This window comes from Bubalus kerabau, chromosome X (genome assembly GCF_029407905.1).
Source record: "Bubalus kerabau isolate K-KA32 ecotype Philippines breed swamp buffalo chromosome X, PCC_UOA_SB_1v2, whole genome shotgun sequence".
In the NCBI taxonomy this organism is placed as follows: domain Eukaryota; kingdom Metazoa; phylum Chordata; class Mammalia; order Artiodactyla; family Bovidae; genus Bubalus; species Bubalus kerabau.
The window spans coordinates 59,902,192-60,046,370 of record NC_073647.1 but is presented as its reverse complement, the minus strand read 5'-3'; the positions used below and the strand labels follow the sequence as shown (position 1 = coordinate 60,046,370).

General features: G+C 37.0%; 1 long non-coding RNA gene across 1 annotated transcript; it reads right to left on the bottom strand.

The window, feature by feature from the left end:
- Positions 1–25,438: 25,438 nt before the first annotated feature.
- Positions 25,439–135,023, bottom strand: LOC129638677 (uncharacterized). Its single transcript, XR_008707965.1, has 2 exons — positions 134,853–135,023; positions 25,439–25,713 (listed from the first exon to the last, which is right to left on the bottom strand). It is a non-coding gene; the product is annotated as an uncharacterized LOC129638677 (long non-coding RNA).
- Between the last annotated feature and the right edge of the window lie 9,156 nt (positions 135,024–144,179).

Sequence of the window (144,179 nt, the reverse complement as noted above, 5' to 3'; positions counted from 1 at the left end):
GCAGTGTATTGATTGATATAATGGGTGTATAGAAATGTAAAATGCAGCTTTGTCCAATGCTTTTTGGAAGGCTGGTGCCTGACTTTGGAATAATCACCTTTAGAGAAAGATAAGTTTCTTAAAATGTTAACAGGCCTCCGGGCCAGAAGATGATGTCAATCACCTGAACTTTTGCATATGATAAGTTTGAAAGCCTGGCTTAGATTAGAACCAGGAACTGCTGTCCTTGCATGACTCCACCCCTTCCCCCATTATCCTCTATGCATACCTTAAGGTATAAAAACTACTTTGGAAAATAAAGTGCGGGCCTTGTTCACTGAAACTTGGTCTCCCCATGTCACTCTCTCTCCCAAATTCCAGCCGAGTGTCCATCTGGAGCGCGGATGTCCTCTGCGACCATTTATTTGCCTGGGCTTCTAAGACCCACTCGAGAAGGTGTCTAAGGTGGGGCACCTTCCGCTATTCGAGAGGGCGCCTGCGGCCTCCGTGGTCAGAGCTAACCTGGTGTCACGGGTTATATTGATTTTCCGCATAAACCAAGCCACTCAGCTTCTTTTCTCCACTGAATTTTCCTACTGAGCTATCCTTATTTCAGCCGCTTTTCTCCACTGAATTTCTTCACTGAGCTATCCTTATTCTATTACTCTTTGTATCCTTAATTAAAGTGTAATTAAGCAGTTATTCCCTGACCCTCGCCTAGCCGTCTCTCCTTCGAATACCCTGGATCAGCCGGGGCTGGTCCCCGGCAATAATGAATGACAAATCCCACTTTATCATATCATTAGGTGCAGAAAAAGAATTTGGTCACATACAACAAATTTTCTTTATTAAGAAATATTAAAAAAAAACTAGGAATAAAAGGCCACTTCCAAAATTTGATGGAAAATATGTACAAAAAACCCACAGCTAACATCACAGTTAATGATGAAATACAATGCTTTCTTCATTAGTTCAAGAAAAAGAAGTGAAGTGAAGTCGCTCAGTCGTGTCTGACTCTTTGCAACCCTGTGGACTTTAGCCCACCAGGCTCCTCCGTCCATGGGATTCTCCAGGCAAGAATACTGGAGTGCGTTGCCATTTCCTTCTCCACCAAGAAAAAGAAATGGATATTCATTTTTTCCACTTTTTTTCCCAGCATTGTATACTCCTCCTTGAGTAGCCACAAGGTATTGTTTCCAGCATCCCTTGTGAATACCAAAATCCTTGGTTAGTTAAGTCTTTTATATTCAGCCGTCCATATCCGTGGATGTGAAACCCACAAATATGGATAGTCAACTGTACTAGCTGCTGCTGCTGCTGCTGCTAAGTCACTTCAGTCGTGTCCAACTCTTAGCGACCCCATGGACTGCAGCCTACCAGGCTCCTCCGTCCATGGGATTTTCTAGGCAAAAGTACTGGAGTGGGGTGCCATTGCCTTCTCCGAACTGTACTAGCAGATCTATCCAAATAATTAGGAAAGTAAAAAAAGAATTCAAGTTTATCTCTTTCTCTCTCCCTCTCACTCCCTTCCTTCTGTGTGTGTATTTGGATGTATATAGATATATAGATATAAGTACAGATGGGTAGAGATATTACACTTATTATAACATAACATATAAAATATAGAATATTTACAGATTAATATATAAAATTAATTATTATTTACACTAGCAATGAACAATGAAGATGAAATTATGATAATCTAAATTAACAACATAAAGTTAAGAATACATTTAATAAAAGAAATACAAGAGCATCTTTGAAAAAAGTTTTTAGGATATAACTAAATCTAAGAATAAGCCATGTTCATGCACAGAAACAAAAATTGTTAGAATGGCAATACTCCCAATTAATGTACTGATTTAACATAGTCATGATCAAAATCCCAGCTGCCTTTTATGCAGATATTGATTAGCTAATTCTGAAATTCATACGGAAATTCAGTGGACCTGGAATAGCCAAAATAATCATGTAAAGGAAAAAACTTGGTGAAATCACAGTCTGATTTCACATCCCACAACATAGTTATAGAAACCCAGACTGTATAGTACTCAGTTTGAAAAGGTATATAGATCAATGTAAAGTTCATAAATAAACCCTCATATTTATAATCAATTGATTTTTATAAGGATGCTGAGAAATATCAATAACCTCAGATATGCAGATGATACCACGCTTATGGCAGAAAGTGAAGAGGAACTAAGAAGCCTCTTGATGAAAGTGAAAGAGGAGAGTGAAAAGGTTGGCTTAAACTCAACATTCAGAAAACAAAGATTATGGCATCTGGTCCCATCACTTCATGGGAAATAGATGGGGAAACAGTGGAAACAGTATCAGACTTTACATTTTTGGGCTCCAAAATCACTGCAGATGGTGACTGAAGCCATGAAATTAAAAGACACTCACTCTTTGGAAGGAAAGTTATGACCAACCTAGATAGCATATTGAAAAGCAGAGACATTACTTTACCAACAAAGGTCCAACTAGTCAAGGCTATGGTTTTTCCAGTGGTTATGTATGGATGTGAGAATTGGACTGTGAAGAAAGCTGAGAGCCAAAGAATTGATGCTTTTGAACTGTGGTGTTGGAGAAGACTCTTGAGAGTCCCTTGGACTGCAAGGAGATCCAACCAGTCCATTCTGAAGGAGATCAGCCCTGGGCGTTCTTTGGAAGCAATGATGCTAAAGCTGAAACTCCAGTACTTTGGCCACCTCATGGGAAGAGTTGATTCATTGGAAAAAATCTCTGATGCTGGGAGGGATTGGGGGCAGGAGGAGCAGGGAACGACAGAGGATGAGATGGCTAGATGGCATCCCCAACTCGATGGATGTGAGTCTGAGTGAACTCCGGGAGTTGGTGATGGACAGGGAGACCTGGAGTGCTGCGATTCATGGGGTCACAAAGAGTTAGACATGACTGAGTGACTGAACTGAATGGAACTAAAGAAAATCCAATGGAGAAAGAATAGATTTTTCAGCATAAGATGGTGAACAATTCAAAAACTAAAAAATGGACTTGGATCAATTTCTCATATCATATTTAAAAAAAAGTGAACTAAGATGGGATACAAAACTAAATATAAGAACTAAAGCTAAAACTTTTAGAAGAAAACGTATAAGTAAATATTCATGATTTCAGATTAAACAATAGTTTATAAGAAAGGCTACCCACTCCATGGGGTCCCAAAGAGTCAGATACAACTGAGTGACTGTCACAAAAATCATGAATGACATGGAAAAAACATAAATTAGACTTTATTAAAATTAAATTTTTTTGTGTTTTAAAATACCTTATGAAGTGAAAAGACAACCCACAGAATGTGAGAGAACACTTGAAAATGTTGTATCTAAGGAATTTGTGTTTAGAACATATAAAGAAACTTGTTCAGTTGCTAAATCATGTCTGAATCTTTGGGACCCCGTGGACTCTAGCATTGCAGGCTCCTCTGTCCTCCACTAACTCCCAGAGTTTCCTCAATTCCATGTGCATTGAGTCTCTGATGCTATTTAACCATTTAATCCTCTGCTTCCCCCTTTTCCTTTTGCCCTCAATCTTTCCCAGCATCAGGGTCTTTTTCAATGATTCAGCTCTTAACATCAGTTGGTCAAAATATTGGATCTTCACCTTTAGCAACAGTACTTCCAGTGAATACTCAGGGTTGTTTGCCTTTAGGATTGACTGATTTGATCTCCTTGCATTTGAGACAATCTCAATATTCTTCACAGGCACTGCATTTTGAAAGTTTCAGTTTTTCAGGCATATATGACAATATATAACCTTGACACAGGAAAGACTAGATATTTTTTTTAAAGAAAATTGGAGATGTCAAGGGAACATTTATATTCCTTTCCCAATTTGGAATCAGTTTGTTGATCCATGCCCAGTTCTAACTGTTGCTCTTTGATCTGCTTACGTTTTTCTCATGAGACAGGTAAGGTGGTCTGGTATCTTCATCTCTTTAAGAAATTTCCATAGTTTGTTGTAATCCAAACAATGGCTATAGCATAGTAAATGAAGCAGAAGTAGCTATTTTTGTGGAACTCCCTTGCTTTCTCCATGATCCAGAGAATGTTGTCAATTTGATCTCTGGTACCTCTGCCTTTTCTAAACTCAGCTTGTACATCTGAAAGTTCTAAGTTCATGTACTGCTGAAGCCTAGCTTGAAGAATTTCAAGTGTAACCTTGCTAGATGTAAAATGAGCCCAGTTGTATGGTATTTTGAACAATCTTTGGCATTGCCTTTCTTTGGGATTAGAATGAAAACTGGCATTTTCCAGTCCAATGGCCACTGATGAGTTTTCCAAATTTGCTGACACATTGAGTGTGGCACTTTAACAGCACTGTCTTTTAGGATTTTAAATAGATCAGTAGGAATTCTATCACCCCCACTAGCTTTGTTTGTGGTAATCCTTCCTAAGGCCCACATGACTTCACATTCTACGATGTCCAGCTCTAGATGAGTCACCAAACCATCATGTCTATCTAAGTCATTGACTTTTTTTTTTTTTTGGTCTAGTTCTTCACTGTATTATTACCATATCTTCTAAGTATCTTCTGTCCCTACCGTTTCTGCCCTTTATCATGTCCATTCTTTCATGAAATGTTGCCTTGATATCTCCAATTTTAGTGAAAATGTATATAGCCTTCCCAGTAGTGTTGCTTTTCTCTATTTCACTGTATTGTTCATTTAAGAAGGGCTTCTTACCTCTCCTTGCTATTCTCTGAAACTCTCTATTCACGTGGGTATATTTTTTCCTATCGTCATTGCTTTTCACTTCCCTTCTTTCCTCAACTATTTGTAAAGCCTTCTCAGTCAACCACTTTGCCTTCTTCATATAATTTTCTTTGGGATAGTTGTGTTCACAGCCTCCTGTTAGTTCAGTTCAGCTCAGTTGCTCAGTTGTGTCTGATTCTTTGTGACCCCATGGACTGAAGCAAGCCAGGCCTTCCTGTCCATCACCAACTCCCAGAGTTTACTCAAACTCATGTCCATTGAGTCGGTGATGCCATAAAACCATGTCATCCTTTGTTATCCCCTTCTCCTCCCGCCTTCAATCTTTCCCAGCATCAGGGTCTTTTCAAATGAGTCAGTTCTTACCATGAGGTGGCAAAAGTATCAGAGTTTCAGGTTCAGCATCAGTCCTCCCAATAAATATTAGGACTGATTTCCTTTAGGATGGACTGGTTGGATCTTTTTGCAGTCCAAGGGACTCTCAAGAGTCTTCTCCAACACCACAGAACAAAAGCATCAATTCTTCAGTGCTTAGCTTTCTTTAGAGTCCAACTGTCACATCCATACATGACTAATGGAAAAACCATAGCTTTGAATAGATGGGCCTTTGTGGACAAAGTAATGTCTCTTCTTTTTAATATGCTGTCTTGGTAGCTGATAACTTTTCTTCCAAGGAATAAGTGTCTTTTAATTTCATGGCTGCAGTCACCATCTGCAGTGATTTTGGAGCCCAAAAAGATAAATTCTGTCACTGTTTCCACTGTTTCTCCATCTATTTGCCATGAAGTGATGGGATCAGATGTCATGACTTAGTGTTCTGAATGTTGAGTTTTAAGCTTTTTTTTTTTTTTTTTTTTCACTCTCCTCTTTCACTTTCATCAAGTTTGTTTCATCTTTAGTTTTTCTTCGCTTTGTGCCATAAGGGTGGTGTCATCTGCATACCTGAGGTTATTGGTATTTCTCCTGGCAATCTTGATTCCAGCTTGTGCTTCATCCAGCCCAGCATTTCTTATGATGTATTCTGCATAAAAGTTAAATAAGCAGGGTGACAGTATACAGCCTTGACATACTCCTTTTCCGATTTGGAACCAGTCTGCTGTTCCATATCCAGTTCTAACTGTTGCTTCTTGATCTGCATACATATTTCTCAAGAGGCAGGTCAAGTAGTCTTCTATTCCCATCTCTTGAAGATTTTTCCACAGTTTATTGTGATCCACACAGTCAAAGGCTTTGGCATAGTCAATAAAGCAGAAATAGATGTTTTTCTGGAACTCTCTTGCTTTTTCCATGATCCAGCGGATGTTGACAGTATGATCTCTGGTTCTTCTGACATTTGTAAATCCAACTTAAACATCTGCAAGTTCACGGTTCATGTACTGTTGAAGCGTGGCTTGGAGAATTTTGAACATTACTTTACTAACGTGTGAGATGAGTGCAATTGTACAGTAGTTTTAGCATTCTTTGGCATTGCATTTCTTTGCAATGGGAATGAAAACTGACCTTTTCCAGTCCTGTGGCCACTACCTAGTTCTCCAAATTTGCTGGCAATTCGAGTGCAGCACTTTCACATCATCTTTTAGAATTTGAAATAGCTCAACTGGAATTCCATCACCTCCACTAGCTTTGTTTGTAGTGATGCTTGTTAAGGCCCACTTGACTTCACATTCCAGAATGTCTGGCTCTACATGAGTGTTGATACCATCGTGATTATCTGTTCACGAACATCTTTTTTGTATAGTTCTTCTGTGTATTCTTGTGACCTCTTCTTAATATCTTCTGCTTCTGTTAGTTCCATAACGTTCCTGTCCTTTATTGTCCCTATTTTTCCGTGAAATGTCCCATTGATATCTGTGATTTTCTTAAAGAGTTCTCTAGTCTTTCCCATTCTACTGTTTTCCTCTGTTTCTTTGCACTGACCACTGAGGAAAGCTGTCTTATCTCTCCTTGCTACTCTTTGGAACTCTACATTCAAATTGGTATATCTTTCTTTGTCTCCTTTGCTTTTCACTTCTTTTCTTTTCCTAGCTATTTGTAAGGTCTCCTCATACAACCATTTTGCCTTTTTGCATTTATTTTTCTTGGGGATTTTCTTGATTGCTGCCTCCTGTACAATGTCACAAACCTCCGTCCATATTTCTTCAGACACTCCGTCTATCAGATCTAATCCCTTGAATTTATTTCTCACTTCTACTGTATTTGATTTAGGTCATACCTGAATGATCTAGTACTTTCCCCTACTTTCTTCAATTTAAATTTGAATTTGGGAATACATAGTTCATGATCTGAGCCACAGTCATCTCCCAGTCTTGTTTTTGCTGACTGTGTAAAACTCCATCTTTGGCTGCAAATAATATAATCAATCTGATTTCAGTATTGACTATCTGGTGATGTCCATGTGTAGAGCTGTCTCTTGTGTTGCTGGAAGATGGTGTTTGCTACAACCAGTGTGTTCTCTTGCCTAAACTGTATTAGCCTTTTCCCTGTTTCATTCTGTACTCCAAGGCCAAATTTGTCTGCTACTCCGGGTATTTCTTAACCTCCTTCTTTTTCATTCCAGTCCCCTATAATAAAAAGGACATCTTTTTGGGGTGTTAGTTCTGAAAGGTCTTGTAGGTCTTCATAGAACTGTTCAACTTCAGCTTCTTCAGCATTACTGGTTGGGGCATAGGCTTGGATCGCCGTGATATCGAATGATTTGCCTTGGAAACAAACAGAGATCATTCTACCATTTTTGAGATTGCATCCAAGTACTGCATTTCAGACTCTTTTGTTTACCATGATGGCTACTCCATTTCTTCTAAGGGATTCTTGCCTGCAATAGTAGGTAGTCATCTGAGTTAAATTTACCCATTCCAGTCCATTTTAGTTCACTGATTCCTAGAATGTCGACGTTCACTCTTGCCATCTCCTGTTTGACCACTTCCAATTTGCCTTAATTCATGGACCTAACATTCCAGGTCCCTATGCAATATTGCTCTATATATCATCAGACTTTACTTCTATCACCAATCACGTTCACAAATGGGTGTTGTTTTTGCTTTGTCTCCATCTCTTCATTCTTTCTGGAGTGATTTCTCCACTGATTTCCAGTAGCATATTGGGCACCTACTGACTTTAGGAGTTCATCTTTCAGTGTCTTATCTTTTTGCCTTTTCATACTATCCATGGGGTTCTCAAGGCAAGAATACTGAAGTGGTTTGCCATTCCCTTCTCCATTGGATTACATTTTGTCAGAATTCTTGACCATGACCAGTCCATCTTGGGTGGCCCTAAACAGAATGGTTCATAGTTTCATTGAGTTAGTCAAGGCTGTGATCCATGGGATCAGAATGGTTAGTTTTCTGTGATTGCGGTTTTCAGTCTTTGTGCCCTCTGATGGAGAAGGATAAGAGGCTTATGGAAGCTTCCTGATGGGAGACATTGACTGAGCTGGAAACTGGGTCTTGTTCTGATGGGCAGGGCCATGCTCAGTAATCTAATCAAATTTTCTGTTGATGGATGGAGCTGTGTTCCCTCCCTGTTATTTACCTGGGCTGAACCATGGTGGAGGTAATGAAGATAATGGCTACCTCCTTCAAAAGGACCCATACATGTACTGCTACACTTACTCCTCCCAACCCTGCAGCAGGCCACCACCGACCCACGTCTCAGCTGGAGACTCCTGGACATCTCCCGGGCAAGTCTGGGTCAATCTCTTGTGGGGTCACAGGTCCTTTCTTCTGGGTCCTGGTGTGCACCAGGTTCTGTTTGTGCCCTCCAAGAGTCTATTTCCCAAGTTCTGTGTAAGTTCTGGCAGCTCTATGGTGGGGTTAATGGCAAACTTCTCCAAGAGGGCTTATGCCATACCCAAGTCTGCTGCACCCAGAGCCCCTGCCCCTGTAGAGTCCACTGCTGACTTGAACCTCCACAGGTGACACTCAAACACAGTTCTGTCTCAGTCTCTGTGGGGCCTCTGGGTCCTGGTGAACACAAGGTTTGTTTGAGCCCTCTGAATGTCTCTGGTGGGTATGGGGGTTTGGTTTTAAATGCAATTTTCAGCTCTCCTACTGTCTTGCTGTGGTTTCTCTGCCCTTGGATGTGGGGTATCTCCTCATAGTCATTCCAATGCCACGCGCCACAGCTCCAGTGCCATGCAGCCACCACTCTAGCTGCTTGTAGAATGTTACAAACTTCTGTCCATAGTTCTTCAGGCACTCTGTCTACCAGATCTAATACCTTGAATCTATTCATCACATCCACTATGTAATCATAAGAGATTTGATTTACATCATATCTGAATGGCCTAGTGGTTTTCCCTATTTTCTTCAACCTAAGCCTGCATTTTGCAGTACGGAGCTGATGATCACACAGATAGCTCCAGGTCTGGTTTTGGTTGCCCGTATAGAGTTTCTCCATCTTTGGCTGCAAAGAATAAAATCAATCTGATTTTGGTATCGACTATCTGGTGTTAGTCATGCGTAGATTCATCTCTTGTGTTTTTGGAAAGAGCGTTTGCTATGACCATTGTGTTCTTTTGACAAAACTCTGTTAACCTTTGACCTGCTTCATTTTGTACTCCAATTTCAAGCTTTCCTATTATTCTGGGTAACTCTTCACTTCCTAATTTTGCATTCTAATTCTCTATGATGAAAAGGACGTTGTTTTCGGTGTTAATCCTAGAAAGTATTGTAGGTCTTCATAGAAGCACTCAGCTTTAGCTTTTGCAGCATCAGTGATTGGGGCATAGATTTAGATTACTGTGATGTTGAATAGTTAGTCTTGGAAACAAACCAAGATTATTCTGTTGTCTTTGAAATTGAACCCAAGTACTTCATTTCAGACTCTTGTTGACTACAAGGGCTACTCCATTGACTTTGAGTGTTCATCTTCCAGCATCATGGCTTTTTTTTCCTCTTCAAGGGGGTACCTGTCCATTGGGTTCTGCAGGCAAGAATATTGGGATGTGTTGCCATTTTCTTCTCCAGTAGATCACATTTTGTCAGAACTCTTCACTATGATCCATCCATCATTGGTGACCTTGAATAACATGACTCATAACCTCATCGAGTTATGCAAGCCCCTTTGCCATAATAAGGCTGTAATCCATGAAGGGAATAAAGAACATTTACAACTCAATAATAGAAACAAGGTAAGTAAATAATGGGCAGATCATCTGAGTAGACATTTCTCTAAAGAAGATATACAAGTGGCCAATCAGCAAATGAAACAATGTTCACCATCACTATTCAATGGAAAACACATATCAAAACATAATGAAATACCTCTTCACATCCACTAGGATGGCTGAAATATAAAAAACAGACAATAAAGAAGTATTGGTAAAATTGTACAGAAATTTGAATCTTCATACATTGCTAATGGGAATGCAAAATGTTGGAAAATTAGTCGAAAACAGGTTGGTGGTTGCTCAAAAAGTTTAACTGCTTAACCAATGACCAAGGATTCTGTTCCTATGTATACAAACCATTGTTGTTGTTTAGTTGCTAAGTTGTGTCCTAGGTTGTTCCTAGGCAAGAGTAATGGAGTGGGTTGCCATTTCCTTCTCCAGGGATCTTTCCAACCCAGGAATCAAACCTGCATCTCTTGCAATGGCAGATGGATTCTTTACCACTGAGCCACACTTGTACAGTGATATGTGTAGCAGCATTTTTCATAATATCCAAAAGGCAGAAACAAGCTAAATATCAATCAATTGATGAATAGGTATAGAAAATGTGGTGAATTCATACAATAGAATACTATTTAGCAATTTAAAACGAAGTTGATACATGCTGCAATATAAACAAATCTTATAAACAATATGCTTAATGAAAAGTCAGAAACAAAAAGACACACATTATTTATTATTTCACGTTTATGCGAAATGTCCAGAATAAGCCAATTCAGAGACAGAAAGCAAATTATTGGTTGTCAGGGACTGGGGTAAGGCATGACTGAGAAGTGTTTCATGTTTCCCACAGGCCAGGTTGTTCATTAATGAATGTAGCTGGGCATGCACCATCTTAACCAGCATCCCATCCCAAGAAAATTATCTGCCATGGTGTAATGAATCCAACAGACATGTCTGATCTGAATTTACTGCCAGAATCAGAAACTAAGAAGTGGAGGTTAAAAGCAGTAAACAAAGAGCCAATCACCTTTACAAATAGTAGTGTAATGGTTAACCCCACAGGCTTTCTGTAATGAAATCAAAGAGCCATAGTCCACATCTGTCCTATAGAGAGCATCAGTGCTGCATTCCAACATAATACAGGCATACCTTGAAGATATTGTAGGTCTGGTTCCAGACCACAACAATAAAGCAAGTATTGCAGTAAAGCAAGACATACAAGTGCATATAAAAGTTATATTTACACTATACTGTACACTATACTGTAATCTATTAGGTGTGCAACAGCATTATGTCTAAAAATACAATGTACATATCTTAATTTAAAATACTTTGCTAAAAATAAGCTAACCATTATTTGAGCCTTCAGTGAGATGTAAATATTTTTGCTAGTGAAGGATTTTACCCCAATGTTGGTGGCTACTAACTGATTAGGGTTGTGTTTGCTGAATGTGGGGGTGGCTGTGGCAATTTCTTAAAATAAGACAAAATGAAGTTTGCCACATTGATAGCCTCTTCCTTTCATGAAAGACTTCTCTGTAGAATGCAATGATGCTTGATAGCATTTTACTTGCAGTAGAAACTTCTTTCAGTATTGGGGTCAGTTCTCTCAAAACTTGCCACTGCTTTGCCAACTTAATTTATGCAGTATTTTAAGTCTTTTGTTATCAACTCAACAACTTTCTTTGCTCATTCATAAGTAATTCCACACCCATTCAACTTCTATCATGAGATTGCAGAAATTCAGTCCCATTTTCAGGCTTTAGTTCTGATTCCAGTTCTCTTGCTATTTTTACCACCTCAGCAATTACTTCTTCCACTGAAATTGTGAAACCCTCAAAACCATCCATGAGAGAATCAATTTCTTCCAAACTCTTGTGGATGTTAATATTTTGACTTCTCCCCATGAATCATGACTGTTCTTAATGACAACTAGAATGGTGAATCATCTTTAGAGAAGGTTTTCAACTTACTTTGACCAGATCTATCAAGGAATCACTATCCATGGCAGTGGTAGTCTTACAAAATATATTTATTAAATAATAAGACTCAAAAGTTGAAATTACCCCTTAATCCATGAGCTACAAAATGGATGTGTTAGCAGGCATGAAAGCAACATTAATCTCATTGTACATCTTCACCAGAGCTCTTAGGTGACCAGTTGGGATTGTCAATGAACAGTAATACTGAGAAAGAATTTTTCTTTTTCTGAACAGTAGGTTTCAATAGTGGTCTTAAAATAAACCATGCTGTAGATAGATGTGCTGTCACTCAGGCTTTGTCATTCCATTTATAGAGCATAGACAGAGTAGATTTGGCATAATTATTAAGGACCCTAGGATTTTCAAAATGAGCATTGTCTTCAACTTAGTCACCAGCTGCATCAGCTCCTAACATGAGAGTCAGCGTATACTTTGAAGTTTTGACTTCTCTTCCTTAGCTATTAAAGTACTAGATAGCATGTTATTCAAATAAAAGGCTGCTTAATCTTTCTTGAAAATGTGTTGTTGAGTTTAACCACCTTCATTAATCATCCTAGTTAAATCTTCTGGGTAACTTGCTGCAGTTTCTAGCAAACACTTTCTGCTTCCCCTTGTACTTTTATGTTATAGAGATGCTTCTTTCCTTCAACTTCATGAACCAACCTTTGCCAGCTTCAAACTTTTCTTCAGTTTTTTCAGTTCTCTCAACCTTTCCAGAAATGGAGAGAGTAAAGGACTTGCTCTGAATTGGGCTTTGGCTTAAGGTAATGTTTTGCTGATTTGATCTTATATCCAGACAATGAAAACGTTTTCTATAACAGCAAAAAGGCTGTTTAACTTTCTGAATATTTCTGTGTTCAGGGGTTAGCAACTTTGCTTTTCTTCAATAACTTTTCCATTGCATTCACAATGTGGCTAGCTGTTTGGCACAAGAGGTCTGGCTTTGGGCCTATCTTGGCTTTTGATCTGCCTTCCTCACTAAGTTTAATCATATCTAGCTTTTGATTTCAAGTGAGAGATGTGTTATTCTTCCATTTGCTTGAACACTTAGAGGACATTATATAGGGTTAATAAATGGCCTAATTTCAATATTGTTTTGTCTCAGGGTACAGAAAGGCTTGAGGAGAGGGAGAGATATGTGGAACAGCTGGTTGATGGAGCAGTCAGAACATACACATTTATTGGTTAAGTTAGCTGTCTTCATGATGTCCCAAAGAACTTACAATAGTAACTTCAAAGATCAATGACCACAGATCACCATAACAAATATAACAATAATGAATAATATTAGAACATTGGAAGAATCCTCAAAGTGTGAAAAATGGACACAAAGTGAGCAAATGCTGCTGTAAAAAAGTGGTGCCATAGATTTCCTCAGTGCAGGTTTGCTACAAACTTTCAATTTGTGAAAGGAAAACAGTCTAGGTGAAGCACTATAAAGTGAAGTGCAATATAAAGTGAGGTATGCCTGTAATCAAGGCTTCCCGGGTGGCACAGTTGGTAAAGAATCCACTTGCAATACAGGAGACCACTTGCTATTCAGGAGACATGGGTCAATCTCTGGGTCAGAAAGATCCCCTAGGGAAAGAAGTGGCAATCCACTCCAGTATTCTTGCCTGGGAAATCCCATGGATAGAAGAGCCTGGAAGGTTACAGTCCATGGGTTTGCAAGAGTTGGGCATGACTTAGTGACTAAACGATCACCACCATGCCTGTAATGAAAAATATCTATTACATTTAGTTAGATAATACCTTTTCAATGTTTCTACTTTCCTTTTCTCTCCACCCTGAACCTGGAGGAAATAGAAATAGCAGATCAATTTTTAGAAGAGATATAGCAGGAATATTAAACAAAGGCCAATCTCTTTAAGTTTTTGGACCTGATCCAGGGTAAGATCTCTCATTGTAGGAATACAGTTTAAATTTATTGTGAGATTTAAGCTTTTAATTCAGATGAAGCTGGATTTCTTGATATTCATGAAATTTACCAAGTAAGCTAGGAGATCATCTGAAGAAATTGTTCAAAGATAGAGGTCTTCTTGAAAGGGCCTTATTCTACTGATATGTATATTTTTTTTTAATATTTCAAAAGTGTAAAAATTGCTTTTAAGAAAACTATAATGCAACTCCATCTATTATTTGTTTCTTTTAAATATGGCGAAATTATATATATAGCAAAGCTCCTCTGTGGAAATTATAAATACTTAGAAGTAGGTTTTACTTAATAAATATGATGCCATTAAATTAAATGTATATCAACTATATTTTTGGAAAAATAATTGTCCCCTTTATTTTCTAAGAATAAATATAAAGATTATTAAAGATAAGGCTGTTTAGGAGCAAAATTAGATGTGATCCATGGAAAGCTAATTATGAGGATTTTATCTGGACTTACTCCAAAGAAAGAATCAGAATATATCTATTAATATTTTTAAACTGTCTTTTTTTTTTCAGAATTCAATCTGATAAGAAAATAACATGCCCATTGAATGATCTAGTTAATTTATTGATGAAAAAGTCAATATATTGTGAATAGCATATATCTGATCAAATATACATGCAAATATTTATGTATATAATGAGTTTTAAAAATTAATGCATTGTGCTAAGGTTGTTTTTTATGTAATCTGTCTTTTTCTAATAGACTCTGAGCACCTTTAGAACAGTGCCATACTCTTCATCCCCAGCACATTGCCTAGACCCTGGAACTTGGTGGTGCCACAGAAATGATATAGAGTGGATGAATGGATGCATAGATGACTGAAATCATTCAGTGATTAATTCTATTTGAAGATAAAAACCACAATGGGATAAATATCAGAAAAATGCCATTCTAAGAGGATCCCAAACCTTTAAGTTACTCAGAAATCAGTATTCTTGTAGGAGCAAGGATCATGTTTCAGTTATCATTGTACCTATCTCAATATCTAGCACTATTCTGTTAGCATAGAAATTCCTCCATAACAGTCTATGCATTGCATTAAATTCAATGGTGTAAATACAGTACCTGTGTGCTTTGATCCTTATGGTTCATATTACTCAAGTCGACTGCTCTATTGTACATTAACTGGAGCTTTTCCAGAGTTTCACCCAGGTATGCTCATCAGGGAGAAAGAAAAATAAATAATATAAGCCAATGTCATTGTGATCAGCAAGATTTAGGTCATGATCTTTTTCATCTCTTGTTCCTTTTCATTTCATAGCCCATGCAGAGGCTGCAAATTTCAGCAAAAATGATTTTAATGTGAATATTGTCACTAAAGTAAATCAGGTGTTTTCAGATTCCTTCATTATTCCAAAGTTACTCAGCATAGCCACAAAGGCTCAGATTGAGAAATAAATGGCATGAATTCTATCCCTGCTTTTGTCACTAAGTTATGGGGAGACAATCTTTTATTGTCTCTGTACATCCACCTTTCAGCTCACAAAGTAGAGAGACACTCCTTTCTACTCATTTTTTCATAAATATGTTAAGAGAATTAACAAATTTGGAGGCCAGATGCTAGTCACTGAAATATCTTTTCACACATCATTTTTTTAATTAGCTTGATTCTGCATTATTCTAAATGTTTCCCTAGTGGTCCAGTATGTCCCATGAGTATCCTTGAAGTACATTTTTCATCTAGCAGATTCTTGCTAAATTGTTGTGGTATATAATTGGTGAATGATTTGCATTCAGCATTAATGATTGTTGTTCTTGGACCAATACAAACTCGAGGGAAGTTTTTCTTGCATTTATGTAGCAATATATGAAATGAATGGAACCTGGTAATGAAAGAAGACCCCTGCTTAAATCTCACTAATAACAAGGCTTTTGAAAGCTATATACATTTTCTGAACCTTCTCCAGTGGCAGTATGACACTTCAAACCACTTATATGAGAAATATTCAGATTAGCACTGAAAATAAGTGTTGGTTGAATGACAATAGCTCTTTATTCCTGTTCCTGCTTTACATGTAAAGTACAAGCCTGAAGAGCTACAGTGTGATTGTAATAGTGTGAATTGTCTCTTCTCTGCTCCTTGGAATATATCATTCTATTCTGCAGAGCTAAAATAAATGAGATTAATAAAATTTTCATAATGTATCTTTTCATTGTTTAAGATGTTCACCTATGACACAAAAACTGATTAAAATAGTGCCATTTGAAAACAATGAGCCAAAATTAGTTCAATAATCACAAGTAGCATTTGGGGGAAGAATTTGGCACTATAAAGCATTCTATAATACTTTTAATTTAGTTAGGTACAATGATATACTTAGTTGTTATCTGGAAATTAAGTGTTAAATGCAAAGAAGTGCATGTCTCTCTTTGAACTTTCAGACCATTTAGTGTTGAGCTCCTGGTAATTTACAAACTGATGAAAAGGGATTATACTTTTATATTGTGATATCTCTTGAGACTCCACCTTTTAAGCTTAGCTTATCCTCCACATTTGTTGAGTTCCTTTTTGACTGAAGACTCACATTCTGGCAAATCAGGACTTAGATGCATTACTTCATTTTTGCTTCTTGGCAGAGTTATACAAATATCATAGGCCTTTCAAACTATATAGATAAGTGGTAGAAAGCAAAGATGAATATATGCAACATAACCCATTGATGCCACTGAAATATAAATGCTTCTCACAATTCTGAACAAGGGAAGTTTATATATGGGTGTTTTAGAGAATTCCATAACAACAGACTACTTACTACTTGTAACACAGCTTGCAGTAGACCTTAATGTATGGAAAAGTGTTTCCTTATTTAAAATTTTATTTTCCTGTTTTTTTGTGTGTGTGTTTTTGTGTGTGTGTGTGTGTGTGTGTCTTAAATCTTTAGTATAAAGTAACTGTTCTCTGAATCCAAGAACACAAAATATTACTAAGTGGCTAGCACTTTTTGATCTGAGATTTAATTATAAATTTATGGAATATTGCCAATAGGAGTTAAGTCATACTGAACTGACTGATACTAAAGTGTACCAGAGTCAAGTAAGTTGAATGGGTTGTTAGGGTAGTATCCATACAGATTGTTGTGATTTTTCAAGATCAGATCCCCTATAAAACAAAAGGAAAAGAAAATAATGAAAACATAAACACATAAGCATACTATACAGCCTATCCAAGCTCTTCCTTTTGATATTCATCCTTTGTGTATTAGACTTAAATAAAAACCTAGGAATAAAAAAATAAAGTATAATCTATTGGAAGTAGCAGTACATTATGCTACTTGTCTATTTGTTCACAGTGTTTCTTGAATTACTTTTCTCTACATCTTCTATCAAAACTCGAATCCAAGGCATCTGAATCTCTAGCCTGGATGACTGCAATGGACTAATATTGTTCCCCTCAATCTTTGTGCCCTCGTCAATCCATCCTGCCACTGTGGCCAGAAAAAAAAATATTTTAATGCCAAATTCCTATTAAATACCTGTTTATTGCTCCCCATTGCATCTAGGAATTCCCACTGTTTCAGGATCTGGCCACTATCTACTACTCTGATCTTATCTAAAGCTACTGTTCATCTTCATACTACTCTGATCTTATCTAAAGCTACTGTTCATTTTCATACTACTCTGATCTTATCTAAAGCTACTGTTCATCTTCATACTCTGTGCTCCAATTATATTAATAATTTTTCAATTTCTAAAATATTCCAGACATTTTTCTTCAGTTATGTACCTTAGTTATTTTGTACCTTAATTATGCCAAATGTCTAGAGCACACTTTCTCTCACTCTTTGACTGGATAAATCTTATCTATTTTTCTTAGTTTCAGTCTACATGTCACATCTTCATAAGAGACTTCACATGAGATTTCAAAAAAATCAATTTTTCACTACTACTCTTTCTCTTTACCATAATTAATCTTCAGGGATATTTTTGGAGTTTATAAAAGTTTAGAATATAACATTAATGTTGGAGAACTAGCCAAACGTCTCCTCTAAAAATTCATCCAAACTGGCCTCAAAGAATGCATTTTTCACATACCTATTTCCAGGATAGTGTACTGCAGCACACCTGTATAGGTTGTACTTTAATAATAGTACAGAACAAGTTTTGAGAATTTAAAAATCATTTAGCATAATGTACTGCTACTTCCAATAGATTATATTTTATTTTTTTAATTCCTAAGTTTTTATTTAAGTCTAATACACAAAGAATGAAGATCGAAAGGAAGAGCTTGGATAGGCTGTATAGTATGCTTACATGTTTATGTTTTTATTGTTTTCTTTTCCTTTTGTTTTATAGGGAAAACCAGCCTTGGAATGAACATATAATAAAGATAACAGAATAGAGATTATAAATAGCTCACATATATATGGCCCATTGATTTTTTTTAATATTTTATTTTTAAACTTTACATAATTGTATTAGTTTTGCCAAATATCAAAATGAATCCGCCACAGGTATACATGTGCTCCCCATCCTGAGCCCTCCTCCATCCCTCTGGGTCGTCCCAGTGCACCAGCCCCAAGCATCCAGTATCGTGCATCGAACCTGGACTGGCAACTCGTTTCATACATGATATTTTACATGTTTCAATGCCATTCTCCCAAATCTTCCCACCCTCTCCCTCTCCCACAGAGTCCATAAGACTGTTCTATACATCAGTGTCTCTTTTGCTGTCTCGTACACAGGGTTATTGTTACCATCTTTCTAAATTCAATATATATGCATTAGTATACTGTATTGGTGTTTTTCTTTCTGGCTTACTTCACTCTGTATAATAGGCTCCAGTTGCATCCACCTCATTAGAACTGATTCAAAAGTATTCTTTTTAATGGCTGAGTAATACTCCATTGTGTATATGTACCAAAGCTTTCTTATCCATTCATCTGCTGATGGACATCTAGGTTGCTTCCATGTCCTGGCTATTATAAACAGTGCTACGATGAACATTGGGGTACACGTGTCTCTTTCCCTTCTGGTTTCCTCAGTGTGTATGCCCAGCAGTGGGATTGCTGGATCATAAGGCAGGTCTATTTCCAGTTTTTTAAGGAATCTCCCACTGTTCTCCATAGTGGCTGTACTAGTTTGCATTCCCACCAACAGTGTAAGAGGGTTCCCTTTTCTCCACACCCTCTCCAGCATTTATTACTTGTAGACTTTTGGATCGCAGCCATTATGACTGGTGTGAAATGGTACCTCATAGTGGTTTTGATTTGCATTTCTCTGATAATGAGTGATGTTGAGCATCTTTTCATGTGTTTGTTAGCCATCTGGATGTCTTCTTTGGAGAAATGTCTATTTAGTTCTTTGGCCCATTTTTTGATTGGGGCATTTATTTTTCTGGAGTTGAGCTGTAGGAGTTGCTTGTATATTCTCGAGATTAATTGTTTGTCAGTTGCTTCATTTGCTATTATCTTCTCCCATTCTGAAGGCTGTCTTTTCACCTTGCTAATAGTTTCCTTTGATGTGCAGAAGTTTTTAAGGTTAATTAGGTCCCATTTGTTTATTTTTGCTTTTATTTCCAATATTCTGTGAGGTGGGTCATAGAGGATCCTGCTGTGATGTATGTCAGAGAGTGTTTTGCCTATGTTCTCCTCTAGGAGTTTTATAGTTTCTGGTCTTATGTTGAGATCTTTAATCCATTTTGAGTTTATTTTTGTGTATGGTGTTAGAAAGTGTTCTAGTTTCATGCTTTTACAAGTGGTTGACCAGATTTCCCAGCACCACTTGTTAAAGAGATTGTCTTTAATCCATTGTATATTCTTGCCTCCTTTGTCAAAGATAAGGTGTCCATATGTGCGTGGATTTATCTCTGGGCTTTCTATTTTGTTCCATTGATCTATATTTCTGTCTTTGTGCCAGTACCATACTGTCTTGATAACTGTGGCTTTGTAGTAGAGCCTGAAGTCAGGTAGGTTGATTCCTCCAGTTCCATTCTTCTTTCTCAAGATCGCTTTGGCTATTCGAGGTTTTTTGTATTTCCATACAAATTGTGAAATTATTTGTTCTAGCTCTGTGAAGAATGCTGTTGGTAGCTTGATAGGGATTGCATTGAATCTATAGATTGCTTTGGGTAGTATACTCATTTTCAATATATTAATTCTTCCAATCCATGAACATGGTATATTTCTCCATCTGTTAGTGTCCTCTTTGATTTCTTTCATCAGTGTTTTATAGTTTTCTAAATATAGGTCTTTAGTTTCTTTAGGTAGATATATTCCTAAGTATTTTATTCTTTCCGTTGCAATGGTGAATGGAATTGTTTCCTTAATTTCTCTTTCTGTTTTCTCATTATTAGTGTACAGGAATGCAAGGGATTTCTGTGTGTTGATTTTATATCCTGCAACTTTACGATAGTCATTGATTAGTTCTAGTAATTTTCTGGTGGAGTCTTTAGGGTTTTCTATGTAGAGGATCATGTCATCTGCAAACAGTGAGAGCTTTACTTCTTCTTTTCCAATTTGGATTCCTTCTATTTCTTTTTCTGTTCTGATTGCTGTGGCCAAAACTTCCAAAACTATGTTGAATAGTAATGGTGAAAGTGGGCACCCTTGTCTTGTTCCTGACTTTAGAGGAAATGCTTTCAATTTTTCACCATTTAGGATAATGTTTGCTGTGGGTTTGTCATATATAGCTTTTATTATGTTGAGGTATGTTCCTTCTATTCCTGCTTTCTGGAGAGTTTTAATCATAAATAGACGTTGAATTTTGTCAAAGGCTTTCTCTGCATCTATTGAGATAATCATATGGTTTTTATTTTTCAATTTGTTAATGTGGTGTATTACATTGATTGATTTGCGGATATTGAAGAATCCTTGCATCCCTGGGATAAAGCCCACTTGGTCATGGTGTATGTTCTTTTTAATGTGTTGTTGGATTCTGATTGCTAGAATTTTGTTCAGGATTTTTGTATCTATGTTCATCAGTGATATTGGCCTGTAGTTTTCTTTTTTTGTGGGATCTTTGTCAGGTTTTGGTATTAGGGTGATGGTGGCCTCATAGAATGAGTTTGGAAGTTTACCATCCTCTTCAATTTTCTGGAAGAGTTTGAGTAGGATAGGTGTTAGCTCTTCTCTAAATTTTTGGTAGAATTCAGCTGTGAAACCGTCTGGACCTGGGCTTTTGTTTGCTGGAAGATTTTTGATTACAGTTTCAATTTCCGTGCTTGTGATGGGTCTGTTTAGATTTTCTATTTCTTCCTGATCGAGTTTAGGAAAGTTGTACTTTTCTAAGAATTTGTCCATTTCTTCCACGTTGTCCATTTTTTTTGGCATATAATTGTTGATAGTAGTCTCTTATGATCCTTTGTATTTCTGTGTTATCTGTTGTGATCTCTCCATTTTCATTTCTAATTTTATTGATTTGATTTATCTCCCTTTGTTTCTTGATGAGTCTGGCTAATGGCTTGTCAATTTTATTTATCCTTTCAAAAAACCAGCTTTTGGTTTTGTTGATTTTTGCTATGATCTCTTTTGTTTCTTTTGCTTTTATTTCTGCTCTAAGTTTTAAGATTTCTTTCCTTCTACTAACCCTGGGGTTCTTCATTTCTTCCTTTTCTAGTTGCTTTAGGTGTAGAGTTAGGTTATTTATTTGACTTTTTTCTTGTTTCTTGAGGTGTGCCTGTATTGCTATGAACTTTCCCCTTAGGACTGCTTTTACCGTGTCCCACAGGTTTTGGGTTGTTGTGTTTTCATTTTCATTCATTTCTATGCACATTTTGATTTCTTCTGTGATGTGTTGGTTATTCAGCAGCGTGTTGTTCAGCCTCCATATGTTGGAATTTTTAATAATTTTTCTCCTGTAATTGAGATCTAATCTTCCTGCATTGTGGTCAGAAAAGATGCTTGGAATGATTTCTGTTTTTTTGCATTTACCAAGGCTAGCTTTATGGCCCAGGATGTGATCTATCCTGGAGAAGGTTCCATGTGCGCTTGAGAAAAAGGTGAAATTCATTGTTTTTGGATGAAATGTCCTATAGATATCAATTAGGTCTAACTGGTCTATTGTATCTTTTAAAGTTTGTGTTTCCTTGTTAATTTTCTGTTTAGTTGATGTATCCATAGGAGTGAGTGGGGTATTAAAGTCTCCCACTATTATTGTGTTATTGTTAATTTCTCCTTTCATACTTGTTAGCATTTGTCTTACATACTGCGGTGCTCCCGTGTTGGGTGCATATATAGTTATAATTGTTATATCTTCTTCTTGGATTGATACTTTGATCATTATGTAGTGACCATCTTTGTCTCTTTTCACAGTCTTTGTTTTAAAGTCTATTTTATCTGATATGAGTATTGCTACTCCTGCTTTCTTTTGGTCCCTATTTGCATGGAAAATCTTTTTCCAGCCCTTCACTTTCAGCCTGTATGTGTCCCCTGTTTTGAGGTGGGTCTCTTGTAGACAGCATATGTAGGGGTCTTGTTTTTGTATCCATTCAGCCAGTCTTTGTCTTTTGGTTGGGGCATTCAACCCATTTACGTTTAAGGTAATTACTGATAAGTATGACCCTGTTGCCATTTACTTTATTGTTTTGGGTTCGAATTTATACACCGTTTTTGTGTTTCCTGTCTAGAGAATATCCTTTAGTATTTGTTGGAGAGCTGGTTTGGTGGTGCAGAGTTCTCTCAGCTTTTGCTTGTCTGAAAAGCTTTTGATTTCTCCTTCATACTTGAATGAGATCCTTGCTGGGTACAATAATCTGGGCTGTAGGTTATTTTCTTTCATCATTTTAAGTATGTCTTGCCATTCCCTCCTGGCTTGAAGAGTTTCTATTGAAAGATCAGCTGTTATCCTTATGGGTATTCCCTTGTGTGTTATTTGTTGTTTTTCCCTTGCTGCTTTTAATATTTGTTCTTTGTGTTTGATCTTTGTTAATTTGATTAATATGTGTCTTGGGGTGTTTCGCCTTGGGTTTATCCTGTTTGGGACTCTCTGGGTTTCTCGGACTTGGGTGATTATTTCCTTCCCCACTTTAGGGAAGTTTTCAACCATTATCTCCTCAAGTATTTTCTCATGGTCTTTCTTTTTGTCTTCTTCTTCTGGGACCCCTATGATTCGAATGTTGTAGCGTTTAATATTGTCCTGGAGGTCTCTGAGATTGTCCTCATTTCTTTTAATTCGTTTTTCTTTTATCCTCTCTGATTCATTTATTTCTACCATTCTATCTTCTAATTCACTAATCCTATCTTCTGCCTCTGTTATTCTACTATTTGTTGCCTCCAGAGTGTTTTTAATTTCACTTGTTGCATTATTCATTATATATTGACTCTTTTTTATTTCTTCTAAGTCCTTGTTAAACCTTTCTTGCATCTTCTCAATCCTTGCCTCCAGGCTATTTATCTGTGATTCCATTTTAATTTCAAGATTTTGGATCAATGTCACTATCATTATTCGGAATTCTTTATCAGGTAGATTCCCTATCTCTTCCTCTTTGTTTGGTTTGGTGGGCATTTATCCTGTTCCTTTATCTGCTGGCTATTCCTCTGTCTCTTCATCTTGTTTAAATTGCTGAGTTTGGGGTGTCCTTTCTGTATTCTGGCAGTTTGTGGAGTTCTCTTTATTGTGACATTTCCTCACTGTGTGTGGGTTTGTACAGGTGGCTTGTCAAGGTTTCCTGTTTAGGGAAGCTTGTTCGATGTTCTGGTGGATGGAGCTGTATTTCTTCTCTCTGGAGTGTAATGAAATGTCCAGTAATGAGTTATGAGATGTCTATGGTTTTGGGGTGACTTTGGGCAGCCTGTATCTTGAAGCTCAGGGCTGTGTTCCTTTGTTGCTGGAGAATTTGCTTGGTATGTCTTGCCCTGGAACTTGTAGGCCCTTGTGTGGTGCTTGGTTTCAGTGTCAGTATGGAGGTGTTTGATGAGCTCCTGTCAATTAATGTTCCTTGGAGTCAGGAGTTCCCTGGAGTCAGGGTTTGGACTTAAGCCTCCTACTTCCATTTATCGGTCTTATTTTTACAGTAGTTTCAAAACTTCTCCTTCTATACAGCACCATTGATAAAACATCTGTGTTAAAGATGAAAAGTTTCTCTACTGTGAGGGTCACTCAGAGAGGTTCACAGTGTTACATAGAGAAGAGAAGTGGGAGGAGGGAGTTAGAGGTGACCCAAATGAGATGAGGTGGAATCAATAGTGGAGAGAGTGGGCTAGCCAGTAGTCACTTCCTTATGTGCACTCCACAACTGGACCGCTCAGAGATGTTCACAGAGTTATACAGGGAAGAGAAGAAGGAGGCAGGAGACAGAGGTGGCCAGAAGGATAAAAGGGGGAAATGAAAAGGTGGGAGACAGATCCAGCCAGTAATCAGTTCCCTAAGTGTTCTCCACCGTCTGGAACACACAGAGATTCACAGAGTTGGGTAGAGTAGAGAGGGGTTAGGGAGGAGATACAGGCGACCTGGTGGAGAAAACGGAGAGTCCAAAGGGAGAGAGAGCAGTCAAGCCAGTAATCTCGTACCCTAGTGAAAAATGGGTCCTGAAGTTTGGATTTTTAAAGGTACAAAATTGGTAACAAATACATAAAAGCAAAAATTAAAAATCTAGAGTAAAGTTTGGAATTTCAAAAATGCGATGTTAATGAAAAGAAGAAGGAAAAGAAAGAGAGAAAAAACGAACAAAGAAAAACAAACAAGGTTGCGAAAATTATAAAGAAACTACAGGTACAAAATTGATAACTAATACCAAAAAGCAAAAGTTAAAAATCTAGAGTAGAGTTTGGAATTTCAAAAATACAATGTTAAAAAAAAAAAAAAGAAGAAGAAGAAAAATAAAGAGAGAAAACAAACAAACCAACAAAAACAATGTCGCAAAAATTATAAAGAAAATACAGGTACAAAATTGATATCAAATACCAAAAAGCATAAATTAAAAATCTTGAGTAGAGTTTGGAATTGCAGATATATGATGTTATATAAAAGAAGAAGAGAAAGAAACAGAGGGTTAAAAAAAAGAAAAAAAAAGTCACAGAAATTATAAAAAAAAAAAAACTATATGTACAAAATTGATAACATATACCAAAAGGCTAAAATTAAAAATCTAGAGTAGAGTTTGGAATTTCAAAAATACGATGTCAAAGAAAAGAAGAAGGAAAAGAAAGAGAGAAAAAAACGAAGAAAGAGAAACAAACAAGGTTGCAAAATTTATAAAGAAACTACAGGTACAAAATTGATAACTAATACCAAAAAGCAAAAGTTAAAGATCTAGAGTAGAGTTTGGAATTTCAAAAATACAATGTTAAAAAAAAGAAGAAGAAAAATAAAGAGAGAAACAAACCAACAAAAACAATGTCTCAAAAATTATAAAGAAAATACAGGTACAAAATTGATATCTAATACCAAAAAGCATAAATTAAAAATCTTGAGTAGAGTTTGGAATTGCAGATATATGATGTTATACAGAAGAAGAAGAGAAAGAAACAGAGGGGAAAAAAAGTCACAGAAATTATGAAAAAAACTATAGGTACAAAATTGATAACATATACTAAAAGGCTAAAATTAAAAATCTAGAGTAGAGTTTGGAATTTCAAAAATACAATGTTAAAGAAAAGAAGAAAAAGAAAAAACAAAAAATAAAAACAAAACACGGTCAAAAAATTATAAAATATATATATGAAATTTGCTGAAGAAGAAAAAAAATAGGGTCTTATTTTTTTTTTTGCAAAGTAATAGTTATAAAAGTGAAAATTAAAGGACAATAGAGGACTTAAAATTTAAAAAAAAATAAAAAAAAGAAAGAAAGATTGATCGTAAAAATAGTAAAAATATATCTAGGTCTTTCTCTGGTTTTGTTGTGAGTATTGTGGGTTCAGTTCATTTTTGGCTAGTTCCTTGGTCTGACTTATATTTCTCAAGATCTATAGGCCCCTTCCTATGTAGTCCGTAGTAACCACAGGGTTTTAATCTATGGCCTGTAGCTTCCAAGGCGTTTCCCTCTGTTATAGCTTCTTCTGTTTGCTGGTCTCTTCAGTGTCTGGTTCCCGCCCTGACACAAAGGGGACGGTGGAGGACACTATTTTTTTTTATTTTATTTAGGCTCACTTGTTCAGCCCCGCTGTGGGGAGGGAGGGAGGGATGCTGCAAACAGATAACACTGGCGTGCGCTTGCAGTGCCTCAGCCACACTGGGTCTGCGCCCGCTCGTGGTGCGTGTAGCCTCCCTGCCCACACTGCTCGGGCTCTAGGTTGTTCCACCAGGAACAATCAGAGGCCGGCCCTGGGTTGAGCTCCCAGGTCCAAGCCGCTCAGGTTCAGGCACTCGGGTAGTCCTCAGAGGCACAGACTCAGTTGGGCCTGCGTTTTGTGCTCTTCCCAGATCCGAGCAGCTCAGGTGATGTGTTTGGTGGGCGCTAATGCTGTGACTTATCGCCTCCCCACCACTCGGTTATCTGGGTGTAAAACCGACGCACCTTCTCAGGCAGATGTTGACCGTCCAGACCCCCAAGAAGTTTTAGTTAGCAAAGAAGCCTGCTTACAGTTTTATAGATAGTGTCTCTCTGGGGCTGCGATTTCCCCCTTCCAGCTCTGGCTGCCTGTCACCGGAGGGGGAAGGTCTACAACCGGCTATCTGTTCAGTCCTTTGTTCTGTGCGTGGGCCTGGCGGTGTCTTAGGTTAGGGCTGGCTTTTCGCGTGGTAGATATCCCACAGTCTGGTTTGCTAGCCCAAATTATTTCACTCAGATAGCGCTCAGGACATTCGGGCCGATTCTTACTCTAAGGGACACAGCCCACGCCGCGCTTCCCTGCCCAGCCCCCGCTTGCTAATGCCGTGTGCAGGCGTCTGCGCTGCTTCTCCGCTGGGGGAGTTACAATAGGGCTCACAATCTGCAATTTTTAATTGTTTATTTATTTTTTTTCTCCCTTTTATGTTGCCCTCTGTGCTTCCAAAGCTCGGCACAGATTCGGCAGTGAGAAGGTTTCCTGGTGTTTGGAAACTTCTCTCTTTTTAAGACTCCCTTCCCAGGACGGAACTCTGTCCCTCCCTCTTTTGTCTCTTTTTTTGTCTTTTATATTTTTTCCTACCTCCTTTCGAAGAGTTGGGTTGCTTTTCTGGGTGCCTGATGTCTTCTGCTGGCATTCAGAAGTTGTTTTGTGGAATTTACTCAACATTTAAATGCTCTTTTGATGAATTTGTGGGGGAGAAAGTGTTCTCCCCATCCTACTCCTCCGCCATCTTGGTTCCTCTCCCATTGATGTTTGACAAAGACTTTAAGGGAAATCAATATGAAAAACAACTATAATTTCAAGAATTAATAGAAGAATTTATATGTCCATATTCAAAAATTAATTCATGTCAATGTATGGCAAAACCACTACAATATTGTAAAGTAATTAGCTTCCAATTAAAATGAATAAATTTAAAAAGAAAAGCAAAATGTAACTTAAAATGAATTATAGACATAAATGTAAAAGCTAAAACTATAAGATTTCTGGAGGGAAACATGGATAAATTCCTAAGAATCTTGAGTTAAAAAAAAGGTTTTAAATTAGACACACAATTTACAAATAATGAAACAATGTAAATTAGATTTCATCAAAATTAAAAGTCTTTACATTGCAAAAGATATTGCTAAGAAAATGCCAAGGCAAGCCACAGACTATGAAAATGATTCTGAAAAAATATATCAGATTTAAAATGTGTACTTGGAATATGGAGATAGAGAGAGATGTTTGAAACTCGGCAATAAGAAGACAAACAATCCAGTTTTAGAATAATTGGCATATATGTGAAAAGACATTTTATGAAAGATAACAGGTAGGCATGAGAAAAGAAGCTCAACATTACTGCCCATTGGCAAAGTTAAATGTAAACCATACCATGGTACAGTGCATATTCATTGGAAAGATAAAAATACTACAGTGTCAAGGATTTGGATCAACAGGAAGTCTAACACATTTTTGCAAGGAAGGCAAAACATTCAAGTTACTTTTAAAAAAAAAGTTTGGTAGTTTTTTTTTTTTTTTCCTTAAAGTTGACCATACACTTACCATATAGTATAGCAATTCTAATCCTAGGTGTTTACCCAAAAACAATGAAAATATAGCATAAAGATCTGTGTGTAAATATTCTCAACAACTTATTGGCTTTACTCATAATAGCCAAAAAATGGAAACAATAAAAATGGTTATCAACTAATGAATGGATAAATAAAATATTGTAAATGCACACAATGGAATGATATATAGCAATCAGGTGGAACAAACTATTGACTTATACAATCATGTGTGTTACACTAACTGAAGAAGCCTGGCACAAAGCACTACATACTATAGAATTTCATCTATATGCAGTTCTAGAAAAGGTAACTCAATGTTGAGTAAAAGCAGACAGTGGTTGTGAGGGGCCAAGAGGTGAATGAGAGTCAACTGAAATAAAATGAGTTCTCCATGAGATATCCACTTATAAAAATCAAGTAGTTAGCTATATTAATTCACAACTCAGAAAGGAGATTTAGGTTGGAGATATGATGTAGGAATTACCAGTGTATAAGTGCTTTTTGAAACCATAAGTGTATATAAGACTACTTTGAAGAGGAATGCAGACCCAAAAAGGTCTTAAGACAGAACCTTGAAGCACTTCAGCATTTGGAAGGTATGTGGAGTACCCATGGTGAGTTATACCATCAGTGAATGAATAAGAAACAATCTATACAGGCAAAAGTTGGGAATGTGTGCCTAACTTTGCCTTAGCTCTATGTAAAGACAGAAACAAATTAACAAATAATTAATAAAAAGACAAGAAATATTTTTTTTTAATTATCAACCAAATGTACTAGATTGGAGTATCATCATATATGTTCCATCCCCAAAATTCACGTCCTTTCCAAAATCTAAGAATATGAACTTATTTGGAAGTAGAGTAATTGCAGATGCACTTAAAGATACAGTCATACTGGAATAGGGTGGGCCTTAAATCCCATATGACTCATTTCAGTTCAATAACTCAGTAGTGTCTGACAATTTGTGACACTATGAACTGCAGCATGCCAGGCATCCCTGTCCATCACCAATTTCTGGAGTTTGCTCAAACTCATGTCCATTGAGTCAATGATGCCATCCAACCATCTCATCCTCTGTCGTCCACTTCTCCTCTTTCCCTTAATCTTTCCCAGCATCGGGGCCTTTCACGTCAGGTGGCCAAAGTATTGTAATTTCAGCTTCAGCATCAGTCCTTCCAGTGAATATTCAGGACTGACTTCCTTTAGGATGGACTGGTTGGATCTCCTTGCAGTCCAAGGGACTCTCAAGAGTCTTCTCCAACACCACAGTTCAAAAGCATCAACACTTTGGCACTAAGCTTTCTTCATGGTCCAACTCTCACATCCATACATGACTATTGGAAAAACCATAGCTTTGCCATAAAGACTTTTGTTGACAAAGTAATGTCTCTGCTTTTTAGTATGCTGTCTAGGTTGGCCATAGCCTTTCATCCAAGGAGCAAGTGTCTTTTAATTTCATGGCTGCAGTTACCATCTGCAGTGATTTTGGAGTCAAAGAAAATAAAGTCTATCACTGTTCCATTGTTTCCTCATATATTTGCCATGAAGTGATGGGAACAGATGCCATGATCATAGTTTTCTGAATGTTAAGTTTTAAGCCAACTTTTTCACTCTCCTCTTTCACTTTCCTCAAGAGATTCTTTAGTTCTTCTTCACTTTCTGCCATAAGGTTGGTGTCATCTGTATATCTGAGGTTATTGATATATCTTCTGGCAATCTTGATTCAGCTTGTTCTTCATCCGGCCTGTCATTTCACATAATGTCCTCTGCACATAATTTAAATAAACAGGGTGACAATATAGAGCCTTGACATACTCCTTTCCCGATTTTGAACAAGTCCGTTGCTCCATGTCCGGGTCTATCTGTTGTTTCTTGACCTACATACAGTTTTCTCAGGATGCAGTTGTGGTGGTCTGGTATTCCCATATTCTTGAAGAATTTTCCAAAGTTTTTTGTGATCCACATAATCAAAGGCTTTAGCATAGTCAATGAAGCAAAAGTAAATGTTTTCCTGGAATTCTCTTGCTTGTTCTATGGTCCAGTGGTTATTGGCGTTCTGATCTCTGGTTCCTCTGCCTTTTCTAAATCCAGCTTGAATATCTGGAAGTTCTTAGTTCACATACAGTTGAAGCCTAGCTTGGAGAATTTTGAGCATTACTTTGCTAGCGTGTGAGATGAGTGCAATTGTGCAGTAGTTTGAACATTCTTTGGGCATTGCCTTTCTATGGGATTGAAATGAAAACTGACCTTTTCTAGTCCTGTGACCACTGCTGAGTTTTCTAAATTTGCTGGCATATTGAGTGCAGCACTTTCACAGCATCATCTTTTAGGATTTTAAATAGCTCAGCTGGAATTCCATCATCTCCACCAGCTTTGTTTGTAGTGATGCTTCCTTAGGCCCACTTGACTTTGCATTGCAGGATATCTGGCTTTAGGTGAGTGATCACACCATTATGGTTGTCCAGGTCATTAAGAAACATTTGTATAGTTCTTCTGTATATTCTTGTCATCTCTCTCTCTCTCTCTTTTTTTTTTTTTTTTGATACCTTCTGCTTCTGTTAGTTCCATACCATTTCTGTCCTTTATCGAGCCCATCTTTGCATGAAATGTTTGCTTGCTATCTCTAATTTTCTTGAAGAGATCTCTAGTCTTTCCCATTCTGTTGTTTTCCTCTATTTCTTTGCATTGATCACTTAAGAAGGCTTTCTTATCTCTCCCTGCTATTATTTGGAACTCTACATTGAGACGGGTATATCTTTCCCTTTTGCCTTTGTCTTTTGCTTGTCTTCTTTTCTCAGCTATGTGTAAGACCTCCTCAGACAACCATTTTGCCTTTTTGCATTTCTTTTTCTTCGGGATGGTTTTGATCACTGCCTCCTGTACAATGTTAAGCACCTCTGTCCACAGTTCTTCAGGCATTCTGTCTATCAGATCTAATCCCTTGAATCTATATGTAACTCCCACCGTATAATCATAAGGGGTTTGATTTAGATAATACCTGAATGATCCAGTGGTTTTCCCTACTTTCTTCAATTTAAGTCTGAATTTTGCAATAAGGAGTTCATGATCTGAACCACAGTCAGCTCCTGGTCTTGATTTTGCTGACTCTACAGAGCTTCTCCATCTTTGACTGCAAACAATATAATCAACCTGATTTCATTATTGACCATCTGATGATATGCCTAGTGTTCTTAAAAAAGAAGACTAGAGACATAGATGGTCAGTGGTGAAGAATCTGCCTGCCAATGAAGGAGATGCAAGAGACCTGGGTTCAATACCTGGGTCAGAAAGATCCCCTGGAGAAGGGCATGGCAATACAAACTGAGGATCACCAAGGATTACTGGCAACTACAGAAATTTAAGAAGGGCCAAAGATGGCTCATCCTCTAGATAATTCAGAGGGAGTATGGCCCTGGTGATAACTTTATTTCAGACTTATAATCTCTAGAACTGCAAAACAATAAATTTCTCTACCTAGTAAGTAGAAATATATTATGGCAGCCGTAGGAAACAAATCTTATCTATGAAGGTTGATTGGGGGCTGGATTTCTCAAACCAACGTACTCTTTAGCCATAAAAATAGACATTCAGATTTTAGGTTTGAAGTTGTAACACACAGAAGCAAATGCTAACCTTCTTTGAGGAAGGTGCCTTAAATAAAGGGCTTAATTATTTATCACAAAGTTGCAAAGAACATAAACTTAACATTAAAAATCACCAAACACATGAAAATGCATTATATTGCAAATGCATGCATCAATAAGCTACTAAACTACAAAGTTAATTAGTAAGTTTTAATAAAATGGAACATGAGAAGTTCATTGATGTGGCTTCTGATTCCACATTATGATTAGCCTTCAGGAAACTTACACATGTGGAATTTTGGTCTATTTTAGAAGACTAGCAACACTCTGAAATGTCTATTATTATTCCCTTTCCCAGCTACTTATCTGTGTAAGTACATATTATTCATAGCCTTCAACTATCAGAACACAATGCAGTGGATTTAACATAGAAACAGATCTTACTGTATATCCAGCTATCTTAAGTAAGCCAGGTATTAAAGAGATTTACAAAACTGAAAAATAATGCTATGTTGTTTACTACATTTTTGTTTTGTATAATATAGTTATAAAATGTTATTTAAGTTAATATATAATTTATATATTATATTTAAATTAAAATTAATGAATATTTCAGAAACATTCTCAGGTTCAAGTTCTACTATTCTAAATATCAAAAGGTATAATAACTAAGGTAAACAGAAACTCTGTGAGGCGCTTAATGCTTTTATGTATGTAAAGGTATCTTGAAACCCTTGAGAATGCTGATTTAATTCATAGAGGGAAATATAGCTAAATGGCAAGTGCCTGAGAACATATTTTATTACTATTTCTTTTTGAACTTTATATTTGGAAATATATATTCACAGAAAGCTGCAAAGATTGTGCAAAGAGGTTTTATGTATCTCTCAAATAGTTTTCTGCAAGAGTTAAATTTTGTGAAAACACGATTTGCATATAACCACCACTGCAGTCAAGACACAGACTACTGCATCACCATAAAAACATCACTATTAGTATATCTCATTAATTAATTTCCCATTGCTGAACTTATTTTGTGGCTGCTTTATACACTATTTTGGAAAAACAGTTTTTAAAAAAATATTATAAAATTTTATCATTATGTCTTAAGAATGGAAGGAATCTCAATGATATGTAAAAAAAAAACAATGCCCTAAAGTTTAATAAAATGACTTTTTCCTTGAGATTTTGCCCTACATATAACATGGGCCAAAGTTTTGTAATGAAATGATAAACTGAGAATATTATCATATCTTGATTCTTTTTCAAATGACATGGAGTATTCAAAGTCAAACAGGATTTCACTAGAAGTTATCTGTGGTTCAGTTTAACATGTTGTGCTTTGGATTAAAAATGTATGTCTGTGTGTATGTGTGGCTGAGTCTTGTCACTGTTCACCTGAATCTATCACAACATTGTTAATTGGCTATATCCCAATACAAAATAAAACGTTTAAAATATTGTATGTCTAAAACCATATATACAATATTCAATCTCCCTTTCAAAGTAGGACATAACTGCATTTCCTCCTATCCCAAGTGTTTCCTAAAATCTTTCACAGAGGCAGACATTTTCAGTCAGTCTCCAATAAATTACTTTCAATGTCAGGAAACTCATCACTTTTTGAAAATTCCCATATTGTTTGGTACATTTTTTTTTCTTCTGATATTGATCTAAAATTTTGGTTGTCTAATGTTTTCACTCATTGGATCTACTTATCCCTTCTGGATTCAGAGTAAGCAATCTTTTTTCTTAACCTTCAAATATTTTTGTGTATCGCTAAGTTGTGTCCAACTCTTTGTGACTCCATGGATTATATAGCTTGCCATAGTCTGTCCATGGAATTCTCCAGGCAAGAATACTGGAAATGGGTTGCCATTTCCTTCTCCAGCGGACCTTCCCACCTCACGGATCAATCCCGGGTGTCTTGCATTGCAAATACTTTTAGTAAGTTTTGAAACCACTCTTTAAAACTGCTCTCTTTTAGGCTAAGAAATTCCCATATAGACCACTCTCATGTTTACTGGCTATCATACCCTTAGCTTTTCAGTTGGATTTCTTTGGAAAAGTGTCAGCTTCTTAATAAATCTAAATAAATATTGGCATACACAATAAAGCACAATATTCTAGGCTTAGCTTAATTTATGCAGAATATGTCAAATAAAGCACATAATGTGGCACCATCAAACCTTAAATTGTCTTTAAAAACATACAAATATAAAAAAAAATAAAGGTCAAATTTTTGGACTACACTGTAACAGAAAAACATGTCTCAGTAGCATGTGAATAATTATAACCAGGGATATTTCACCTAAAGAATAAAGCTGAATTCTCACAGGGCTCTCACATGCATCATTGGATTTTTTAATTGATATATAGTTAAGTATTATATCAGTTTCAGATGTAGAGCAAAATGATTTAGCACTTTTCTAGATTATATTCCATTTAAAGTTATTGAAAGATAATGTATCCTTGTTGCTTATGTATTTTGTTTACAGCAGTTTATATCTTTAATACTCAAATCCTCTTTCTCCTCCCTCACACCCCTGCTGGTAACTGCTAGTTTGTTCTCTGTATCTGTGAGTCTGATTCAGTATCATTATATTAATTTTATTTTTAGATTCAACATTTAAGTGATAATATACAACATTTGTACGTACACAGTCTAACATATTTCACTAAACATGATACTCCCTAGGTCTACCCACCATTTTGTAAAATTTAATTCTTTTTTTAAGATTCTACTGTATGTATATAGTACACTTCTTTATCCATTCATCTGTCATTGAACAGTTTTGTTGTTTGCATATTTTGGCTTTGGAGTAAGTAATGCTGCTATGAACATTGAGGTGCATCATCATGTTGAAGCAGTGTTTTGTTTTTTCTTGAATATATACCCAGGAGTGGAATTGCTGAATCTTTTAGTAGTTCTATTTTTAGTTTTCTGAAGAACTGCCATGATTTTTTTATAGTGGCTACACCAATTGACATTTCCACCAACAGTGTAAAACTAATCCCTTTACCATACATTCTAGCCAACATTTGTTATTTGTGATTGTTTTGATGATAGCCATTATGATAGATGTGAGGTGATATTCTATTGTAGTTTTAATGTGTATTACTCTGATGACTAGCCATGTTGGCATCTTTTCATGTGCTTCTTGGCCATCTGTATGCCTTCTCTGGAAAATTGTCTACTCAGGTCTTAGGCACTTTTTTAATTGGGTTGTTTGCTCTTTGACATTGAATTGTATGATTTGTTTATATAATTTGGATGTTGTCATTCAGATGCTAAGTCATGTCTGAATCTTTGCAACCCCATGGACTGCACCATGCCAGGCTTCCCTGTCCTTAATTATCTCCTGGAGTTTGCTCAAATTCATGTCCATTGAGTCGGTAATGCTACATTACTATCTTATCCTCTGCCTCCCTCTTCTTTTACCTTCAGCCTTCCCCAGAATCAGGGTCTTATCCAATGAGTCATGTCTTCATATCAGGTGGCCAAAGTATTGAAGCTTCAGCTTCAGAATCAAGCCTTCCAATGAATATTCAAGGTTGATTTCTTTTAGGATTGACTGGTTTGATCTCCTTGCTGTCCAAGGGACTCTCAAGAGTCTTCTCTGACACCACAATTCAAAAGAATCAAATCTTCAGCACTCAGCCTTCTTTATGATCCAACTCTCATATCCATACATGACTACTGGAAAAACCATAGCTTTGACTATATGGACCATTGTTAGCAAAGTGATGTCTCTGCTTTTTAATATGCTGTCTAGGTTTGTCATAGCTTTACTTTCAAGGGGTATGCATCTTTTAATATCATGGCTACAGTCACCTTCTGCAGTGATTTTGGAGCCCAAGTAAATCTGTGACTGCTTCTACTTTTTCCCCTTCTATTTTCCATGAGGTGATGGAACTGGATGCCATGATCTTAGTTTTTTGAATGTTGAGTTTTAAGTCAGCTCTTTCACTTTCCTTTTTCACCCTCATCAAGAAGCTCTTTTGCTCCTCTTTCAGTTCAGTTCAGTTCAGTTGCTCAGTCATTTCCAACTCTTTCTGACCCCATGAATTGCAGCACGCCAGACCTCCCTGTCCATCACCAACTCCTGGAGTTCACTCAAACTCACGTCCATCGAGTTGGTGATGCCATCCAGCCATCTCATCCTCTGTCGTCTCCTTCTCCTCCTGCCCCCAATTCCTCCCAGCATCAGAGTTTTTTCTAATGAGTCAACTCTTCGCATGAGGTGGCCAAAGTATTGGAGTTTCAGCTTTAGCATCATTCCTTCCAAAGAACACCCAGGACTGATCTCCTTTCTGCCATTATAGTGGTATCATCTGCATATCAGAGGTTATTGATATTTCTCCTGGAAATCTTGATTCTGTCTTGATTCATCCAGCCCAGCATTTTGCATAATGTACTCTGCAAATAATTTGAGTAAATCCCTTATCAGTCATATCTTTTGCAATTTTTTTTTCCGTTCAGTAGGTTGCCTTTGCATTTTGTTGATGAAGTTCTTTGTTATAAGTTTACTTAGGTCCCATTTGTTTATTTTTAATTTTATTTCTTTTGCCTTAAATGACCGTTTTAAAAAAATGTTTTGATTCATGTTGAAGAGTGTTATATTTATGTTCTCTTCTAAGAGCTTTTTCAGGTTTTACATTGATGTCTTTAATCCATTTTGAGTTTATTTTTGTCTATGATAAAGGAGGAAATGTTCAATCTTATTCTTTTACCTGCAGCTGTCCAGTTTTCCCAGCACCACTTTTTGAAGAGATTTTCTTTTGTCCATTGTCTATCTTTGTCTTTTTATCATATATATTGACCATAAATGTGTGGGTTTATTTGGGGCACTCTGTTCTGTTCCATTGATCTATGTTTCTGTTTTTGTGACAGTACCATGCTGGTTTCATTACAGCAGCTTCATAGTATAGCCTGAAGTCAGGGAGCATACCTCCAGCTTTGTTCTTTTTTCTTTCAAGAATGATTTGGAAATTTGGAGTCTTAGTTTTAGGATTAATGATTTTATTTCTGTGAAAAATATCCTGAATATTTTGATAGTGATTGCATAAAATCTGTCTGTCATTTTCTGTGGGTAATATGGACACTTAAACAATATTAATTCATCCAATCCAAGAATACCAGAAATCTTTACAATTTTTAATATTATTTTCCAATTTCTTTATCAGTGTTGAATAGTTTTCACAGTATAGGTGTTTCATAGTTTTCATAGTATAGGTGTTTCATCTCCTTAGTTAAGTTTATTTTTAGGCACTTTTTCCTTCTTGATACAATTTTAAATGAAATTTCTTTCCTCACAATCAGTGTATAGAAAAGCAACAGATTTCTGCATATTAATCTTATATTCTTCAACTTTACTTAATTTATTTGTTATACTAGTTTTTGGTGGAACCTTTAGAGTTTCTATGTATAGTATCATGCCATCTGCAAATTGTGATAGTTTTACTTATTCCCTTCCAATTTGGACGTATTTTATTACCTTTTCTTATCTAACTACTGTGACTAGGACATCCAATATAATGTTAAATAGAAGTGGCAAGTGTAGGCATCCTTGTCCTCTTCCTAATTTTAGAGCAAAGCTTTCAGCTTTTCATTGCTGAGTATAATGATAACTGTACATTTGTCATGAGTGGCCTTTATTATTCAATATTTTGAAAACTGTTTACACCTTCCTTTTGTTAATTGATCTGTTAATATTGAACTATACTTGCATCCCTGAAATAAATCTCATATGATCATGGTATATGATTAATTTTATATATTGTTGAATTCGATATCCTTATACCTTGTTAGAGATTTTTGCATCTATATTCAGCAGATATTCTACCCTGTAATTTTCTTCTGTTGTAGTGTTTTTGTGTGACTTTGGTATTTGGGTGATGATGGTGCAGTAAAATGAATTTGGGAGTGTTTTCTCCTCTTCAATTTTTTTGAAATAGTTTGAGAAGATTAGATATTAGCTCTTCTTATAATTTTGATAGAATTTCCCTATAAATCCATCTGATCATTTTTTTTGGTCTGCTATGATTTTTTTAATTAAAATTCAATATTGCTACTAGTAATCTGTTTAGTTAGATTGCTTATTTCTTCTGACTCAGACTTAGCAGATTGTATATTTGTAGAAATTTTCTTTTCTTCTAGGTTGTCCATTTTTTTGGTATCTCACTGTTCATAGTATTCTTTTATGATTTTTTTTTTGTATCTGTGGTATATGAGTTAGTTCTCCTCTTTAATTTATTTTATTTATTTGTATTTTCTTTCTTTTGTTCTTGATGCACCTGGCTAAAGGTTTATCAATTTTATTTATTCTTTCAAATAACTGGCTTTTGGATTCATTGATCTTTTTCTATTGATATTTTGGTCTCTAATTTATTTCCTTGTTGGTCTTTATTATTTTCTTTTTCTAGCTTACTTTGGACTTTGCTTGCTTCTCTTTTTTTTTTTTTCCCAATTCTTTCATATGGTAGTTTAGGTTGATTTTTTTTTGTTTGTTTTTTACTTGTTTTCTTCTTTAAGTAAGCCTGTATAAACTCCCCTCTTAGAATTGATTATGCTGCTTCCTATAGATTTTAGAAATTTGTGTTTCCATTTTTTTTGTCTCATACTATTTTCTGATTTTTTTTTGTTTCTTCAGTGACTCATTGGTTTTATTCTTAGCATATTGTTTAGTCTCCATATATTTGTGCTTTCTCTTTTTTCCTGTAATTCATTGCTAGTTTCATACTGCTGTGTCCAGGAAAAATGTTTGATACAATTTATTTTCTCTGAAATTTGTTGAGATTTGTTTTGTCATCTATTATGTGATCTGTCCTGAAGAACATTCCATGTGCACTTGAAAAGAATGTGTATTCTGCTGTTTTTGCATGAATTGTTCCATAGATATATAGGAAGTCCAATGACTCTATTGGCTTATTTAAGACCACTCCTTTCTCATTGAATTCACGTCTGGATGATCTGTTATTGATGGAAGTGGGGTGTTAAAGTCCCCTACTATTATTGCTTTATTGTGGATTTCTCCCTTTATATGTATTAATATGTGGCTTATATATTTAGGTGCTCTTGTGTTTAGGTACATATATTTTTATGAGTGTAATATCCTCTTCTTGTATTGATCCCTTTGTAATTATGTAATGCCCTTTTTTCTTCTGTTAAAGACTTGCTTTTAAAATCTTTTATCTGTTATAAGTGTTGCTACCCTTGCCTTCTTGTTGTTTACATTTTTTGTTCTCTCACTATCAGTCTGTGTGTCTTTAGCTCTGAAATGAGTCTCTTGTGAACACCATATAGCTGGGTATTTTTAAATCCAATATATCACACTATGTTTTGATTGAAGCATATTGTTCATTGACACTGAAGTAATCATTGATAAGTGTGTACTTACTGGCATTTTATTACTTGTTTTCTGGTTGTTTTTGTAGTTCTCTATTATTTTCTTAGTTATTTTTTCTTGTCTTTTGGTTTGATGCTTATTTTCCTTTACCTCTAGATTTTTTTGTATCCATTGTAGGTTTCTGATTTGTGGTTACCATGAGGTTCTTATAGACTTTAACTATAGCTACTTGTTTTAAGCATGTAGAGCTTTAAATTCAAACAAATTTTAAAGATTTATCTCCCTCACTGACATTTTTTTGATGCCATATTTTACACCTTCATGCTTATTCCTTTATTAACTATTGTAGTAATAGAAAATTCTACATGTTTTTTGTCTTTTTATCTTCATACTAGATTGTTTAAGTGGTTGGTCCTCAGCCTTTACTATCTGTTTGTCTTTCCTAGTGAGATCTTCCTTTTCTATAGGTTATTACTTGTCTCTATAGCCTTTTCTTTCCCACTTAGAGAAGACCATCTAACATTTCAGTTTTAGGGTATTGATGAACTCTTTGAGTATTGATGAACTCTTAGTTTTTCCTTGTCTGAGAAGTTCTTTCCTCCTCCTTCAATTCTAAATGGCAATCTTTCTCATTAGATTGCAAGTTTTCCTTTTTCAACACTTAAAATAAATCATGCCACTCTGTTCTGGCCTAGAAAGTTTCTACAGAAACAAAACAACAACAACAAAAAAAAACAGATATCCTTATGGGGATTCCCTTGTATATAGCTCTTAGTGTTTCTCGTCGTCTTAAACTTTTGTGCCTTTAATTTTTACCATTTTACTTATAGTATATCTTGGTGTGGGACTTCAAGTTCATCTTTTTTCAGGATTCTTTTCTTTTTTTCTTTATGTAGCTGGAATTTGTCTTCTTTCTCCAAGTTTGGGGAATTTTTTACCATAATTTTATCATATACATTTTCCATCCTCTTATCTTTCTGGGACCCCCTATAATTTGAATGTTGGAAGGCTTATTGTTATCCCCAAATCTCCTAAACAGTTTTTTTTTTTTAATTTTGTCTTTTCTTTTTTCTTTCATTTTTAGGTTTTTTTGTTTGTTTGTTTTATCTTGTTTTTTTATGAAAGTATGATAACACATTTACAGAAGACTTGGAAAATACAGAACAAAGTTACATATAGTTCTGATATATATTACAATTATTTTAAGTAGATAGCATTTATTTTAAAATTTTTAGTTGGAGTTTCAATATTAACCCCTCAATAATTAATAGAATGAATATTTAGAGAAGTAAGAGGATATAGTAGACCTGGAAATCAATGTGAACCAATTCAAAATAATTAAGATTTATGAAACTTGCAAACAACAGTAGGATATAAGTTCTATTCAAATTCCCAAAAGTAAACAGTAAACAAGGAGACACTGAAGCATATCCAAGGACATAAAATAAGGTTCAAAATTTCATGTTCTAAATGTATTGTAGTCATACACAGTCTGTTCTCTTATCACTGTGGAATTATGTTAGAAATCAATATCAAAACATATTTCATATTACCCACATATTTTCAAGTGCAATGTGACATTTACCAAGAGAGATCTTCAGCTTAGCCATTGAAGTCTCAATAAAGTAAAACTGAATAAAACATAGATGGTGATGGCACAGAAGAAAACATTTAAATAAGAAATTAGTATCAGAGTGAGAAATTAATATGAAAGATACTTTAAACAGAATCCCATGTATTTGGAAATTAATTTCCAATTTTATTAGATGGATGCATCTAATTAGCCATACTTTGTATAAGAGAATAAAAATAAAAAGAGTATCAGAATTTGTTTCATGCAGCTACTCAATGCAATTACATACAATGAAGGTTCTTGAATAAGGCATGACACAAATAATGGACATTAGAGTAATATTTTGTGAAATTTGAACAGAATCTATATTTAGTTAACAATACTATATCATTTTTTTTACAGCATAGCATTTGCTTATATTCTCAGAAATGGATTAGATGTTTAAAATTTCTTTAAATTTTTTAAAAAATCACTAAGATGATAAATTTTCTAGACTTTTAGCCATAATAATAGATGCTAAAATACCAAAGACTTAAGTCATATACATTAGAAATCTAACACTATATCACACTAAATCAAACAAGGGGAATCAAAATGTCATAAATTTTTTAGCTAGACAAAAATTCATAAATTTTATAATATATATTATACTTACTATATATATGTGTGTGTGGGTGTATAGAAAGCCTTTTTTTCTACGTTTGATAAAGGCTTAAGGAAGAACAAAAACCAAAAAAATAAAGATGGAGAAACTGGAAAAAATAAACTAAATGAAATAGGAGCACTGAATATGAAATAGAAAAGAGAAATAGAAACCAAATGAAATGGGAGCACTGAATATGAAAGCTAAACGACATGGGAGCATTGAATATGAAATAGAAAACTAGATAAAAGTAAAAGATTATCACATATTCCAGTTGTTTTTAAACATGGCTGCTCATTAGAAACATATCTGGAGCTTTGAAGAAGAACAGCAATACCTGGACATTTGTATTTTTCAAAAAATTCCAAGGTAATTATGTTATGAATCTGGATTTTAAAAAGTGATTACAAGTTTTTCTATTAAATGGTTGTTGTTGTTCAGAAACTCAGTCGTGTCCAGCTCTTTGCAACCCCATGGACTGCACCATGATAGACTTCCCTGTCCTTCACCATCTCCTGAAGCTTTATCAAACTCATATCCATTGAGTCAGTGATGCCATCCTTCTTGTCCTCTGTCGTCCCCTTCTCCTCTTGCCTTCAGTCTTTCCAAGCATCAGGGTCTTTTCCAATGAATTGACTCTCCATCAGGAGACCAGAGTATTGGAGCTTCAGCCTCAGCACTCAAGTCTCCCTCAACACCACAGTTCAAAAGCATCAATTATTTGGCATTCAGCTTTCTTTATAGTCCAACTCTCATATCCATACATGACTACTGAAAAAACAATAGCCTTGACAAGATGGACCTTTGTTGGCAAAGTAATGTCTCTGCTTTTTAATATGCTGTCTGGGTTGGCCATAGCTTTTCTTCCAAGGAGCAAGCATCTTTTAATTTCCTGGCTACAGTCACCATCTGCAGTGATTTTTGAGCCCAAGAAAATAAAGTCTGTCACTATTTCCATTGTTTCCCCATCTAGGAGGATGAAGTGATGGGACTGGATGTCATGATCTCTGTTTTGAATGTTGAGTTTTAAGCCAGTGTTTTTATTCTCTTCTTTCAGTTTCATCAAAAGGCTTTTCACTTCCTCTTTACTTTCTGTCATAAGGGTGGTGTCATCTGCATTTCTGAGGTTAGTGATATTTCACCTGGCAGTCTTGATTCCAGCTTGTTTTTCATCCATCCCAGCATTTCACATGATGTACTCTGCACATAAGTTAAATAAGCAGGATGACAATATACAGCCTTGTCTCACTCCTTTCCCATTTTGGAACCAGTCTGTTGTTCCATGTCCGATTCTAACTGTTGCTCCTTGACCTGCATGCAAATTTCTCAGGAGGCAGCTAAGGTGGTCTGCTATTCTCACCTCTTTAAGAATTTTTCACAGTTTACTGTCATCCACAGAGTCAAAGTCTTTAGTGTAGTCAATAAAGCAGAAGTAGATATTTTTCTGTAATTCTCTTGCTTTTTCCCTGATCCAATAAATGTTGGCAATTTGGTCTCTGGTTCCTCTGCTTTTTCTAAATCCAGCTTAAACATCTGGAATCTCTTGGTTCACATACTGTTGGAGCCTAGCTTGGATAATTTTGATCATTACTTTGCTAGGGTGTGAGATGAGTGCAATGTTGCCAGTCTTAATTGTTTTGGGTTTATTTTATGTAAATCTTTTCCTTCTCTTGTGTTTCTTGCCTAGAGAAGTTCTTTTAGTATTTATTGTAAAGTTTGTTTTATGGTGCTGAATTCTCTTATCTTTTGCTTATCTGGAAAGCTTTTTATGTCACTATCATATCTGAATGAAAGTCTTGTTGCTTAGAATGTTCCTGGTTGTAGGTTCTTCCATTTTATCACTTTAAATGTATCATGTCATTCCCTTCTGTCTTGTAGAGTTTCCATTGAGAAATCAGCTGATAGCCTGATGGGAGTATATTATTTGTATATTATTTGTCAGTTTTCATTTGTTCCTTTTAATATTTTATCTTTGTCTTTAATTTGCATCATTTTGATTACTGTGCATCTTTGTGTGTTCCTGCTTCGATTTATTCTGCCTGGGACTCTCTGGGTTTCCTGGACTTGGTTGACTGTTTCCTATCCCATGTTAGGGAGATTTTCAGCTATTATTTATTAAAATACTTTCTCAGATCTTTTCTCTTTTCTCCTTCTGAGACTCCTATAATGCAAATATTAGTGATTTAATGTTGTCCCAGAGGTCTCTTAGGCAGTCTTCATTTTTTTTTCATTCTTTTTTTCTGTATTCTGTTCTGTGTCAATGATTTCTCCTGTTCTGTTTTCCAGTTAACTTATCAATTCTTCTGCATCAATTATTCTGCTATTGATTCCTTCTAATGTATTGTTCATCTCTGTTTGTTCTTTAATTCTTGTAGGTCTTTAGTAAACATTCCTTGGCTCTTCTCAATCTTTGCCTCTATTCTTTTTTATTGCCTGGATCATCTTAACTATCATTATTCTGAATTATTTTTCTAGAAGATTGCCTATCTCCACTACATTTGATTGTTTTTCTGGGATTTTACCTAGTACCTCCATGTGGGACAAAACCCTCTGCTATTTCATCCTGGTTAACTTTCTGTGATGTAGTTTTGGGTCTAGCTGCTGTGGGATAGTGTTTCCTCTTGCTTCTTCTGTCTGTGTTATGGTGGCTGGGGCTAAGAGCCTGTATAAACTTCCAGATGAGAAAGACTGCTAATTGGAAAAACTGGGTCTTGCTCTGATAGGCAGTGTCTTGCTCAGTAAAGCTTTAATCCAATTATCTGCAGATGGATGGGGTTGTGTTGTCTCCCTATGGTTGCTTGGTCTGAGGTCATCAAGCCCTGGTGTCTGTGGACTCTTGTTGTTCAGTCACTAAGTCCTATCTGACTCTTTGCAACCCCGTGGGCTGCAGCATGCCAGCCTTCCCTATCTTTCACTATCTCTTGCAGTCTATTATAGGGTTAATGGTGAACTCCAAAATAACTTATGTCAAGGGGTCCCTTCCATGACTGTTGTTTCCAGTGCCCCCATCCCCACGGCAAGCCACTGCTCACTCACACTTCCACAGTAGACCCTCCAAAACTAACCCATAGATCTGGTTCAGTCTCCTGTGCAGTCACTGCTCCTTTCCCTTGGGTCTTGTCTTACACAAGATTTTGCTTGTGCCATTCAAGAGTGTAATTTGTTTCCCCTAGTCCTGGGGAAGTACAGTAATCAAATCCGACTGGCATTCCCTGGGGATTCCCAATCTTTTTGCTAGATCACCAGACTGGGAAACCTGACATGAGGCTCAAAACCTCCACAAAAGTGCGAGAATTTCTTTGGTATTATTGCTCTCCAGATTGTGCGTTACCCACCCAGTGGGTATGGGATTTGATTTTATCATGTTTGTGCCCTTTCTGCCATCTCCTTGTGGCTTCTTCTTTGTCTTTGGATGTGGTACCTTTTTTTTTTTTTTTTTGGTGGGTTCCGGTGTGCTCTGGTTGATGGTTGTTCAACAGCTAGTTGTGATTTTGGTGCTCTCACAAGAGTGGATAAGCATACTTTATTTTTCTCTGTTATTTTGGACCAGAAGCATTTTTTTCTTCTGTTCTGTTTGTGTGACTTCCATTACCGCATCTTCCAAATCAGCTATGCATTCTTCTTTATCACCCAATCTGCTATTCATATCTTTCAATGTGTTTTTCATTTTATTTATTGTGTTCTTCAGTTTTGAATTGCTCTTTTTTATATTTTCTAGATTCTTGTCAAAGTTCTCACTGCATTCACCTATTGTTTTCCTTAATGTGACTAGCATTCTTATTACTATTGCTTTGAACTCTTTATTTGGTAAATTATTTATTTCTCTTCTATTAGTTGTATTTTAGTGACTGTTTCTTGCTCTTTTAAGATAAATTTTCTTCTATTTTGCTTAGCTTTTTATGTCTGTATGAGATTAGCACAGGTCTTTAAGAAGTGTCATTCTGTGACAGTAGAGTGTGTTGGTAGATCTCACTTTGGTACTAGGTGGGGCTGGGGATGGAGGGGCTAGGGCAGGAGCCAGGTATGAGCCAGGGCTTACTCTCTGCTCTGTGGCTGTCATCAACCTATCAGAAGTGGAGGTGGGGCTCAAGTTGCTAGAGTAGAAACCCTGAGGTTCAGGTCTAAGCTGACTCTGTCCCTTTTAAGTGTATGCTCTCCCCTTCCAACACTAGTACCCTCACCTCAGAAGGACAAATGTTGGTGCAAGAAAGATTGGTACTAGCACTTTCTGTGTGGTAGGGTCTAGGCTGTGATAGTACAGCTGATGTCAGAGATCTGGACTGCTTCTGATGAGTACTCATGTAAGCAACAGTAACAGTTGCACACACCTGGCTCAGATGTCACTGCAACTGTGATTCTCCTTTGTGCCTCAGAGCTGGGCTCTGCCCTCAGCATGTAATGCCCTTATCCTGGTGTGGAGCTGTGCCAGAGTTCAGGTAGTGCCTATGTAGGGTTTTGCTATATGTCAACTCATAGGCTGTGGTGGTACAGCTGAAGACAAAGATGGGGTTGTCTCTCAGGTACTACCTGTGTAAGTGCTAGTATTGGTTGCCCCTGTCATGCTCAGATGACACTTTGATTATGAGCCACCTCTTTGTCTCACATCCAAGATCACAAGCAGGACTGGAGCATCTGTTTTGCTCAGGCTGGGGTGTGAATTGTGTCAGTCAAATGTAGCTTTCCAGCCACTCATGAAGTTTTCAATCTGCAACCCCTTTCTATTTCATTAGTGAGCAAGCAAGTGTGCAGGTACACCTTCTAAGTAGGGTCCAGGCTTCCCATAACCCTCTTTTTAGTTCCATTGGCCATCCAAACAGCAAAGGGTATTTGTCCTTCCCATATCAGACTTCATAGCCTGGGTGTCCAATATGTAGGCCAAACAGATCACTCCTCAGGGAGGATCTCCAACAATGAAATCTCTCTTTTGCTCCTAGTCCCCTCCTAGTGTCACACGTCCCCACCTTATTGCTTCTTTTCCCTTTAAAGGTTATTTATGAACCACAAAAGACACCGGGATTCTTGGCCTCTGGAGGAGAAGAATTCAATCCGGGGACAGAGACAAGGCTTGATCACTCAGAGCTTTTGTGCAGTAGAATTTTATTAAAGTATAAAAGGGATAGAGAGAGCTTCTGACATAGACATCAGGAAGGGGCAGAAAGAGTATCCACCTTGCTAGTGTTAGCAATGGCATTATATACTCTCCAATTAGTTATTAAAATGAATCAAAAGAATGCCCAGAGGTTGCAAAGATCTTACTAGATCCACTCCAACAATCCACATTTCAAGATAACAGGATTAGTCTGAAGGAAATCAGGAAGGAGAAACTGTCCTCAAGCAGGACACATTGTTGTTATATCAGCCTTAGTACACAGTTTAAACTGAGTTGTGTAATTGACTAAGACTTCATGCAAAGATGGGCTCGATAAAGGACAGAAATGGTATGGACCTAACAGAAGCAGAAGATATTAAGAAAAGGTGGCAAGAATATATAGAAGAACTGTACAAAAAAGATCTTCATGACCCAGATAATCACGATGGTGTGATCACTGACCTAGAGCCAGACATCCTGGAATGTGAAGTCAAGTGGGCCTTAGAAAGCATCACTACAAACAAAGCTAGTGGAGGTTATGGAATTACAGTTGAGCTATTTCAAATCCTGAAAGATGACGCTGTGAAAGTGCTGCACTCAATATGCCAGCAAATTTGGAAAACTCAGCAGTGGCCACAGGACTGGAAAAGGTCAGTTTTCATTCCAATCCTAAAGAAAGGCAATGCCAAAGAATGCTCAAACTACCACACAAATGCACTCATCTCACATGCTAGTAAAGTAATGTTCAAAATTCTCCAAGCCAGGCTTCAGCAATATGTGAACCGTGAACTTCCTGATGTTCAAGCAGGTTTTAGAAAAGGCAGAGGAACCAGAAATCAAATTGCCAACATCTGCTGGATCATGGAAAAAGCAAGAGAGTTCCAGAAAAACATCTATTTCTGCTTTACTGACTATGCCAAAGCCTTTGACTGTGTGGATCACAATAAACTGTGGGAAATTCTGAAAGAGATGAGAATATCAGACCACCTGACCTGCCTCTTGAGAAATCTGTATGCAGATCAGGAAGCAACAGTTAGAACTGGACATGGGACAACAGACTGGTTCCAAATAGGAAAAGGAGAATGCCAAGGCTGTATATTGTCACCCAACTAATTTAACTTCTATGCAGAGTATATCATGAGAAACACTGGGCTGGAAGAAGCACAAGCTGGAATCAAGATTGCCAGGAGAAATATCAATAACCTCAGATATGCAGATGACACCACCCTTATGGCAGAAAGTGAAGAGGAACTAAAAAGCCTCTTGATGAAAGTGAAAGTGGAGAGTGAAAAAGTTGGCTTAAAGCTCAACATTCAGAAAACGAAGATCATGGCATCTGGTCCCATCACTTCATGGGAAATAGATGGGGAAAGAGTGGGAACAGGGTCAGATTTTCTTTTTTGGGGCTCCAAAATCACTGCAGATGGTGACTGCAGCCTTAAAATTAAAAGATGCTTACTCCTTGGGAGAAAAATTATGACCAACCTAGATAGCATATTGAAAAGCAGAGACATTACTTTGCCAACAAAGTTCCGTCTAGTCAAGGCTATGGTTTTTCCTGTGGTCATGTATGGATGTGAGAGTTGGACTGTGTAGAAGGCTGAGCGCTGAAGAATTGATGCTTTTGAACTGTGGTGTTGGAGAAGACTCTTGAGAGTCCCTTGGACTGCAAGGAGATCCAAGCAGTCCATTCTGAAGGAGATCAGCCCTGGGATTTCTTTGGAAGGAATGATGCTAAAGCTGAAACTCCAGTACTTTGTCCACCTGATGCAAAGAATTGACTGATTTGAAAATACTCTGATGCTGGGAGGCATTCAGGGCAGGAGGAGAAGGGGACGACAGAGGATAAGATGGCTGGATGGCATCACTGACTTGATGGACGTGAGTCTGAGTGAACTTCCGGTATTGGTGATGGACAGGGAGGCCTGGCGTGCTGCAATTCATGGGGTCACAAAGAGTCGGACACGACTGAGCGACTGAACTGAACTGAACTGAAGGAATGTAGACCAAAAAAAAGTTTGTCCTTTCCTCCTCCTTGAGAATTCCAGATCCCTCTTTCATTGGGGACCCCTGGACTTCTTATCAACCTACCTAGGAATTGACTCTCACCTTCCTATCCAATTTTGTTAGGATCTTTCTTACATCTTGGTTATACAAGGAGTCTTTCTGACCAACTCTAGCTAGCTTTCATTGAAAATTGTTCCACCTAGATGTATTTTTTATGTGTTCATTGAAGGACGTGAGTTCTTCATCCTCTTTTTCTGCCATCTTGAGCTTCTCCTCATCCTTCAATTTCTATTAAGCCAGTGCTGAATTGGTTCTTGATGTAAAATGCAAAATGAAAATGTATTTTCTTTCTGAAAAATCAAATTTATTTTGGCTTTCTCAGTTCTCTGACTAAAATGCTATGTTGTAAAAACAAGACAATAGCCTTGAAACACATGCTAATCTCCATGCCATGAAACCAAGGCTTAACTCCATTACAGTTTAGATCTCCCAGAAACAGAATCTTAAAATATGAATCAGGAATCATCTGACCAGCACTAGTTAGGTAATCTTCTGAATAGACTCTGACCATTCCTGAAAGAAATGTAACTTTTCAATAACCAATCCACTTATTTATTTATTTATTTTTTACTTAGTAAAATTTCCTTTATTCTGCTTCTGCTTTTAAAAGTATTGTTTTGCAAAATCGTCAGAGTTCCTTTCAATCTTCTATATTTGAGTATGCCCAATTCAAATCAATTTTTGCTCAAATAAACTCTTACATTTTAATATGATTTAGTTGATCTTTTATTAAATAACAATATATAATTTTAGAGCACCTCAGTATATATGTTTCATTTCCACCTTCTTATAGACCACCTGGGGAGAAGGCAATGGCACCCCACTCCAGTACTGTTGCCCAGAAAATCCCATGGTTGGAGGAGCCTGGTAGGCTACAGTCCATGGGGTCGCACAGAGTCAGGCACGACTGAAGCGACTTAGTAGTAGTAGTATAGACCACCTGAATCTATGCTATGGCACAGAGAAAACATTGTTTTGGTGACTTCGTTTTAGAAGAAATAGTAGAAGACTTCACAGGATGTAAAAATCTGAAAAGATAAATTTTCAGTCCCTGGAGATCAGAGTAAAAATCCCAACTTGTGACTCTATTCTAACCAACATTCCAAACCACCTGAGAGATGTCTCAATACAAATTAGAATTATTCTTTTATGGTTAAGTTAATTCCATGTCTTGAAATTCTAGAGTTAGAATATTTGCACAGATCATCTAGTTCACTACTGTAACCCTCAAATAGATGACAAGACTAACTGTACCAAGGCAGAAGGTATTCTGTTACCGCTTCCCAGTTTTCAGAATAACCTGAAATACCTTCAGTCTTAGGACAATTTACACTCAGCCCTTTATGGAGAATATAGTGTTTGATGCTGTTAAAAAAAAGAAAAATGACAGATTCTAGAAAAATGGCAATGCTGATGTCAGCGTAGTTTTTAGGTTTTCCTGAATCCCACAGAGAAATACCCAAATTACCAACAAGGGACAACTTAGCAAATATTGTTCTCAGGAGTTCTTCCTACATGATCTATGAGAGAAAAAGTTTCAGACATACAAAATGATTGAAGAGAGAGTAACAAAAATACTGGTTATGAGACCTAAATATATATGCAAAATTAAGACCAACTAGGAGTAAGAAGAGAGCAACTGTAATACAATATGACTATATGATCTGATAATGTAGAAATAGTACAACCTTAAAAAAAAGAGATTACAGAGAGCATGTGCAAGCCTTCCCCCCCTCGCCTTATTTTTCAGTACTCATAGTGGGTAGTAGTAACAATAGTATTGTTATTCTGAGACAGTTTCATGTGTGCTGTGGGATAAACAAATGAGCAATCATGCTTTCTTTTATTTATATCATGTCTTGTGTCTCTAACAACCAGGATTCTTGATTTGGACAAGAGTCAGAGACTTTTTTATGGAAAATTAAGTGAAAAATTCTAGTCCAGAATTGAAACTTACAAAACTCAAAGTATGAATTACAAACTTGAAGAAAAAGAAAGCCTAAATTGCTATCTGAAAAATATGTAGCTAACTCATTATCTTGAGAATTAGCCAAATAAAAAAGTAACCACAAAACCAATATTATATGAGAGGAAATGCCTCTCCAGTTAATACATAAAACAAAATGATTATCACCATTTTACAATCTCAAATAAAGAAAAGAATGAAATCAGACATTATATACCTCCTAAAAAGTTTTATTTTACCACCTATAACTTTCCTGAAGGGATCAAAATTGAACCTGATGAAGCTTCACGATCTGTCAATTTGCAGAAAACATAAAGATCAGAGGAACAATTTGCACTGATCCATGAATCTAAATTCAGCCAAGTCCAAGTTAAATGACCTAGGTCTTTCAGCAGATAAATTGTAAGGGGGAAAAAAAAAAAGATGAAGGGGGAATTGAGTGGAATAACCATGAAGAAATGCAAGCTGGATATTTCTATAAAGTCAAGATAGCAGTTACTTTTGGGAGAAGGGAGGAGGCTGTGATTTAGATGGGGCATACAGAGAGGCTTCTGTGGGAACTAAAGCAAATGAATCATTATATTTCTGAACAAACTATTTTTCTTTTTTTCTCATGTTCCTATTTGTTATAACATATATTTATAAAAGCTGCTTTAACAACTATTAGTTTTTCTTGATTATATAGTTCCCAAATTCTTTCATATATGTTTTAAAATAATAACCACAACTTTATACTTTAAATTATAAGCCAGGTAAGGTGAAAATAATAGAAAAGATTCTTTATTTATTCTTTTGTATTCTTTGTAGTTTATACTTTAGAGCTATTCAAAGTATAATCCTCAGCACATGCTGATCAGCAAGTTACTATCAATCCATGAAGAGAAGAGATAAATTAGAGGTTACTATCAATCCATGAAGAGAAGAGATAAATTAGAGGTTTAGAAAAAATATTTATTAAAAGAAATTATAGCCATCTGACAGGATTGTTTAATATCTATCCAACTTAATAATAAGATAATTTAATTTGAATATTTTGCAGCATTTCATTTTATATTTCTAGGATTATGTCAAAGGATCAAGAAGTCAATATTTTTATTAATTCATTTTTAATATCTTATAAATGTACTTATGCACAAGAGATTGCAAACAAAACAAAACAAAGATGTTTCCTAATCACAGATAGTTTGAGAAGCAGTACTTCAGGCATTCTGCTTTCTTAATATTTATTTTTTGTTCCATTAGGCTTAGGAGAGCGGAAATAGTTCATTTGCCCCAGATTAGGGAAACTGTCTTTTAGTATACTCATTGTTCTGGAATGTATCCATAGCCACTATGCCAGGAAAATTGAGACATTTCTTGACAATAACTTTTAAAAAAGAACATTTTAATTTTTTTAATTTTATTTTATTTTTAAACTTTACAAAATTGTATTAGTTATGCCAAATATCAAAATGAATCTGCCACAGGTATATATGTGTTCCCCATCCTGAACCCTCCTCCCTCCTCCCTCCCCATACCATCCCTCTGGGTCGTCCCAGTGCACTAGCCCCAAGCATCCAGTATCGTGCATCGAACCTGGACTGGCAACTCGTTTCATACATGATATTTTACATGTTTCAATGCCATTCTCCCACATCTTCCCACCCTCTCCCTCTCCCACAGAGTCCATAAGACTGTTAAATTTTATTTTTTTAGTTTGGATATTTTAAGCACTGCCATGACTGAAAAGGACAAGAATGTTTAAAATAAAGGTCATGATGAAGTTCAAGAACCTTTAATTCCATGGCTCTTTAAATTGTTCTGAATATGCATTTGGGGTTATTTGCATAAAAGAAAAGGAGACCAGAAAGGCATTTTATGAAAACATTATCATAACGCCTCTGACTATTTAACGATCATTTCCATTAAGATGTTCAACAAAGCAAAAGCCATCCAGTATACAGGATTCAGCATTTTCTTAAAGACAAAGTTGAGAGTAATGTTTGTTAAACTGCAAATTCACATCACTTTTTCATTTATTACTTTAGCTTTTCTACAAATTCTTATATATTTTTATCATAGAAGTCTTAATTCCTAAATATATTCTAGCCTTAGGATTTCCACAATTAATTTAACCAAATTCTTCTGCTAAATCTTTTAAGTAATTTATAAATTGTTTTATTATGAAATATTTTGCACTGAACATACTTCAGATAAATCATTTGGAACATCTCTGATTATTCACTTAATTGAATTTCTGGGTTAAAAGATCCTTTAAGGCTTTCCTTATTCCTTTCCATAAAAATTTCTGGTAATTTTTATATTACCAATAGCTGTGTACGCAAGTAGTTACATTTCTGTAACCTGCCAACACTAGATAGAACTATTTAAAAATACTTTGCCAACTTGATATATAAAATATACCTTATTTTGTTATTTTCACTTGCATTTATATAATTGAGTGAGATTACATTTTCCATCTATTTGTTCAATAAATATTAATCAAGTGTCTTGCATAGCAGCCTTGCTTTTGTTGCTGGGGACATAGAAGTGAATGTGACAATATCCTTGTACCATACTTTATTGGCTGCTTGTATTTCTTTTTTAAAAAATGGTTTCCATTATTTGGTCTTCAGGGGCTTATTTGTATTTTTATTGTTGGTTTCTAAGAGCTCTATTTGTATTAAAGATATCAACCCATCATATGCCATAAAATCTGCAAGTATTTCCTTTACATTGTAGTTTGTTGTTTATTAAAGAAAATTTTATGTTGTTATATAATTACAGATTGCTTTAATGTCTATTTAATCAAGTTCATTGCTCTTCTTTTTATGCTTCACAAAAATATATTATATCTTCACAAGAAGATATTTATATTTTATGTTATAGCATAATTTGCCCATTTCCACTCTCCATTTTTTAACTTTATCTACTCTTGGATCCAAATTTTACATTTAAGTTTTTGTTCATCTTTAATTTTTAATATATTGATTTATAGTGTGAGTTAATTCTCAAAGTCACTTGTCAGATTTAGCAATTCTATTCCACTTATATCATCATCACCTGATTTAAATACTATTCACTCCTCTGGGTATCCCTGTGCCAGTATCCTATGGGTTAGAAGGAAAAAAAAAAAAAAAGAAATTATCTCAGAAAGAAAATCACATGAAATAGAGATGTACACTATAAGGAGAAGTTAAGTCGTTGATCAATCCAAGAGAGCCAACAGATAGTAATAAAAGAAAGAATAAAGGAATATATACTAGAGCTGAAGTGAGACCCAAATTATTGAATTAAATGAACCTGCAGCCTGTCATTCAGAATATATGAAAAAAGTCCTAAAGATGTCCTAACAAAAGTTCATAACACTGAGAATAAAAATAAGTTTCTAAAAGCTTACACAGCTTAAAATAAATAAATAAAAGCAAAACTCAAAAAATGTGAATCAGACTGGCTGCAAATTTCTCCTCAGCAGTGCTATTGATAGCTTCTACAATTCTATGGAGTAATATCTTCAAACTTCTGAGGAATAAAAGAATTTTGCAAAGGGTTAATCATACAGTCGTGTCCGACTCTTTGTGATCCTATGGACTGTAGTTTGCCAGGCTTCTCTGTTCATGGAATTCTCCAGGCAAGAATACTAGAGTGGGTTGCCATTTTCTTCTCCAGGGGATCTTCAGAACCAAGGGATTGAACCCAGGCATTCTGCATTGCAGACATATTCTTTACCTCTGAGTCACCAGGAAATCCTTTTAAAAAGAGTGGATACACACACACACACACACACACACATATATAACAGATTCACTTTGCTGTACACCCGAAGCTAGCATGGCATTGTAAATCAACTATACTCTAATAAAACTTTTAAGAAGTATATAAAGTCCATAAGCATCCAAACTCTTAGTATGAACCAAGTGTGCTAATAACATTATTTCTATCATTTTGTAAATAGTGAGTTAAAAAAAAATCAGTTTATAATTAATATAACAAGAAATGAAAAAGCATGAAATTGCTACCAGAGTCTGAAATCCAAACAACATAAAGAACAATAAAAATTATAGTGGATATTTCACTTGGAAAAGAGAAGATACAGGGAGAACATAACAATGTCTCCAAAAAGTGGAGAGATGATCATTTAATGATACATTTGTTTTTTCTATGTTCATTTATTTCTCACACTTTGTAGTTCTATTCTTATTTCTGAATTGCAGTTCTCCCTGACCTAATGTGGTTTGCTGCCAAGTGAGCTGGGTCAAAATGTTTTGATAGTATCCTCTGATTGTTTCTAATTTCCTATTGTTGCAATTTCTGTTTGAAATTTCTGGAATTTATGTTGTTTTAGCTCCTCTTCAAAATATCTTATAGAAATTTTTTCTCCACTCTGTCTATGGTGAACTCCGAGATTATAAAGCTTATAAAATTAAGAATTATTTAATGCCATAAAATCTCAGATTCTCATTGAGACTATAAATGTAACACTTTTATTCAGGTCATAGCATTCATAGTTACTCAAAAACAATTGCATTGTGGTGACTTGTTGTTTTCTGACATAATAATCCCAGTGCTAAACTCTGATTTTCAAACTGTAGTATGCATCAGACTAACCTATGTACTTTATTAAAAAGTAGAAATTCAAGTCCTATGTTTAAAGGTATTCACTGTGCATATTTGAGGTAGGCTTAGGCTTGATATCTCCAGTGGTCTTGTCCTGCAGTGGCCTTAAAGCAGGATTTCATTCCCCATCCAGAGATTGAGACTGGGCCAGTAGTGAGATAGCTGAATCCTAGCTACAAGACCAAGGACAAGACCTTGACCTTTTGATTTTGCAGAAAAGCATTCCTACAAAAATGGAAAGTAGTGAAACAAGCAAAGTTTATGAGGAGGAAAAAGAGTACATGTGGATAGACACACATATGACCTCAGAGAGAGTAGCCCCTTCATGGTAGTTTATATGATTTATATGGGTTATTTCCTCAGGGTTTTCTTTAGCCAGTCATCTTGCTTTGACTGGTTCTGAGTATCTAGTATATCTCAAGATCCTCCCATGTGTGCACATGCATCTTTTAGACAAGAAGAACTCCAGTGAAAAGCCCTATGGGTAGGTTGACATCACTTACTCTAGGGTGGAGCCCTCTCCCTTTTTGACCTTCAAGGATCTTTATAGTTGGGAAAGTCTCCGTGACTTCAAGAATTAGAAGTATTTAGTGTCTAAGGAGTAGTGGCTGCACGGGTGCAGGAGGGCCTAGAGGAGCTATCCCACATTGAAGGTCAGGAAGTGGGGAGGTGAGGAGATACCCCTCGTCCAAGGTAAGGAGCAGCAGCTGCGCTTTGCTGGAGCAGCCCTGAAGAGATACTCCATGCCCAAGAAAGGGAAACCCAAGTAAGATGGTAGGTGTTGCAAGAGGGCATCAGAGGGCAGATGCACTGAAACCATACTCACAGAAAACTAGTCAATCTAATCACACTAGAACCACAGCCTTGTCTAACTCAATGAAACTAAGCACAGACCTGTGGGGCCTCTCTAGTAGGGCGGGTCTTGGTGGAGAGATCTGACAGAATGTGGTCCACTGCAGAAGGGAATGGCAAACCACTTCAGTATTCTTGCCTTGAGAACCTCATGAACAGTATGAAAGGGCAAAATGATAGGATACTGAAAGAGGAACTCCCCAGGTCAGTAGGTGCCCAATATGCTACTGGAGATCAGTGGAGAAATAACTCCAGAAAGAATGAAGGGGTAGAGCCAAAGCAAAAAGAATACCCAGCTGTGGATGTGACTGGTGATAGAAGCAAGGTCCAATACTGTAAAGATCAATATTGCATAGGAACCTGGAATGTCAGGTCCATGCATCACGGCAAATTCAGATCAGATCACTCACTCAGTCATGTCTGACTCTTTGCGAGATGCAAATTAGAAGTGGTCAAACAAGAGATGGCAAGAGTGAACGTCCACATTCTAGGAAACAGTGAACTAAAATGGACTGGAACTGGTGAATTTAACTCAGATAACCATTATATCTACAACTGCGGGCAGAAATCCCTCAGAAGAAATGGAGTAGCCATCATGGTCAACATAAGAGTCTGAAATGCAGTACTTGGATGCAATCTCAAAAACGACAGAATGATCTGTTTGTTTCCAAGGCAAACCATTCAATATCACAGGACTCCAAGTCTATGCTTCAACCAGTAATGCTGAAGAAGCTGAAGTTGAACGGTTCTATGAAGACCTACAAGAACTTTTAGAACTAACACCCAAAAAAGATGTCCTTTTCACTATCGGGGACTGGAATGCAAAAGTAGGAAGTCAAGAAACACCTGGAGTAACAGGCAAATTTGGCCTTGGAATACGGAATGAAGCAGGGCAAAGACTAGTAGAGTTTTGCCAAGAAAATGCACTGGTCATAGAAAACACCATCTTCCAACAACACAAGAGAAGACTCTACACATGGAATCACCAAATGGTCAACACCAAAATCAGATTGATTATATTCTTTGAAGCAAAAGACGGAGTAGCTCTATACAATCAACAAAAACAAGACCAGGAGCTGACTGTGGTTCAGATCATGAAATCCTTATTAACAAATTCAGACTTAAATTGAAGAAAGTAGGGAAAACCACTAGACCATTCAGGTATGACCTAAATCAAATCCCTTATGATTATACAGTGGAAGTGAGAAATAGATTTAAGGGCCTAGATCTGATAGATAGAGTGCCTGATGAACTATAGAATGAGGTTCGTGACATTGTACAGGAGACAGGGATCAAGACCATCCCCATGGAAAAGCAATGCAAAAAAGCAAAATGGCTGTCTGGGGAGGCCTTACAAATAGCTGTGAAAAGAAGAGAAGCGAAAAGCAAAGGAGAAAAGGAAAGATATAAGCATCTGAATGCAGAGTTCCAAAGAATAGCAAGAAGAGATAAGAAAGCCTTCCTCAGCTATCAATGCAAAGAAATAGAGGAAAACAACAGAATGGGAAAGACTAGAGATCTCTTCAAAAAAATTGGAGATACCAAGGGAACATTTCATGCAAACATGGGCTCGATAAAGGACAGAAATGGTATGGACCTAACAGAAGCAGAAGATATTAAGAAGAGGTGGCAAAAATACACAGAACTGTACAAAAAAGATCTTCAAGACAGAGATAATCATGATGGTGTGATCACTGACCTAGAGCCAGACATCCTGGAATGTGAAGTCAAGTGGGCCTTAGAAAGCATCACTACCAACAAAGCTAGTGGAGGTGATGGAATTCCAGTTGAGCTATTTCACATCCTGAAAGATGATGCTGTGAAAGTGCTGCACTCAATATGCCAGCAAATTTGGAAAACTCAGCAGTGGCCACAGGACTGGAAAAGTTCAGTTTTCATTTCAATCCCAAAGAAAGGCAATGCCAAAGAATGCTCAAACTACTGCACAATTGCACTCATCTCATATGCTAGTAAAGTAATGCTCAAAATTCTCCAAGCCAGGCTTCAACAATACATGAACCATGAACTTCCAGATGTTCAAGCTGGGTTTAGAAAAGGTAGGGAAACCAGAGATCAAATTTCCAACATCTGCTGGATCATGGAAAAAGCAAGAGAGTTCCAGAAAAACATCTATCTCTGCTTTATTGACTATGCCAAAGCCTTTGACTGTGTGGATTCCAATAAACTGTGGAAAATTCTGAAAGAGATGGGAATACCAGAACACCTGATCTGCCTCTAGAGAAATCTGTATGCAGGTCAGGAAGGAACAGTTAGAACTGAACATGGAACAACAGACTGTTTCCAAATAGGAAAAGGAGTACATCAAGGCTGTATATTGTCACTCTGCTTATTTAACTTCCATGCCGAGTACATCATGAGAAACTCTGGACTGGAAGAAACACAAGCTGAAATCAAGCTTGCTGGGAGAAATATCAATAACCTTAGATATGCAGATGACACCACCTTTATGGCAGAAAGTGAAGAGGAACTAAAAAGCCTCTTGATGAAAGTGAAAGTGGAGAGTGAAAAAGTTGGCTTAAAGCTCAACATTCAGAAAACGAAGATCATGGCATCTGGTCCCATCACTTCATGGGAAATAGATGGGGAAACAGTGGAAACAGTGTCAGACTTTATTTTTCTGGGCTCCAAAATTACTTCAGATGGTGACTGCAGCCATGAAATTAAAAGACACTTACTCCTTGGAAGGAAAGTTATGGCCAACCTAGATAGCATATTACAAAGCAGAGACATTACTTTGCCAACAAATGTTCGTCTAGTCATGGCTATGGTTTTTCCTGTGGTCATGTATGGATGTGAGAGTTGGACTGTGAGGAAGTCTGAGCACCAAAGAATTGATGCTTTTGAACTGTGGTGTTGGAGAAGGCTCTTGGGTCCCTTGGACTGCAAGGAGATCCAACCAGTCCATTCTGAAGGAGATCAGCTCTGGGATTTCTTTGGAAGGAATGATGCTGAAGCTGAAACTCCAGTACTTTGGCCACCTCATGCGAAGAGTTGACTCATTGGAAAAGACTCTGATGCTGGGAGGGATTGGGGGCAGGAGGAGAAGGGAACGACAGAGGATGAAATGGCTGAATGGCATCACTGACTGGATGGATGTGAGTCTGAGTGAACTCAGGGAGTTGGTGTTGGACAGGGAGGCCTGGCCTGCTGCGATTCATGTAGTCGCAAAGAGTCGGACATGACAGAGTGACTGATCTGATCTGATCTGATATTTGTAATGTCCATTAGTAATAGTGTGACCAACAGTCTAAATTTGCCTAGAACTGAAAGGTTTCAGTAGATATAGGACTTTCAGTCATGAAACATAATATCTCAGGAAAATCAGAATAACTTGGTCACAAACTTCTAAGATTTTTCTTTGAAATGATCCAAAAAAGAAAGTAAAAAAGATAAACAGATAAAATGTGTATTAACTTCCATTTGTTTCACCTAATGTTATACATATGATATGTACCAGGCACTATTCATGTGACAGTTTTCACAATCAACAAGATAAACTCTTAATTTTCTCTCATTATGCTTCCAGTATTTTGAGATAGAAATATATAAATGGTTACTGTAATTAAGTGTTGTGAAAGTGGGAGTAGAGATTGATATAAAAGCTTATATCACGAGCACCATGTCAGGTCATGGAGGTCATTGGAATCATATGAAGGTCACTTGGTAACAAGTAGAACAAATTGCTCAACTCTGCAAGACTGTCTTGGAAGGGGCCATTTCAACTACAATGTCTAAGAACAGTTTGGGTGGGGGTGTTTCTTTTTACTTCTGCTACGTCTGTGACTTAACTAGAATTTATTCCCATGATTCTATAGGTTGACAGTTTCAGTTGTATCAAACTGAATAGGCTTATCACTGCTCCATGTTAGCTCCACTGTTTTAACACATAGAAAGGATTCCTTATATGTGATGGTTAAAAAAAAAAGTCACAGGTCAGAACAGATTCAAGGGGTAGAAAATAGAAATGTTATTTATGGAAAGAGCTAAAATATCAGCTACCTATAAAACCATTTTATGTAGGAAAGGAAAAGTAATTTATCCTTAAACTCATGTTTGCATTTGTCAAAGTTTTCCCTAAGGATATTTAACTAACTCAAAACACACATAAAAACCTCATATACTTGTAAATCTGTGACCGCAGTTTCCTAATCTATTCATTCATCTAGATGTCTATTTCACACTTTCTTCTTTCACCTCACACCTTCAAATCCCTATGCCCTGTTTTTACTCTTGGCTAATGATTGTGTTTTTTAATTCTTACACACAAACACACCCCACGTGGGTTCTACTGACGCCACCTATTCCTAACAACTATATTATGTATTTTCTGTTTTAACCACCTTTCACAATGTATGATGCGTCTCTACTCTTATCAAAAGTGAAATACTCCAATTATGAGCAAGTTTCCACCTCCTATTGACTACTCAAGGATATTGATCAAACCACAGTCCTCATCTTACTTAACCTGAAAGCAGAATTTGATATAGTTAATCCATTCTTTTCCTTGAAACATTTTTTTTTAATCCAGAACTTTTCACTCTTATGGTTTTCTTTCTACATTTGGGCCTGTCCTGCTCTGCTTCATTTACTAATTTATCATTTCCTCAATGACTTTATGTTGAAATATCTTGCCGTTAGTCTTGAACCTCTTATCTTCTTGATGCCCACATACTCCTTTGAGGATATCATTAAGTCTTAGAGATTTACTTACTATATATACTCTGACAAGCACTATATTTATACTTCTTTGTATATACATTTCTAATATCATTAAAGTGTATATCTTAGTTGAATATCTAGTAGACAACTCAAACATACATAGCATGCCTGTTCAAAGCAAACAAACATAAAAACACTCCAGCACTCCAGATTTCCCCCCAAACCAACTTTTTTCATATATTTACCTATTTCAAGAAATCCCAATTTTATTCTTTTACTTCTTTTACTTACTCAAAACCATTAAAAAATAATCCCTGACTACACCTTTTCTGTCTCATCCCTTACTGAATAAATGAGAAAATCCTATTGACTTTGCCATCTATATATATATATATATATATATATATATATATATATATATAATCTGTCCAATATTATTGCCTCTATCACAGCAATTTTTGTCCATATCAGCATAATTTCTTCTATATTTCTGCAATAAATTTCTAATGACACTCTGTACTTTGACTTTGGTGCCCTATAATGTAGTCTTAATACAGTGATCCTTTAAAAAGGATCTTTAAAAAATGGAAGTTAGGATTTCTGGTTTTGGATGATTATTGAAAGGTGGAAACAGAATTATTCCCAAGTTAATAAAAACACAAAATAAAACAGAAACCTAAAAATCATAACTTTTCTTTAATTCCTCAGAAACCTGACTTAAACCTAAGGAAAGAAAGGTATCTCCAAGGAAATACAAGCTTCACACATTTGTTTACCAGGAACAACACATGGAAGGAAGATGGGGGCAGGCTGCCATAAAAAACAGGGAAGAAAAATTAAGGTAAATTTTAAAAATTAATCACTAAAAGCTTAATTTTGGTTAATGTGACAGAATAGATACTCTGGGAGCTAGAAATACAATACAGTTTGTACTCATTTGCTTTCTCCATGGACCTTACAATGTCCTCATGAAAAACATGAAAGCCAGAGTGAGATACGAGTGAGAACTCACCTTACTGGAACAAGCCTGGGTGAAGGGATCAGTGTCAGCTACAAGAAAGGCAAGAAACTTTGACTAGATCTTATATTTATATGTTGTTATGAAATATAAACCTTAAGTCATTGAGGGGAAGGGCAGAAAAATCCCTGAGGGCACATATGAAGTTCCATTACTCAATGAAAGGGAAAAATAATCCAAAACTCCCTACCCTGCAAAAAGGTGCAAGAAATCATCTTGGACTCAGGACCATTTGGTTCAGTTCAGTTCAGTTCAGTTGCTCAGTCGTGTCCTACTCTTTCCGATCCCATGAATCGCAGCACACCAGGCCTCCGTGTCTATCACCAACTCCCAGATTTCACCCAAACTCATGTCCATCGTGTCAGTGATGCCATCCAGCCATCTCATCCTCTGTCGTCCCCTTCTCCTCCTGCCCCCAATCCCTCCCAGCATCAGGGTCTTTTCCAATGAGTCAACTCTTCGCATGAGGTGGCCAAAGTATTGCAGTTTCAGCTTCAGCATCAGTCCTTCCAATGAACAACCCAGGACTGACCTCCTTTAGGATGGACTGGCCATTAGAAATCCACATTTGCTGAGGAAGAAACCAAAAGCTATCTCCTGTATTAAAAATAAAAGATACAAAGCAGAGTTCAGCTATCACAGGTAGGAGGAGCCATTTAAAACTGATGGTAAACCAGAAGATAGAATGTCTAAAACAGCATCTTCCCAACAGGCCATCAGGCCCTGAATAATAAGAGATAACAGAGTATATCAGAGAAGAAAAAGAAATAAAAAGAACCCATATTGGAAAAGGAGAACTAAAACTCTCACTGTTTCCGGATGACATACTATACAAATAAAATCCCAGAGATACCATCAGAAAATTACGAGAGCTAATCAATGAATATAGCAAAATCACAAAATACAAAACCAATGCACATAAATCTTCTGCATTCCTATACACTAATAATGAAAAATCATAAAGAGAAATTAAGAAAGCAATGCCAATCACCACTACAAAAAAAAAGAATAAAATACTAAGGAATAAACCTATCTAATGGAGTAGAGAGTGAAGCAGGGCAAAGGCTAATAGAGTTTTGCCAAAAGAATGCACTGGTCATAGCAAACAACCTCTTCCAACAACACAAGAGGAGACTCTACATATGGACGTAACCAGATGGTCAATACTGAAATCAGACTATTTATATTTTTTGAAGCCAAAGATGGAGAAGCTCCATACAGTCAGCAAAAACAAGAGAGCTAGCTGAGAGTGACTCGGATCATGAATCCTTATGCCAAATTCAGACCTGAAGAAACTAGGAAAAACCACTATATCATTCAGGTATGACTTAAATAAAATTCCTTACTATTATACAGTGGAAGTGACAAAGAGATTCAAGGGATGAGATCTAATAGAGTGCCTGAAGAACTATGGATGGAGGTTCATGACATTGTATAGGAGGCAGTGATCAAGATCATCCCCAAGAAAAAGAAATGCAGAAAGGCAAAATGGTTCTGTAAGGAGGCCTTACAAATAGCTGCGAAAAGAAGAGAAGTGAAAAGCAAAGGAGAAAAGGAAAGATATACCCATTTGAGTGCAGAGTTCAAAAGAACAGCAAGAAGATATAAGAAATCCTTCCTCAGTGATCAGTGCAAAGAAATAGAGGAAAACAACAGAATGGGAAAGACTAGAGATCTCTTCAAGAAAATTAGAGATATCAAGGGACCATTTCATGCAAAAATGGGCACAATAGAGCACAGAGATGGTGTGGACCTAACAGAAGCAGAAGATATTAAGAAAAGGTCACAAGAATACACAGAAGAACTATACAAAAAAGATTTTCACAACCCAGATAATCATGATGGTGTGATTACTCACCTAGAGCCAGATATTCTGGATTGCAAAAGTGGGCCTTAACAAGCATCATTACAAACAAAGCTAGTGGAGGTGATGGAATTCCAGTTGAGTTATTTCAAATCCTAAAAAATGATGCTGTCAAAGTGCTGCACTCAATACACCAGCAAATTTGGAAAACTCAGTAGTGGCCACAGGACTGGAACAGGTCAGTTTTCGTTCCAAACCCAATGAAATGCAATGCCAAAAAATGTTCAAACTACAGCACAATTGCACTCATCTTATATGCTAGCAAAGTAATATTCAAAATTCTCCAAGCCACGCTTCAACAGTATGTGAACCATGAACCTCCAAATGTTCAAGCTGGTTTTAGAAAAGACAGAGGAACCAGAGATCAAATTGCTAACATCCACTGGACCATTGAAAAACCAGAGTTCCAGAAAATCATCTACTTCTGTTTTATTGACTATGTCAAAGCCTTTGACTGTGTGGATCACAACAAACTGCGGAAAATTCTGAAAGAGATGGGAATATCAGACCACCTGACCTGCCTTCTGAGAAATCTGTAGGCAGGCCAAGAAGCAACAGTTAGAACTGGACATGGAACAAAAGACTGGTTCCAAATCAGGAAAGGAGTATGTCAAGGCTGTATATTGTTACCCTGCTTATTTAACTTATACGCAGAGTACATCATGAGAAATGCTGAACTGGATGACCTGCAAGCTAGAATCAAGATTGCCTGGTGAAATATCAATAACCAAAGATATGCAGATGGCATCATCCCTATGGAAGAAAGTGAAAAAGAACTAAACAGCTTCTTGATGAAAGTGAAAGAGGAGAGTCAAAAAGTTGGTTTAAAACTCAACAATCAGGAAATTAAGATCATGGCATCTGGTCCCATAACTTCGTGGCAAAATGATGGGGAAACAATGGAAACAGTGACAGACTTTATTTTTTTAGGCTCCAAAATCACTGCAGATGATGACTGCAGCCATGAAATTAAAAGACGCTTACCTCTTGGAAGAAAAATTATGACCAACCTATACAGCATATTGAAAAGTAGAGACATACTTTGCCAACAAAGGTCCATCTAGTCAAAACTGTGTTTTTACCAATAGTCATGTATGGATGTGGGAGTTGGACTATAAAGAAAGCTGAGCACTGAAGAATTGATGCTTTTGAACTGTGGTGTTGGAGAAGACTCTTGAGCATCCCTTGGACAGCAAGGAAATCCAACCAGTCCATCCTAAAGGAAATAAGTCCTGAATATTCATTGGAAGGACTGATGCTGAAGCTGAGACTCCAATGTTTTAGCCACCTGATGCAAAGAACTGTCTCTTTGGGAAAGACCCTGATGCTGGGAAATGTTGAAGGTGAGTGGAGAAGGAGATGACAGAGGATGAGATGGTTGGATGACATTACTGACTCAATGGACATGAGTTTGTGTAAACTCTTGGAGTTGATGATGGATAAGGAGGCCTGGCATGCTGCAGTCCATGGAGTCGCAGAGTCAGACACATCTGATCTACTGAACTGACTGACTGCCTGACTGGATGGGACAAAATATCTCTATGCAAAAGCTATAAAACAGTGATGAAAGAAATCAAGGACAACACAAACAGATAGAGAAATATACCATGTTATTGAATTGGAAGAATCAATATGCAAATGACTATACTGCCCAAAGCAATTTGCAGATTTGATGCAATCCATATCAAATTACCAATAGCATTTTTAGAGATCTAGAACAAAAATTTTCATAATTTGTATGGAAACACAAAAGACCTTGAATATCCAAACAATCTTGAGAAAGAAGAATGAAGAAAGAATCAACCTCCTCATCTTCTGACTATACTACAAAGCTATAGTAATCAAGAGAGTATGGTACTGGCACAAAGCAGAAATATAGATCAACAGAACAAGACAGAAAGCCCAGAGATAAATCCATACATGTATGGGCAGCTTATCTCTGACAAAGGAAGCAGGAATATACAGTGGAGGAAAGGCATCTTCTTCAGTAAGTGATGATGTAAAATCTCAGTAGTTTCATGTAAAAGAAGGAAATTAGAACACTTACTAACACTATACACAGAGATAAACTGAATTAAAGGCTGAAAACTATAAAACTCTTAAAGGAAAACATAGGCAGAAAATTCTTCAACATAAATTGAAGCAAAATTGTCTTTGACCCACCTCCTAGAGTACTGGAAATAAAAACAAAATAAAATAATATGACCTAATTAAATTTAAAAGCTTTACACAGGAAAGGAAACTATAAACAAGATGAAAAGACAACCTCAAAATGGGAGAAATAATTACAAGTGAAGCAACTGACAAAGAATTAATCTCCAAATTATATAAGTAGCATATGCAGCTCAATATCAGAAAAGCAACCCAATCAAAAAATGGGCAGAAGACATTTCTCTAAAGGAGACATATAGATGGCCAATAAACACATGAAAAAATGCTCAACATCACTCATTATTACAGAAATGAAAATCAAAACTACAATGAAGTATCACCTCACATGGGTCAGACTAGTCATCAACAAAAAAAATTGTAGAAACAATAAATGCTGGAGGGGATGTGGAGAAAAGTGAGCCCTCTTGCAGTGCTGGTGGAAATGTAAGTTCATACAGCCTCTATGGAGAACAGTATGGAGGTTCATTAAAAATTAGGAATATTTAAGGACCCACAAATCCCATTACTGAGAATATGCCCTGAGAAAACCATGGAAGCATCCTACATGTCCATTGGCAGATGAATGTATAAAGAAGTTGTGCTATATACACATGATGGAATATTACTCAGCCGTAAAAGGATGAATTTGAGTCAGTTGTAGTGAGGTGAATAAACTTATTGAGCCTATTATACAGAGTGCAGTAAGTAAGAAAGAGAAAAACAAATATCTCATCTTAATGCATATATATGGGATTTAGAAAAATGATAATGATCAACTTATTTTCAGGGCAAAAATACCTAAATATCCTTGGCACTCTGCTTATTATTCTGTCTCTCCACTCCTCACCCCAGGCAACCACTGATATTTTTACTATCTCCATAGTTTTGGCTCTTCCAGAATGTCATACAGTTGAAATCACACAATATGTACTCTTTTAAGATTGGCTTCTTCTCTTAAACATGATGTTGTAGGTAAAAAACAAACAAAAAAAAATGTTGAGTATAGATATAGCATAAAATATTGAGGAAATTTACTCAAAGGAAGGACATGAGTTTGATCAAACTCCGGGAGACAGTGAAGGACAGGGAGGGCTGGTGTGCTGCAGCCCATGGGGTCACAAAGAGTTGGGCACTGAATGACAACAACTCAAAAGAAGAACAAAACATGTATGAGTATGATAGAACTTATTTTAGAAAAGGTAGACAGGGATGAAGAAGGGCTAGACATTGGCTCTTTATTGTCACTGAAAATAAAGTAACCCAAAGAAAATGCATCAAAATATTTAATTGCAGTAGAGGGTGTATTGAATTTCATACATTTCCTGCAGATTTCTGTTGGGCATAAATATAATCAGATGTTAAAACTATGATATAGAAAAAATTAGAATGATCAATGAAAATAATAAAGTTTATAAAGAATGCTTAAAAAAGATTGGCTTCTTACATTTAGTAATTATATTTAACATTTCTCTACATCTTTTCATGGCTTCATAGCTCTTTTCTTTATAGTGCTGAATAATATTCCATTGGTATAACTGGATATATCACATTCATTCACCTACTGAAGAGCATCTTGGTTTTTTTAAGTTTTGGCAGTTATGAATACAACTACTATAAGCATTATTAGTCAGGATTTCAGGACTTAAGTTTTCAGTTCCTTTGGGTAAGTAGCAAGGAGCATGATTGCCAGATTGTAGAGTAAAAGTGTGCTTGGTTTTGTAAGAAACCTGTCTTCTAAAATCATTTTGCATTCCCACCAGCAATTCATGAGAGATGAGAGTTTTTGTTTCTACACATCTTCAATAGCAGTTACTGTTACTATTGTTCTGGATTTTGCCATGCTAATAGGTATATTGTGGTGATTGAGTTTTTCAATAAGTATTTCTCTGATGATGTGATGCTGACCATCTTTTCATATGCTTATTTCCCACCTATCTTATTTAATTAGAGGTCTATTAAGAGTTTTGGCTCAGTTTTAAAGTAAGGTTGATTGTTTTCTTATTGTTGAATTTTAAAAGTTCTTTCCATATTTGAATAACAGTCTTTCATGGGATATGTCTTTTGGAAATAATTTCCCCTTTGGTGTGGCTTGTAGTCTCATTCTCTTGACACTGTCTTTTACAGACAGGTTTTTAATTGTAATAAAGCTCAGCTTACCAATAATCTCTTTCATGGATTCTGTCTTTGATGTTATATACAAAAAGGCATCACCACACCCAAGAACATTTAGGTTTTCTCCTGTGTTATCTTATAGGAGTTTTATAGTTTTGTGTTTTGCACTTAGGTCTGTGGTCTATTTTGAGCTCATTTTTTAAAAAATATAAATTTATTTATTTTACTGGAAGTTTAATTACTTTACAATATTGTATTGGTTTTGCCATATATCAACATGAATCCGCCACAGGTATACACGTGTTCCCCATCCTGAACCCCCCCTCCCACCTCCCTCCCAGTATCATCCCACTGGGTCATCTCAGTGCACCAGCCCCAAGCATCCAGTATAATGCATTGAATTGTGAAGGGTGTAAGGTCGGTCTAGATTCTTTTATTTATTAATTTTTTTTAATGTGCACTGATTCCAGCACCATTTGTTGAAAAGTCTATCTTTATTTCATTGTATTGCCTTCTCTTCTTTGTCAAAGATTGATTGATTATATTTATGGGGGTATGTTTTGGGTCTTTCTATTCTATTCCATTGATCTGGTTTATTATTTTGTCAATACCAAACTCTCTTGATCACTAGCTTTATAGTTAACCTTGAAGTCTGGTAGTGTCAGTCCAACTTTGTTCTTAATCTTCAATACGCTGTTGACTATTGTGGGTTTTTTATCTCTATATATAAATTTTAGTATCATTTCAGTATTCACGACTTGTTGAGATTTTTTATTGGGATTGCATTATCTATAGATTAATTTGAGAAGAACTGATATCTTGACAGTATTGAGTCTTATCTCTGAATATGCAATATTTCTCCATTTATTTAGTCATTTTCTATATCATTCATCAGAGTTGTATTGTTTTCCTCATATAGATTTTGTATATATTTTATTAGATCTATACCTAAGCATTTTATTTAGGTAAGTACTGATATAAATGGTATTGAAATTTTATTTTGAATTTTGCTTGTTCATTTCTGGTGTATAGGGAAAAAATGACTTTTGTATATTAACCTTGTATCCAGCAACCAGGCTACAATCACTCTTTGGTTTAAGGAGTTATTTGGTTTATTCTTGCTAATTTTCTACATAGATGATCATATTTTTGAACAAATACAGTTTATGTCTTCCTTGCTTATAGTGACTTTATTTATAATAGTCCAAAATTGGAAACAACTTAAATGCCACTCAGTGCGTGAATGGTCAAACAAATTGTTTCACATCCATACCATGAAATGCTACTTAGCAATAAAAAGAAATATACTATTAACAGATACAACAACTTGAAAGAATCTCCATAAAATTAGATTAAATACTCTCTAACATCTTATTTTTTACTTCAGATCAGTTTTTTTTCTGATACAAAAACTGGGGAAAGGCATTACAAAACAGAAAAACAGAGAAGAATGTATCTCATGAATACGGACTCAAAAATCTCAAAATAATATTAGCACATTAAATCCAGAAGTAAGGAATTCCCTGATGTTTCAGTGGTTAGGACTCAGTGCATTCTCTGTCAGGGCCCAGGTTCAATCCCTGGTTGGGGAACTAAGACCCCACAAGCTGCACAGCATGGCCAATAAATAAATCCAGAAATATATGTGAGAGAGTATCTCATGAACAAGGAAGGTTTATCTCTGAAATGCAATGCTTTTCAAAATTCAGTGTGATTCACCATATTATTAACAAAAGACTAAGGAAGAAAACCTATATGATAATGTCAATAGATGGAGAAGAAACTTTTACCAAATTCAATATTCATTCATTACAAAAATTCTCATTAAACAAAGAATAGAAGAAAACTTCTTTAACATGATAATGGACATCTATGTAAATCCTACATTTAACATACTTAATAGTGAAGCACCGAATTTAATGTTTCTCTGGAGCTAGGATCCCGAACAAGGCAAGGATGCCTGCTCTCATGACTTGTATTCAACACTGTAGTGGAAATCTTATTTAGCGTAATCATCAAATTAAAAGAAGTAAAAACATTCAAATTAGAAAGGAAGAAGTAAGACTGACTCTATTCTAATTAACATGATCATTTAAATACAAAATATTTAAAAGTCTATTAACAACAAAAACTAACAACTTAGTTTAGCAAAGTTATAGGATAAAAGGCCAATATTTAGAAATCAGTTGTATTTCTAAATGCTAGCAATAAAGAATTGGGAATTAAAATTTAAAATATATTGCCATTTATAATAGCACCAAAACACATGAGTTACTTTGGTGTAATTTTTTTTAATGTGGGTAATATCTGTATGTTGAATAATACAGACCAGTGAGGAGAAAAGTCAATGAAGACCTAAATATACGGAGAGATATACAGTCCTATATACCGTGCTCATGATTTGAAAAACCCAATATTTTCAAAATGCTAATTGTTCCCAAATTGGTTTGTAGATTCAGCACAATTTATAGAAATAAACATACTAGTTATAAAATTTATATGAAAAGACAAAGTATCTAAAATGTTCAAAACAATTTTGGAGAATAAAAGCAAAATTGAAAAACTTCACACTGCTCAGTACAATGTTGTATTTGTAAATTGTATTTCAACAAAGATGCAAAGAAATTTAAGTTAGGAAAACATATTATTCAACAAACTGTGATGTAAACATGGGAAATTCACCTGCAAAATATAATAACCTGAATCTATATCTTGTTTTATATAAAAATGACTTGTAGTATTAAATGTAAAATCAAAAACTGTTAACCTTCTAAAATAAAGTGTGTTAGAATGTATTTATAATCTTGTAGTTTTAAACTTAGACATAAAACAAAATGCAAAATTCCTAAAATAAAATAAAAATAAGTTGAACTTCTTTAAATTTGAAAGCTTGCTCTTCCAAAGATACTGTTAACAATCCAAATGTTTATCAAAAGATGACTAGCTAAATTACTGTATATCCATATAATAAAATAAAACTAATAAAAAAGGAATGAAATATTGATACCCAATAAAAGAGATGAAGCTCAAAATAATTATAGAGTCAATGCAGACACAAAATTTAAAAATTAAATATTGTATTATTTCACTTTTATAGCATTCAAAACACATGTATACCTGTGGCGGATTCATTTTGATATCTGGCAAAACTAATACAATTTTGTAAAGTTTAAAAATAAAATAAAATTAAAAAAAAAAGTGGATACAGAAAAAAAAAATTCACAACTAATCAAGAATGACAGAAAGTAGATTAGTGGTTGCCTGGTAATGAGAAGCAAGGAGAGATGATAGAGATGAATTACAAAGTGATATAAAGAAACTTTTGGGGTTATGGCTATACTCACCATCTCAAATGTGGTAATAGTTTTATGCATGTATGTGTGTATCACAGCTTATCAAACTGTATCTTTCAAATATGGGCATTTTATTGTTTGCAAATTATATGCCAATAAACTGCCAAATGAAATGAAAGAGTAGACTATAGAATGGGAGAAAATAAATTTAAAACTCAGACCTGGTGAAGGACTTATCCCTAGAATATACCTAGAATATACTAGATTTCTTATACTTATGTATACCTAGAATATAACTAGAAGGACTCTCAAAACTCAATATTATAAAACAGACAACCCAATAAAATAGATTGGGCTTAAGATCTGAGTAGAACCTTCACAAAAAAAAAAAAAACAAAACAAAACAAAAAAAACACACACACATATGTGGCAAATAAACATATGAAAAGGTACTAAATGTCAACATTTATTGGAGAAAAGCAAAATAAATCTACAAAGAGATGCCATTATATGCATAATAACATGGAAAAAGGAAGATAACAAATTTTGTCAAAAATAATAAGCAGCAACTCTAATACATTGCTTAAAAACTGGAAAACACTTTTCATAAGGCCCAATAATCCCACTTCTTGGTATTTATCAAAAAGAATGGAAACTTATGTTCACAGAAAGACTTTTATGTGAAAGTTCCTAGCATTATTCATTGCTCACAATAGCCAAAAAGTGGTCTTTCTAAAGATGAATTGATAAACTGGTGCATCTCTACAATGGAATTCTACTCAACAATAAGCAGAAATGTATTACTGATACACATGCAATGGCATGAATGAATCTCAAGTGCATTTGCTATATATATACATATATACACACAAAAGCCTATACATGCTATGACTCCATGTATATAACAAGTGGGAAATGCAAAGTTATAAGGTAGAAAACTGATCAGTGATTAGCAGTTACTATGCATAGGAGTAGGTGTTGACTACAAACGGGCTCCAGAGAATTTGGGGAAGTGATGAAATTCCTCCACATCTTGATTATCATGGTAGCTATATGACCATATGTATTTGTCAGATTAAGGTCTGTGCATTAAAAATGTGAATTTTAATGTATATAGATTATATCTCACGTTAAAAAAGAAAATAATAGAAAATCAAGGAATTTGCATATTTTGAAAAGCAAGTCAGACCACATCATTCTTCTGTTCAAAACATGCAGTGGTTTCCTAATACATTCAGAATAAAAGCAGAGTCTTTATAATGGTCCACAGGGCCCTAAACAAACGTTTTCTTCTCTGAATGTGTCACCTACTACTTTCTCCTTCACTCACACATCTCCATCTGCACTGGTCCCTTGTTTTTCCTTAAACACATCAAGGGAAAAAAAAAAAAAAAAAGCTCTTGCCTTAGAAAGTTTTTCCTGTGCTGGGAACATACTTTGCAAGTCTTATTCCCTTACCTCTTTAAAGTTCTTCCTAAAAAGTTATCTCTTCAGTTGTGCTTTATTTTTAATTGTAACCCATCTTCATTGATTCTTCCTATGTTTTTTCTACAGATAATTTATCACTATCTGGCAGCTGAAGTGTCTTATTTACTGGTTTTTCCCCCTTTACTTACTTGAATCTAGTGATACCAAAGATAGATAATTTTTAATGTATGTTTTTCTTTCTGTTGTATCTTCAGCACCTAGAACAGTCCTGGCACACAGTAAGTTCTCAGTGAATATCTGTTGGAAAAAAATGAATGAATGAGTGAATTACCCATAGACAATAGAAATAGGGGTAATAAGAAATGAGGAGGAAGTCAGCTTTTATGATCAGATCATAAAAAGGATTTTTTCTGTGTATGGGGGCTTTATTTGGCAAATGGTAAGGAACTTGAATATTATCCTGGGAAACATGAGAAGCCATGAGTAATTATTTTGGAAAGAGAATGACAAATTTCTAAACTTTGCATTTTAGAAAAGACAATTTGACTACCATGTGTAATGTTGATAGTAAAAATACAAAACAGAAGGAATTGAAACCATAAGGGATCTCTTTCATAGTCCATGTGAGAGACAATGGTCAACTGGACTAGGGTCCTGGTGATAGGTTTGAACAGAAGCTACTGAATTCAATTTAAGCCTTCTGTGATGGATATCCCTTCTGTTCACCAAGAACTCTATTTGCACCCATTTCCTAACACCAAATGTGAATATGTACTTATTGATTATGTAATTCTTAAATGTCTCCCTTGACACTCTCAAATCTCACCATTTGTTCTGCCAGGATAAAGACCATACCTTTTATTCTTTTGGTGCCTCTGCAAGTCACCTAGGACTGTTTATCAATGAGGTTCCCTAGTAGCTCAGACAGTCAAGCATCTGCCTTTAATGCAGCAGACCTGACTTTGATTCCTGGGTTGGGCAGATCCCCTGGAGAAGAAAATGTCAACCCACTTCAGTATTCTTGTCTGGAGAATTCCATGGACAGAGGAGCCTGGTGGGCTACAGTCCATGGAGTCACAAAGAGTCAGACACAACTGAGCAACTAACACACACCCAGTTTAAAGATAACACTATATTTTAACCAGTCAGTGATATAAAGGGAAGGACTTGAGAGATTTCACAAGGTTTAGCTTTGGCAAATTGTTTCTAGAGAATTTATCTCCTTCATTGATTTTTGGGTCTTTAGAAGTCAAGTTAAAATGGAGAATTTCCGGTTTTCCCCTCAAGTCTGTTTCCATTCAGTTCAGTTCAATTCAGTTCAGTCACTCAGTAGTGTCTGACTCTTTGCGACCCCATGAATCATAGCAGGCCAGGCTTCCCTGTCCATCACCAACTCCCGGAGTTCACTCAAACACGTCCATCAAGTCAGTGATGCCATCCAGCCATTCATCCTCTGTCGTCCCCTTCTCCTCTTGCCCCCAATCCCTCCCAGCATCAGAGTCTTTTCCAATGAGTCAGCTCTTCGCATAAGGTGGCCAAAGTACTGGACTCTCAGCTTTAGCATCATTCCTTCCAAAGAAATCCCAGGGCTGATCTCCTTCAGAAGGAGGGAAATATAAAGGTTTAGAAAGAGACAAAAACTGGAACTTTTTAGAAGTACAAACAGTGAGAAAATAAAGCTGCCTCTCCTCATTCTGAGTGAGTTTTTCAAATGCTACTCCTTTCTGCTGCATTGCAGAAATTGTTTGGGGCATAGAGATTTGATATACACACCAATTCAAAAAAAAATATCTGGAATGCATCATTTTATTTCTAATTGACAGTGAATTGGAGCCAAATTCTCTCTGATCCAGTTACATTTGTCATTTTTGGATGCCTTTATTGGCATAAGGCCTATAAACACCAGCCGGTCATGATTAGAAGCTTGTGAACTGGATGACATTCAGTTTGCCATTAACTCTCAGGCACAGAGATCCAGCCAGTAACAGAATGCCTTACAGTGCACTAACTGATCTGGTAACTTGATCTTGCACCGCTGACCACAGAGTTAGAATGGCAAACTCCTCTCCAGAAGAGTGGGTGTTTCATATTAATCACAGTTGTATGCAAGTTTTTTTAGCATTTAGAAAGTTCGGCAGATTAAAAAAAAAATCTTCAACTTTATTGTTTCAGGAAGAAGCAGGTTGTGAAATCAAATGACCTCAGTAAGGAGAAGTTTCTCAGTAGACACTATCAGAAAAGTAAAATCTGAATAAGAAATAGATAGAAATTGGCATTTAAAAATTAGATAAACTCCTTGGGTTACCCAATTAAATATACCAACCTAGACAGCTTATTAAAAAGCTGCAACATTACTTTGCCAACAAAGGTATTTATAGTCAAAGCTATGGTTTTTTCCAGTAGTCATGTATGGATGTGAAAGTTGGACTGTGAAGAAAGCTGAGCACTGAAGAATTGATGCTTTTGAACTGTGATGTTGGAGAAGACTCTTGAGAGTCCCTTGGACTGCAAGGAGGTCCGACCAGTCCATCCTAAAGGAAATCAGTCCTGAATATTCATTGGAAGGACTGATGCTGAAGTTGAAACTCCAATATTTTGGTCACCTGATGTGAAGAACTGACTCATTGTAAGAGACCCTGATGCCACAGGTATACATGTGTACCTGTGGCGGATTCATTTTGATATTTGGAAAAACTAATACAATTACGTAAAGTTTAAAAATAAAATTAAATTAAAAAAAAAAGAAAAAGAGAGACCCTGATGCTGGGAAAGACTGAAAGTGGGAGGAGAAGGGAATGACAGAAGATGTGATGGTTGGATGACATCACCGATTCAATGGACATGAGTTTGAGTAAACTCTGGGAGCTGATGATGGACAAGGAGGACTGTTGTGCTGCAATCTATGGGGTTGCAAAGCGTCGGACACTACTGAGTGACTGAAGTGAACTGAACTTATATGTTTGAAGAAAAGTAGTCATACAGAAGAGATTTAATGAGCACCTACTTATATAATTTCCCAAAGTATGTGCATGTCAGCCCTAGGATGTGGTTGCAAGGAAAATATGGTATGTCCCCTGAATTGATGCTTTTGAACTGTGGTGTTGGAGAAGACTCTTGAGATTCCCTTGGACTGCAAGGAGATCCAACCAGTCCTTTCTAAAGGAGATCAGTACTGGGTGTTCTTTGGAAGGAATGATGCTAAAGCTGAAACTCCAGTACTTTAGCCACCTAATGCAAAGAGTTGACTCATTGGAAAAGACTCTGATGCTAGGAGGGATTGGGGGCAGGAGGAGAAGGGGATGACAGAGGATGAAATGGTTGGATGGCATCACCGACTCGATGGACGTGAATTTGAGTGAACTCCGGGAGTTGGTGATGAACAGGGAGGCCTGGTATGCTACAATTCATGGGGTCGCAAAGAGTCGGACACGACTTAGTGACTGAACTGAACTGAATTCCTCAAAAGATACTAAGATTCTAGTGAGAAAAAGATATGTAGCTCATGAAGTAAATAGCAAAATATAATGTAGTTATATAATCTTGTATCATAGAGATGAGATTTTTAACCAGTGTTAGAGAAATCATATTTTCTTGTGTACTTGAATTGTCAGGGGATGCTTTGTGAAAGAACTCAGGAGATATTCCTTTATGAAGCAATGTCCTATGGGGTTCCACTCTATTTGTGTTTAAGAAAACAGGTGGCTCAATGGTAAAGAATTCACCTGCCAAGGAGGAGACCCAAGTTTGATAACTGGGTCAGGAAATTCCCTGAAGAAGGAAATGGCAACTCACTCTAGTATTATTGCCTGGAAAATCCCATGGACAGAAGAGCCTGGTGAGCTACAGTTCATGGGGTCACAAAGAATCAGTTGTGACTTAGTAACTAAACCACCACCACCAGGAAAACATTATAAAGCAAAAGAGACACTGATGTATAGAACAGTCTTATGGACTCTGTGGGAGAGGGAATGGGTGGGAAGATTTGGGAGAATGACATTGAAACATGTATAATATCATGTATGAAACGAGTTGCCAGTCCAGGTTCGATGCACGATACTGGATGCTTGGGGCTAGTGCACTGGGACGACCCAGAGGGATGGTATGGGGAGGGAGGAGGGAGGAGGGTTCAGGATGGGAAACACATGTATACCTGTGGCGGATTCATTTTGATATTTGGCAAGACTAATGCAGTTTTGTAAAGCTTAAAAATAAAATAAAATTTAAAAAAAAAAAGACTGAAAATGAATTTGTCACAGCCATTGCTTTTCACTTGTCCTGTACATTCTTGAGATACTCATTTTAGGCACTGGGAGCATTTTAGGATTACTCCCCAGTTCTTATTGCAGTGTCAAAGACAGGAACAATTCTCTTCCAGAGAACCAATGGAAATGCACAGTTAAGCTACCAGCATGTCTATTCCTGTATGTCTGTCTCATGTGAATGGCACATACTATGATATTTTATAAGTGGAAAGGGGAGTCCATTACTTAATTGCTTGTAATTAATCTTAACATCACCTGTTCAATACTAAATATTATAACAGCGAGTACTGAAGTTACTCTTCTAGATGTAGGACTCACTGATTAGTTCATTAATCAAATGATAAATTTCATGTAAGTTCAGAGTCGTGAGTCATGAGCCTTCAGTTCAGTTCAGTTCTTCAGTTGTTTCTGACTCTTGCAACCCCATGAATTGCAGCACACCAGGCCTCCCTGTCCATCACCAACTCCCAGAGTTCACCCAAACCCACGTCCATCGAGTCGGTGATGCCTTATCAGAGCTAAATAATATGTCTGGCTGTTTCTTTCCTATTAACAATTATTTAGGGATAAGGATATTCTCTTCTAGTTTAAAGTCACTCTTTCATCTCAGACATTGTATAATCTACACAATAATAAAAAAAAACTACTTGGATCTCTGGTAATGCACTTTTAGATTGGGGAATAAAGGAAAGACAATTTTACACATTTGTGGTGCTGAAAGAGTTGCCAGTAGTAGTAGGCTCTGTGCTGTCACCCGGTCCTGAGACATGAATCTCTTGTGGTCATTTTAGTGCTTGTGTAACTCAAAAAGGCTCTGGACTTAAAACTGAAATTTCATAATGATTAGTCCAGGTTTTCCTCTAAAGTAATTGCTTCAATTATTCTAAGAGGACGACTGAGAGCCTAAAGTCCCCAAATGACTTATCCCATACACTGTAAAGGTTCAGCGATGCTTCAGCAGGGAAGCCTGTGATATTTAACTCCCTCATTCAAGTTGCCTACCATTTGAAGGGTCAGAGAGAAATAGTGTTCTGGGGGGAGCAACACATAATGAGCTCCCATGAACGTAGCTTGAATAGTTCTAAATAAGTCTTGGTTTTAATTCCATGAGGGAAGCACACATTTTAACAATCCATGAATAAAGTCTAAGAATGGCTCTATGAGTCTCTTTCCAATATGTGAAACTTACCAGAGACTTATTAGACCAGCCTTCTTACCTACTGCTGCTGCTACTGCTAAGTCACCTCAGTCGTGTCCGACTCTGTGCAACCCCAAAGACGGCAGCCCACAAGGCTCCCTCGTCCCTGGGATTCTCCAGGCAAGAACACTGGAGTGGGTTGCCATTAGTCACTGGTCAAATCTTAGAGTATAATCAGAATCTGAAACAGCTGTCAAAAGACATTCCCTGAATTGATTCTGTGTACCTTTGTGGCTATTGATATTGATGGAATATAAGAAGTCAAGGAAAAAGATACTTTCACTGATGGCTTTAAAAGCATCCTAGGTGGTATGTAAGCTTCCTCTTTATAAACCTGTCAGAGTTAGTTCCAGGAATTAATTAATATACCTGAGTGTCAGAACTGAAAAGCAACTTAGAAATCAACTAATTCCAGGTATTCATTTTACATGAGGAAACATGTAAAACATTTTACATGAGGAAACTGAGGCACAGAAATGGTGTGAGTTTTTCCAAGCTAATTGGTAGCAGTCCAAGAAAGATAATCTTCATCAGTTGACTGTAAATTCAGTGATTTTTCTACTCTCTTTGGGGGAAGGAATACACTCCCAAGTGGAAGTGCAATTGCAACCATTCAAATATTGTAATTCATGGTATGGCTCAATATTTCTTTGAGCAACTGAGCTTAAGGGTATTTTGATAACTTCAAGTTTGTACAGAGCTTTACAGTACACAGAGTGTTTTCAAAGATTATTCATTTGGTTCTCCCAATAAATCCCAAAGGAAGATAGGACAGATTACATTTTTCATTTGAGAGAAGAGGAACTGAAATTCAGAGAGGATATGTGAATTGTGCCAAATTAATCAAGATTCAACCTCCATATTCTCCTGAATCCAAGCTCAATACTCTTGCATCTTGCACCAGAGAGTAAAGAAGTCCATCAAATATATTATCAAATTTAATGTTTTGGCCAATTAGCATAATCCCCTTGTCACTACTTTGTGTCCGATTCTTTGTGACCCCATGGACTGCAGCCCACCAGGCTCCTCTGTCCATGGGATTTTCCAGGCAAGAACACTGGAGTGGGTTCCCATTTCCTTCTCCAGAATCAACATAATATCAGCCCATATTAAGCAAGTTTCTCTTAAGTCTAGCTACTATCTTATGTACAATTAATAGTTATATCTAATATTTACTGCATCCCTTGCTTTACATCATTCACTGGCCTAAGCTTTTCAAATCTATTAACTCATTGGCTATTCACTAAATCATCCTGGCAGATTAATACTATTACTATAATTATTTTATTGATGAGCAAATTAAGGTACAGAGAAGTTAAACATTTTCCTAAATGTCACCAAACTAATAATGATAGTGCCAAGATTTGGGCTTAGGTACTCTGGACTCCAGAACATCCATTCAACCACAACATTTTCACTCTAGAAAGATACAAGTAATAGTGCTGTTATTCTTGTTACCCCCCAAATATTACTGTGTAATATGTGTAATAGAAAAAAAAAACTTTCATTTTTTTGCAGCCATCTTCCATAGCATAGAATTGTAAGAGACCAGGCATTTGAGAAAAAAAAAAAAAAAAGTGGCTTTATTATATAGGAAACATCAATACTGTATGGTCCATGATGATTCTAAACAAGTCTCTTTTGTCAAAAATAAAACATTATTTCAAAAAAGTCCCTACATAGATTTATATTAAGAGAAAAAAGATGAATCTAAAAGAAACATATTGCATTTTCCCAGAACCAGCATTTCACGGAATGTTGTGTACATATACCTAATAGTCAATGATGGCATGGAAATAAGACTAAATAATACAGGTTTTGGAAGAATGCAATTGAGATGTAACAGCTGAACATATTAATGACTCTGTTGTCATGATGATTATTGGATGTAAACATAACAACTATCAAATGGTAATTTCCAGAAAAACAATATCAAAGATAGTAAATTAACTGATAAAGGGAAAGTCTATGTAAATGATTTTTTGTTTTGTTTTGTTTTCTGGAAGTGTTAGGGCAGGAGCAAGAACTTCCTTAATTATTGCCTTCTGATCTCACAGGGTACACTTACATAACCCAAGTAAATGTGGAAGGAAAACACCCTTTCTTTGATCACTTCCCAGTCTTTTCTTAAGAATAATATTGTTCTAGCTGCTGCAGTTTATGATGTATCTGTTTGTAGCTTTCTCTTCCTTCTCCAGCTCCCTCCCCTCCTTTTTTCCTTCCATTCCTAACTTTGTTCAACAAATATGGTTTGAGTGTTGGGAAAAAAATGATGAGCAAACCAGAGGACAATTTCCTCTCATTTAGCTTAGACTCTAATAGAAATACTGATATTTAATTTTTAAAGACACTACTGAATGTATAATTACAAATGGAGATTAATTTTCTGGAAGAATAGAAAAAGGTTGTGGATGCTATTGGGGTAGGTTTCACCTATGAAAGTAAATTTTTAATTACTATTTGAAGAATGAATAGCCTATGAAAGAGGAGGATCACACTGTGCTGTTGTTCAGTTGCTCAGTCATGTTCAACTTTATGCAACCTCATGGACTGCATGCAGCACACCAGGCTTCCCTGCCCTTCACTATCTCCTGGAGTTTGCACAAACTCATGTCCATTGAGTCGGTGATGCCATCCAACCATCTCATCCTCTTTCGCTCCCTTCTCCTCCTGCCCTCAAACTTTTCCAGCATTAGGGTCTTTTCCAATGAGTTGGTTCTTTGCATCAGGTGCCCAAAGGACTGGAGCTTCAGTATCTGATACTTCGGCCACCTGATGTGAAGAACTGACTCTTTAGAAAAGTTTGAGCAAGCTCCAGGGGTTGATGGACAGGGAAACGTGGCGTGCTGCAGTCTTTGGGGTCACAGAGAGTCAGACACGACTGAGCAATTGAACTGAACTGATCAGTGCTTCCAATGAATATTCAGAGTTGATTTCCTTTCGGATTGACTGGTTTGCTCTCCTTGCAATCCAAGGTACTGTCAAGAATCTTCTTCAGCACCACAATTCGAAGGCATCAATTGTTCGGCCCTCAGACTTCTTTATAGTCCAAGATTCATATCTATACATGACTACTGGAAAAACAATAGCTTTGAATGTATGGACTTTTGTTGGCAAAACAATGTCTCTGTTTTTTAATATGCTGTATAGGTTTGTCATAGTCTGTCTTCCAAGGAGCAAGCATCTTTTAATTTCATGGCTGCAGTCACCATTCACAATGATTTTGGATCCCAATTAAAAAAAAAAAATCTGTCACTGTTTCCATTTTTTCCCAGTTTTTTGCCAGAAAGTGGTGGGACCAGATACTATGATCTTAATTTTTTGAACATTTAAACCAGCTTTTTCACTCTTGTCTTTCACTTTCACCAAGAGGCTCTATTGTTCTTCTTTGCTTTCTGCCATTAGAGTGATATCATCTGCATATCTGAGGCTGTTGATATATCTCCTAGTGATTGCTTTTTAAAAATTAATTAATTAATTAATTTTAATTGGAAGCTAATTACTTTCCAATATTGTAGTGGTTTTTGCTATACATTGACATGAATCAGCCATGCATGTACACGTGTCCCCCATACAGAACCCCCCTTCTTCCCTATCCCATCACTCAGCCAGTGCACCAGCTTTGAGTGCCCTGTTTCATACATCGAACTTGGACAGGTGATCTATTTCACATATGGTAATATACATTTTTCAATGCTATTCTATCAAATCATCCCACCTTTGCCTTCTCCCACAGAGTTCAAAAGACTATTCTTTACATGTGTGTCTCTTTTGCTATCTCACATAGAGGGTCATTGTTACCGTCTTTCTAAATTCATATATATGCTTTAATATACTGTGTATTGGGATTTTACTTTCTGACTTACTTCACTCTGTATAATAGGCTTCAGTTTCATCCAATTCATTAGAACTGATTCCAATGTGTTCTTTTTAATAGCTGAGTAATATTCCATTATGTATATGTACCAAAGCTGTATCATCCATTCGTCTGCCAATGGACATCTAGGTTGCTTCCATGTCCTGGCTATTGTAAACAGTGCTGTGAGGAACATTGGGGTACACGTGTCTCTTTCAATTCTGGTTTCCTCAGCGTGTATGCCCAGCAGTGGGATTGTTGGGTCATATGGCAGTTCTTATTTCCAGGTTTTTAAGGACTCTCCACACTGTTCTCCATAGTGGCTGTACTAGTTTGCATTCCTACCAACAGTGTAAGGGGGTTCCCTTTTCTCCACGCCCTCTCCAGCATTTATTGCTTATAGACTTTTTGATAGCAGCTATTTGGACCAGTGTGAGATGGTACCTCATTGTGGTTTTGATTTGCATTTATCTGATAATGACTGATGTTGAGCATATTTTCATGTGTTTGTTAGCCATCTGTATGTCTTCTTTGGAGAAATGTCTGTTTAGTTCTTTTCTTATTTTTATTGGGTCCTTTATTTTTCTGGAATTGAGTTGCAGAAGCTAATTGTATATTTTTTTTTGGATTAATTCTTTGTCAGTTGCTTAGTTTGCTATTATTTTCCCCCATTTTGAAGGCTGTCTTTTCACCTTGCTTATAGTTTCCTTCATTGTGCAAAAGCTTTTAAGTTTAATTAGGTCCCATTTGTTTATTTTTGCTTTTATTTCCATTACTCTGGGAGGTGGGTTTGGAGCATCCTGCTGCAATTTATGTCAGAGGGGGTTTTGCCAATGTTTCCCTCTAGAAGTTTTATAGTTTCTGGCCTTACATTTAGATCTTTAATCCATTTTGAGTTTATTTTTATGTATGGTGTTAGAAAGTGTTCTAATTTCATTTTTTCACAGGTGGTTGACTAGCTTTCCCAGCACCACTTGTTAAAGAGATTGTCTTTTCTCCATTTTTTATGCTTGCCTCCTTTGTCAAAGATAAGGTGTCCATAGGTGTGCTGATTTATCTCTGGGCTTTCTATTGTGTTCCATTGATCTATATTTCTGGCTTTGTGCCAGTACCATACTGTCTTGACTGTATGCTTGACTGACTAGCTTTGTAGTATAGTCTGATGTTGGGCAGGTTGATTTCTCCAATTCCATTCTTCTTCTCAAGATTGCTTTGGCTATTTGAGGTTTCTTGTATTTCCATACAAATGGTGAAGTTATTTGTTCTAGTTCTCCAAAAAATGCCGTTGGTAGCTTGATAGGGATTGCATTGAATCTATAGATTGCTTTGGGTAGTATACTCATTTTCACTATATTGATTCTTCCAATCCATGAACATGATATATTTCCCGATCTATGTGTATGATCTTTGACTTCTTTCATCAGTGTTCTATAGTTTTCTATATTTAGGGCTTTTGTTTCTTTAAGTAGGTTTATTTCTAAGTATTTTATTCTTTTCATGATAGTGGTGAATGGAATTGTTTCCTTAATTTATCTTCCTGTTTTCTCATTGTTAGTGTATAGGAATGCAAGGAATTTCTGTGTATTAACTGTATATGCTATAAATTTACTACATTCATTGATTAGCTCTAGTAATTTTCTGGTGGTGTCTTTAGGGTTTTCTATGTAGAGGATCATGTCATCTGCAAAGAGTTTTACTTCTTCTTTTCCAATATGGATTCCTTTTATTTATTTTTCTTCTCTGATTGCTGTGGCTAAAACTTCCAAAGTTATGTTGAATAGTAGTGGTGAGAATGGACACCCTCATCTTATTCCTGACTTTAGGGGAAATGATTTCAATTTTTCACCATATGCCTGCTTTCTGGAGGGTTTTTTTTTTTTTTCTTAATATATGTTGAATTTATTCTAAAGGAGATCAGTCCTGGGTGTTCTTTGGAAGGAATGATGCTAAAGCTTAAACTCCAGTACTTTGGCCACCTCCTGCAAAGAGTTGACTCATTGGAAAAGACTCTGATCCTGGGAGGGATTGGGGGAAGGAGGAGAAGGGGACGACCGGATGAGATGGCTGGATGGCATCACCAACTTGATGGACGTTGAGTTTGAGTATACTCCAGGAGTTGGTGATGGACAGGGAGGCCTGGTGTGTGGCAATTCATGGGGTCACAAAGAGTCGGACATGACTGTTTGAATTGAACTGAACAGATGTTGAATTGAGGCTTTCTCTGCATCTATTGAGATAATCATACATTTTTTGTTTTTCAATTTCTTAGTGTGGTGTATCACATTGATTGATTTGTGAATATTGGAGAATCCTTGCATCCCTGGGATAAAACTCACTTGGTTATGATGTATGATCTTTTTAATATGTTGTGGATTCTGTTTGCCAGAATTTTGTTCAGGATTTTTACACCTGTGTTCATCAGTGACAGTGTCAGAATTTATTTTTCTGGCCTCCAAAATCACTGCAGATGGTGACTGCAGCCATGAAATTAAAAGACGCTTACTCCTTGGAAGGAAAGTTATGGCCAACCTAGATAGCATATTCAAAAGCAGAGACATTACTTTGCCAACAAATGTTCGTCTAGTCAAGGCTATGGTTTTTCCAGTGGTCATGTATGGATGTGAGAGTTGGACTGTGAAGAAGGCTGAGCGCTGAAGAATTGATGCTTTTGAACTGTGGTGTTGGAGAAGACTCTTGAGAGTCCCTTGGACTGCAAGGAGATCCAACCAGTCCATTCTGAAGGAGATCAGCCCTAGGATTTCTTTGGAAGGAATGATGCTAAAGCTGAAACTCCAGTACTTTGGCCACCTGATGTAAAGAGTTGACTCATTGGAAAAGACTCTGATGCTGGGAGTGATTGGAGACAAGAGGAGAAGGGGACGACAGAGGATGAGATGGCTGGATGGCATCACTGACTCGATGGATGTGAGTCTGAGTGAACTCCGGGAGTTGGTGATGGACAAGGAGGCCTGGCGTGCTGTGATTCATGGGGTCGCAAGGAGTTGGACATAACTGAACAACTGATCTGATCTGATCTGATTCTTTTTTGTGGCATCTTTGTCTGGTTTTGGCATTAGGGTGATGGTGGCCTCATAGAATGTGTTTGGCAGTTTACCTTCCTCTGCAATTTTTTGGAAGAATTTGAGTAGGATACGTGGTAGCTCTTTTCTAAATTTTTGGTAGAATTCAACTGTGAGGCCATCTTGTCCTGGGCTTTTGTTTGTTGGAAGATTTTTTTTTTTTACAATTTCGATTTTCGTGCTTGTGATGGGTCTATTAACATTTTCTTTTTCTTCCTGGTTTAGTTTTAAAAGTTTATACTTTTATAAGAATTTGTCATTTCTTCCAGGTTTTCCATTTTGTTGGCATATAGTTGCTGATAGTAGTCTCTTATGATCCTTTGTATTTCTGTGTTGTCTGTTGTGATTCCTCCATTTTAACTTCTAATTTTGTTGATTTGATTCTTCTCCCTTTGTTTCTTGATGAGTTTGGCTAATGGTTTGTCTATTTTATTTATCTTCTGAAAGAACCAGCTTTTAGTTTTGTTGATTTTTGCTATAGCCTCCTTTGTTTCTTTTTCATTTATCTGCTTTCATTTTTATGATTTCTTTCCTTCTACTAACTCTGGGGTTCTTCATGTCTTATTTTTCTAGTTGCTTTAGATGTAGAGTTAGGATATTTATTTGATTTTTCTCTTTTTCTTTGAAGTAAGCTTATTGCTATGAACCTTCCCCTTATCACTGCTTTTACTGAATCCCATAGGTTTTGGGTTGTCGTGTTTTCATTTTCGTTCATTTCTATGCATGTTTTGATTTCTTTTTTTTTGATTTCTTCTGTGATTTGTTGGTTATTCAGAAACGTGTTGTCTAGCCTCCATTTATTTGCATTTTTAATAGTTTTTTTTTCCCCTGTAGTTTACATCTAATCTTACCACATTGAGATCAGAAAAGAAAAGATGGTTGAAATAATTTCAATTTTTTGAATTTACCAAGGCTAGATTTATGGCCCAGTATGTGATCTATCCTGGAGAAGGTTCTGCGTGCACTTGAGAAAAAGGTGAAATTCATTATTTTGAGGTGTAATGTCCTATAGATATCAATTAGGTCTAACTGGTCCATTGTATCATTTAAAGTTTGTGTTTCCTTGCTAATTTCCTGTTTACTTGATCCATCCATAGGTGTGAGTGGGGTATTAAAGTCTCCCACTATTAATGCATTACTGTTAATTTCCCCTTTCATACTTGTTAGCATTTGACTTACATATTGTGGTGCTCCTATGTTAAGTGCATATATATTTATAATTTTTATATCTTCTTCTAGGATTGATCCTTTGATCATTGTGTAGTGTCCTTCTTTGCCTCTTCTGGCCTTTATTTCAAAGTCTATTTTATCTGATATGTGTATTGCTACTCCTGCTTTGTTTTGGTCTCCATTTACGTGAAATATTTTTTTCCAGCCCTCACTCTCAGTCTATATGTGTCCTTCGTTTTGAGGTGGGTCTCTTCTAGACAGCATATGTATGGGTCTTGTTTTGTATCCATTCACCAGTCTGTCTTTTGGTTGGGGCATTCAACCTATTTACATTTAGGGTAATTATTGATAAGTATGAACCTGTTGCCATTTACTTTGTTGTTTGGGTTCGAGTTTATAAACCTTTACTGCATTTTGTGTCTAGAGAAGATCCTTTAGCATTTGTTGAAGAGCTGGTTTGGTGTTGCTGAGTTCTCTCAGCTTTTGCTTGTCTGTAAAGCTTTTGATTTCTCCATATTTGAATGAGATCCTTGTTGGGTACAGTAATCTGGTTGTAAGTTTTTCTCTTTCATCACTTTAAGTATGTCATGCCATTCCCTTCTGGCCTAAAGAGTTTCAATGAAAGATCAGCTGTTATCCTTATGGGGATCCCCTTATGTCTTATTTGTTGCTTTTCCCTTGCTGCTTTTAACATATGCTCTTTGTGTTTGATCTTTGTAAATTTGATTAATATGTGTCTTGGGATATTTTGCCTTGGATTTATCCTTTTCGGGACTCTCTGGGTCTCTTGGACTTGGGTGCCTATTTGCTTCCCCATCTTAGGGAAGTTTTCAACTATTGTTTCCTTGTGTATTTTCTCATGGCTTTTATTTTGTCTTCTTCTGGGACTCCTATGATTTGAATGTTGGGGTGTTTCACATTGACCCGGAGGTTTGTGAGGTTTTCCTCATTTCTTTTAATTCTTTTATTTTTCTTTTTTCTTCTCTGCTTCATTTATTTCCACTGTAATTATTCCGCCTCACTTATCCTATCTTCTATCTCAGTTATTCTACTGTTGGTTGCCTCCGGAGTGCTTGTGATCTCAATTATTGCATTATTCATTATTGATTGACTTTTCTTTATTTCTTCTATGTCCTTGTTAAACATTTCTTGCATCTTCTTAATCCTTGTCTTTAGTCTATTTATCTGTAACTCCATTTTGTTTTCAAGATTTTGTATTATCTTTACTGTCATTATTCTGAATTCTTTTTTGGGTAGACTCCCTATCTCTTTCTCCTTGGTTAGGTCTGGTGGGAATTTATCACATTCCAATACCTGTTGAATATTTATCTGCCTTTTCATCTTGTTTAGATTGCTGCTTTTGGGGTGGCCTTTCTGTAGCCTGGTAGCCTGTGGCCCCTCTTTATTGTGGAACTTGCTCATTGTGGGTGGGTGGGGTTTAACTATTGGCGTGTGTCAAGGGTGCCTGGTTAGGTGAGCTGGCATCTGTGTTCTGGTGGGTGGAGCTGCATCTCTTCTCTTTGGAGTGCAATTAAATGTCCAGTAGTGAGTTTTGGGGTGTCAAAGGGTTTGGCCTGGCTTTGGGCAGCCTGTATTTTAATGCTCAGGTCTGTGTTCCTGCGTTGCTGAAGAATTAGCATTGTATGTCTTGCTCTGGAACTTGTTGGCTCTTGGGTGGAGCTTGGTTTCAGTGTAGGTATTGAGGCTTTTGGATAAGCTCTTGTCTATTAATGTTCCCTGGAATCAGGAGTTCTCTAGTGTTCTCAAATTTTGGATTTAAGCCTCCTGTCTCTAGCTTTCATTCTTATTCTTAAAGTAGCCTCATGAGTTCTCCATCTATACATCATAGCTCATAAAACATCTAGGTTAATGGTGAAAATATTCCCCACAGTGAGGGACACCCAGAGAGGTTCACAGAGTTACATGGAGAAAATAAGAGAAGAGGGAGGAGGGAGATAGAGGTGACCAGGAGGAGAAGAGGAGGAGTCAAAAAAGGAGAGACCAATCTAGCCAGTAATCAATTCCCTAAGTGTTCTCCACAGCCTGGAACACCCAGAGAGATGCACAGAATTAAGTAGAGAAGAGAAGGGAGAGGGAGGAGATAGAGGTGACCTGGAGGAATAAAGGGAGAGTCAAAAGGGGAGAGGGAAATCAAGCCTGTAATCACAACCCTAAGTGAAAATGGATAATAAAGATTAGTTTCTTAATGTTACAAAATTGATAACAAATACCAAAACACAAAAATAAAAATTCTAGAGTAAAAGTTAGACTCTCAAAAGTACAGTGTTAAAAATACCAAACAAAATCAATCACAAAAATTGTAAAAAAAAAAATATATATATATGAAATTTTCTTCAAAAAGAGGGTCTTTTTTTTTTTTTTTTCTTTGCAGGGTAATGTGTGGGTTAGTCACTTAGTCGTGTCCAACTCTTTGAGACCCCATGAACTGTAGCCCGTCAGGCTCCTCTATTCGTGGGATTCTCCAGGCAAGAATACTGGAGTGGATTGCCAGCCCTTTCTCCAGATGATCTTCCTGACCCAAGGATCGAACCCAGGTCTCCTGCATTGCAGGCAAATTCTTTACCATCTGAGCTACAGTGAAGATCTCGGCCAGGGTGAAAGTGAAAGTGAAGTCTTTCAGCCATGTCCAACTCTTTGTGACCCCATGGACTGTAGCCTACCAGTCTCCTCCATCCATGGGATTTTCAAAGGAGTAATAAAGAACTTAAAAATTTTAAAAATACAAAAATGATAATAGTAAAAATATATCTAGGAATAAAATCTATAAACAATAAATGCTGGAGAGGGTGTGGAGAAAAGGGAAACCTCTTACACTGTTGGTAGGAATGCAAACTAGTACAGCCACTATGGAAAGCAGTGTGGAAATTCCTTAAAAAACTGGAAATAAGAACTGCCATACGACCCAGCAATCCCACTGCTGGGCATACACGCTGAGGAAACCAAAATTGAAAGAGACACATGTACCCCAATGTTCATCACAGCACTATTTACAATAGCTAGGACGTGGAAGCAACCTAGATGCCCATCAGTAGATGAATGGATAAGAAAATAGTGGAACATATACCCAATGGAATATTACTCAATTATTAAAAGGAATGCATTTGAATCAGTTCTAATGAGTTGGATGAAACTGAAGCCTATTATACAGAGTGAAGGAAGTCAGAAAGAGAAACACAAATACAGTATATTAAAGAATATATATGGAATTTAGAAAGATGGTAACAATGACCCTATATGCTAGATAGCAAAGGAGACACACATGTAAAGAATAGGCTTTTTGACTCTGTGGGAGAAGGTGAGCGTGGGATGATTTGAGAGAATAGCATTGAAGCATATATATAACCATATGTGAAATAGATTTCCAGTCCAGGCTTGATGCATGCTACAGGGAGTTCAGGGCCTGTTCACTGGGACAACACTGAGGGATGGGATGGGAAGCGAGGTGGCAGGGGGGTTCAGGATGGCGGACACATGTACACCCATGGCTGATTCATGCCAATGTATATAAAAGCCTCTATAATATTGTAAAGTAATTAGCCTCTAATTAAAACAAACAAATTATATATATATATATATATATATATATATGTGTGTGTGTGTGTGTGTGTGTGTATATTTATATTAATTTCTCTGGAGCTGTTGTGGGCAGTGTGGGGTCAGTCCATTTTCAGATAGTTCCTTGTTCCACTTGTACTTCTTCACAAGGTCTATAGGCCCCTTCCAATGCTTAGTCATTGTTAACTACAGGGTCTTAATCTGTTGCACCTGTCACTTCCAGAGAGGTTCCCTCTTCTTTGTTTATTTTGGCTTCCTCTGTCTGCAAGTCTCTTCAGTGTCTACTTTCTGCCCCAACACAATGGGGTGAAGGTGGTCACTTATTCAGGCTCACTTGTTCAGTTGTGTTGTGGGAAGGGAGGAACACTGCAAACAAATATCATATCACTAGCATGTGTGGGGAGTGTTCGCAGTATTTGGACCACACTGTATTTGCCCTAGCTCATGATGGCATGTGCTTTCCACCATGTACTTTCTAGGTCTACACTGCTCAGCTCCAGCTTGCTCTGCAGGAGTACTGTCCAAAACAGGCCCTGCATTTCCATGCACTTCCCAAGTCTAAGGTGCTCAGGTTCAGGTTCTCAGATACTCAGCAAGGGCACAGGCTTAGTTGGGAGTGCATTTTGTGTCCTTCCCAGGTCTGAGTAGCTCAGGAGACCAGGTGCTTGGCAAGCGTACTGTCCCAGTTGGGCCGTGTGTCTTAATCACCTCCCAGGTCCTGGCCACTATGTTTCCGGGGTGTGCCCTGAGAGCACCATCTCAGGTATGCCATGTGTCTCCTCTGGGGATCCGATCTCTGGCTGTGACCCTCCTGGCAGATGTCAACCGTCCAGGATCCCAGGAAGACATGATTAGCAACTTGGAGCCTGGACACAGTTTGGTGGAGGATGCCAGTCTCTGGGGCCAAGATTGGGCCTGCCTTCCAGCTCTGGGTGTCACACGCCTGCCTCTCTGCCTCTGATGGGGGGTGGTGGTGGCCTGTATGCAGCCGGCTAGCTCGCCTTTGGTATTTGCTCAATCCTTTGTTCTGTGAGTGGGCCAGACTGTGCCTTAGGTTAGAGCCTTTCACGGGAAAGTTCTATCTCTCTCTCTCTCTCTCTCTCTTTTTTTTTTTTTTTCTCTCTGGTTATCCCACAGTTTGAGTTGCTATCTCATGTTAGCTCCATCAGATTTTCCTCAGCACACTCAGGCCCATTCTTTACCCTAAGCATGCAGTTCATGCCTTCCTCTCCAGCCTCCTCTCCCTGGTAGTGGACACAAGCCTCTGGGCTACTTCTCCGCTGGGAGTTGCAGTTAGGTTCATACTTTGTGTTTTTATTTTTTCTCCCTGTTATGTTGCCCTCTGAGATTCCAATACTCCTCACAAACCGGCCAGTGTGAGGGTTTTCTGGTGTTTGGAAACTTATCTACCTTCACGACTCCCTCCAGAGGAAAGGTCTTCATCCGTAGCAATTATGTCTCTTTTTTCATATTTTATATTTGTCCTACCTCCTCTCTTGGTGGCTCAGACAGTAAAGCCTCTGCTTACAATGTGGGAGACCAGGGTTTGGCCCCTGGGTTGGGAAGAGCCCCTGGAGAAGGAAATGGCAACCCACTCCAGTATTATTGCCTGGGAAATCCCATGGATGGGGGAGCCTGGTAACCTACAGTCCATGGGGTCACAAAGAGTTGGAAATGACTGAGCAACTTCACTCTACCTACTTTCAAAGAAAATGGGCTGCCTTTCTGGGTGCCTGGTGGCCTCCACCAGTGCTCAGAAGCTGTTTTGTGGAACTTACTCAGCATTCAAATGATCTTCTGGTGAATTTGTGGGGGAGAAATTGGCCTCCCCATTCTATTTCTCCACCACCTTGGGACTGCCCCCTTCTCCTGGCAAACTTGATTTCAGCTTCTGATTCATCTAGCCTGGCAATTCACATGATGTACTCTGCATATAGAGAAATACCAATAACTTCAGATATGCAGATGATACCACCCTTATGGCAGAAAGTGAACAAGAACAAAAGAGCCTCTTGATGAAAGTGAAAGAGGAGACTGAAAAAATTGTCTTAAAATTCAACACATAGAAAATTAAGATCATGGCATCCAGTCCCAACATTTCAGTTTAGTTGCTCAGCTGTGTCCAACTCTTTGTGATCCCATGAATCGCAGCATGCCAGGCCTCCCTGTCCATCACCAACTCCCAGAGTTCACCCAAACTCATGTCCATCGAGTTGGTGACGACATCCAGACATCTCATGTTCTGTCGTCCCCTTCTCCTCCTGCCCCCAATCCCTCCCAGCATCAGAGTCTTTTCCAATGAGTCAACTCTTTGCATGAGGTGGCCAAAGTATTGGAGTTTCAGCTTTAGCATCAGTGCCTCCAAAGAAATCCAAGGGCTGATCTCCTTTAGAATGGACTGGTTGGATCACCTTGCAGTCCAAGGGACTCTCAAGAGTCTTCTCCAACACCACAGTTCAAAAGCATCAATTCTTCAGCACTCAGCTCTCTTCACAGTCCAAATCTCACATCCATACATGACCACTGGAAAAACCATAGCCTTGACTAGACAGACCTTTGTTGGCAAAGTAATGACTCTGCTTTTGAATATGCTATCTAGGTTGGTCATAACTTTCCTTCCAAGGAGTAAGCATCTTTTAATTTCATGGCTGCAGTCACCATCTGCAGTGATTTTGGAGACCCAAAAAATAAAGTCTGACATTGTTTGCACTGTTTCCCCATCTATTTCCCATGAAGTGATGGGACCCGATGCCATGATCTTAGTTTTCTGGATGTTGAGCTTTAAGCCAAATTTTTCACTCTTCTCTTTCACTTTCATCAAGAGGTTTTTTAGTTCCTCTTCACTTTCTGCCATAAGGGTGGTGTCATCTGCATATCTGAGGTTATTGATATTTCTCCCTGAAATCTTAATTCCAGCTTGTGCTTCTTCCAGCCCAGCGTTTCTCATGGTGTATTCTGTATATAAGTTAAATAAGCAGGGTGAAAATATACAGCCTTGACATACTCCCTTTCCTATTTGGAACCAGTCTGTTGTTCCATGTCCAGTTATAACTGTTGCTTCCTGACCTGCATACAGGTTTCTCAAGAGGCAGGTCAGGTGGTCTGGTATTTCCATCTTTTTCAGAATTTTCCAGTTTATTGTGATCCACACAGTCAAAGGCTTTGGCATAGTCAATAAACAGAAGTAGATGTTTTTATGGAACTCTCTTGCTTTTTCGATGATCCAGCAGATGTTGGCAGTTTGACCTCTGGTTCCTCTGCCTTTTCTAAAAGCACCTTGAACATCTGGAAGTTCACAGTTCATGTATTGCTGAAGCCTGGCTTGGAGAATTTTGAGCATTACTTTACTAGCGTGTGAGATGAGTGCAATTGTGTGGTAGCTTGAGCATTCTTTGGCATTGCCTTTCTTTGGGATTGGAATGAAAACTGAACTTTTCCAGTCCTGTGGCCACTGCTGAGTTTTCCAAATTTGCTGACATATTGAGTGCAGCACATTCTCAGCATCATCTTTCAGGATTTGAAATAGCTCAACTGGAATTCCATCACTCCACTAGCTTTGTTCATAGTGATGCTTTCTAAGGCCCACTTGACTTCACATTCCAGAATGTCTGGCTCTAGGTGAGTGATCACACCATCGTGGTTATCATGGTCCCATTACTTCATGCAAATAGATGGGGAAACAATGGAACAGTGACCTATTTTCGCAGGGCTCCAAAATCACTATAGATGATGACTGTAGCCATGAAATTAAAAGACCCTTGCTCCTTGGAAGAAAAATTATGACCAACCTAGACAGCATATTAAAAACCAGAGACATTACTTTTCCAACAAAGGTCCGTGTAATCAAAGCTATGGTTTTTTCCAGTAGTCATGTATGGATCTGAGAGTTGGACTGTAGAGAAGGCTGAGTGCTGAAGAATGGATGCTTTTGAACTGTAGTGTTGGAGAAGACTCTTGAGAGTCCCTTGGACTGCAAGGATATCCAACCAGTCGTTCCTAAAGGAAATCAGTCCTGAATATACATTGGAAGGGCTGATGCTGACGCTGAAAATCCAATACTTTGTCTCCCTGATGTGAAGAATTGACTCACTGGAAAAGACCCTGATTCTGGGAAAGATTGAAGGCAGTAGGAGAAGGGGACAACAGAGGTGAGATGGTTGGATGGCATCACCAACTCAATGGACATGAGTTTGAGTAAACTCTGGGAGTTGATGATGGACAGGGAGGCCTGGCATGCTACAGTTCATGAGGTCGTAAAGAATTGGATACAACTGAATGACTAAACTGAACTGACTCTGAACATAAGTTAAATAAGCAAGGTGACAATATACAGCCTTGATGTACTCCTTTCCCAGTTTTAAACAAGTCCATTCTTCCATGCCCAGTTCTAACTGTTGCTTTTTGACCTGCATACAGATTTCTCAGGAGGCAGGTAAGGTGGTCTGGGATTCCCATCTCTTGAAGAATTTTTCAGTTTTCTGTGATCCACAGAGGCAAAGGCTATAGCACAGTCAATGAAACATATGCAGACGTTTTCCTGGAATTCTCTTGCATTTTCTATGGTCCAGCAGATATTTGCATTCTGATCTCTCATTCCTCTGCCTTTTCTAAATCCAGCTTGTACATCTGGAAGTTCTTGGTTCATGTACTGTTGAAGTTTAGCTTGAAGGATTTTGAGCATTACCTTGCTAGCATGTGAAATGAGCACAATTGTATGGCAGTTTACACATTCTTTGACACTGCCCTTATTTGGAATTGAAATGAAAACTGGCCTTTTCCAGTCCTGTGGCCACTGCTGATTTTTCCAAATTTGCTAACCTATTGAGTGCAACACTTTCACAGCATCATCTTTTAGGATTTGAGATAGCTCAACTGGAGTTCCATCACCTACACTAGCTTTGTTCATTGTAATGAATCCTAAGTAAGGGAGGAAAAAGATTCTTCCAAGTCCTTATGGCAGGAAGGAGCATATATTTCAGAAAATGGAAAAATGCCAGTTTAACTGGAACATAGAAGGTAAGGGAAAAGAGGTCTGAGATGAACCTGAAAATATGAAGAAACTTGGCAATATCAGTTTGTATATGTCAGCAATTCTATCTCCTTCCTATTTTCCCTTCTAATCCTTACATGAGTAAAACTAATCCCTAATTACTCTTCCTGTGTGTGGTCACTGTGGACATCATTTTACAACTTTTTTTTTTGTGGTGGTTTGCACAAGTACCATGTCCTGTGTAACCAGGCAATTTGATTCAAAGTGTGAAAAGATAATGCTTAAAGTTGAAAAGTCTGATGCCCCAAACAAGAGATGGCATATATTCAATAATAAACCTCCAAGTAAACTAGCTTTATGGAGAATTTTAATGGCCGTGAGACCACACTCCCAATGTCAGGAACGGTGGCTGAGAGGAGCAACCCCACGTCCAAGGAGTGGTGGCTGCATGGGCGCAGGAGGGCCGAGGGGAGCTACTTCACATTCAAAGTCAGGAGGGGCAGCCTTCTGAAAAGATACCTCTCATCCAAGGTAAAGAACAGTGGCCACACTTTGCTGGAGCAGCTGTGAAGAGATACTCCACGTTCAACGCAAGAGAAACCCAAGTAAGACAGTAAGTGTTGTGAGAGGGCACCAGAGGGCAGACACACTGAAACCATAATCACAGAAATTTAGCCAATCTAATCACATAAGACCACAGCCTTGTCTAACTCAATGAAATTAAGTCATGCTGTGTGGGGCCACCCAAGACAGATGGGTCATAGTGGAGAGGTCTGACAGAATCTGGTCCAATGGAGAAGGGGATGGCAAACCACTTTAGTATTCTTGCCTTGAGAACCCCATGAACGGTATGAAAAGACAAAGTGATAGGATACTGAAAGAGGAACTCCCAAGGTCGGTAGGTGCCAAATATGCTACAGGAAATCACTGGAGAAATAACTCCAGAAAGAATGAAGGGATGGAACCAAAGCAAAAACAATACCCAGTTGTGGACGCAACTGGTGATTCTTGCAAGGTCCGATGCTGTAAAGAGCAAAATTGCATAGGAACCTGGAATGTTAGATCCATGAATCAAGGCAAATTGGAAGTGGTCAAACAAGAGATGGCAAGAGTGAACGTTGACGTTCTAGGAATCAGCGAACTAAAATGGACTGGAATGGGTGAATTTAACTCAGATGACCATTATATCTACTACTGCGGGCAGGAATGCCTTAGAATAAATGGAGTAGCCATCATGGTCAACAAAAGAGTCTGAAATGCAGTACTTGGATGCAATCTCAAAAACGACAGAATGATCTCTGTTCATTTCCAAGGCAAACCATTCAATATCACAGCGATCCAAGCCTACGCCCCAACCAGTAATGCTGAAGAAGCTAAAGTTGAACAGTTCTATGAAGACCTACAAGACCTTTTAGAACTAACACCCCCCAAAAAATGTCATTTTCATTATAGGGGACTGGAATGCAAATGTAGGAAGTCAAAAATCACTTGGAGTAACAGGCAGATTTGGCCATGGAGTACGGAATGAAGCAGGGCAAAATGAATCAACTTTTGCCAAGAGAATGCACTGGTCATAGCAAACACCCTCTTTCAACACAAGAAAAGACTCTACACTTAGACATCACCAGATGGTCAACACCAAAATCAGATTGGTTATATTCTTTGCAGCCAAAGATGGAAAAGCTCTACACAGTCAGCAAAAACAAGACCAGAAGCTGACTGTGGCTCAGATCATGAACTCCTAATTGCCAAATTTAGACTTAAATTGAAGAAAGTAGGGAAAACCACTAGACCATTCATGTATGACAACCATTCAGGTATGACCTAAATCATATCCCTTATTATTATACACAGGAAGTGAGAAATCAATTTAAGGGACTAGATCTGATAGACAGAGTGCCTGATAAATTATGGATGGAGGTTCATGACATTGTACAGGAGACAGGGATCAAGACAATCGTCATAGAAAATAAATGCAAAAAAGGAAAATGGCTGTCTGAGGAGGCCTTACAAATAGCTGTATAAAGAGAAGCAAAAAGCAAAAGAGAAAAGGAAAGATATAAGCATCTGAAAGCAGAGTTCCAACGAATATCAAGGAGAGATAAGAAAGCCTTCCTTAGCGATCAATGCAAAGAAATAGAGGAAAACAACAGAATGGGAAAGACTAGAGATTTCTTCAAGAAAAGTAGAGATACCAAGGGACAATTTCATGCAAAGATGGGCTCAATAAAGGACAGAAATGGTATGAACCTAACAGAAGCAGAAGATATTAAGAAGAGGTGGCAAGAATACACAGAAGAACTCTGCCAAAAAGATCTTCATGACCCAGATAATCACGATGGTGTGATCACTCACCTAGAGCCAGACATCCTGGTATGTGAAGTCAAGTGGGCCTTAGAAAGCATCACTATGAACAAAGCTAGTGGAGGTGATGGAATTCCAGTTGAGCTATTTCAAATCCTGAAAGATGATGCTGTGAAAATGCTGCACTCAATATGCCAGCAAATTTGGAAAACTCAGCAGTGGCCAGAGGACTGGAAGCAGTGGCCACAGAACTGGAAAAGGTCAGTTTTCATTCCAATCCCAAAGAAAGGCAATGCCAAAGAATGCTCAAACTACCACACAATTGCACTCATCTCACACGCTAGTAAAGTAATGCTCAAAATTCTCCAAGCTAGGCTTCAGCAATACATGAACTGTGAACTTCCAGATGTTCAAGCTGGTTTTAGAAAAGGCAGAGGAACCAGAGATCAAATTACCAACATCCACTGGATCATCAAAAAAGCCAGAGAGTTCCATAAAAACATCTACTTCTGTTTATTGACTATGCCAAAGCCTTTGACTGTGTGGATCACAATAAGCTGTGGAAAATTCTGAAAGAGATGGAAATACCAGACCACCTGACCTGCCTCTTGAGAAACCTATATGCAGGTCAGGAAGCAACAGTTAGAACTGGACATGGAACAACAGACTGGTTCCAAATAGGAAAGGGAGTATGTCAAGGCTGTATATTTTCACCCTGCTTATTTAACTTATATACAGAATACACCATGAGCAACGCTGGGCTGGAAGAAGCACAAGCTGGAATTAAGATTTCAGGGAGAAATATCAATAACCTCAGATATGCAGATGACACCACCCTTATGGTAGAAAGTGAAGAGGAACTAAAAGGCCTCTTGATGATAGTTAAAGAGAAGAGTGAAAAATTTGGCTTAAAGCTCAACATTCAGAAAACGAAGGTCATGGCATCTGGTCCCATCACTTCATGGGAAATAGATGGGGAAACTGTGGAACAAGTGTCAGAATTTGTTTTTGGGGGATCCAAAATCACTGCAGATGGTGATTACAGCCATGAAATTAAAAGACGCTTACTCCTTGGAAGAATTAAGTTATGACCAACCTAGATAGCATATTCAAAAGCAGAGTCATTACTTTGCCAACAAAAGCCCATCTCGTCAAGGCTATGGTTTTTCCAGTGGTCATGTATGGATGTGAGATTTGGACTGTGAAGAAAGCTGAGCACTGAAGAATTTATGCTTTTGAGCTGTGGTGTTGGAGAAAACTCTTGAGAGTCCCTTGGAGTGCATGGAGGTCCAACCAGTCCATCTTAAAGGAGATCAGTCCTGGGTGTTCATTGGAAGGACTGATGCTGAAGCTGAGACTCCGATACTTTGGCCACCTCATGCGAAGAGTTGACTCATTGGAAAAGACCCTGATGCTGGGAGGGATTGGGGGCAGGAGGAGAAGGGGACGACAGAGGATGAGATGGCTGGATGGCATCATCGACTCAATGGATATTAGATTGAGTAAACTCCAGGAGTTGGTGATGGACAGTGAGGCCTGGAGTGCTGCGATTCATGGGGTTGCAAATAGTTGGACACGACTGAGTGAACTGAACTGAACTGAGACAACTCATTGGAAATGATCCTAATACTGGTGAAGATTGAAGGCATCAAGAAAAGGGAGCAACAGATGATGAGCTCGTTGGATGGCATCATTGACTCAAAGGACATGAGTTTGAGCAAACTCCAAGAGATAGTGAAAGACAGGGAATCCTGGAGTGCTGCAGTCCATGGGGTCACAAAGAGTCGGACATGACTGATCAACTGAACTACAACAAAGCATCTTAGAAACTTAGTTACTCATTGTAAGTCAGAGTGTATAGCTTTCCCAAGCACAAAAATGAGAGAGTCTCATTAATATCTTTGCCCTTACCCACAAATTTTCTCAAATCTAGGATTATTTTTGAAACCATGGGAAAGCATTTAATGACATGGAGCCAATAATTCAGAAAGAGCTGCTATTTCAATTGTGGGTCTTCCCTGGGTATAGAAATCTATCAATACCTCATGGCTAGAAGTAGTTACTGATTATTCTGAAGGGCATCTGATTTGTCTGACTCCTCTGGTTGTAAGAAACTCAGATTTTCTTACTTATCTTCTGACCAAATGGATTCGTACCTCTCTACATCTTTTTCTCTAACATGTAGCTGTTGCTTGTAGCTTCTATTTCATATCCTTTCTTTGTTAGTGACTCCTCATTATCCTCATGTCCCCTCTATATATGTTTACTGTGACTCCTTTCTTTCTTAATTTCCAACAGTCACTTGTGAAAATGAGTCAGATTGGCTTAGTTTATCCCTGGGCAGACAGAGGTTCTCAGGTATGGTGACCTCATAATCCTTCTGATTGGCTATCTTTGGATTAAGGCTCACCCCATTTCAAATAGTTATTATCACTGTTGAAGAGTCTATTACAGGGCTAGAGAATGTGCACAACAATTAAGCAGAGAAGAGGTGTGGGAAAGCATACAAAAGCACAATACTTTACCTTCTGATTCAGAGAAGAGGGAGAGTATACTCTGCTGGGATTATTCAGAGTTAGGTTAAAATATTGATACAGAGCTTTTTTCCAGCTAGCTGAGTTCTTTGTCTTGGTCAAAGCAGTGTTTTTAAAACTGTGTTCTAAGAATCACTGGGGTTTCTACAGATCCACTTCCAGAAATAGGACATCCGTCTCCCACTTCAACAAAATCAGATACACAAAGATCAATTTTATATATGAGATTTCTTTTAAAATAAAAACCACCACAATATTGTAAAGTAATTATCCTCCAATTAAATTTTTTTTTCCATTTGGAGGAATAGCCCCATAACATGGGATTCTAGATATGGGCTCAGAGAGAAATCAGCCATATCCACTCAGGGTTTATCTTCTAGGCACCCATTTCTGCACTGGGCTGGCAGAGTCACCTCATTTACAGTTGACTCTCTTTGGGAAGCCATATATAGATGAAGGTGAACCTCTCTCCCACCCCCAATTCAAGTATCTAGCCCAGTCCAACATAGCAAGCTTAAAGACCCTTGGAAGTTGCTGTACCACTGTGAATTGAGGTGGTATCTTGTGGGAAGAGGAGATTCCTGGCTGGCCTTCTCCAAAGCCTACTGATGATTGGAAAGAAGCACATTTGCCTGGAAGTTGGTTGGACAGAGAAACCAATAACCATCAGGTATAAACACACATGCACATCCCAAGCCATGGAGCAGGGTCACCAATTACCTGTTAGACTCTGCATTGATTCCATGAATCTCCCTGTGACTAAAGGATCTCTCTGCCTAAGGGAAATTGTGTCCAAGAGAGTTCTCTTTGGCTGATTCTATGCTTGAACAGCCCTCTCTTCTTTTGGCTTCCTGCTTTGGCTTGCTTTTTCTGCTCTGGTTGGCTTGAGCAAAAATTTTATAATTTGCACATGAGTTCTTATATTTGCATTTAAAACTGCCATTGTCTCATATATGATGAAGAGTAAGATTCCAGATAATAATTTAAGTTTTTACCTTTACTTTATTTGGACAACATTAAATAGCAAATAAAAAACGTGAGAGATATTGATAAACTTCATACTGTAGTCTCTTTAATGACACATTTTTTCTTATTTTTTAAACAAGATATTCCATATTTCATTTTCCACTGAACTCTGAAAATTACATAGCTTGTCCTTAGATATATTTGTATCTCAAAGATATTCTTAAGCTTTGTTCTGGGGTGTAGTTAAATTTCTTGGAAGCAGTTTAATCTTTTCAGTTTTTGCCTTTAAGATTTGTTAGATGAGGACTGGAGCAATACTCAGTCTAGACCTAATGATCTCCCACTATTGAAATAAGACCCTACTGTGTACTTTCTCCACTTCTTATGAATCATGAGATTTTCTAGTTGGGCTGGTGGGAATAGTCACTGTTCCCAGTCTTGCATGAATGGTGAACACCTTTATTTCTCATCCTTTTTGGAGGGATCAGGTAGTTTCCTCACTTGCATTTACTGTTAACACTGCTGAATACTTGAAGGGAACCCTCCAACACAGAGTTCTTGCTCTGTGTGGCTTTCTCCTTCCCTGTACTCTGTCCTATAAACTCTATCCACCCTGATCTTTCCAGACTCTAGGCCCTGTCTCCTCAATTCAATAGATCCACAGGGCTCCACCTTTATTCTTCCTCCCTACTCTACATCCTGGAACTCATCAAGGTAGTCAATGCAGGAATCACAGGGCTCATTTCCTTTCTTGTACCTTAGAGATCATTTTCCTTTGTTGCCTGATAATCAGTGCCTTGAAAAAGCATTATTTTATTTTTGTTGTCCAGTTGTTGTTGTTGTTTTTGTTTTATGTGGGAAGATAAATCTGGTCCCTGTTATAAGAAATTGGCTAGAACTTGAAGTCACATGTCCTCTTTTAGTAGCCAAGTCACAACTTCATGCCAAAACTTATGCTATACAATGGAATGTTTCTTTAGGGGAAGGACCTTACTAATCTTGAGAGTAGAGAAAACCCTGAATATAACAACAGATATGTAATGACATTCTCTCTCTCTCTCTCTCTCTCTCTCTCTCTCTCTAAGTCGCTTCAGTTGTGTCCGACTCTCTGCGACCCCATAGATAGCAGCCCACCAGGCTCCGCCATCCCTGGGATTTTCCAGGCGAGAACACCGGAGTGGGTTGCCATTTCCTTCTCCAATGCATGAAAGTGAAAAGTGAAAGGGAAGTTGCTCAGTCGTGTGCGACTCTTAGCAACCCCATGGACTACAAGCTACCAGGCTCCTCTCTCCATGGGATTTTCCAGGCAAGTGTACTGGAGTGGGGTGCCATTGCCTTCTCCATGTAATGACATTACATATCACCAAATAATTGATGCTTTCAAACTGTGGTGCTGGAGAAGACACTTGAGAGTCCCTTAGACAGCAAGGAGATCAAATCAGTCAATCTTAAAGGAAATCAACTCTGAATATTCATTGGAGGGATTGATGATGAAGCTGAAGCTCTAATATTTGGCCACCTTCTGTGAAGAACTGACTCACTGGAAAAGACCCTGATGCTGGGAAAGATTGAGGGCATGAGGAGAAGGGAGTGACAGAGGATGAGATGGTTGGATGGCATTGCCAACTCAATAAACATGAGTTTGAGCAAACTTCAGGAGATAGTAAAGGACAGGGAATCCTGGAACGCTGCTGTCCATGGGGTTGCAAAGAATTGGACACAACTTACTGACTGAGCAACAACAGCAACATGAAATGACTCGATTCCCAAGTCTGCAGAAGGAAGCACAGAATCCAAACTGGAAGTTTGGTTTTCTTGACCAGACTCTAAGAAGTATTGTATTTTATTTATATTTTCATGAAGGCATAAAGAATGAGGGTGTCCTCCAGTTTATACCCTCTTTCAAACTATCCCCTTTGGCTGGATTTATTTTCATTACTCTCTGTTGTGCCCTTAGGGATATCTAGGAAAATGCAGGCTCACTAGGATTCACTTATCCATTCAAAGAGAACATTAGGCCATTTTTCTATTTGGATTTTGTCTTAATGGATTAGTGATTGGAAAAATATTAGGATTGTTTTAATAACTCCACAAATGTGTTGTAAATTGTCTAAGTAAAAGATTAAAGCTAAAGTTAGCATCATCATATAAAGCCAAGACTTCACAAGTAATCTTCTTTAATTTTGTTTTTTCTTAAACAGAAGAATTTTTCTTTTTTAGAAGTATAGTTGATTTACAATATTATATTATTTTGTTTTATATAACATAACAATTCAATATTTTTATAGGCTGTACTCTAAAATTATTAGGGTGTAGCTCTATTTGTAAATATAGCTATACTTCCTGAGCTGTACAATATATCCTTGTTGCTTATTTATTTTACACATAGCCCTTTGTATCTCTTAATCCCATACCCCTATCTTGCCCTCCCTGTATCCCTCCCACCACTGGTAGCCACTAATTTGTTCTCTATATTTGTGAGTATGTTTCTGTTTTGCTATATTCATTCATTTGTATTTTTTTTAGATTCTACATATAAAGTGATACACTTTATTTTCCTTTCTCTGTCTGACCTATTTCACAAGTAATATTCTATTTTATATAATTTATATGTGTATATATATGTGTGTATATATATATATATATATATATATATTCAATATACTGTATTGTGCTTACTTGCTCATTTATGTCCAACATTTTGTCACCCTATGAGAATCCATTGGGATTCTTCAGGCAAGAATATGGGAATAGATTGCCATGCCCTCCTCCAGGGGATCTTCCCAACCCAGGGATTGAACCCAGGTCTCCCACATTGCAGGCAGATTCTTTACTGTCTGAGCCACCAGGGAAACCCAAGAATACTGGAGTGGGTAGCCTATCCCTTCTCCAGGGTATCTTCCTGACCCAGAAATCAAACCAGGGTCTCCTGAATTGCAGGTGAATTCTTTACCAGCTGAGCAACCAAGGAAACATATGTGAGATATATTATGTGTTTATGTGTTGGTGAACATTGGGGCATAGGCTTCTTTTTAGTGTTTCCATTTTCTTCAGATATATACCCAGGAGTGGAACTGGTGAATCCTATAGTAGTTCTATTTTAAGTTTTTTAATGGAACAACTATAGTTCTTTCCCATAGTGGTTGTGCCAATGTACATCCCCAGTGTTCACTTTTCTCCATATTCTCACCAACATTTGTTATTTGTGGTCTTCTTGATAATAGCCATTCTGATAGATGTGAGATGATACCTCATTGTGGTTTTCATTTGCATTTCTCTGATGATTAGCCATGTTGAGCATCTTTTCATGTGTCTGGAGAATTTTTAACCATTAAGACTAAGCAAAATGTAGCACATCATATCCACTTGGAAATTCATCAACTATTGAGAATTAGGAAGAATTATTTATTAGTACACTTGCAATTTTCCCTCAATTTTCACTTTTATGTGCACACAACTGTAGAAGTTAGTGGCAGGAGGAGAGGGAGACTTTCTCTATAAGGAAATATGAGGCAGTAGCTCCAGCTTAAAAATTGTTATAGGAAATTCTGTGTATCTGTGCTCCTAAGTAAGAAGGAGTAGGGTAATAAGCTCTTGCCCTGATTTTACACTAGTCATAAATGAAAAGTTAGACTTACAGACAAAGGACAGGGATATCTTTTTAAAAATGCATGGCGCTAGAATAAGCTTTCTTTATTTCATTAGTTATATCATTTTTAGGTACAATGGATCAATTCTTAGAATAAAACAGAAGGTATAGTGGAAAACAAATGTGGTTCAGCTCTTTGGGTGTAGGCTAGTAAAGTAATGCTCAAAATTCTCCAAGTCAGGCTTCAGCAATACGTGAACCGTGAATTTCCTGATGTTCAAGCTGGTTTTAGAAAAGGCAGAGGAACCAGAGATCACATTGCCAACATCCGCTGGATCATGGAAAAAGCAAGAGAGTTCCAGAAAAGCATATATTTCTGCTTTATTGACTATGCCAAAGCCTTTGACTGTGTGGATCACAATAAACCCTGGAAAATTCTGAAAGAGATGGGAATACCAGACCACCGGACCTGCCTCTTGAGAAATCTGTATGCAGGTCAGGAAGCAACAGTTAGAACTGGACATGGAACAACAAACTGGTTCCAAATAGAAAAAGGAGTACGTCATAGCTCTATATTGTCACCCTGCTTATTTAACTTATATGCAGAGTACATCATGAGAAATGCTGGACTGGAAGAAACACAAGCTGGAATCAAGATTGTTGGGAGAAATATCAATAACCTCAGATATGCAGATGACACCACCCTTATGGCAGAAAGTGAAGAGGAACTAAAAAGCCTCTTGATGAAAGTGAAAGTGGAGAGTAAAAAAGTTGGCTTAAAGCTCAACATTCAGAAAACAAAGATCATGGCATCTGGCCCCATCACTTCATGGGAAATCGATGGGGAAACAGTGGAAACAGGGTCAGACTTTCTTTTTTTGGGGCTCCAAAATCACTGCAGATGGTGACTGCAGCCATGAAATTAAAAGACGCTTACTCCTTGGAAGAAAAGTTATGACCAACCTAGATAGCATATTCAAAAGCAGAGACATTACTTTGCCAACAAAGTTTTGTCTAGTCAAGGCTATGGTTTTTCCTGTCGTCATGCATAGATGTGAGAGTTGGACTGTGAAGAAGGGTGAGCGCCAAAGAATTGATGCTTTTGAACTGTGGTGTTGGAGAAGACTCTTGAGAGTCCCTTGGACTGCAAGGAGATCCAAGCAGTCCATTCTGAAGGAGATCAGCCCTGGGATTTCTTTGGAAGGAATGATGCTAAGGCTGAAACTCCAGTACTTTGGCCACCTGATGTAAAGAGTTGACTCATTGGAAAAGACTCTGATGCTGGGAGGGATTGGGGGCAAGAGGGGAAGGGGACGACAGAGGATGAGATGGCTGGATGGCATCACTGAATGGATGGACGTGAGTCTGAGTGAACTCCGGGAGTTGGTGATGGACAGGGAGGCCTGGCGTGCTACGATTCATGGTTTCGCAAAGAGTCAGACACGACTGAGCGACTGAAATTAACTGATAGCTAACAATGTGTTTGTTGGTGACAGTTTCTGTATACTGCAAAAAGGAAATACATCTATGTTGCTTTCTAGGATCTATTTTTACCTCACTCGAAATGCTTTAGCTGCTGGTATATATCCTAACAAATGCAGGGAAGTTGACTTGAAAACACCGTTTCTGTTCATTTGAATTTATAGTGAATTCTTATTAAATTCATTTCAATTCAGTTTAGTTCAGTTCAGTCGCTCAGTCGTGTCCGACTCTCTGCGACCCCATGAATCACAGCACACCAGTCCTCCCTGTCCATCACCAACTCCCGGAGTTCACCCAAACTCATGTCCATCGAGTCGGTGATGCCATCCAGCCATCTCATCCTCTGTCGTCCCCTTCTCCTCTTGCCCCCAATCCTGCCCAGCATCAGAGTCTTTTCCAATGAGTCAACTCTTCGCATGAGGTGGCCAAAGTACTGGAGTTTCAGCTTTAGCATCATTCCTTCCAAAGAACATCCAGGCCTGATCTCCTTTAGAATGGACTGCTTGGATCTCCTTGCAGTCCAAGGGGCTCTCAAGAGCCTTCTCCAACACCACAGTTCAAAAGCATCAATTCTTCGGTGCTCAGGCTTCTTCAAAGTCCAACTCTCACATCCATACATGACCACAGGAAAAACCATAGCCTTGACTAGACAGACCTTTGTTGGCAAAGTAATGTCTCTGCTTTTGAATATGCTATCTAGGTTGGTCATAACTTTTCTTCCAAGGAGTAAGCGTCTTTTAATTTCATGGCTGCAGTCACCATCTGAAGTGATTTTGGAGCCCAGAAAAATAAAGTCTGACACTGTTTCCACTGTTTCCCCATCTACTTCCCATGAAGTGTTGGGACCAGATGCCATGATCTTCGTTTTCTGAATGTTGAATTAAATTATTAAATTATCACACTACTATCACTAGCACTACCACCAGTATTTTGGATACACATAAGAGGCATGGAATGTTATATAGGCCAGCATAGTAATTTGGTCAAGCAAAGCAAAGTTAGTTGAGAACATATGGAATGGGACTGTTTGGGAAATATATAGCTGTGCTTGAGTCACTGCTACTGTGATCTATGTGCAATAGCTAACTTCATAAGCTGTGACCTCCATTTTTCCCTGATCATATTATGCATTATTCAATAAGCCTATGTTCTAAGGTTATGTGGTTATCTTATATCTTTCCAAGATGATAGGCATCTATCAGTGTTTGAAGCATTTTACCATTTTAATGAGATGCAAGGCCTTGAAGTTACACATATCCTTATCTAAAGGATAAGTTATCGTATCCTTTGAAAGTGAAAGTGAAAGTGAATTTGCTCAGTCATGTCCAACTCTTTGTGACCCCATGGACTGTAGCCTATCAGGCTCCTCTGTCCATGGGATTTTCCAGCCAAGAGTGCTGGAGTGTATTGCCATTTCTTTCTCCAGGGGATCTTCAAAATCCTTTATATTTTGAATATTAAATTATTTGTGGGATTTTATAAGAAAGTGCTAAATTGAACACAATGAAAATCATATATATATAATGTTATGTATGTAATAATTAAGAAAATTGATCGTTATCTTCTTATATATAAGTTTTATGTTCTTTTTATTTTTTCTTTACTGTCAGTGGCACATTACTGATGTTGATCCTGTGACCAGTTTCTGGTTAAACTAAAATCCAGTCACATTGATCACTCTGGATTTCATCTCAGTTAGTGTCTAGTGTAGTTATAAATACTAAAAGTCTAATTCTATTTCTGTTTTGCCTTATGAGTAGAGCTTAAGAAAAACACTTAGAATATATCTATCTATATCTATGTAGTGCTACTAAAGTGTATATATATATATATATATATATATATATATATATATGGTACTATTGAAGTGATTAAATATTGACTGGAATTTACTGGTCATTTCATTCATCAATTATTATAATAAATTATTGTACTGAGATGAATGATTGCTCAATAGAACTGATTTATCAGTTAGTAATTTGATGTCAGATTGGCGTCAGCCAAAACAGGTGATATAAATAGATTGTGGAATGGCTATGCATTTTGAAAATTCAAGATATGGATTTCTATTTGATTGCTTTTTGTTGTGAAGGTGGTAGTTACTTTTGTTTTGTTGATGATTATTCTCTATCATAAAGAAAATACAGATGTGACTGAATTGAATTACCCATGGTCTTTTTCAGAAACTGAATAGATGAAAAGATTTAAAGAGATCTTCACAGGAGTACTGAGATTGAAATACTTGTGCAAATTCTGATTTAAAAAATATTAAATATCTAAACTGATAACATCTGATGTCCCACATACCCTTTGATTCTTCTGATGGCTTGATGGACTATTATCAAAGACATCCACATATGGTGCTAACCACTGTGTTAGATACTCACAGCACCAATTACCACATGGCCAGTTGCTCACAACTTGAAAGAAATTGGCAAGATGAAAGTTAATTGGAGAGCCAGACTAAAAATCAGATCTTCACTGAGACTGTGGCTATTATGGCAAAATATAGTTTTTAAAATATTTTAATGGACTTGATTAATTTTATCATTGAATTTAACTGGCAATTTGAAAAGACAGTCATAGTGTTGGACTAAAAACAAATTGTTTTCTTTACCTAGGTTGTGACAATAGGGCAAAACCAAATTTTGTTGTATGGATGTCATTAATTTGAACAATGTGTACATATAAAGTGGAGAGTGAAGTTTCTTAGTCCCTAGTCCAAATTATCTCACCTGCTTTTATTCAGTGGTTTATATTCAAGTATTTATTTCATTTCATATTTTCATGTTTTGTAGACTCAGCCCACATAATTGTAGCCTAAATACCCACATGTCCATAGTGAAATAAATTTGTACATAGTTGGTATAGCTAATTTTGCAGTTTTATCAGCTGTATTAGCTCGCTTATGAGTGGTTTAGATTACTGTATAATCAATTTAAATCGTAGTTCAGTATTCAGTTTTATTTTGCCTCTTCCTCTGTTACTTTGTGAACCCCTTGAAAATATCCAAGAAAAAGAAGACTTTCCTGAGTTTAATTTAGAGAAACTATAAATTGGTTTCAGAGATAGAGAGACAGACACAGACACAGAAAGAGCTGGAAATTCTTAGGTTTATGGCACCAAAGCAGTTACACAGCGATCTAATATCATTAACTGAAGTCCATTGATTTACTTTGACATGATAATATGGTCTTCTGAAATTAATTCTATGGAATAAAAAAGTGCATTTGGCTTTTCTTTTTCTTATCATTTTATTTTCCTTCCTTCCTTTATACCAATTCAGATAATAGAATAAGCAATCTAAGTTGTTGTACTATTTAAGATAGCTTTCAATTTTTTCCAATTAATCCTATATGTAGTTGCCTACGATCATCTTAATGTTGATGTATCATGTTATATAAAATAAAAATAATTTTAAATACTGGCTTCTGATTCTTTATTTCTGTGAGACTCTAATGGCTTGTTTGAGGGAGGAATTAAGATCAAAGGAAAAAGTGGATAACCAGGTTATCAGATGTGAATTTACCTTCTCACTAGACAATTTTAAAAAGAAGAGAGGAACCATATAGCAGGCATTTCATGTTGAACTATGTCACTAGTATGATTTGAAACAGAAAGGATTTATTGAAGTAGATAAAGCCAACTCTTCTACTACAGCAAACTTTTAATTAACTTCTTTAATTGTGCCCAAAGGGTGTGCAATGATGGATACCTTTTATAAATTAAAAAAAAAAGAAATATATGAACCCATATAATTGATGAATATAATTACAGCTGATCAACTAATTTTAGCCTATTACTTTTTTATCTGTCCTAGCTGATTAAAGCAGAGGGTTAGAAACTGCCTCTGCCTCACATGATTTTCCCTACCAAGATGTAAAAGAGTTTAGCTTAATACTTGACCCCTCCATGTAATCTTCTCTACCTGAGTAAGTGTAACGACTTGTAAAAGGATACATGTCAATAGTTTATTAACAGAGTTCATAGTGTAACCCAGTAGCAATGGATAGACTTGGCACACAGCTGCTGCCTGAGGAACATTCTGAGCCTTGTAGCACAGAGAACTGGGCTAAAATCCTAGGGCAGTCAAAAATATCATCAATATTGAATAAGAAATTGTTTCTCTGTTGACGAAGCTTCAATGCTGAAAAGGACTAAATATGTAATGCTACATCAGCAGCAGTGGGAAAAGAAGTATAAAAACCTAAATGTCCTTAGAAGTTTGGGTTCTGCCTCTCAGCTGTAGCACACAGTTTTAATGACAACACTCTCATTAGCTCAGCCTTACTGGACTGTTTCAAACATTCATCATCTTATGTGGCTAACAGCATAGTTCATGCAAAATTAGTGGGGGAGGGAATAAGGAGGATTAAAAAGGTCTTGCTGCTTAAGGGAGTAAAAAGCAGGTTGTCCTGAGCTCTTCTTCTAGTCCTCTACATTTATTAAGGGCAAAACCATTTATCTTTCTACTCATAAATGGAACAGATACAGTTTCTCTCCCTCAGGCACCAGAGCCACTGGGGAAAGCTAGATTAGGCCTAGAGAACTGATGCAACCTGGTGCGGTGCATTACTTCATGGAGCAATAAGTTAGCAACGCACTTTGATTCCAAATATTTTTTAATATGGTTTGTTACACACACAGAGAGAGGGAAACTAATGACAAAAAGATTGCCATGGTCAATGCTGTGTTGTCTGAACTGTAAGCACTGTGTCTGGACTTTCAAATCTGGACACTCTATGCACAAGTGGCATGGCTGAAAGCTTGCTTTTGGGGAGGGTGAAGGGAGCAAGAAATCAAAGGGCTGAAGGAGAAACAACATTTGCTATGTAGAAACACATTCTGTTTATTTAGATGCCAATTAGGCCCCAGCTGATTGCCACTTTAGTGATCTTTATCATTTTCACCTGTAGGATAGCTCTGTTCTGGATTTCAAGCAGAGGGTATATTATTCAGTTTGGCCCGTGGTGACTGAAACACGCTAATTTGTCCTACATTTTAAATTTCAGGATTAATATGTTGGCTTTGCAACTGACTGTCAGAATAATTCATATGCATAGTATTAAAAATAAATGTGTGGTGGTTTTATTAATGTACTCTTAAAGAATAATGAAACTTTCAGATCTGCTCTAATGAATTCTGATGAAGTGAAATACTTAAGAATGATGTTCTTCGTATGTGCTTATTTCTCACTTAAGAAAAAAAAGAAAAAAAGAAACAATTAGCCCAAAGGGGCAAAATCTCCAACAAGAATCTGGAGACCTCTGTGAATTAATACTCTTATCCTTATATATTGAGTCACTATGCAAGAAATGACAACTTCAGATTTCTACTTGCTTTTGGAGTTCAGGATAATAAGAATTTTTTTTCTCTTTGCTTTTTAAATTCTTCATCTCTTACTTTCCTACTATCCTACTCATTGGCAACATGCATATATTTAGAATATCATTCTGAATGTAACTTGCTAGTGTTGAGAACACATAGTCTCTGTGTTTTAGTATTGCTAAGATACTGTAGATGTGACACACTGTTCTTAATAACCACACTTCTAATTAGTGGACTTAAATTAATATCAAGAAAGATGAGTTATATAAAAAGCCTGTTTTTATTCTTTATTGCATCAACCATTTTGCAGAGCAGCCATGTTAAAAAATTTGATATCAGTGTGTCTTCTTGTGTGTGCACAAAGAATTTAAAAAGAGAAGAAAAGGCTTTTGTGGTAGATATGTTGATATACTGGTAGCTATATTTTACCATCCTTCTGCAAAAGAAGACATGCAGGGCACTATGCCATTGCCACACCTCTGTCATATTTTAATCTGCACATTTTAATCTTAATTTTGTAGACATTTCATAACCACACTACCCTCTGAAGCTAAATTCTCATTCAGATGATTAGATAACCAACAATCCCTTGCCCCTGCCATATGCCATGAGAAACCAAAGGAATTGGAGTTTAGTAATGGTCAGTGAGAAAATATCTCTTATTTCACTTTTCACAAACAGTTAAATTTTTTGGTTCTGGGAGTCAGTATTAGCTAGCTTTGAAATCAGCTCAATCTGGGGTTGAAGCCCTACTCTTTCACTTACTAGCTGCATGAACTTATATGAGTAAAACTCTCGTTTCCTCATTGTAAATAAAGACACTAATACTTACTTTACATGGTCACTGTTCAGAGTGGGAAAATATAATTTCCTTGCACAAAAGTTCCTTTTCTGCTTGGTCATTTTTTGCAGAGCTTTATATTTTCCAAATGTTTTCACAAACATCTGGTTGATCTTCATGACATACTGAGGAGGTAATTAGGCCAAAAATTATTATTGGCAGATTAGAAAACTAAAGCTTATATAGCCAGTCATGAGGAGAACTCTGGCCATTATTCATGTCACCTCCTCTGAGGAGACTTGTACATACTACCTTGAAATAAAAATGTCTCTGACATGAAAAAAAGCAATTTTTTCAGTACATATGGAAACACGTATATACTTACACATGAACATCAATGCATGTTATTTAAAAACACGTTTTCTCAACAATTTCTTAAGTTAAAAAAAAAAGTACAACTTATGTTCCATGTATAGTAGTCCAACAACTTTAAATGTGAAGTATTATACATAAAAGAATTTTTATGATCAAAATAAATTCCTAGAGGGAAATCAAAGCCAAAGTAAAACAAAATTTCTAAGTACCCCTCCTGCTGAGAAAAACTCATAGTGGATCAGCAATACGTGATGGTAGTGGGGAAATACACAAAAGACCTGAATTTAATTCTTTTCTTATCTGTAGTACATACTGCATTTGCTGTGCAATACATAGAATTTAGTGTACACTATTTTCTAGGATAGCATGGAAAGAGTTGTGAATGCAAAAACATTAGCTCTGCTCTCTGAAATCCTGGAGTACGAGGCAATTCTGGAAGCTGCCAATGCGGCATAAGTAGCTGATAACATTAACAGCCTAAATGCCACCCACTCCTGCTCTCTGGATTACTGTTCAGATTTGATGAGTGTCTCCCCGAGGTGTCCCTAAGATTATCACTAGTTTTCTGCATTAGGGATTGGTGACTATAAGGACAACCAGGAATATACTACAGTATCCTTTCACTGCAAGAGTGTTCTGAGCTCCAAGAGCAGACATCAGCAGAGATGTCTACTGAGAAAAAGGCTGTGTAACTTTAAACAGAGGAGAATATAGTAGGAAAACAACATTGTACTAAAATTGATGGGACTGCGCATGACATTAAAAATGTTCTCCTTTATAGACAGCTTAGTAGACTATAACTCAGAGAGTAAAAAGAAGCTGATGCAAACTTGTATTTGTCTAACTACTGTTGCCTAATTTCTGTGTCTACGATTCAGAAGAAAGCCTGGCTTCTAACTCTCCTCCAAATGTATAGAACAGTCTTATGGACTCTGTTGGAGAAGGAGAGGGTGGGAAGATTTTGGAGAATGGCATTGAAACATGTATAATATCATGTATGAAATGAGTTGCCAGTCCAGGTTTGATGCAGGATACTGGGTGCTTGGGGCTGGTGCACTGGGATGACCCAGAGGGATGGTATGGGGAGGGAGGAGGGAGGAGGGTTCAGGATGGGGAACACATGTATACCTGTGGCTGATTCATTTCGATATTTGGCAAAACTAATACAATATTGTAAAGTTTAAAAATAAAATAAAAAATTAAAAAAAAAATTTCTACCATTAAAAATTCAAACTGGGTGAAGACATATACTTCCATAAACACTTTATTTACACCCACATAATAATGCTTCCTCCCATCTACCTTGATACAGAGTCATGACATGGATGTCAGTCTTCCTCATGAGATCATGAGCTCCTATAGTAACAAAGGAAAATTTTCTTTTTTTCCTGAGCCCAGCACGGTGTTTTTGTACATCATAAACACTTAATAAAGCTTATAGAATTAAGCTTAATTATCGTGAGAAAAAAATTTTAAAAGATGGATTTGCCCTGTTGTGCTAATTTATTTCTCTCTAACAGTCAATAATGTTTTGTTTTCTAGTCTTGAAGAACAGAAAAGATATAAAGCAATTTAAAATTTTGCCTAAGGTTTTATGAGACAGTGAAGGTGGAGGTAGGAAAGGACTGAGAGGTAAAAAAAAAATCTTTGCTAAGGTACTTATACATGTGGGCTTAGCAAAGAGAAAGAACCCACCACTAATTGTATATGTATGTTTTTAATCCCCACAATGTGGCGAAGAGGTAGGTCTTATTATCCTCATTTTTGAACAGGGAACAAGAGCTATGACAAGATTAGACACTTGCCCTATGTCACTCATTTAGTAAACTGTGACACCGGGGACCAAACTCTTTTGTCTGATTTCAAGACCACTGCTTATTTCAGTGTAACACAAATAAATACCCGTTTCTCCCTTTTTGTAAACTTTATGTTAAGCTGAGAGTCTAAATCTAGAAAGGGGTCATTATGTACAAGTGACAGTGAAAGTGCCAAAAATTTATTCATTTATCTTATAAGTAAAATTAGAAACATTACCTTAGTTAGAAGCACTGAGGAAGTTAGGAATGGGTGCAAACTGGATGCATTAGCATGTGCCTATAGTTCTAGATATTAAATAAAACTAGAGGAAAGCTAAAGCTTAGAAATTCATATTATATCAGTGGAAACTGGGAAATAAGGTCACTGCATTAATTTCAGCAGCCATTCTCCAATAAAGGAGTCCCAAGGTCCTTAAGGAAGTGTGAACAAGCTCATGCTGAATGAACCCTATCATTTAATGAAGAAAACCTTAAGAACCAGTCTCACAAAGCGATTGTTCTAGATTCTAGTATCGTTATTTTGCAAAGTAGTTTAAGAATTATGATTAATTTTCATTTTTAACAAAATCTAACATATTTTGAATGTATACATTTAAAAATTTTGCCAAAATTCTAAGAGTTTACTATTTAAGGGTACCCTTTGTTTATAGAGGAACATATCTACAAATTTATAATATATAAATGATTTTAAAAGATTCCATGTGCACGTGTGGTCTCAGAGCCGACTTTGAAGGAATATATCTCCTTGGTATTCCTAAGAATCTCAAATATATTTTTTTTGTGTGTGAGAACTTCCTAAAAACCTGTGCATGAGATGGGAAGATATTGCTGTACCCATTCACAGAAGAATAATGAGTGAAATTGGGACCTCATCTCTACAATGAATCAATAAAATATTCCCCCAAATACTGAAGCCCCCAGAATAAATGCCCATGTTTGATGTGAGTGCTCCCTGTAATAACAGCAGGTCATGTGTGTGTGTATTTTCTGATTCCAGATTCTTTCAATATTTTATTAATCATAAAGTATTAAAATTATCTCTCAACTATTTTTGTATTTATGATGTTAGCATTAGCAAAAGCTAAAGGGATTTTTCTAATATAAAATGTCATTAGACATAGAAATGTCTCAGAAGAGCTAAAGTCTAATCACCGAGATGGCTTGACAAGCACCATATACAATGCTTATATCTGTATATGTAATACCACTGCATCCTGGCAGAAGTAGCGGATATAGTGAATTCTGTGAAAAACTCGAATGCTTCTTCATTTAGAGTGAAATCTCATTTACCTCTGGTAAATGCTTCTTTATTCACAAGGAAATGCTTATTTACTTGTGAGCTATTTTAAGTCTCTGGAAGAGACATAGCTTTAACACCAAGGGAGACATCTAACTCACCTTTTAGTTGGCTCTTCCAAGTTCACTATCCATGAAGGAAGTCCAAAAGAAACTACAGGGCTATTTTTGCTGAGATGATTTCATACATACCTCTCTTCTCTTCATGTCTACCTGATCCCCATAAAGTTACTAGGTTCCCAGTCAGGTGTGTGTGTGGAGGGGTGGTGTCTGTGTGTCTGTGTCTAATGTATTGATTGCCCTCTAGTGGCTGGAGTATAAAGACTTTTTTGTTGTTACTATGTGATGAACCTACACACTAATCTTGGAATAGTCAAAATGCTGCCTTCATATTTTCAAGGGGCAAATTTAGCATCTACTTTTGTCTTTGTGCTCTTAGAGCACATCTTTTAGTTAATTCACTCCTAAACCATACTTTCTGGGTCACTATCTTTTTTCAGGTTATTAAAAACAACAGATATTTTTGCAAGTCTAGTATATACAAGAAACTGACTATTAATAAATTAGCGATGAGTAAAAAGAAGTATAATGCATGGTATCTGGATTTATAGAGCTCAAATTTATCTTGGATGTGATATGTACATCTAACAAAACTGACCAAACTATCTTTTCCTGGTATTAAATGCTAAATGCATCATTTAGATAAGAAAGGCTATTGATTTTGGCAGCAAATAATCATCTCACAGTGCCACCCTCCTTCATCCCCCATGATGGAACCCTGTGAAATTCTAAGGGAAGTTTCACCACAAATAAGTCTACAGAATAAATGGGGTCATGAGTCACTGAAACCATTGAACTGGAGCCTTTACTAGCTCTGGACTCCAGTGATATCTTTTAATTCTAAAGACTTCTTTCAATGTAAGATTATTGATTCTCATTTCTTGGGATACTTATGACACTGTAGGTCTCTGAGATACAGAGTAAATTAGGACGTCTAAAATGAAAAAAATTAGTTAATAGTTTTATATATATTTAACACTAATTAAATAAAGGTTACAGGTTAGAGTGGATCAGGGTGGAGTAGAATGAGAAACTTTATACATATCAGGTAAATCAGCTACTTATATTCAGTTACCCAAATATTTTCATACGAAAATCCCCCCAATTTCCTTTTCTCCTCTCAGTTCAGTTCAGTTTAGTCTCTCAGTCGTATCCAACTCTTTGTGACCCCATGAACCGCAGCACACCATGCCTCCCTGTCCATCACCATCTCCCGGGGTTCACTCAAACTCACGTCCATTGAGTCACTGATGCCATCCAGCCATCTCATCCTCTGTCGTCCCCTTTTCCTCCTGCCCCTAATCCCTCCCAGGATCAGAGTCTTTTAGACACAAGTGGAAATTTCCTCTGTGACACTCTGTCTAATCACTTAGCTGCTGCTGCTAAGTCGCTTCAGTCGTGTCCAACTCTTAGCGACCCCACGGACAGCAGCCTACCGGGCTCCTCTGTCCATGGAATTTTCCAGGCAAGAGTACTAGAGTGGGGTGCAGTGCAGATCTACTATTTAGGTAATCATGATACATTTCCTATATTTCAGAAATATCATGACTAAATGCAGGATGATGTTTTAGCTTAAAAAAATGTTGGATTCATATGTAGATGTATAGTTCTGTAGAAGCCCTTATGGATTTCTTATCACATTTTTAACAGTGGTTGGAAACAAAGAAAAGTGAATAATAAATTATTAGTATGAATTCATGTGAACATCAAAGTGTTTTTACTTTTTCTGGTTGGGACCCTAACTTTCTGGCTCTATTGAGTAACATTGGTCAACATATTCTGGAAATTAATAAGATCTTTCATAGAAAACCAAAACAAATCTCACCATGCTTTAATAGTATTTTAGTATCAGAATGACTTATTGCTAAATTTAATATTCAATTTTAAAAGGTATACATCAAAGAGTTTGGCAATATTTTTACTCATTTCATTGAAAGTTTGGTAAGAAATAGAACACATGCTTTAACTGTGAAGACTTAGGACATGTTTATTTATTTATCATTTGGACTTTCCATCTTATCTCTGACATGATGAGGCCAGTGTGAGAAAATAGGATGGCCAGAGAGCAAATGTAAAGATGGAGAAGGATAAAACATGCTGTGCACCTCATTAATGAAGAACTGTGAGAGAACATGGCAAATGGTTGGGAAGAAAGTAATTTTATGTAACATACTGGTATATTTATAAAAAATAAGTTTTTGACAAATACCATATGATATCACTTGCATTTGGAATCTAAAAAGATGATAAAAATGAACTTGCTTACAAAACAGAAACAGACTCACAAACCTAGAAAACAAACTTACATTTACCAAAGGGGAAGGGAGCAAGGGATAAATTAGGAGTTTGGGATTAGCAGATACAAATATTTTTAGTATATAAAATAGATAAACAGCAAGGTCTATTGTTGCACAGGGAATAACACTCAATGTTTTGTAATAACATATAATAGAATAGAATATGAAAAATAATACATATATATGTATATGCATGTATATATATAACTAAATCAGTTTGCTGTACACCAGAAATTAATATAATATTGTAAATCAATTATACTTCAATAAAAATGAATTTTTCTTTCTATAATAATAAAAGGTGTTATATGACTGTGAATAAAAATAATGACCATAAAATCAACCGCAATGACAGAAACAACTACTACCTTTTATTGAACGCTTACCGTGTGCCACGCATGGAAAGAGATTACCGTGACTGATCTTATTGGCAGCATTCAGTTACAAACTGAGAGCTAAAATAAGTTGTGTTCACCGTTGACTCTCATACATAGACATACAGCTGGCACACCTCAGGGGCTGTAGTGACAGAGACTTTATGGTACAAAAAGAAAATAGAAAAATGTGAGAGTTTTATTAGAAGGATGACAATGAGCAATGCACTATATGTATTCATCTATCCATTTAATGGCTTTAGCTCACCTACATCTGCTAACTCAGATTAATTAAAAAAAAAACTCTCTGGTGAGTTGAGAAGCTATTAAATGAAGTTAAGTATGTGCATATAACAATAAGAAAGGGAAAGAATGAAGGAAATGAGAGAATGTGCACAGAAAGAAGCAGGGAAGAGAGGAGGAAGCAAAAACTGAATGTAAACTCAATAAGAAACATCATATGCAGATTTCAAATTTGACCACTGTAATTATGGAGTTAAGCATTTGCTCTTACACCCTTTTTCTTGGATACAGTCAGTGGATACTAGACCATGTCCATAAACTCATGGTAGCATTAAAGAAACAGATTAATTTGAAAGCTAATTCATTGTTCTGCCTATGTCTCCAAGCATCATAAACAAACCAATCTTCTTGCATGTTACAATCACTTCATATTTTCACCAGAAGCTTACTTCCAGATAAAGAAGGACCTTCTATACCTCTAAGATCCTTGTAAAGCTTAAATTTTGAAATGTAAACTACCCTGAAACTTTTCATTCTCTTTGTTCAAAGATAAGAATCTGCAGTAGAAATGAGTCCCTGATTTCATTGCATGAACTGTAGTAGATGCTTGAGTACTACTTAGATTCATGCTATGAAAAACCCTCATTTATTTCATATATGTTATTTGCCAAAAATATAACTTCTGTTTCACTTTAAAGGAAAATGTATATAAGCCAATGGCATGATGTCCAAATTGGAGTTAAACACAGCAAAGAACTAATGCCTACAAAGCAACAGTGCTTTGCTGATGTTTCATGTATGGCAACAAGCGGCAAAGGTACAACTCTATCAAGCCTTTGATTATGTTTTAAAAGCAAAGAATACCTTTACAGACCCAAACTTTAATAGCCATAGAGGAAGCAAAACAAAACAAAAACACCCTCTAGAATTGCCCGTTAGGATCTATACACTCCTCTGCCTTTTTAGATAGTCAGTTTTCTCCCTTCTGATTCTCTTGTGCCATTTGAAATGTGTCTCTCTGCTTTATAAATCTGGAGAGAAAAATCAGTACCTCTACAAATTAGCTAGTGCAAAGGAAAGTGAAAGAAATTCTTTCTTTCTTGATATTTGACCCTTTGAACATTGAGCTATTTTGCAGGTTCCCTAAACCCCATGCCGTGTGAAAGAGACAGGTTTCACTCTGCTTTTCCATATGTACTTGAAATCATCCCTCAAAGCAGAAGAGGCATCTGAAGAGCTGAGACATAACTGTGGATATCTCCTTTGCCTCTTCTGCTGCTGCTGCTGCTGCGTCACTTCAGTCGTGTCTGACTCTGTGCGACCCCATAAACTGCAGCCCACCAGGCTTCCCATCCTTGGGATTCTCCAGGCAAGAGCACTGGAGTGGGTTGCCATTTCCTTCTCCAATGCATGAAAGTGAAATGTGAAAGGGAAGTTGCTCAGTCGTATCCAACTCTAGCGACCCCATGGACTGCAGCCTACCAGGCTCCTCTGTCCATGGGATTTTCTAGGCAAAAGTACTGGAGTGGGGTGCCATTGCCTTCTCCAGCAGAGACCAAATGTAGGTAGTAACTAAAGCAGTTTAACTATATATCATGGAAGGGAGTAAATACTGTTAATTTTCAAAAACATGTAAAACTGTGTTGTCCTCCCATGAATATGTGAATGAATCCTGAGCATTAAAGTATTTTTAAAAAAAGAATATGAAAGAGACTCTACACTGTTGGAGGAAGTTGGGCATAGAGTGTCAAAGGCTTCTGAGGAAAATTGCAGTTCCATGACAAAGGAGAGGAAAAAACTGAGTTTTGGGCTTTTGTAGCTGTATTCACTGGAGAAGGCAATGGCACCCCACTCCAGTACTCTTGCCTGGAAAATCCCATGGACAGAGGAGCCTGGTAGGCTGCAGTCCATGGGGTCGCTGGGAGTTGGACACAACTGAGCGACTTCACTTTCACTTTTCACTTTCATGCATTGGAGAAGGAAATGGCAACCCACTCCAGTGTTCTTGCCTGGAGAATCCCAGGGACGGGGGAGCCTGGTGGACTGCCGTCTATGGGGTCGCACAGAGTTGGACACGACTGAAGCAACTTAGCAGCAGCAGTAGCAGCAGCAGCTGTATTCACAGCACCAGGCAGAAGTCTTGTAATGTTGAAACAGCCCCTAATACCCCAAGAGCCCATGCTTTTCAGCTTATTAAACTTAGTAAACATGCAAGTCTAGAAGGATTCAGGTGTTCTTATTCACACAGCTGATTTACAGCAACTGGCTACAATGGAGAAAGTATCATCTTGTAAGCCTTAGGGTATCTCTCAGTGGGGGGGAAAGCAAGTAGTCTTTTATTTCTGCTTTACTTATATTTACAAGGAGGGTAGGACTAAGTAAAGGAAAGAATGCAAGGGGTATGCACAGAGGGGGAAAAATGAAATACGATTCCCAGATTTCTCTGTTTTCACCCTGTTGGTTTTTCTTTCATTATTCAGAAAAAATATATATTTTTCTCTGAACTTGTTAATATTTATGGTCTTTTCCCCTGGTTAGGAAAACCAGCTTTATTATGGAAAGTGAAAAGTGTCTACAGAAATTACAAACAAAACAAAGTGTATTCTAAATCCCTTACAGCTAATCTCATTATAAATGTGAATTTTTCTTCAATGATGACAGGCAAGAATATATTTGAAACATACTAATTTAAATGTTAATAAAGAAATGTCACCAAAATCTGTGAACTCTAAGTACTTCAGCAGGACCCTTTGGGGAAGAATTATTGGTAGCAGCCAGTAAGAGACAGACGAGGTTGAAATCAAAGCTCTGTGGTTAGTCACTCAGTCATGTCCGACTCTTGGTGACCCCATGGACTGCTGCCTGTGAGGTTCCTCTGTCCATGGGATTCTCCAGGCAAGACTACTGGAGTGGGTTGCCATTCCCTTCTCCAGGGGATTTTTCCAACCCAGGAATCAAACCGGGGTCTCCTGCATTGCAGGTGGATTTTTTACCAGCTGAGCTACCAGGGAAGCAGATGAGAGTAAATGTGGTCACTAGGGGAATCAGATCAGCAAAAAGTGAACCCAAATCAAATAGAACTGGCCCTGAATAATTGTCAAAATGTTTGAGACCTTTAGAAAGGTCTCATAATCTGAGTGTTTCTTCTGTACAACACATATAAATGTTACTTGGAGGTAGCATATTACGTTTGCCCCATTTGTACCTTCTCTCACTGTTGTGGTAACAAAACCTTTTAATGCATTTTAGCTGAAGATGTCCTCTTGCTTTTATATCTCAAAAGGAACAGCTAAAAACCTGCCAGAGGCACTGCTTGCCATGCAGGTTTGTTCTCTTATCATCCATTTTAGCTGATGTATTTGTACAACTTATATTTATGTACCATAGTTCATTCCATCCAGAAGGGATTTTGAGGAAATGCATGTTGTGTCAAGGGAACCAAGGACAAATTGGGCAAAAATGAGACTAATTTTATCATGCAGGGCATGTGGCAGCTGCAGCAAGGAAAGGAGCCACTGCTGAACAGTTAGTTATAAAACTCCAAACCACTCCTTTTGGAGACAGTATTTTCACCTTACATTGAGAATGTACTGAAGGTGCCCTCTGCCCTTTAATAGCAGTTCCATGACTTTCTGATATGTTGCTTTGGCCCTGAAGAATCAAGCCACATAAAATTGAAATGCTCTATACTTAAGCAGCACCTTTCATCAAACAGCCTAAATTCCTCTTACAATCTCTGGTTCATTAACTCTCATAATACCTTACTGAGGTGACATGTATAAACCCCATGCTTTGCAGATGGGGTAGCAGAAAAGTCAGAACACAGTTAACTGACGTACTCGGAATGTCACAGTATAAGTTTTTCCACAATGGCAATTGATTGTAGATCTCTGGGCTCTAAGGATGTAGACATAACATTCCTAAGAAGGTGTCCTGTGAACCAGAAATATTACTGAAATGGCATGCATGCAACTACAGGGGGAAAAAGAAACACGTTCTATATCAACAACATGATATAAGGGAAACCTTTGACCATATGAATGATGTTAACATTATTGTATCTTGAATACAGTTTCTCAAGCAGAACCCCACGTCAATACAAGCAAAAGTATCTAACATCATCAGTCTGATGAGGGCAAATGGGCAGAGGAGGCTAAGAGTGTGACAGGTCATGGCATGGGTGTTAAGTTAGACCACAAGCCCAGAGGCAGCATCTGGCACAGGTAAGAAAGTTTTAGAAAAGAGCCATTATCTTAAATCCCAAGAAGGGATTTAAGAACCAGTGGAAGCAGATTTTCATAAGAAACAGAAGAGATTCGATCATAAACAGGCTATATGTGTTCTGCCCTACCACCTGCATTGTTTAAATAATAATACCACACATGTGGTGGTTTGAATACTTTTGATCTCTGATGGCTTCACTGTCATCATCATCATCATCATCATCATCACCACCGCTATCATTATGTTCCTCATTATTAGAGAAGAGAGAATCTTTATGATTCTCTTCGCCATGGTCTAGATAGTAGACTACACAACAGTGAACCAAAGTGAGAAAATTCATCTCTCACTTTATGGTAATAGGACAAGAAGACACTGCCTCCTGCTGATCACCTAGAGGCTTTCCACTTCTCTCCGGAAGGTGCAGCAATATTCCCTTAGCACCAACTCTCTTTGGTGAAAGATAAAAGGATAAATTTCTTTTCAAATTTATCTTCTAACTAGCAAGGATATAAGGTCTAAACTGGTAGCTGTGGCTAGGTTTTTTTGGAGAGAAAATTCTCTTACTGGAACCAAAAAAAAGAATGGTGAAGCTGCCTTCACCTTTATAAAAAGCATATTCCCTTGTGTGTGCGTGTGTGTGTGTGTGTGTGTGTGTGTGTGTGTGTGTGTGTTGGTAGGGTGAAGAGAAAGAACAGAGAGAGGAGAATTAATCTCATCATTAGTATTCCAAAACTGGCAGTACAGAAATTGTCCCTGAAGATATTGTCTCATAGTGAGCACAAGAGTGTCTATCATATTTGTTACCCTCATTTATTTCACTTCATGTGTATGAGCTCTTTATCCTCATGCCAACACTGACTCCTCATTGGGTGTAAAGTCTATGAATATTTAGAGGTAAAACGTTTCTCTGGGTCCAGGGTTTTATCTGGCACTGGGATAAGTGTACAATGATTTCACCAAATTGTTAATTTTTTTTTTATATTTTATGTGTGAAACTTTTCAAAAGGATAGAAGTGATGCTCAGAGGGGACTGAAGCAGTTTATGCTGCTCCCTTTTTCTTGTATTATTTGGTTTGCATTCAGAAGGAATCATTTGGAAGTAATTTTTAAAAGTTAGGTCTCCAGTTCCAGGGCATTGCCTCTAGTGGAATTTGACATCTTAATAACGTTCTGGAATAGGTCCAAACTCAATCACTGTACCACACGATGAAAAGCCATTACACCTAGAATTCTTAGTGTGCTAAGTCTCTTCAGTCATGTCCAACTCTGTGCAACCCCATGAACTGTAGCCTGCCAGGCTCCCCTGTTCATGGAATTCTCCAGGCAAGAATACTGGAGTGGGTTGCTATTTCCTTCTCCAAGAATTCTTACTAGAGAGAACAAAACCTTCTCACTGGTCTTGTCAGTTACACGTGTATTTACTACATGACACCTTGATTACTTTTTCCTTCATGCTCTATAGGACATGATTTATCTGAGAGAAAAAGTAAGTGAAATATTTTTCTACTCCTAAATCTCAACTGAAAGATGGATAAACTGGAGTTTAGTAAAAAAGAAAGTTATTTTTAACGGTGGACTCGTCTTGAAACCCTGATGCTTACTGGGTTTATTCCATCACTCACCCAGGTTTGCTTGCCTCCTGACTTCCTGAGAAAGCTTCAAGTTATTGTCTGAAAGGGACAGCAGAGCCAAGTATCAACAAAAGAAAAGCAATGGCAGAAATTTTTACTCCTCACCTATCTGGTCTAGTGTTGGCAGATATTCCTGTAATTCTCATCTTTAGAGGATAGTTGCCAGATGACTCATTAACAATGAATTGACTCAAATTTAAGAAAATGGTACCCTAGTTTTTCATAGACTAAGAATTTGGATTCAGGACAAAAGTATTTGGAATGAAAAATTGATAGATGTGAAGTGGAAAAGAGGAGCTAATAAAACACTGAAGTCTTATACTCTCTTTGTTATATCCGATTCTTCCCTTTTCTGAATCCTATTCTATATTCTATTCTCACCATCAGACATTTTATAATGTCTTTCCAGAAGTGGTTGAACTTCAGCAGATTGGTGCTATCATTTCTTTACCAAAGGAGATTGCTAATGAGTTGCATATTTTTTTCAGCTGACACTTAATGATCCATTTTCAGATAATCAGTTGCTAACGCCCCAGCAGCAGAGCCTAAAATCCTGACTTGTCCCTGTGCTCAGTGTGACACACAGGCTGCACTTCATTAAGGAACTGAGATACCTCCAAATGCGGCGTGGGACTCAGAGTCTACAGAACAAAGGAACCCACAGAAACATATCTAGTCTCTGGTTACTTAAGACATTATACAAGGACATCCCTTTGATGCCTATTTCTTCCTCAAAGTTCATGTCTATAAGATGAGCCTTTAGATGACACTGCTGGTGAGTTGAAAAGCTCTGTGAGTTGTCTGTAGTAAGCAGTATCCTGGAGGAAGTGCAATGTTGCTCTTTATAAATAATCAGAGCACTTCCATCCTAAGGAGCACAGCAAATTGGAATTCACTGAACAATCGAAACCTCCAGATTCCACAAGTCACATGTATTTAGATTCCTGGATTTGATTCTGAAGTTCTAGAATTATTTTTATCCTACTTTATCTATCCAGTTTACTCATTTATTTAGTTTTTTAGTTAGTTAATTACTTGCTGTAAACTGAAAGGACTATTTCTTTACGAAGTTCTTTCTGCCACTGGATGATGCATGCTTTCTGGCAACCACAGTAATCGGGTGTCTATTCCAATTGACGGAAGATTTTTCAGGGGAAGTAGATTTCCTAGGCATTCTAGGTGTTTCATTTTAAATAGGCTGCCATTAAATAGAGCTTGACCTGCAGCAGCACACTGGGTACTATGCCCTTAGGCATCCAGATGGTCTTTGGATGTTGCTAACGTCAAGCTGATTTGAATAAGTGTTCTAGAAAAACTGACAAGCAAAGTACTCAAGGCCAGACATGCAAACCTAATGCATGTATACTTGTCCACTCCCACCAAGATTCTCCATAAGGAATAGACGAGGCAAGATTACTTTCTTTGTCTCTGTGCTTGTGTGTATGTGTGTTCATGTTAGCCCATTAAATGATTTCTTAGAAAGTTATGAGATAAAAAGAAATAAAAATATATCCAAAGCAATGACACTTTAAAGAGGAGAATTTTCACTTTACACAAAATGAAAATTTTAAATAATTTATTCACTCATTCATTCACTTCAAAAATATATGTGTTATGACAGACACTGTGTTAGATACAGGGACTATGTTTGTGACTGGTCATATACCCTGAGGAACCAGAATTCAAAGAGATACTCATGTCCCAATGTTCACTGCAGCACTATTTACAATAGCTGGGTATGGAAGCAACCTAGATATCCATCGACAGATGAATGGATAAGGAAGTTGTAGTACATATACATAATGGAATATTACTCAGCTATAAGAAGGAGTGCATTTGAGTCAGTTCTAATGGGGTGGATGAACATGGAGCTTATTATACAGAGTAAAATGAATCAGAAAATAAAGATAAATATTGTAATCTAATGCATATATACAGAATTAGAAAAATGGTACCAACAATCCTACATACAGAAAAGCAAAGGAGATGTAAAGGACAGACTTTTGGACTATGTAGGAGAAGGCGAGGGTGGGGTGATTTGAGATAATAACATTGAAACATGTGTATTATCACATGTAAAATAGATGATCAGTACAAGTTTGATACATGAAGCAGGGCATTCAAAGCCAGTGCTCTGAGACAACACAGACGGATGGGGTGAGGAGGGGGGTGGGGGGGTTCAAGACGGGGGAACCAATGTATACCTGTGGCTGATTGATGTTGATATATGGCAAAAAACACCATAATGTTGTAAAGTAACTATCTTCCAATTGAAATTTAATTAACTAAAAAAAAAAAAAAAAAAACACACTTCTAAGAGCCATGTCCTCATAAGGCTTACCTTCTAGTTGAGGAAACATAATATACAAACACACAAGATGATAGCAGATTGTGATAAGTGCTCTGAAGTAAATGAAAGAGGGCAATAGGCAAAGAAAAGCAGGGCTTGGAGTAGGAGCCAGAGGTAACCTGTAAACTCCAATGTGAAGAATGAAGAGGAGCCAGCTTGACAAAAACTGGAGGGAAACCATTCTGAGCAGAGGTAACTGCCCTGAGGCACAAGGAGTTGGTATTTTCAGGGACAATAAAGAAAGCCAGCAGGTAGAATGAATTAGTGCTATAGTTCACAAGCACAGAACTGCATTTCAGATAGTTGTACCAAAGGACAGTATGGGAAGAATAGATGTTTCCCCCACAAGTTCATACTCAGACAGGAGTACCTCTCATTCTTCTTATTTTGAATTTCTCATCCCTAAATTGACTAGAACCATTTTGAACCAATTTATGACAGCTTATATTACTTTTTAAGGTGTAATGAACTTTAGTGGTTAGCTACCTGCAGTTTTGTATATTCTTTCCTTTTTTTTGCCCTAAATTGACCTATTTGAATATTCAAAAAGTCACTTTAAAATTTTTTTCTAATGCTCTGAAACATGAGATATCTGCTCTCATTTTTTTCCCTACACAATCTAGACTTTTTCTTACCAAAGAAAAATTCACCTTTAATTTTCAGTGCATGCAAACTGAAGAGTTTTCTTCTTCTTCTTCTCTTTTTTAGCTTGTTCTTATCCCTCTAACTATCCTATGGCCACTAGAGTGACCTCATCATAGGAAGAGTTGGTATAGTGTGCTTGGGTTTTTGAGGAGTTCAAAAGGATGCCACTCCCCTGAAACAGTTTTTCCCATTAGCCCAACAGTTTGAATAAAATGTTTGCCTTTGTGACTTCTTTGGAGTAAATGATTGAAGATTCTTACTTGCAAACTTAGAAGGATAACCATTAACTCTTAGAAAAAGCCATTTTTGAGGGATCACCCACTGAAGAAATTATGAAAAAGGAATAGAACAACTGGCAATGGGAAATCAGAATTATATTTCTGCAATCACCCCTTTACTTATTCTTTGAATCTCCACAACTTCTGCAGAGGTATATTGATTGATAGTAGGTTTCTGGATTCATACATATCTGTATCCTGATATGTACTAGGATTCAGACATACACAGAATCCTGGTTCCACTACTGACTAGCTAGGCAAATCATGTAACTTCTATGATCTTAATTTTCCTTATCTGTAAAATGAAGAAAACAACTGTACTTAAATCATAAGGCTATTGAGATAATCAAATGAAATAATATAGGTAACATATTTGGTCCAAAGTTAGCCCACAATGCAGAGTCACTATAACTGGTAAACTTCCTGAACTTTTTATTCCTATCTGTAAAAAGTGAACAAGATTTCCACAAATCACATGGGTACTGAGCTTTATAAGCCTGTGTTTGTAAATATGAATAGAATAGTTTAGAGATGGATACATAAAGAAGCAGAAAGTAATCATTGTAGATGAAACAGTGCTATACCATCTAGCTCCCTTTTGTAACTGAAGAACCTATTTCTCCAGGTTTTGAGAGAACTGACAGCAGATAGCTTTCAACTTTCAGCCCTTTCCAGAATTGCCTTGGTGGTGTCCAGTTTGTATCCTCTGCCCCTGCCCAGAATGGAGAGGAAACTAGAAGTCTGGTCGTTTTGTCCAACGTGACATAACTTAAAAGAGTTATTTAATTTTAAAAGCCCCATGGATCAGCTGAAGACTTCCCTGAGACTGCATCATAGCACGACTTCTCCTTCCCAAATTTACTTTCTTCCATACCCTTTCTCATGTGGAGATCTCAAGAGCACTCTCCTATATTCTAATTTCTGTCTCAGAGTCTTCTTCATAGGAACCTGATCATGTTCCCTAACCCATCAAAAATTCCTTCTTTGGTCCTAGAGGTTGCCACTTCACTTTTGGTTTGAGATTAGTTACTATGTCAAATTTATTTCCAAATATCTCAGTTTGATTATATTTTTAGCTTGTATTCATTCATATAAATACAATCATTTTTGAAGTAACCTCCTGACAGTAAATTAAATCAGAGACACAAAACACACAGACCCATATACACACAAATGTAGCTCAATGAAATATTAGGAGGCAGACATCTTTGTAACCATAATCTAGATAAAAAGATAAAATTTTATCAGTCATTCAGAAGCTGCTCCATTATGTCTCATCCTAATTACAACCTTCCTCCATCCCAACAAACTACAAAAGTAAAACAATTCCTCACACTTTTCTGTATTTTTATCACATAAATGTACATTCCTAAGATGATATGTCCCTTGCTGCTGCTGCTGCTGCTGCTAAGTCGCTTCAGTCGTGTCCGACTCTGTGCGACCCCATAGAGAGCAGCCCACCAGGCTCCCCCGTCCCTGGGATTCTCCAGGAAAGAACACTGGAGTGGGTTGCCATTTCCTTCTCCAATGCGTGAAAGTGAAAAGTGAAAGCGAAGTCGCTCAGTCGTGTCCGACTCTCAGTGACCCCATGGACTGCAGCCCACCAGGCTCCTCCGTCCATGGGATTTTCCAGGCAAGAGTACTGAAGTGGGGTGCCATTGCCTTCTCTGATATGTCCCTTAGGTCTGTTTTAATCTAACATTTCTCCTTCATTTATAAAAATTCTCTCTTATAATTTATCTCTTACTTAGTTAGACCATTCGACCTATAGTTTCCCATAGTCTGGAATTTGCTGATGGCACTTTCATGGTACTGTTTAATATAATCCTCTCTCCTTGTTATTTTCTGAAGGGGACAACTAGATTCAAAGTTTGATAAACTCAAATTTGATTCTTTTGGCAAAGTACAATCTTGTTATGGGTCATGTTATATTCTTTCCTCAAGAGAGACATAAGGTCTGGCTACCTGTATTTTTCATGTTAGGAGCTCTTAATGCTTGATACTTACATTAATTGTTTTATTGCATTTGAATATGGTGATATTCTAATTGTATCATTTCTGTTTTAATAATTAGTTGGATTATTTTATTAAAGATGCACTTCTCCACATGTACCAATTGGTTACCCAGTAGGAAAATTTATATAAGAAGAGCAGGATAAATCCTCAAGTCTTTTCCTTTATCAGAAAATGAACTGGTTAGCTATCATGTTATTGAGGTTATTGGTTATTTTGTATTAATACCATTATGCAATCTTGAATTTAAATCTATTTGATAGATTTTATATCATTTTAATTTTTATTCCTACCGAAGCTCAACTTGTCCCATATTTGTCTGGTGAGAGCCCTTACTTTTGCTCCTGAATCCAGTTTGACAAGTAGTTTTGTTTTTTTTTTTTAATAGATTCCTTGCTATATGAAATAATCACACATTATAATCACACATTATAAGCTTATCATGTGTCTCTTCAACCCCAGACCTTTTCTCTGTGGAGAAATGTAATCAGCTTGTTTAAGTGGAAAATGGTATTTCAATACCATTACCATAGGGTTAATGATTGTTTCTAGTCATTTCAATAGACAGAAATAGGCTGATTCATGTTGATGTATGGCAAAAACCATGATGATATTATAAAGTAACTACCCTTCAATTAAAATAAATAAATTAGTTTAAAAAAAAAACAAAAAATAGAAAACTACATATACAATGTATGTGAATTACACATAAAATTATAATCATGCATATTATATGTTTAAATAGAGAGTATATATGTTATATAAAATTATATAATAAGCTCATATATGCCATATGATTTTATATTAGCATATATTATGTATGTAAGTTCCAGGACTTGGTGATGAACAGGGAAGCCTGGCGTGCTGCAGTCCATGGGGTCACAAAGAGTCGGAGACGACTGACTGGCTAAACTGATAATACATAATTTTGTGTCAGTGTATATAATTATTCATGAGTTTATATCAATACTTGCAATTCAAATGCAATAGTATGGGGTTTTACTTATCTTTTACTATATTACACCTGTATTTCCTTTCTGTAGGAAGAACCCTGTTTCTCAAAAACAGAGAATGATAGAAATCAATTATCATATAAATGTTCATTTGCTTGATCCAATAACACATAAAAGTATCAAAATAACAATACTAAAATTATTACCTAATTATTTTTAATGAAAATAAATTTTTATATATGCTTTCTACCTATGACCCATTCATTTTTTAAATAATTGTGTTATCTCTACTATGGTATAACATACAGCCATTTTTGGGCTTCCATGGTAGCTCTGTAGGTAAAGAATCTACCTGCAATGCAGGAGACCCTGGTTCAATTCTGGGTTGAGAAGATTCCCTGGAGAAGGAATAGGCTAACCACTTCAGTATTGTTGCTTGTGCTTTTGAGTCATATCCAAAAAATTCATTGCCAAGATAAATGTCATGGAGCTTTACTTTCCATGTTTCTTCTAGGAGTTTTATGGTTTTAATTACTACATTTAAGTATTTAATCAATTTGAGTGAATTTTTGTAAGTAAAAGGTGTCCAATTTTATTATTTGGCATGGGCTTATCCAGTTTTCCCAACACCATTTATTGAAGAGACTATCATTTCTGTATTTAGTATTCTTGGCTCCCCCATCAAATATGAATTGACTTTGTTCTGTTCAGTTGCTAAGTTGTGTCCAACTCTGGGACCCCATGAACTGTGGCACACCAGACTCCCCTGTCCTTCACTATCTCCTGGAGTTTGCTCAAACTCATGCCCATCGAGTCAATGATGCTATCTAACCATCTCATCCTCTTCAGCCTCCTTCTGCTCTTACCCTCAGTCTTTCCCAGCTTCAGGGTCTTTCCAATGGCCTTGTATACATATGCTTAATGTGTCTTTTTTTTTTTTTTTTTTTTTTTTTTTTTTTTTTTTGCTTTTTTTTGTTTGTTTGTTTGTTTGTTTTTTATTTTATTTTATTTTAAATTTTATTTTATTTTTAAACTTAACATAACTGTATTAGATTTGCCAAATATCAAAATGAATCCGCCACAGGTATACATGTGTTCCCCATCCTGAACCCTCCTCCCTCCTCCCTCCCCATTCCATCCCTTATGTGTCTTTTTATATCAGTACCATACTCTTTTTACTACTATAGCTTTGTAATATAGATTTGAAAATTTGTGTTCATTTTTAATGAAGTATAGTTAATTTATAATGTTGTGCTGGTTTCAAGTATATAACAAAGTGGTTTTTATATGCACATATATATTTTTTTCGGATTCTTTTTCATTATAGGTTACTACAAGATATGGACTATAGCTGTCTATGTTATATAGTGGATCCTTATTTCTTATTTATTTAATACATAGTAGAATGTATATGTTAATCCCAAACTTCTTACCCCTGCTATCACTTTTGGTTACCATAAGTTTGTTTTCTATGAATTTATTTATGTTTTGTCAGTAAATTCATTTATATCATTTTTTAGAATCCACATATAAGTGCTATCACATGATGTCTGTCTTTCTGTGTCTGATTTACTTCACTTAATATAATAATCTCTAAGTCCATCCATGTTACTGCAAATGGCATTATTTCATTCTTTTATGGCTGAGTAATATTCCATTATATATATGTACCACATCTTCTTTATCCATTCCTCTGCTGATAGACATTCAGACTGCTTCCATGTCTTGGCTATTGAGAATAGTGCTACCATGAACATTAGGATACATATATCTTTTTGAATTAGAGCTTCTATCTTTTCCAGGTATATGTCTAGGAGTGGGATTGCTGGACCATATGGTAAATCTATTTTTAGATTTTTCAGGAACTTCCATATTGTTTTCCATAGTGGTTTCACCAACATTCCCACCAACAATGTAGAAAGGTTCCTTTTTCTCCAAACTCTCTCCAGCATTTATTACGTGTATATATTTTAGTGGTGGTCATTCTGGTTGGTATGTGATGATACCTCTTTATAGTTTTGGTTTGCATTTTTTAATAATGAATGTGCCTCTTGATCATCTGTATGTCTTCTTTGGAGAAATGTCTATTTCGATTATCTGCCCATTTTTGGATTGGGTTGTTTGTTTTTTGATATTAAGCTGTATGAACTGTTTGTATGTTTTAGAAGTTAATTCTTTGTTGGTAGCATCATCTACAAATATTTTCCCCTAGTCTGCAGATTGTCTTTTCATTTTCTTTATGATTTCCTTTGCTGTGAAAGAGCTTCTAAGTTTAATTAAAACTGTTTATTTTTGTTTTTACTTCCATTACTTTAAGAGATAGATCAAAAATATTGCTGTAATTTATATCAGAGTATTCTGCCTATGCTTTCCTCTAGGAGTTTTATAGTATCTGGTTTTACACTTATGATATTTAATTCATTTTGAGTTTGAGTTTATTTTTGTGTATGGTATTAGAGGAGGTTCTAGTCTTTTGTCTTTTACATATAACCATCCAGTTTTCCCAGCACCACTTATTGAAGAGCATGTCTTTTTGTTCATTGCATATTCTTGCATTCTTTGTTATAGATTAATTAATAATAAGTAAGTGGCTTTATTTCTGGAATTTCTATCCTGCTCCATTGACCTATGTATCTGTTTTTGTGCCAGTTTACCATACTTTTTTATTGTTATTACTGTAGCTTTGTAATATAATCTGAAGTCAAAGAGTATGATTCCTTCTGCTCCATTCTTTCTCAAGATTGTTTTAGCTATTCAGAGTCTTTTGTGTTTCCATACAAATAGAAACCATGTGATCATCTCAATAGATGCAGATAAAAGCTTTTGCTAAAATTCACCATCCATTTATGATAAAAATTCATCAGAATGTAGGCATAGAGGGAACATACCTCTACATAATAAAGACCATATACAACAAACTCACAACTAAAACCATACTCAGAGGTGAACAGATGAAAGCATTTCCTCTAACATAAGGAACAAGACAAGGATGCTCACTCTCACCACTTTTATTTAACATAGTTTTGGAAATCCTAGCCATAGCAATCAGACAAGAAAAAGAAATTAAAGGAACCTAAATTATAAAAGAAGAAGTAAAGCTGGCACTGTTTTCAGATGACATGATGCTATATATAGAAAATCCTAAAGATGCTACCAGAAAACTATTAGAGCTCATCAATGAATTCAGTAAAGTTGCTGGATACAAAATTAATACTCAGAAATCTGTTGCATTTCTATACACTAACAACAAAATATCAGAAAGAAAACTATTAGAGCTCATCAATGAATTCAGTAAAGTTGCTGGATACAAAATTAATACTCAGAAATCTGTTGCATTTCTATACACTAACAACAAAATATCAGAAAGATAAATTAAGGAAATAATTCCATTTACCATTGCATCAAAAATAATTTTTTAAAAACCTAGGAAGAAACTTACCTAAGGAAGCAAAAGACCTGTATTGTGAAAACTATTAGACACTGATGAAAGAACTTGAAGACAAAACAAATAAATGGAAAGATGTACCATGTTCTTGGATTTGATGATTCAATATTGTTAAAATGCCCATACTACACAAGGCAATCTACAGATTCAGTGCAATCTCTATAAAATTACCAGTGGCATTGTTCATAGAACTAGAACAAAACAACTTTTAATTTGTGATATAGCTTGAAATTAGGAAGTGCTGTATTTCCAGTTTTGTTCTTTCTTAAGATTGCTTTGACCATTTAGGGTTTTTTGTGGTTCCATGTGAATTTTTGGATTGCATTTTCTATTTTTCTGATCATTTAACTCTGATATCAATTATTCTACATGCAAAGTCTTGGCTCATGTTTTCTTTTCTTGAGTACAATTAGTTATGTCATCCTATTTATTTGTGGTTTAAAGCATTACAGAAAATCTGATAGCAATCTGTTATAAATTGAATGTCCTTTTTTAATCTATTTTTTTTCTTTAAAACTCAGTAGTTTTGGAGGAGGAGCCAAGATGGTGGAGGAGTAGGACAGGGAGAACACTTTCTCCCCCACAAATTCATCAAAAGAGCATTTAAACGTTGAGTAAATTCCACAAAACAACTTCTGAATGCGGGCAGAAGACATCAGGCACCCAGAAAAGCAACCCAACTCTTCGAAAGGAGGTAGGAAAAAATATAAAAGACAAAAAAAGAGACAAAAGAGAGAGGGACGGAGTTCCGTCCCGGGAAGGGAGTCTTAAAAAGAGAGAAGTTTACACACACCAGGAAACCTTCTCACTGCCGAATCTGTGCCAAAATTTGGAAGCACAGAGGGCAACATAAAAGGGAGAAAAAAAAAATAAACAATTAAAAATCGCAGATTGTGAGCCCTACGGTAACTCCCCCAGTGGAGAAGCAGTGCAGACGCCTGCACACGGCATTAGCAAGCGGGGGCTGGGCAGGGAAGCGGGGCATGGGCTGTGTCCCTTAGAGTAAGAATCGGGCCGAATGTCCTGAGCGCTATCTGAGCGAAATAATTTGGGCTAGCAAACCAGACTGTGGAATATCTACCACGCGAAAAGCCAGCCCTAACCTAAGACACCACCAGGCCTGCGCACAGAACAAAGGACTGAACAGAGATAGCCGGTTGCAGACCTTCCCCCTCCGGTGACAGGCAGCCAGAGCTGGAAGGGGGAAATTGCAGCCCCAGAGAGACACTATCTATAAAACTGTAAGCAGGCTTCTTTGATAACTAAAACTTCTTGGGGGTCTGGACGGGCAACATCTGCCTGAGAAGGTGTGCCGGTTTTACACCCAGATAACCAAGTGGCGGGGAGGCGATAAGTCGCAGCATTGGCGCTCGCCAAACACCTCATCACCTGAGCTGCTCGGATCTGGGAAGAACACAAAATGCAGGCCCAAGCAACTCTGCGCCTCTGAGGACTACCTGAGTGCCTGAACCTGAGCGGCTTGGACCTGGGAGCTCAGCCCAGGGCTGGCCTCTGATTGTTCCTGGCGGAACAATCTAGAGCCCGAGCAGTGTGGGCAGGGAGGCTACATGCGCCGTGAGTGGGGGCAGACCCAGTGTGGCTGAGGCACTGTGAGCACACGCCAGTGTTATCTGTTTGCAGCATCCCTCCCTCCCTCCCCACAGCGGGGCTGAACAAGTGAGCCTAAAAAAAAAAAAAAAAAAAATAGTGTCCTCCACCGTCCCCTTTGTGTCAGGGAGGGAACCAGACACTGAAGAGACCAGCAAACAGAAGAAGCTATAACAGAGGGAAACGCCTTGGAAGCTACAGGCCATAGATTAAAACCCTGTGGTTACTATGGACTACATAGGAAGGGGCCTATAGATCTTGAGAAATATAAGTCGGACCAAGGAACTAGCCAAAAATGAACTGAACCCACAATACTCAAAACAAAACCAGAGAAAGACCTAGATATATTTTTACTATTTTTGCGATCAATCTTTCTTTCTTTCTTTTTTTTTTAATTTTAAGTCCTCTATTGTCCTTTAATTTTCACTTTTATAACTATTACTTTGCAAAAAAAAGACCCTATTTTTTTTTCTTCTTCAGCAAACTTCATATATATATTTTATAATTTTTTGAACGTGTTTTTTTTTTTTTTCTTCTTTTCTTTAACATTGTATTTTTGAAATTCCAAACTCTACTCTAGATTTTTAATTTTAGCCTTTCGGTATATGTTATCAATTTTGTACCTATAGTTTTTTTCATAATTTCTGTGACTTTTTTCCCCTCTGTTTCTTTCTCTTCTTCTTTTATATAACATCGTATATCTGCAATTCCAAACTCTACTCAAGATTTTTAATTTATGCTTTTTGGTATTTGATATCAATTTTGTACCTGTATTTTCTTTATAATTTTTGAGACATTGTTTTTGTTGGTTTGTTTGTTTTCTCTCTTTATTTTTCTTCTTCTTCTTTTTTTTTAACGTTGTATTTTTGAAATTCCAAACTCTACTCTAGATTTTTAATTTTTGCTTTTTGGTATTAGTTATCAATTTTGTACCTGTAGTTTCTTTATAATTTTTGTGACCTTGTTTGTTTTTCTTTGTTTGTTTTTTCTCTCTTTCTTTTCCTTCTTCTTTTCTTTAACATCGTATTTTTGAAATTCCAAACTCTACTCTAGATTTTTAATTTTAGCCTTTTGGTATATGTTATCAATTTTGTACCTATAGTTTTTTTTATAATTTCTGTGACTTTTTTTTCTTTTTTTTCCTTCTGTTTCTTTCTCTTCTTCTTTTAAATAACATCATATACTGCAATTCCAAACTCTACTCAAGATTCTTAATTTATGCTTTTTGGTATTTGATATCAATTTTGTACCTGTATTTTCTTTATAATTTTTGAGACATTGTTTTTGTTGGTTTGTTTGTTTTCTCTCTTTATTTTTCTTCTTCTTCTTTTTTTTTTTAACATTGTATTTTTGAAATTCCAAACTCTACTCTAGATTTTTAATTTTTGCTTTTTGGTATTAGTTATCAATTTTGTACCTGTAGTTTCTTTATAATTTTCGCAACCTTGTTTGTTTTTCTTTGTTCGTTTTTTCTCTCTTTCTTTCCTTCTTCTTTTCATTAACATTGCATTTTTGAAATTCCAAACTCTACTCTAGATTTTTAATTTTTGCTTTTATGTATTTGTTACCAATTTTGTACCTTTAAGAACCCAATCTTCAGGACCCATTTTTCAGTAGGGAACGAGATTACTGGCTTGACTGCTCTCTCTCCCTTTGGACTCTCCGTTTTCTCCACCAGGTCGCCTGTATCTCCTCCCTAACCCCTCTCTACTCTACCCAACTCTGTGAATCTCTGTGTGTTCCAGAAGGTGGAGAACACTTAGGGAACTGATTACTGGCTGGATCTGTCTCCCACCTTTTCATTTCCCCCTTTTATCCTTCTGGCCACCTCTGTCTCCTGCCTCCTTCTTCTCTTCTCTGTATAACTCCATGAATATCTCTGAGCGGTCCAGTTGTGGAGTGCACATAAGGAAGTGACTACTGGCTAGTCCACTCTCTCCACTATTGATTCCACCTCATCTCATTTGGGTCACCTCTAACTCCCTCCTCCCACTTCTCTTCTCCATGTAACGCTGTGAACCTCTCTGAGTGACCCTCACAGTAGAGAAACTTTTCATCTTTAATGCAAATGTTTTATCAATGGTGCTGTATAGAAGGAGAAGTTTTGAAACTACTGTAAAAATAAGACCGATAACTGGAAGTAGGAGGCTTAAGTCCAAACCCTGACTCCAGGGAACTCCTGACTCCAAGGAACATTAATTGACAGGAGCTCATCAAATGTCTCCATACCGACACTGAAACCAAGCACCACACAAGGGCCAACAAGTTCCAGGGCAAGACATACCAAGCAAATTCTCCAGCAACAAAGGAACACAGCCCTGAGCTTCAAGATACAGGCTGCCCAAAGTCACCCCAAAGCCATAGACAACTCATAACTCATTACTGGACATTTCATTACACTCCAGAGAGAAGAAATACAGCTCCATACACCACAACATCGACACAAGCTTCCCTAAACAGGAAACCTTGACAAGCCACCTGTACAAACCTACACACAGTGAGGAAACGCCAAAATAAGGAGAACTCCACAAAATGCCAGAATACAGAACGGACACCCCAAACTCAGCAATTTAAACAAGATGAAGAGACAGAGGAATACCCAGCAGGTAAAGGAACAGGATAAATGCCCACCAAACCAAACCAAAGAGGAAGAGATAGGGAATCTACCTGATAAAGAATTCCGAATAATGATAGTGACATTGATCCAAAATCATGAAATTAAAATGGAATCACATAAAAATAGCCTGGAGGCAAGGATTGAGAAGATGCAAGAAAGGTTTAACAAGGATTTAGAAGAAATAAAAAAGAGTCAATATATAATGAATAATGCAATAAGTGAAATTAAAAACACTCTGGAGGCAACAAATAGTAGAATAACAGAGGCAGAAGATAGGATTAGTGAATTAGAAGATACAATGGTAGAAATAAATGAATCAGAGAGGATAAAAGAAAAACGAATTAAAAGAAATGAGGACAATCTCAGAGACCTCCAGGACAATATTAAAGGCTACAACATTCGAATCATAGGGGTCCCAGAAGAAGAAGACACAAAGAAAGACCATGAGAAAATACTTGAGGAGATAATTGTTGAAAACTTCCCTAAAATGGGGAAGGAAATAATCACCCAAGTCCAAGAAACCCAGAGAGTCCCAAACAGGATAAACCCAAGGCGAAACACCCCAACACACATATTAATCAAATTAACAAAGATCAAACACAAAGAACAAATATTAAAAGCAGCAAGGGAAAAACAACAAATAACACACAAGGGAATACCCATAAGGATAACAGCTGATCTTTCAATAGAAACTCTTCAAGCCAGGAGGGAATGGCAAGACATACTTAAAATGATGAAAGAAAATAACCTACAGCCCAGATTATTGTACCCAGCAAGGATCTCATTCAAGTATGAAGAAGAAATCAAAAGCTTTTCAGACAAGCAAAAGCTGAGAGAATTTTGCACCACCAAACCAGCTCTCCAACAAATACTAAAGGATATTCTCTAGACAGGAAACACAAAAACAGTGTATAAATTCGAACCCAAAACAATAAAATAAATGGCAACGGGATCATAATTATCAGTAATTACCATAAACGTAAATGGGTTGAATGCCCCAACCAAAAGACAAAGACTTGCTGAATGGATACAAAAACAAGACCCCTACATATGTTGTCTACAAGAGACCCACCTCAAAACAGGGGACACATACAGGCTGAAAGTGAAGGGCTGGAAAAAAATTTTCCATGCAAATAGGGACCAAAAGAAAGCAGGAGTAGCAATACTCATATCAGATAAAATAGACTTTAAAACAAAGACTGTGAAAAGAGACAAAGATGGTCACTACATAATGATCAAAGTATCAATCCAAGAAGAAGATATAACAATAGATATATATATATATATATATATATATATATATATATATATATGCACCCAGCACGGGAGCACCCCAGTATGTAAGACAAATTCTAACAAGTATGAAAGGAGAAATTAACAATAACACAATAATAGTGGGAGACTTTAATACCCCAATCACACCTATGGATAGATCAACTAAACAGAAAATTAACAAGGAAACACAAACTTTAAATGATACAATAGACCAGTTAGACCTAATTGATATCTACAGGACATTTCATCCCCAAACAATGAATTTCACCTTTTTCTCAAGCACACATGGAGCCTTCTCCAGGATAGATCACATCCTGGGCCATAAAGCTAGCCTTGGTTAATTCAAAAAAATAGAAATCATTCCAAGCATCTTTTCTGACCACAATGCAGTAAGATTAGATCTCAATTACAGGAGAAAAATTATTAAAAATTCCAACATATGGAGGCTGAACAACACACTGCTGAATAACCAACACATCACAGAAGAAATCAAAAAAGAAATCAAAATGTGGATAGAAACGAATGAAAATGAAAACACAACAACCCAAAACCTGTGGAACACGGTAAAAGCAGTCCTAAGGGGAAAGTTCATAGCAATACAGGCACACCTCAAGAAACAAGAAAAAAGTCAAATAAATAACCTAACTCTACACCTAAAGCAACTAGAAAAGGAAGAAATGAAGAACCCCAGGGTTAGTAGAAGGAAAGAAATCTTAAAAATTAGGGCAGAAATAAATGCAAAAGAAACAAAAGAGACCATAGCAAAAATCAACAAAACCAAAAGCTGGTTCTTTGAAAGGATAAATAAAATTGACAAACCATTAGCCAGACTCATCAAGAAACAAAGGGAGAAAAATCAAATCAATAAAATTCGAAATGAAAATGGAGAGATCACAACAGACAACACAGAAATACAAAGGATCATAAGAGACTACTATCAACAACTATATGCCAATAAAATGGACAACGTGGAAGAAATGGACAAATTCTTAGAAAAGTACAACTTTCCAAAACTCGACCAGGAAGAAATAGAAAATCTTAACAGACCCATCACAAGCATGGAAATTGAAACTATAATCAAAAATCTTCCAGCAAACAAAAGCCCAGGTCCAGACGGCTTCACAGCTGAATTCTACCAAAAATTTAGAGAAGAGCTAACACCTATCCTACTCAAACTCTTCCAGAAAATTGCAGAGGATGGTAAACTTCCAAACTCATTCTATGAGGCCACCATCACCCTAATACTGAAACCTGACAAAGATCCCACAAAAAAAGAAAACTACAGGCCAATATCACTGATGAACATAGATGCAAAAATCCTTAACAAAATTCTAGCAATCAGAATCCAACAACACATTAAAAAGATCATACACCATGACCAAGTGGGCTTTATCCCAGGGATGCAAGGATTCTTCAATATCCGCAAATCAATCAATGTAATACACCACATTAACAAATTGAAAAATAAAAGCCATATGATTATCTCAATAGATGCAGAGAAAGCCTTTGACAAAATTCAACATCCATTTATGATCAAAACTCTCCAGAAAGCAGGAATAGAAGGAACATACCTCAACATAATAAAAGCTATATATGACAAACCCACAGCAAACATTATCCTCAATGGTGAAAAATTGAAAGCATTTCCTCTAAAGTCAGGAACAAGACAAGGGTGTCCACTTTCACCATTACTATTCAACATAGTTTTGGCCACAGCAATCAGAACAGAAAAAGAAATAGAAGGAATCCAAATTGGAAAAGAAGAAGTAAAGCTCTCACTGTTTGCAGATGACATGATCCTCTACATAGAAAACCCTAAAGACTCCACCAGAAAATTACTAGAACTAATCAATGACTATAGTAAAGTTGCAGGATATAAAATCAACACACAGAAATCACTTGCATTCCTATACACTAATAATGAGAAAACAGAAAGAGAAATTAAGGAAACAATTCCATTCACCATTGCAACGGAAAGAATAAAATACTTAGGAATATATCTACCTAAAGAAACTAAAGACCTATATTTAGAAAACTATAAAACACTGGTGAAAGAAATCAAAGAGGACACTAATAGATGGAGAAATATACCATATTCATGGATTGGAAGAATCAATGTAGTGAAAATGAGTATACTACCCAAAGCAATCTATAGATTCAATGCAATCCCTATCAAGCTACCAACAGCATTCTTCACAGAGCTAGAACAAGTAATTTTACAATTTGTATGGAAATACAAAAAACCTCGAATAGCCAAAGTGATCTTGAGAAAGAAAAATGGAACTGGAGGAATCAACCTACCTGACTTCAGGCTCTACTACAAAGCCACAGTTATCAAGACAGTATGGTACTGGCACAAAGACAGAAATATAGATCAATAGAACAAAATAGAAAGCCCAGAGATTAATCCACGCACATATGGACACGTTATCCTTGACAAAGGAGGCAAGAATATACAATGGATTAAAGACAATCTCTTTAAAAAGTGGTTCTGGGAAATCTGGTCAACCACTCGTAAAAGCATGAAACTAGAGCACTTTCTAACACCATACACAAAAATAAACTCAAAATGGATTAAAGATCTCAACGTAAGACCAGAAACTCTAAAACTCCTAGAGGAGAACATAGGCAAAACACTCTCTGACATACATCACAGCAGGATCCTCTATGACCCACCTCCCAGAATATTGGAAATAAAAGCAAAAATAAACAAATGGGACCTAATTAACCTTAAAAGCTTCTGCACATCAAAGGAAACTATTAGCAAGGTGAAAAGACAGCCTTCAGAATGGGAGAAGGTAATAGCAAATGAAGCAACTGACAAACAACTAATCTCGAGAATATACAAGCAACTACTACAGCTCAACTCCAGAAAAGTAAGTGACCCAATCAAAAAATGGGCCAAAGAACTAAATAAACATTTCTCCAAAGAAGACATCCAGATGGCTAACACACACATGAAAAGATGCTCAACATCACTCATTATCAGAGAAATGCAAATCAAAACCACTATGAGGTACCATTTCACACCAGTCAGAATGGCTGCGATCCAAATGTCTACAGGTAATAAATGCTGGAGAGGGGGTGGACAAAAGGGAACCCTCTTCCACTGTTGGTGGGAATGCAGACTAGTACAGCCACTATGGAGAACAGTGTGGAGATTCCTTAAAAAACTGGAAATAGACCTGCCTTATGATCCAGCATTCCCACTGCTGGGCATACACACTGAGGAAACCAGAAGGGAAAGAGACACGTGTACCCCAATGTTCATCGCAGCACTGTTTATAATAGCCAGGACATGGAAGCAACCTAGATGTCCATCAGCAGATGAATGGAAAAGAAAGCAGTGGTACATATACACAATGGAATATTACTCAGCCATTAAAAAGAATACATTTGAATCAGTTCTAATGAGGTGGATGAAACTGGAGCCTATTATCCAGAGTGAAGTAAGCCAGAAAGAAAAATACCAATACAGTATACTAACGCATATATATGGAATTTAGAAAGATGGTAACAATAACCCTGTGTACGAGACAGCAAAAGAGACACTGATGTATAGAACAGTCTTATGGACTCTGAGAGAGAGGGAGAGGGTGGGAAGATTTGGGAGAATGGCATTGAAACATATAAAATATCATGTATGAAACGAGTTGCCAGTCCAGGTTCGATGCACGATACTGGATGCTTGGGGCTGGTGCACTGGGACCACCCAGAGGGATGGAATGGGGAGGGAGGAGGGAGGAGGGTTCAGGATGGGGAACACATGTATACCTGTGGCGGATTCATTTTGATATTTGGCAAAACTAATACAGTTATCTAAAGTTTAAAAATAAAATTAAAAAAAAAAAAACTCAGTAGTTTTACTCATGAAAACAGGTATAATGGCCTCTGTTCCAAACACCAAATGGCAAGTGTAGTGTGAGCTTGAAAGTATGCCTTGTATCCTCACTGTTTTGAGCAGTTAGCATGAAAAGTTAGAAGAAAATAAAATCATCCATCTACATGTAGAAAGAATGTGTGCATGTGCTCAGTCACTTCAATCATATCCAACTCTTCGTGACTGTGGACTGTAGACCACCAGACTCCTCTGTCCATGGGATTCCCGAAGCAAGAATACTGCAGTGGGTTGCCATGCCCTCCTCCAGGGAATCTTCCCAACTCAGGTATTGTGCCTGTTTCTCTTACATCTCCTGCCTTGTTAGGTGGGTTCTTTACTGCTAACTCCATCTGGGAAGCCTGTAGAAAGAGTCTACAAAACACCAAACGTCATTTTGTCTTACTGTTTTACCTGCTTACAAGTCTATGGACTTTGACTTTCTTACCATAAGCATTCTTTTTTTTTTTTTTTTTCCTTTGTGTGAGAATCCTGATAACTAAACCCAGATTGTTTTGTCCCTTGGGACAAACATAGCAGCTAGCATATTCATTAATTTAATTAAGACCTTGTTTACACTCTGACTGTCAACCATAATTATTTGTTTATTTGAACTACAGTCACCTGACTTCATTAAAAATATCAGTAGCTGCCAGTAAATGAAAGTGTGCTTGACTTTCATAATTAAGTGTAGATTTAAGAGGGTTGATTTCTAATAGGACAGGTAATGTTTTCACAAGATAACAATGCTAATCAAGGACAAGGTCCTAGTTAAATTTAGCCTTTGATATAAAGTTAAAGATAGGGCACTAATTAATGTAGATGTAGTTTTCTGATAATACTCCCCATTTAGTCTCAAAGATCATTGCTTAACCACTCACCTTTTTTTTTTTTTTTTCAAAGCAGAACATGTTCAAGGCCCTGAAGCAGGTTTCATAGGGATCATTTCACTCTAATAAATGTGTAGTTCTCCAATCCAACCTAGGAAAACTGATATTGATCAAAAAAATTAAAGTTTCTTCTTCATATCAGCTCTTATCATTAATGGAAAAATTACAGTATGGTAAAAAGAGAATGAGTTTAGACTCAGATTTAGAATTTGATTTCTGGTTCCATTACTTATTAGCTGAGAGCTTGAACAAGTTATTAAAACTTCATATACTCAATATCATCATATGAAAAGTGAGGAATAGTAAAATATTTTGTTCTCACATTAAAAAATGGATGGAGAAAATGTAAATTGTAGGGTGATGGGTAATTTCTTTGTATCATATACTTATTTTCCCTAAAGTTCATTTATTGTCGAGTGTCAAAGTGAATATAAAAATGGGTCTTGAGTGTGGGTTTTGAAGTATTTGTTAAATAAAGTGTCTTATGTATAATAATATAAAGCAGTTAATTTTTGCAATCTTATTTGATGCATGAAATTTAGATGGAAAGGGAGAGTGAAAACCTTAGAGATTATATCCCATGTTCCAACATAATAACAATGTTAATTTAGCTCATTTTGAACTGTACTGTCTCTTGTGAATTGGCTTTGTGAATCACTTTTTAAAAATGATGTGTCCATTTATTTTACTTTAGCAATTACAACATAGTTAACAGAACTGAATATTTTTATTAATGGGTTGGGATTATTCAGTTGCCTTAAGCTCATCTTTATTAACAGCAATCCTTGGTAATATAAACAGGGC